Consider the following 144,179-nt stretch of genomic DNA (forward strand, 5'->3'; position numbering starts at 1 on the left):
GGGTAACACCGATGGGACTTCATATCTTGACCAATGGCTTGCATTTTCAGAAAGGCTCACAGGTTGCTATTTATGTAAATGTAGAGTGCAGGACGGGGTGGAAGCTGGTGTTGTGAGAATGTGGCGTTGCTTTAATAACCTTCCCAACTCGGCTGCTAAGATACTATAGGTGTAACACCATAACAAAGAGGATTATCATTTTTTTGGTTTAATGTATGGTTAGGACTGGGTATATTTCTTCTGTAATGTTTATGCTGTGACTATTTTTATTTATGTTATTTAATTCAGTGAGCTATATGTCAATGTATTAATGATAAACGTTTGAAGTATTGTATGTAGACACACTGGAATAGTCAAGGGTGTAACATTGTCTCAAAGAGTTTCGATCGATTGGCTTCATTAATGTCTTTGGACACCCTGCATGGGAAATAGTTGTTGGTGAGGCAGCCATTGCATTGCTTTAATAGACTGCTCCTGGTTCAGACATAAATTGTATTAAAATCAGAGTGTACTGAGATTTGTGTGTGCTCATAATGGTGTTGAAATGTTAGTTGTTATGCTGCAATGAGAAGATTTTGTGTGGGCAGGCAGTATTTGTTACCAGGTGGGCACAGTACAAAACTTCAAGAGCTTTTCTGGCAACAAAACGTATGTTACTGAGGAGTGTGATAATATCTCGTTTTTAAAGAAAGTGGAAGACTTAGATGTTCTGCACCATTATGACAGAAATCGGTATCAGAATAATGCTAACAACCACGCAATCAGAAACCGTTCTAACAACAACAGTAACCAGAATAGACACCACAGTAAAAATAATGGAAATCGTTATTGTCAAAATGCGAATGGTAAGGGCTGCAATGTGAGGTTAGCACAGGTAGATAGAGGGAGAAGAGGCGGAAAAGGTTTTCGTCCAGGAACAGGAGGTAATAATGTAGACCTCATGGAAATAGCTGTGAGGAAAACGCCGATTCGCATCAGTAAAGGGGCGTACTGTTGCAGATAGAATTATGAGGCCCAGACACCAACGGAAAAGAAAGCAGTTTTTCTGCAGCTGTAACTATGGCAACATAATTGAAAGTGGACAGGAAAATATGTTTAGGCCAAGTCAAGGTCGCGCAGAGGCTAGTGGGGCCAAACAACATAACGCTAATGTCTTTTTCAGATAGCAACAAATAAATGTTTTCAGATAGGTCTGGTTTAATGTATGACTTTGAATATGAAATACAAACGATACCACATGAACAATTTTTTGGGCCAGTTTACCAAATACCATTAGCAAGGAAAGAAGCAGTACAAAAAGAAATAATCATATGGAAGAATGGAAACAACAGAAAGATCTAGGAGCCAATACAATAATCCTCTAGTTCTAGTCAACAAAGAAGATGGTGGAGTGAGGATGATGATATATGCTCATGATTTCAATAAAGTACTGAAACATTAAACTGATAGGACAGGAAGTCTTGACGACATGTTGCAGAAATTGCATAAGATAAAATATATGAGGAGTCTCAATGTGAGTGCAGGATATTGGCAAATCGGCCTTGAACCAGATTCGAGGAAGCTGACTGTATTTCTTTTTGCAGGAAAATACTGTCACTACAAAGTGATCCCATTTGGATTGAACCTGCCTGTGTCAGTGTTTATTTGAGCTTTTTAATTTGTATAGGGAAGCAACTGGACAGCAGGATTACCATATACGTGGATGACCTGTTGATAATGACATCATCATAGGTAGAGTATTGTAAATTATTACATGAGACGTTTGGGCATTAAAAATAGGTGGAATGATTTTGAAAATAAAGATCTGGAAAAAATGTGTTGGAGTTTTTAGGTAATAATGTTATGACAACTGGAATAACAAAAGATCCTAGGGTATTAGAAACAATCAGGGAGTGTCTGCCTTCAAAGATTAGAAAAGTTTAAATAGTTTTTGGGATTATGTAGTTTCTATTGTAAATATGTAAATGGGCAAGCCTTTAATGATGCAGACTTTTGCAATGTGTTGAAAAAGAAAAGTGCATATGTATGGACAGAACAATGTCAAGCTGTGTTTGATAGTTTGAAACAAGAACTTAGCAATAATCAAATTATTCACCACCCAGATCTGTCTCTGCCATTTCATATGGGGACTGATACACATAATTATGGTATTTCAGAACACATATTTAAGGAAACAGGAGAAGGAGAAAATAAAGAAAGTCATTCAATACTTTTTACAAGTAGGGCATTAACCAAATATGAGCAAAACTACACAGTGTCAGAAAAAGAAGCCTAGGCTATCAAATGGGATTTAAAGAAATCCAAAGGTTTTTTATGGGATTGCAAAGTAATAACACATACCAGTTATAAGGCGTTAAAGTTTTAAAAAGCTGTCATCTGATGCATGACTGATTGATGAGGTGAGCGTTATTCATATAGATGTTTGCTTATAAAATTTGTTATGTACAGTAAAAGGAGTTGAAACTGTGTTGCAGATGCCTTGTCAAGGCAGTCACTTGATCCCAGTGGTACAACTAACAGGGAGAGTTCAAAGGGAACATTTAAAAATGATTTATTTTAAGGAGGTTCAAGATGAAATAAAACTAGAGAACATGTGTAAAAATATGTCATTATCAATCTGAAGATGAATATTTAAAGCTAGTGAAAACTAGATATCAAGCTAGGGATGAAGAAGGTGCCAAACTGGGAAAGTGTTATGAAGTGTACGATGATGTATTATATTTATAAAAGAATGAACATGGGGAAAACTGGTGGGTATGTTAGCAAAGTAAATGCATATCTGAATTGATTGACTACTACCATTTTGCTTATGACCACTGTGGACCAAAAGATATCTAAAGCTGTAACGTTTGTTAATATAGCTAAGAAAGTATTGGAAAGGGTATGGACTTCTACATAATGTCAGAGGATAAAAGTGATGAACTTAACTAGTCATGATTCTATGCAAAGTATTCAGCCTAAATGTTGGCAACACACATTTATGGTATGTTACCAAAAATACTGGAAACTTTGCCTACATTTTGGCGCTGTTGGATACTTTTTCAAATTTATAAAATTGTATACTTTGAGAAAAGCTACCACAAAAGCAGTAAATTATCAAATGAATATTTTGTGAAAATTTGAAAACCATAAGCCATATTATACAATTATGGGCCTCATTTTGTATCCAAAGTTTGGAATGAGGGAATGAAGGAAAAAGGTGTAGAAGTGATTTATATTTCAGCCTACCACCTGCTGAGTACACATCTGAACGATGTATGTGTGAACTGAGTAGGTATTTTAGGAATTATTTCTACATCTACATCTACATCTATACTCCGCGAGCCACCTTACGGTGTGTGGCGGAGGGTACTTATTGTACCACTATCTGATCCCCCCTTCCCTGTTCCATTCACGAATTGTGCGTGGGAAGAACGACTGCTTGTAAGTCTCCGTATTTGCTCTAATTTCTCGGATCTTTTCGTTGTGATCATTACGCGAGATATATGTGGGCGGTAGTAATATGTTGCCCATCTCTTCCCGGAATGTGCTCTCTCGTAATTTCGATAATAAACCTCTCCGTATTGCGTAACGCCTTTCTTGAAGTGTCCGCCACTGGAGCTTGTTCAGCATCTCCGTAACGCTCTCGCGCTGACTAAATGTCCCCATGACGAATCGCGCTGCTTTTCGCTGGATCATGTCTATCTCTTCTATTAATCCAACCTGGTAAGGGTCCCATACTGATGAGCAATACTCAAGAATCGGACGAACAAGCGTTTTGTAAGCTACTTCTTTCGTCGATGAGTCACATTTTCTTAGAATTCTTCCTATGAATCTCAACCTGGCGCCTGCTTTTCCCACTATTTGTTTTATGTGATCATTCCACTTCAGATCGCTCCGGATAGTAACTCCTAAGTATTTTACGGTCGTTACCGCTTCCAATGATTTACCACCTATGGCATAATCGTACTGGAATGGATTTCTGCCCCTATGTATGCGCATTATATTACATTTATCTACGTTTAGGGAAAGCTGCCAGCTGTCGCACCATTCATTAATCCTCTGCAGGTCTTCCTGGAGTACGTACGAGTCTTCTGATGTTGCTACTTTCTTGTAGACAACCGTGTCATCTGCAAATAGCCTCACGGAGCTACCGATGTTGTCAACTAAGTCATTTATGTATATTGTAAACAATAAAGGTCCTATCACGCTTCCTGGCGGTACTCCCGAAATTACCTCTACATCTGCAGATTTTGAACCGTTAAGAATGACATGTTGTGTTCTTTCTTCTAGGAAATCCTGAATCCAATCACAAACCTGGTCCGATATTCCGTAAGCTCGTATTTTTTTCACTAAACGTAAGTGCGGAACCGTATCAAATGCCTTCCTGAAGTCCAGGAATACGGCATCAATCTGCTCGCCAGTGTCTACGGCACTGTGAATTTCTTGGGCAAATAGGGCGAGCTGAGTTTCACATGATCTCTGTTTGCGGAATCCATGTTGGTTATGATGAAGGAGATTTGTATTATCTAAGAACGTCATAATACGAGAACACAAAACATGTTCCATTATTCTACAACAGATTGACGTAAGCGAAATAGGCCTATAATTATTCGCATCTGATTTATGACCCTTCTTGAAAATGGGAACGACCTGCGCTTTCTTCCAGTCGCTAGGTACTTTACGTTCTTCCAGAGATCTACGATAAATTGCTGATAGAAAGGGGGCAAGTTCTTTAGCATAATCACTGTAGAATCTTAAGGGTATCTCGTCTGGTCCGGATGCTTTTCCGCTACTAAGTGATAGCAGTTGTTTTTCAATTCCGATATCGTTTATTTCAATATTTTCCATTTTGGCGTCCGTGCGACGGCTGAAGTCAGGGACCGTGTTACGATTTTCCGCAGTGAAACAGTTTCGGAACACTGAATTCAGTATTTCTGCCTTTCTTCGGTCGTCCTCTGTTTCGGTGCCATCGTGGTCAACGAGTGACTATTCACAGAAAATATAGATATTGTGACAAATTTGTATCCAAAATAGAAGAAATAATGAATTCAATCTCACATGAAAGTATGTGTGTTACTCAGTTGAAATTGTTGAGTCATAAACCAAATAGTGCAGTGGAAGAGAAAATTAACTTTCCATCAAGGCAAGAATTGGATATATCACAGAAAATGGATTTCTTGACAGAAAAGGTGAAGAATTGTGCTGGTGTGCGAATAAAGAGGCATGATCAGAAAGTGAAACCAGTTAAATTCAAGGTAGGAGACGTTGTCCTCGTGAACATGCATGGTAAATCCAGTGAAACTGATAATTAAATACACAAGTTCAAATTCATTTACAATCCACCAATTAGGATAGAGTGTTCCTCATCTTAATACTGTTTGTTTGGTTTACCCTCAGTCTGGTAAAAGATTAGGTGTACATAATATTATCGATCTAAAACATTACCAAAAAAGAAATAATAACTAACATTAATGTTCATTTATGAAGTGAAAAATAAAATTTCAAAAATGTATCATGTGACTTATCTATGAAATTTGTATGAATAAGTAGAGAGTATCATATGATATTACTTTTATATAATTTCTTATCTACATAAAATTTATATAGGTATGTGTACTGAGACTGGTTATTAAGTTACACGTAACTAAAAATAAAATGAAGGAGATGTATTGAAAGCTTGGATAATAAATCTAGGAAGTACCTAAAGTGGTGAAGAGAAAAATAAGTGGAAATGAGTGTCCATGGACATGTTTGACATGTGGGCACTAAATCCAAAAAGGTGATGAATGAATATCTATGGACTTGCTTGCTGGAATGAGAGATAAAATATGCAAGTATAAAAAGTAGTAAATGCTTTTGACTGATATGTCAAAGTCAGTAAATTAAATAGTGGATACTATATACAAATAGACAAAGATAAAATTATTCTGTATGAAGTAATGTAATAATTTGTTAAACTGGTATGGGTAATAACTATTAATTTTGTGAACAACATGCCACATTTTTGAATACTTAGTAAGAGTGTCAAAGACACTTACTAGCTGAATAACCATTGTTTTAGAGTATTTCAGTGTATGTAAATGAGTATGTATTGTAAATAACGTAAAACCAGTATTGAGAAAAAAGCACAGTTCATTTTTATTAAATTTATAAGCATTGTTGTGTTAAAATTTCAAAATTTCACAAGCAGTGAGATATGTGTTTGACGTTTCCTTGAATCAATTAATAGTAACGTAGATCAAGAAACGTGGGGCACATGTAACACCGTAACACACTGGATTATCTATTTTTCGATTTAATGTATGGTAAGGATTGTGTACATTTCCTCTGTAATGTTTATGCTGCGAATATTTTTATTAATGTTATTTATTTCAGTGAGCTATATGTCAATACATTAATGATAAATGTTTGAAGTACTGTATGTAGATATACTGGAATAGTCAAGGGTATAACATTATCTCAATGAGTATCGATTGGTTGTCTTCATTAATCTCTTTAGACACACCTGAAAGCGAAATAGTTGTTGGAGAGGCAGCCATTCCACTGCATTACTAGACTACTCCTGGTTCAGGCATAAAATGTATTACAGTCAGAGTAGATTGAAATTTGTGTGTGCTTATAATGGTGTGGAAGTGTTCGTCGTTGTGGTGCAATGAGAAGATTTTGTATGGGCAGGCAGCATTTGGAACTAAGTGGGCACAGTATAAAACTTCAAGAGCTTTACTGGCAACAAAACATACTGTGGGCCCAATGCTCTATATTATAAATCGGCGCCATGAAGAGCTTGTACCATTTATTGCTACATTATGTTATCTGCCGAAGCACCTAAGAAGGTTCAGCATAAAGGAAGGTCTACCTATTATGAGTCAGCACAGATATTCCAGTATTTAGAACTGAAGTTAGCACAGATATTCCAGTATTTAGAACTGATAATGTTCAAATTATAGTTTTTCATTGTGATAGTAATCGTTGTGTTTCAACCCTAACATTTTCTGTGATGAAATCCTTCCTATCCTTAAGTGAAACTCTGAGCTGCATTAATAGATAGAAACTTAAAATGAATGAACAGTAATCTAATAACATTTATTTTTGAGACCATTTGAAACAGGCAAAATTTTGACAATGCTTCATGTTAATTGCTCACAATTTACTAGCAGTTAAATAATAATGAAACTGTGATCGATGTTTTCTAAGATAAAAAGTAATAAGCTTAATTTCTTCGAAAGACTATTCAAAGAAGTATTGTACAAAAATAACATGTCATGATCAGATTAAATGATTTTAACAATTGTGGTATTATCATGTTTCCAGTGATAGCTTTCAAGCCTTTTTACTAAACATTACTTCTTAAATGGAAAGGGCATTACGTTTCAAATGTCAAAACATGAATGTCAATTTTCAATTTTTCAGTATTTGTTACTGATTAACGAAATTAAGGCCTGAAGCACTGCTGTGAGCATTACGCTCCAGTTATTGCTAAAATCTCTACATGAAAATATATCCAATTATTGTTCCATTTTCGAAGCTAATATATAAGAGAAAATGCAAACATATATCCATAGGGGTAAACTGAAGGCATCCAACATTGAGCATTAAGATGAGTAACGCCTAATATTCTGCTAATGATAATTTAATTGGCGCCGCCAGTACTTATGCGCATCTGTTCTGTTTAACAGCCTGAAAAGAAACCTTCCTTTTGCTGCAGCAAATTCTTTTTCATAACTGTGTCAATTAATTGTGAAAAGTTGAGTAGTTCTGTATGCTAATAACGAAATGAGCTGAGTTACACTGCTACTTCAATATTTCAGTATACTAGAGTTGCTTTTACAGCGAGCAGGAGACCGTTAAGTTCATTTCAGTTAACTGTTAATATTAATGAACAGGAAATCAGAACAACTAACAATTGAAACTTCAGATCGACGATTGACTAATAGTCCAGGTAACCGAGACTTCGTTTATCGTTATTAGTAGGAAAGTGTCCGTTCCGATAGCTGAGCGGTCAGCGTGAAGGATTGCCGTCCTACGGGCCTGGGTTCGATTCCCGGGTGGGTCGGGGATTTTCTCCGCTCAGTGACTGGGTATTGTGCTGTCTTCATCATCATTTCATCCCCATACGGCGCACGGGTCACCCAATGTGCCGTCGAATGTAATAAGACCTGCACCAAGGCGGCCGGACCTACCCCGCATGGGGCCTCCTGGCCAATAACGCAATATCCTTTCTTTCAGGAGTGCTAGTTCTCCAAGATTCGCAGGAGAGCTTCTGTAAAGTTTGGAAGGTAGGAGACGAGGTACTGAAAGAAGTAAAGCCGTGAGGACGGGGCGTGAGTCGTGCTTGGATAGCTCAGTTGGTAGCGAAAAGGAAAAGGTCCCGAGTTCGAGTCTCGGTCCGGCACACAGTTTTAATCTGCCAGGAAGTTTCATATCAGCGCACACTCCGCTTCAGAGTGAAAATCTCATTCTGGAAACGTCCCCCAGGCTGTGGCTAAGCCGTGTCTCCGCAATATCCTTTCTTTCAGGAGTGCTAGTTCTGTAAGGTTCGCAGGAGAGCTTCTGTAAAGTTTGAAAGGTAGGAGACGAGGTACTGGCAGAAGTAAAGCTGTGAGGACGGTGCTCGAGTCGTGCTTGGGTAGCACAGTTGGTAGAGCACTTGCCCGCGAAAGGCAAAGGTCCCGAGTTCGAGTCTCGGTCCAGCACACAGTTTTAATCTGCCAGGAAGTTTCATATCAGCGCACACTCCGCTGCAGAGTGAAAATCTCATTCTGGAAACATGTCATTTCCATCAAAGTGTAGGACGGGAGATGGGGTGTTATACAGCGAGTAGAAGTTTTGCCATTTGATTCGAATACGGATATGGCGCGTTTTCTTAAAGGCAATGGTTCTGTTACAGCATCAAGCTGACAGCGTTCACTTTTCGTTCCCTTCTGAAATTTCAGGTGATTTCTTCTCTAGTCAGAGATAGATTTAGTGGGGTTTGTGGGCTAGTCATCTTCGAGCAACGGTCGCTGAAGGCATTGCGTAGGATTATTGTTCATCAAAACCTCACCAGCAGATGTAACAAAGAGTTAAAACATAAATATTATTTTAGAGTTGAAGGACGGAATGAAAGTTTAGTTCCGTACTTGGAGCATGTCCGGGAAACTAGGATTGTACTTCGTTTAGAAACTACAGAAAGTGACTCTGCCAATAATATTTTGGAGGACATGCAGCATGAGTTCAGCTCGTGTATGGTTTTCGTAGGGAAGCCCAAGAATTTTTCCGTACTTAATGATGGGAAGGGGATGACAACGGAGCATGAATCCGTAGTGGCAAGTCCAGTGAACATGGTGGTATATCGACACAAGCAAGGTTCCTTTCGCACCGTTAACTGCTTTCCATGTAATCAATCAGGGCACATGGCTCGTGATTGTAAATTGCGGAGAAGTAATCTTACGAACAGCTGATGGTATTCGCATTCCAGTGAGCCACCAAGGGGCCCTATATAAGATTATGGGACTGATCTGCAGCCTTAACTGCTACCAATCATGAAAGGATCTGTAGTTTATTGGATTCGGTGAGTTGTTGTTCCTTAATGGATCATCATCGGTGCCAAAGGAATGGATCTGTTGGTAAGCACTCTCTCTTGCAATCTGTTAATCAGAAATGATGTGCAGTGAGTGGCAAAAGTTTGCCACTCCCAGGCAAGGTGGGAGTTAAAGTAAAATTAAATATTTGTCGTGCTGATTTGAGTTCCTGGCAGCTAGGGTCTATTATTATTGGCTGTACTTCTATAGTCAAGACGCAACGTGATTTGGATTATACAGGAAAACTTTTTCTCTTTAGATTGCACCCATAGAAGAAGTGGAGATTATGTGAATATGAGAGTGCTGGTAGTATTAATGCAGTGGAAAATGTCGCGAAGAATTACTTTTTTTTGAGTCGTGTGCCTTATGAGTGGCTTGCTGCGGCCCACCAAGAATTTCTTTCCTGTCACAATCTGTTCGTCTCAGAGTAGCAGTTACAACAAGAGTCCTCATTTATTTGCTGGGTGTAATCCCATCTCTGTCTTCCTTTACAGTTTTTATCTTCTACAATTCCCTGTAGTACCACGGAAGTTATTCCTTAATGTCTTAACAGATGTTCTTTAATCCCGTCCCTTCTTCTTGTCAGTATTTTCCATGTATTCCTTTCCTCCATAAATCCTCATTCCTTACTTTATAAGTCCACCTAACTTTCAACATTCATCTGTAGCACCAGATTTCAGTGTTTTAGTTCTCTTTTGATCCCATTTTCCCACGGTCTATGTTTCACTATGATACAATGCTATGCTCCATTAATACATTCTCAGAAAATTCTTTCTCAGAATTCCAGTTAGACTATCTTAAGCCACAAGAAACGTTAAACCGGTTGGATCAGTTCCCTGATGCTTCTGCAGGCCTGTTGAACGACGTTAGCAAGATCGAATATGACATTCAGTTAATGTATCAAGGGCCAGTATGGTAGCCGTCTTATCATCTGTCTCTGCCTAAGATGTGGGATTTAAAACAGATTATCACTCAGTTGCTAGAGAATGGAGTCATTAGACGTTCCACTTCGCCTTATGTGGAATAATATGTTTTTACTTCCTAAAGGAGCAAGCAAGTGATACTGGCTGATGGTAGATTATCGGGCTTGTCGGAATTTGAACCAGGAAGTTGTACTAGAATCAGTTCCCCTACTGGATCTCTGTAACTGCTTTACTTGGGCCGCGGGAGGTACTTATTTCACGGGACTAGATTTGAATCAGGATTATTATCAAATATCTTTAACAAAAATGCCTAAACCCCTAACATGACGCAGTACTGACTGGAATCTGTTCGAATTTACCACCGTCCATTTGGTTTGGGAATGGGCCGAGCGGTTCTAGGCTCTACAGTCTGGAACCGCGCGAGCGCTACGGTCGCAGGTTCGAATCCTGCCTCGGGCATGGATGTGTGTGATGTCCTTATGTTAGTTAGGTTTAAGTAGTTCTAAATTCTAGGGGACTAATGACCACAGCAGTTGAGTCTCATAGTGCTAGGAGCCTTTTTTTGGGGGGGGGGGGGGGTAATGGGCACTGCTGTGCTAGCCTGGTTGTTGGATTACATCTTGGGAAATTTAAAATTTCAACGTGTTTATAATCATTTCGACGAGTTGGTCATTTACAGTCGGATGCATTCGGATCACTCTAATAGCTTAGTGCACGATTTGTAGCACTTAAGGGAGGCCACTATTACAGTGAAGCCTTATGGTTGATTTAGCACGTCCGAAAATTTCTTTACTGTAATACTTTGTTTTGGCAAAAGGAATTAAAATCAACGAGAAGTGAACTGAAGCCATACATGATTGTTCACCCCCCAAAGACAGAAGGGACTAGCTCGATTTATTGGGATGATTAATTCCTTTTGCAAATTTTTCCCCAGGTTTGCACAGCTAGCAGAGCTAGTAAATCAACTCCATAGGAAAGATGAGAATTTTTGCTTGTTTGAGAGCCAACAGGCGGTGCTAGACGTGTTAAAGCTGGCTTTAAGTAATGAACCTGTCTTAGTGATATCAGATTTTTGAAAGGAATTCGTTCTTCAAACCGATGCTTCCAATGCTGGCGCTGTAGTTCTGTTTCAGGAACAAGAGGGAGAACGTGAGCCTGTTGCTTATACCTCTTGGCTGTTGTCAGTTTATAAAATGAAATATCCATTTATGAACTGAAGGCTCTCACCGTGTTATTTGGTTTAAAGATATTTTGTTTCTGTCTCAGCCATAAGTGTTTCATACTGGAGACCGCTAATCAAGCCGGCAGCTGGTTTTGGTGAAGCTCTGAAAACCGGGAGCGTAGCGCATTAAGCAATCCGCATGTCTGTGTTTTCAGTGACGCCCAGTAGGCTCTGATAATCAGGTGCCGGACACCTTAGGTAGTATGTCCGAGACTGAGGAAACTGTCGCTGAGGTAACGGAAACTGGAGAACAGGTTTTATCGAATACTTCGACTTAATGCATGTTTTCTTATTGGCACAGTGCATGCAACTCCTTGCCTCTTCGTGCAATTGTAAGTAGGCTGTTTATGTTTTCTTATTGGCAACGTTACGTAACGCTCTGTATGAAAATCACTGGCTGTGCTGTGTGCAGTCTGTGGCTAGTTTGCATTGTTGTCTGCCATTGTAGTGTTGGGCAGCGGCAGCTGGATGTTAACAGCGCGTAGCGTTGGGCAGTTGGAGGTGAGCCGCCAGTAGTGGTGGATGTGGGGAGAGAGGTGGCGGAGTTTTGAAATTTGTAAGACTGGATGTCAATTATGACTATTAAGGTAAATACATTGTTTGTTCTCTATTAAAATCTTTCATTTGCTAACTATGCCTATCAGTAGTTAGTGCCTTCCGTAGTTTGAATCTTTTATTTAGCTGGCAGTAGTGGCGCTCGCTGTATTGCAGTAGTTCGGGTAACGAATATTTTTGGTGAGGTAAGTGATTTGTGAAAGGTATAGGTTAATGTTAGTCAGGGCCATTCTTTTGTAGGGGTTTTTGAAAGTCAGATTGCGTTGCGCTAAAAATATTGTGTGTCAGTTTAAGCACAGTCTTGTATAATTGTTCAAAGGGGACGTTTCATACAATGGCTGCATGCGTGTAGTGTGCAGAAGAAGTTGCATAAGTGTAAACGCACCGTAATGTAAATCCCCTCTTGGTTCGAAAATTTACGTAAAAACAGGACGAGGATGAGATCTTAGGGGGTATGAAGAGGCAGTTGAAGAAAGTGACTAGGTAAGAGGATACCAGCTCGTTAGAGGATTTTTGTGCTGTTGTACCCGCCATGGTGGGAGGGCCGAAACCAAACAGCTTGTATCAATAGTCTTTTAGTAATTCCATTGCGGGGGATATTCAAAAAATTAAGGAGCATCTGACAAGGCCCACATTAAATTTCGACTTGATAATGTTAGTGGCTTAATGCTGGGAATATGAGGAGGTAAATAACATTCCTACTACCCCTAGAGGTTTGCTGAGTTCTCAGTGGGAACAGAAACACCTCGAAAAGTTGTTCGTCGGCTATTTGGTGCCATGGGTTTAGCCATTTTCTCTGGTTTTTTCCTGGCTGATGTTACTATTAAAGCAGCGCAAGGTCTGTTTTCCTGTTTTAGTTCGCCAAGGGTGCTGTTCAGAATTAATACTTCTACTTTTACATCTAAGGAGTTTCGCAAGTTTAGTTTTGGCATTGCAGCATCCTATGTCGACACATTTTCCTGCTGTCCACAGCTCTTGTTTGTGGAAAGGGTCGAACTTAATTTAAAATCCACTGTGATGATCTTCCATGGCAAATCGCAAAATACTTGGGACACATATGTGGGGTGCCTCAACTTCTCCCTGAATTCGGCGGTCCATGAGGCCCATAAGACTACGCCAGCAAGCTTGGTGTTCATATATCAGCTTAATTCACGATTAGCAAATTTCTGGAACATCAGTGATTTGTTGCTGGAGAAAATGTATGGGGAAACTAAATACAACTAATCCAAGGCACTCAGAAATGTTCAGCTTGCAGACCGGAGGAAGACTCAGCGCTATAACCAGGCGAGCCGCCCTGCGTGGGTGAAAGTCGTGGATCTAGTTTGGGTAAAAAATTTTCGTGCCCACAAGGTATTTCACGCTGCATGCTGAGGTGAGAGAGATCTTGCTTGCTGAGTCTTGGCCTAGAGCTCTTGCTTTGTACACCGCCTGGCGTGGAAGAAGGCAAGGACGTTATGCATTGCAGGAGCTGTTTGTACCCGCTGTTTATTGATGTGTTGGCAAAAGTGCCAACACCGTGTTTCTAGAGGAGGCCGAAATGCACACGCTTAAACTCACGCAGGCTGACGTGAGGTCTGAAACAGGATACGTAATGAATGCTATAAAGAAAAGTACGTAGCTTCTGGAATACTTAACTTTAATTCATAATTGTAGAACATCGCTCTTGATGATACAGAAGTATAATAGCCATAATAACAAAGAATAATGGCGCCTTGCTAGGTCGTAGCAACTGACGTAGCTGAAGGCTATGCTAACTATCGTCTCGGCAAATGAAAGTGTGATTGTCAGTGAACCATTCCTATGAACGTAGGCTGTACAACTGGGACGAGTGCCAGGCCGTCTCTCTAGACCTGCCGTGTGGTGGCACTCGGTCTGCAATTACTGACAGTGGCGACACGCGGGTCCGACGTATACTACCGGACCGCGGCCGATTTAAAGGCTACCACCTAGCAAGTGTAGTGCCTGGCGGTGACACCACATTTATCGTGATGGTCGACTGTGGGGAATGGCGTTATCAAGCAGTGTAGTCCGGCAACGTGTTACATTATTTCTATTGGAGGTTTCGGCCAGGCAAGATTTTATCTTGGCTGCAGGCTGCTCAAGCATATACACTGCCGATTTACGGCCATCTGCCCAGCAGGTCTGTGTTGAATCTGGAGAGCCTTCATTTGTCAGCGTGAGCCGGTGCGTCTTGTTGTATGGGAGCCCCATTTTGTTGCACTGTCCCTGGCCACCATTTGGCGATATTAGTACTCCTATTGAACATTATTTTACTGGCCTTTCTTGTGGTGAAGCCAGTTTGCCCTCTGGTTAGTTTCCAGAAATGCACTCACATTCAGAGGAAAATATAACACCTTGAACAACTAGCGATAGGACCTCCATATTCACAGGCCATGTATATTTGTCAGTCACGCAGAAATGATTAGCATTTGAACCATTTCGACCGGGCGTTCAAGGTCAAGATAGATATCGCGACGCAACGCCACCTACGGGTGAAATGTGCCTGTGACTCTCGTTGTCGCTATAAAAACCGAAGGTAATGGAGCACTGTGACTTGAGCAGATGTGCAGGATGCCTCGAAGGCTTATGCACGAACTGCGCCGTCAAATCAGTGAGTTTGAAAGAGGGCGGTTTACTGGCATGACAGAATGTGATGCATCCATCTGGGAAATTGCTGCTCGTGTGGAATGGAGTGCTTCCGCAGTGCAACAGGTGTCTGCAGAATGGTTCACGGAAGGCAGTAGAACACGACGAGATGGGTCAGGTCTTACCACCCAGACCAATCCCCGAGAAGGTCGACACCTCATCCGAATAGCGTTGCAGGACAGATCTACATCCTTGTCGTGTCTGGAGCAACAGTAGAACAGTCTAACACATCGTACACTATGGCGGGTGGCAATCTGTTGCCGTTTATTATGGCATGGGTTACGTGCGCATCGTCCATTTCTCCACCTACCTTTGACGTATGTGCAGGAACATGCAATGGTGTACGGACCTACGTTACTGGAGATAGAAATGTCATCAGAGAGTGTTTCTGGATGAACCCAGGTTCTTTTTATTTGAAAATGATGGCCATTTTTTGGTTCGCCGCAGACAGGGAGAGCGGCATCACAGTGACTACATTCACATAAGGCATACAGATCCAACTTAAAGCATTATAGCGGGTGTGCGGGGCGCTGTGACCAGTCAGACCTACGTGAATGACGTCCTGCGCACCATAGCCCATACCCTTTCTGTCACAACGCCCCAGACGCCATTTTTCAACAAGACAATGCACGAACAAATGTTTCTGCACGGACATGTGTCTTCTTGGTGTCACGGGATGTCAGCTTATTGCCCTGGCCTTCCAGGATACCAGACTTGTCGCCAGTCGAAAATGTGTGGGACACGGTGAAACGATGGGTGCAGTGCCCTGTGACCCAATGCCAGCCACCACAGATGAACTTTGGAGCCATTTTAATGCAGCATAGATGGTCGTACCACAAGACTCCATTCACACCTTGTACGTGTCAATGCCATCACACATGGAACAAGTTATCAGGACCCATCGCAGACCGCGTGCCTTCTAGGCAACGGAACACATGCTGAACCGAGGTGACCGAAATGCTGATCATTTCTCCTGACATACTAATGTACATGCCCTGTGAATATAAACGTCCTGTCTCCAGTTGTTAAAGGGTTTTTATTTTTTTCTGAACATATATGTATATTAATGTGAAGTATGAGCCAGTGAGTTATTGACATTACATAAATTAATGATATTTGTGCCTCTGGATTATCAAGTCCGCTGTATGCCAAGTACAGCTTAACAAGTAACTGTTCTTTGAACATATTTCCGATTTATTCCAGTGTAGCACGTGTGTAACTTTCCTTTCTGTATGTTGTAGTCAATAGGTCCATTGACACTAGAGATATTTGTCTTGTACATCATCCTTACAGTACTGGGTGTATTTGGTGTGTTGAGTGGATGTCCTTGTTGCAGAGGAGCTGAACATGAAGTGTTGTTTCTTTTGAAACCTGTCTATCAGTCATTCTAGTAACTGTGATTAAAGAGCATTACTTTTTCTTTTATTGGTTTAAAACTGCTTTGATAATCGTAAATGCTTAGTTCATGCTGTAATCTTAATGGTCAAGATCTTTAAAATAATTTCTTTATTTAATTTCAATTATTGGTTTTCAGAGTGTTTTGTGTAAACTGTATTACAGGTAACTGGAATATGTTTTCTTAAAAGACTGTGCAAAATTTCCTTTGTGGAGACCTCTGAAAAATAAAAGCAGATATTGTTTCAAAACCTCACTCTACTGGAGTAGAGAACATACCGTTCCCCTGCTCCATGCAGTTGATTTCAAGGTAAATATACTTCACCATGTCGGTAACACTGAATTCGTTTTTCGGGGAACTTATCAAGATAAGCTAAAGTTTCCAGGTCCAGAAAATCGAAATAAGAACTATGCGCGGTAATAACTCAAGAACTTTCTGCAGAGGCCCGTTTAGGTAATGAGAAATACTAACTGCTTCTTTCTGTTATGTTTGTTTCTTAATAAAACAAACAGGAGACGTAAAAAATGGGATCAATACGAAAAATGAGAATAATCTTCAGAAAGATATAAAGTTACTTATTTTGGTCCAGAAAGGTGTTCTTTAGCAGGGATCAAACATTTTCAAGAACTTTCCTACAGCCACAAAAAGCTATACTGTAACAACAACGACTGTACATATAATAATTTTTTCTTCTGATTTCCGATAAATTAGTGTAAGCAAGGTTTTAATTTCATTTCTTTTTCTTTTCGTGTCATTATGTTAAAGAAAATGTAAGCAACTTTCGAAGTGAATATTGATATTTATGTCAAATTTCTAGAAATGCTATAACAGAATTGAAGTGTAATACATGTTGAATCTATTGTAACATGTTTAAAATTGTAATTGTGCGCCTGGTCCATACGTAGGCAATGTATTAGGATATGTGGAATGTAAAACCTTTGGTGAATACCCTATCTGTAGGGGAGCGGTAAGAGGTGGATGGCAGGCGAGCACGGGAAAATGCACACGGGCGCGGTACGGCATAACGGGCTCAGCATACAGTCGGAGTTGGGCACCGGTCTGAGAAACACGTTCCGGATCGAGGAGGCTATCCTGGAAAAAGTGGTTTCATTGAGCCTCGGATGTGCCGTTTCCGACGACGATACAGCATGGCTATATTCTGTAGGCACTGAATTGAAAGGATTGCGACGCTAAGAAGAAGCAAAGTGCCGATACATCAAGAGCCATAGCTGTGATTGTATGTGTGCTGTGCGCCTCGCCATCTCACTGCCCGCCAACCACCGCATCGACACGAACAGGTTAAATCTTTAGAATTGTATTCGTGTGGACCAGTGTTAAATTTGTTCCTGACAGTTCAATAATAACTTAACTTTTAGCAGAATTGTCCTAGCAATTAATTATCCATATCACTAGCCTAGACAGGGTCCTTTCCACATGTTGTGCAACCCGAGTGTCCCGAAATGAAGATTTAAGGTTCATGTTAATAAGAATTACATGCAGAACTATCTATGCTAGAAAGATGTTTAAGGAACTTTATTGTTAATGAAAATATAAGCAAAGAACAAAGGTTTACTAAAGTTGGAAAATAATTTTGGAATTGGTTTAGTAATGAAGCTTAATTAATTTGAGACAAAATTAATGGTAGTTAAATGAGGAATTAATAAGACAAAAAGAGTAGTAACTCATATATTGTAAATCTTGAGTGCTTAATGCTTACGATAGTTAATAGTTTCAACACAGTGATCATAACAGTTTCAGGGTCCCCCCTCCCCTCTTCTCTTTCCTATTCATTTAAATTCTGAAGTGTACTGAACTGATTTGACCAGCAAAGTGAAAGTCAATATAAAACCTAAATTTATCTGTGTTTTACCCTTATTAAAATTGATATTGTATGTGTGTTTCAAAAGTGCTACCTCTAGGGTAAACTATGCCCGATTTCAGTTGGACCAATAGAAAAAATGCAGTGTGTAGTAATCATTATAGTGTAATGTTGTGTATTTATAGCTTGTCCAAATTAGTACAGAAAAGGAAAATACTAGTTCAGTAGATTTTTCGGGTTCTAAAATTTACTATATAATGCAGTATTACTACGTGTTGTTATGCTTGTACGTACATCCACTTGTACAAGGAAAAAACTCACTTAATGCCTAATTAGGCTGGCGACCGTATTATTAACAATTGGTAGCATCTGCTGTGTATGTTTCTTGCCCGTCCTAACGTGTAGTTGCACTTTAGACTTGCTTGACGTATCATTGTTGTTACTGAGTGAGTGTAAGTCTGATTGTGCCTCCATTCAGGTACACGCGGTCAACATATTTACTAAAATCCTTTCTTATAAGGTGAAGCCCGTCAACTTACCATAGTACAGGCTTTAAAGAGTTAACGTACGCAAGAGCGGCAACGTTACAATACTACTAATAATATTCATTATAAGAGGAGCTTAAAGGATTCATTGATGGGCAACTCCTATTTCATTGATGAGTTTCTTTGTAGAACCAGTTGGTGTGTACGTTCGTAATAATATCTAATAATGTGAATATTAGTACAGTCTGACTTAGCAAATATTCAGTACAATAATGCAGTCGCTGTAAATAAGTATTGAAAACTAATAATTCTATTTGATGATGTGTGGCTACAGTAGCTTAAGAATTACCTTATGCAAAGAACTGTAACAAACATGTACATGTTTGGTGACAAATTGTTTATCACCTTTTAAATAAAGAATGTTTAATATTTTTAGACTTATTTCACATCCACAAGGACCATTCCACTTTGGATCTGTATAAGGAACGGTAGCATAATTTTGTAAATATTTATTATGTATTCTTGTTTTTCTGACATGTTCTACATCCCGGAAGATCTCACCACGTATCTGTTGTAACGAAAATTAAAGCTAATCTAATTTTTAAGAGAAATTTATATGTCTACCCTAAACGATTTTCGTTTAATATTCCTCACCAGATACAATACGGAAGGCAATCGTAAGCATCAACCTTGTGTTAGTAGAAAAAAAAAAATCTGACTCTAAACCTGATCAGGAGTTTCATCCCAATCATGACCCGCAACCTGATGCTTTCACTCAATTTCTGGTTGTATAATGAAAACTGTGACTCTGGACAGGAGCAAAGTTTAATTTTATCTATTTCGGAGTATGATTCTTACAATAACATGTAAATCAGCATGTCATATGCATATTTAGAACTTCGTTGCATATGGTTAGCCATCAGTTATTGACTGCTTGAACATGCTTAACAGACATGATAAATTTGTACCAAACATTCTTAATTACCACAGCACAGCAGAAGTACTTATTAAAGCAACAACATATCGGAGAAACGTTCCTATTTTGACGACGCTAAACTCAGGTAGACATATTACGCCTCCAACTTTGACATCTAGTTTTCAAAGAGGTACATCATTTTGTAGCTTCACAGCTGCATGAAGTACTGACTGCAACACATCTGAAAATCTGAGGAGTACTATAGAACACAAGCACCATCACGGGTCACACAGGCCTCGATAAGCAGGCCATAAAATTTAGGGCCTGATGTTTTCTTTCTTACAATAATTTTATCATGAATACGCTGATAATTTTCATCTTTACTGAGGTATTAACTGGAACAATGCGTGTTCGGCTGTTTCAGGCAACGTAAATCCCATACACTTGGTATCAAACGCAGCGGGAAACTGAACCCTTAGAAACAAAAAATTACGTACCATTCCTCAGTAACTTTATCAACGTTTCCACAAAGCAACATCTTCCTTTCAGTGTTCCGTACCTCAGTCAATAAAAAGGGAACATTTGTAGAACCACTTTGTTCTCTGTCTGCCTTGTTTGTTTGTCTGTGTGTCTTACTGTCCGTCGGACGGTTCACAACCATTTTACTTAGAAGCGGGTAAACGTATCAAGTTCAAATTTATGTAACATACTAAGGTCTATGGTCCCTTAGAAGTGCAAAAAGTGTAAGCATCTAAATAAATGCAGTCAAACAATATGACCATTTATGTTACACATCCTGATACTCGCAAACTCACTCCTAAAACCTATAAAATATTTTCTGTTGACATAGAACCACGAAATTTAACAAGAAGGAAGTTTTCATTGTACAAGGGAAAGAAAAATGTGAAAATTGTTAATTTGTAATTGTCTACATCTAAATCTACGTCTACGTCTGCGTGATTACTCTGCTATTCACAATTAAGTGCCTGGCAGAGGGTTCAATGGACCGCCTTTAAGGTGTCCTCGAACGGCGCGAGAAAAACGAGCACTTAAATTTTTCTGTGAGCGCCTTGATTTCTCTTATTTTATCGTAATGACCATTTCTCCCTATGTAGGTGGGTGCCAACAGAACGTTTTCGCAATCAGAGGAGAAAACGATTGAAATTTCATGGTAAGATCCCGTCGCAACGAAAAACGCATTTGCTTTTAAGATTGCCATTCCAATTCACGTTATCATGTCTGGCACTATCTCCCCTATTTCGCGACAATACAAAACGAGCCGCCCTTCTCTGAACTTTTTCGATGTCAACCGACAGCCCCGCATGATGCGGATCCCACACCGCACAGCAGTACTCCAGAATGGGGCGGATAAGCGTGGTGTAAGCAGTCTCTTTAGTAGACCTGTTGCACCTTCCAAGTGTTCTCACAATGAATCGCAGTGTTTGGTTCCCTCTACCCACAACATTATCTATGTGATCGTTCCAATTTAGGTTATTTGTAATTGTAATCTCTAAGCATTTAGTTGAACTTATAGGCTTCACATTTGTGCGACTTATTGCGCAATCGAAATTTAGCTGATTTCCTTTAGTAGTCATGTGAATAACGTCTCACTTTTCTTTATGCAGAGTCAGTTTCCACTTTTCGCACCAAACAGACATCTAAGTCATTTTGCAATTCCTTTTGGTCATCTGATGACATTACAAGATGGCGAATGACACCATCATCTGCAAACAATCTAAGACGGCTCTTGAGATTGTCTCCTATGTCCTTAATATAGATCAGGAACAATAGAGACCCTAAACACTTCCTTGGGGAACGCCGGATATTACTTCTGTTTTACTCGATGACTTTCCGTCTATTACTACGAACTGTGACCTTTGTGTCAAGAAATCACGAATCCAGTCGCACAACTAAGGCAGTTCGGTTAGAAGACGCTTGTGAGGAACGGTGTCGAAAGCCTTCTGGAAATCTAAAACTATGGGATCAATTTGACATCCTCTGTCGATAGCACTCATTACTTCATGAGTATAAAGCCCTAGCTGGGTTTCACAAGAGTGGTATTTTGTGAATCCGTGCTGACTATGTGTCAATAAATCGTTTTTGTCGAGGTAATTTATAATGTTTGAACAAAGTGTATGTTCCAAAACCCTACTGCAAATCGATGTTAGTGATATGAGCGTGTAATTCAGGGAATTACTCCTATTTCCCTTTTTGGGTATTGGTGTGACTTAGCAGTTTTACAGTCTTTCGGTATGGATCTTTCTATGTGCGAGCGTGTGTATATAATTGCTGAATATGGAGCTATTGTACCAGCGTAATCTGAGAGGAACCTGACTGGTATACTATCTGGACCGGAGGCCTTGCCTTTATTAGTTGATTTAAGCTGCTTTGCTACACCGAGGATATCTACTTCTGTGATTCTCATTTTGGCAGATATTCTTGGTTGGAATTCAGGAATATTTACTTTGACTTCTTTGTTGAAGGAGTTTCGAAAAACCGTGTTTAATAACTTTGCTTTAGTGGCACTGTCATCATTGACTTCACCGTTGTTATCGCGCAGTGAAGGTATTGATTGCGTCTTGCCACTGGTGTGCTTTATGTATGACCAGAATCTCTTTTGGATTTCTGACAGATCCCAAGACAGAGTTTCGTTGTTGAAATTATTAAAAGCATCTCGCACTGAAGTACGCGCAATACTTCTAACTTCTGCAAAACTTTGCTAATCTTGGGGATTTTGCGTTCTTTTAAATTTGGCGTACTTTTTTCGTTGCTTCTGCAACAGCGAACCGACCCTTTTTGCGTACCATGGGGGATCAGTACCATCACTTATTAATTTATGTGGTATATATCTCTCAACTGCTGTCGATACTATCTCTTTCAAATAATTGCACATCTTTTATACGCTTATGTGATCAGTTCTGAAAGAGTTAAAAAGGCGTTAAGAGCATTTTTTTAAATGGATGTACTTTGGGTTTATTTTTGGTGGTTGTTGGTGTTCGGTATTCAGCCTAGCAGCAACTGCCTTGAGATCGCTAATCCCTGTTTTCGTCATGATAATTCTAATTTGTCCTTGTTGCTAAGAGATCCTAAGAGGTCAAGCATGCTTTCGCAACCATTTACGCTTCGAGTGGGCTCATGAACTAATTGTTCAAAATAATTTTCTGAGAAAGCATTCAGTACAATTTTGGATGATGTTTCATGCCTGCCGCCGGCTTTAAATGTATAGCTTTTCCAGCATATCGAAGGTAGATTGAAGTCACCACCGACTATAATTGTATGAGTGGGGTATCTGTTTGAAATGAAACTCAAGTTTTCATTCAACTGTTCAGTGACTGTATATTATGAGTCGGGGGGTCGGTAAAACGATCCAATTAATAGTTTTGTCCGTTTGTCAAGTATAACCTCTACCCATGCTATTTCGCAGGAACTATCTACTTCAATTTCACTACAAGATGAACTACATCTGACAGCAATAAATACTCCACCACCAACAGTATTTAATCTATCATTTCTGAACACTGTTAGGTCGTTTGAAAAAATTTCGGCGCAAATTTCCGACTTTAGCCATCTTTCCGTACCTTTAACTATTTGGGCTTCATTGCTTTCTATTAGAGTTTGCAGCTCTGGTTCTATACCAACACAGCTACTACAATTCACAACTACAATACCGATCGTTTCTACAGCCACCTTACTGTGTTTTACCTACCTACCCCGTTTCTGTGGTTTCCTGAGACCCTCTAACCTCTTCCACACAGCCCCGACTACCCGTGTAGCCGCTTCCTGTGTGGAGTGGTTCCCTGACCTATTAAGCGGAACCCGGAAACCCAACACCCGATGGCTCGTCAAGGAATCTGCAGCCTACACGGTCACAGAACCGCCTGAGCCTCTGATACAGACCCTCCACTCGGCTCTGCTCCAGAGGATCACAGTCGGTTCTGTCGACGATGCTGCAGATGGTGAGCACCTTCATCTCGCAAGGAAGACTGGCAGTCTTCGCCATTCACGCTGGTCGCTCGAAACCAGAGAGGATCTCCTCCGATCATAACTAAGCGACACACGTCATTGGTTACGAAATGGGAAACCACCTACAAATTTGGAAATTTGTGGTAAGTTCCTATGGAACCAAACTGCTGAAGTCATTGGTCCCTAGGCTTAGGCACTACTTAATCTAACTTAATCTATCTTACGCTTACACACCCATGCCCGAGGGAGGACTCGAATCTCCGACGGGGGGAGCCGCTCGAACCGTGACAAGACGCCCAGGCCACACGGCTACCCCGCGCGGCGGAAACCACCTACAGTTGGCTGCACCCTGTACTCTTCACGGCATCTGGAAGCACCCTTTCCACATCCGGAATAACTGACCCCGGCATGCACACGGATTGCACACTGGCTTCCTTCCTCTTCTTGGCAGCCATGTTCCTAAGGGGCACCATTACGCGCCTAACGTTGGAGCTCCCAACTACCATCAAACCCACCGTCTGTGTATGCCCAATTTGTTATGTGATCAGTAAAGCAATACATCAAATTTATTCATATTACACTCCTGGAAATGGAAAAAAGAACACATTGACACCGGTGTGTCAGACCCACCATACTTGCTCCGAACACTACGAGAGGGCTGTACAAGCAATGATCACACGCACGGCACGGCGGACACACCAGGAACCGCGGTGTTGGCCGTCGAATGGCGCTAGCTGCGCAGCATTTGTGCACCGCCGCCGTCAGTGTCAGCCAGTTTGCCGTGGCATACGGAGCTCCATCGCAGTCTTTAACACTGGTAGCATGCCGCGACAGCGTGGACGTGAACCGTGTGTGCAGTTGACGGACTTTGAGCGAGGGCGTATAGTGGGCATGCGGGAGGCCGGGTGGACGTACCGCCGAATTGCTCAACACGTGGGGCGTGAGGTCTCCACAGTACATCGATGTTGTCGCCAGTGGTCGGCGGAAGGTGCACGTGCCCGTCGACCTGCGACCGGACCGCAGCGACGCACGGATGCACGCCAAGACCGTAGGATCCTACGCAGTGCCGTAGGGGACCGCACCGCCACTTCCCAGCAAATTAGGGACACTGTTGCTCCTGGGGTATCGGCGAGGACCATTCGCAACCGTCTCCATGAAGCTGGGCTACGGTCCCGCACACCGTTAGGCCGTCTTCCGGTCACGCCCCAACATCGTGCAGCCCGCCTCCAGTGGTGTCGCGACAGGCGTGAATGGAGGGACGAATGGAGACGTGTCGTCTTCAGCGATGAGAGTCGCTTCTGCCTTGGTGCCAATGATGGTCGTATGCGTGTTTGGCGCCGTGCAGGTGAGCGCCACAATCAGGACTGCATACGACCGAGGCACACAGGGCCAACACCCGGCATCATGGTGTGGGGAGCGATCTCCTACACTGGCCGTACACCACTGGTGATCGTCGAGGGGACACTGAATAGTGCACGGTACATCCAAACCGTCATCGAACCCATCGTTCTACCACTCCTAGACCGGCAAGGGAACTTGCTGTTCCAACAGGACAATGCACGTCCGCATGTATCCCGTGCCACCCAACGTGCTCTAGAAGGTGTAAGTCAACTACCCTGGCCAGCAAGATCTCCGGATCTGTCCCCCATTGAGCATGTTTGGGACTGGATGAAGCGTCGTCTCACGCGGTCTGCACGTCCAGCACGAACGCTGGTCCAACTGAGGCGCCAGGTGGAAATGGCATGGCAAGCCGTTCCACAGGACTACATCCAGCACCTCTACGATCGTCTCCATGGGAGAATAGCAGCCTGCATTGCTGCGAAAGGTGGATATACACTGTACTAGTGCCGACATTGTGCATGCTCTGTTGCCTGTGTCTATGTGCCTGTGGTTCTGTCAGTGTGATCATGTGATGTATCTGACCCCAGGAATGTGTCAATAAAGTTTCCCCTTCCTGGGACAATGAATTCACGGTGTTCTTATTTCAATTTCCAGGAGTGTATTAATAACACACGTTTATGTGTGACTTCTAAGTACTGTGAATAATAATGTCTAAATTTAGTTTTTTTATTTGTCATGTTCTCATACAACTAAATACCTGAACATCATCATCTCAGTTTTGAAGTCATTTCATTTTAAGTGACGCGTACAGAAAACCGAGAAGATTTCTGTTTGATAATGCACAAACTGTAAACGTCAGACTTATGGGCAAAGCGTCGTGACACCAATAGCACAAAACAAATCAGTCAGAGTTTTCCTCTGAATAGCTAAGTAACTGTTGGCTACATTTTTAAAAGGACATATCACATTTCCCACGAGCGTCTCCTTGGCCTTGTTCAGTCCGGCTGGAACGGAGACATCGAGGACTTTGTTCAGGAAGTCTCCAAAGGGGCCATCACCAATTAAACCTTCCAGATGAAACTGCAAAATAATAAAGCAAATTCTGATTACTGTCAGTATTCTTCTCTACTAAGAATACAAAAAGTAGTAAACACAAATAATTTGTGGGTATACTAGCTCCATCTTAAATTCATTATTTTGAAAAAGAAAACATGGCCCAAGTAGGCCGTATTCTGCTTGTTATCCGTAGGATTGGCTAATTTCAATCATGGGTCGTTTTCAAGCACATATCTTAAGCTTCATGCTTTATTTATAGATCAGATACATCGCAGGTGCATGTAGGCAGGTACACAACGTACTTCTGCGTGTTTGTGTTGGTGTGTGTTTGGGGGGCATAAAATTAATACAATGTGTATGATTATATCAGTGATTACGTCTCATCAGTGAATATGGCGACGAATGGACGTAATCATGCCCACTATTGTAATTGTTTGTGTCACGTGTCCACAGAATCACTATATATATATATATATATATATATATATATATATATATATATATATATATATATATGTGTGTGTGTGTGTGTGTGTGTGTGTGCGTGTCAACGTACACCAGCGATTTGTTAGGATGTGGTAAGAAGTGTGAAGCTTGAAATATGTGCTTAAAAATAACTTGGCTGAAATCGGCCAATTGCACGGGTACTAAACAGAATACGGCCTACTTGGCCCATGTTTCCATTTTAGTACCACGTTGATGCTGTAAGCATCCACAAAAATAAAATATCAAATTCATTATTTGGAAAAAACGAAATTAACGCCAATATTTCTCAAAATGGTCGCGAATCATCATAAACGTGAACGTCTTTCAATGTAATTTTATACCACTGAACGCAAAGAAGCTGGTTTAGTTTATTACGAGGTGCTGGACAGTTGTTCCATACAGGCATCAACGGTCCAACAGTATGCTCGTACAATCAGGTTACTGAAAATGTACTGATCAAATCAGTCGTTGAACGTCCGGCCCCATGAAATGGAAACCATTGTCACGTGGTGGAACGTTCCTGCGCACATGAAAGAACATGAAAATGATTTCAAAGATGACATAAATGCCATTGGAAACTACGACATGACCACCACGGCAACAGCACAATCTCCACTATGCTTTTATTTTTGAAGAAGACCATCGTATATTCACACATAATCATGTTCCGCACCACGAGAAAACTGAAAATTAAACTCACACGAGCCAAGATAGGTGTTGAGACTGTAGGAAGTCCAGTACTAAAGCTACTGTAATGTTTCCTCTTAACTCACATGATTTAAGACAACAATTCTGTCACAGATGTCTTATTTATGCTTTCTGTATTGAGCTATTCTCGTTGTCATTGTTAAGCCTAGACCAATACGTACCTTTGCTGTCGTTTTCGTAGCAGTGATCTTCTCACTAAAATCTGTGATTCTGTTTATTGCGCTCTAGCCTCAGTCAGTAAGTACAGTTTTTCCTCCACTAGCCGACACGTTTTCCTCACGAACTTTAGATTCTGCCCTTTGAATTCCTGCCACCTACCTCGTTTGATGAGAATTCCTGGTGTAATAACTTGCATCATTTAGTTTCCATTTCTTATAACATATAAGGTATAATTTGTTGTCATTTCAATATCCTGTTAACTGCGACAACATGGGAACTCTTTCTGGCCTCTCACCACTACGTAGACGTTTTCTGAAATTTCACCTTTCCCAAGCACGCGAAAAACAGAATTGATCTGATGACAGTATGCTGATCGAGTACATGTCGAAAAACTTTCTTTCCGTCTAATCCAGACAACCTAAGTAGCACGTGCGTCTATTCATGAATTGAATGATAACAAACTGCAGCCGAAACATATACGAGTCTCAGTTAGGGTTCACTCTATGTAGTGATTTTGCGTTACAGTAATTATAAATACATGATATCCTTTTCAGGAATTAGTTCATTTAGGCTCTGTATGTGCATCTTTTTAGAGGTGGTTGCGGGATTCGGCTGTTCGATAGAGGATATCAAATTAAATACTTTTCAGCCATCAATTTTCAACTTTATTTTATGTGGCAACCAGTTTCAGCGTTTTACTATGCTATCTTCAGTCCCCTGACCAACGTGTAGGAAGAATCTACCTCGGTTGTGATCAAAACAGGGGCGAGCAATATTGGTATTAGTAGATATTTGCTACAGTGATCCCTTCAACCATCCTTTAGTTCATTTAGTTTATTCACTCGAGTCCCGAACGGATCTCTGTGTGGAATGAGTCGCTACCCTTCTATGTGACTGCAAGAACCGTAACTGTAACTTAAATAGTACATGAGTTATTGGAGGTCAAAGTGGCTGATTACTATCGATCGCATCAGGCCGTAAGTACTCCAGAGTTACACGAAAAAAGGAAGCAGCATGCTTATAAATATAGTGATTCGTCTATATCTTTGCCACTATCCGATATATGCTATTCATGAAGAAATCAGGTGTAGAATTTTGGAGCACATATTATGTTCGAGTATAATGACTTTTCTGGAGACTAGAAATCTACTCTGTAGGAATCAGCATGGGTTTCGAAAAAGACGATCGTGTGAAACCCAGCTCGCGCTATTCGTCCACGAGACTCAGAGGGCCATAGACACGGGTTCCCAGGTAGATTCCGTGTTTCTTGATTTCCGCAAGGCGTTCGATACAGTTCCCCACAGTCGTTTAATGAACAAAGTAAGAGCATATCAGACCAATTGTGTGATTGGATTGAAGAGTTCCTAGATAACAGAACGCAGCATGTCATTCTCAATGGAGAGAAGTCTTCCGAAGTAAGAGTGATTTCAGGTGTGCCGCAGGGGAGTGTCGTAGGACCGTTGCTATTCACAATATACATAAATGACCTTGTGGATGACATCGGAAGTTCACTGAGGCTTTTTGCGGATGATGTTGTGGTATATCGAGAGGTTGTAATAATGGAAAATTGTACTGAAATGCAGGAGGATCTGCAACGAATTGACGCATGGTGCAGGGAATGGCAATTGAATCTCAATGTAGACAAGTGTAATGTGCTGCGAATACATAGAAAGGAGGATCCTTTATCATTTCGCTACAATATAGCAGGTCAGCAACTGGAAGCAGTTAATTCCATAAATTATCTGGGAGTAGGCATTAGGAGTGATTTAAAATGGAATGATCATATAAAGTTGACCGTCGGTAAAGCAGATGCCAGACTGAGATTCATTGGAAGAATCCTAAGGAAATGCAATCCGAAAACAAAGGAAGCAGGTGACAGTACGCTTGTTCGCCCACTGCTTGAATACTACTCAGCGGTGTGGGATCCGTACCAGATAGGGTTGATAGAAGAGATAGAGAAGATCCAACGGAGAGCAGCGCGCTTCGTTACAGGATCATTTAGTAATCGCGAAAGCGTTACGGAGATGATAGATAAACTCCAGTGGAAGACTCTGCAGGAGAGACGCTCAGTAGCTCGGTACGGGCTTTTGTCAAAGTTTCGAGAACATACCTTCACCGAAGAGTCAAGCAGTATATTGCTCCCTCCTACGTATGTCTCGCGAAGAGACCATGAGGATAAGCGGTTCTGGCGCTGCAGTCCGGAACCGCGGGACTGCTACGGTCGCAGGTTCGAATCCTGCCTCGGGCATGGGTGTGTGTGATGTCCTTAGGTTAGTTAGGTTTAAGTAGTTCTAGGGGACTGATGACCTAAGATGTTGAGTCCCATAGTGCTCAGAGCCATTTGAACCGTTTTTAGACCATGAGGATAAAATGAGAGAGATTAGAGCCCACACAGAGGCATACCGACAATCCTTCTTTCCACGAACAATAAGAGACTCGAATAGAAGGGAGAACCGATAGAGGTACTCAAGGTACCCTCCGCCACACACCGTCAGGTGGCTTGCGGAGTATGGATGTAGATTTAGATGTCAATTGGTTAAATATTTACTGTGTTTTAGAAAGCACAGAGGCATTAGGTTCCTGACCGACCTTTTGCTTCTTTTCTTTTGATATATGTTTATTTAATTGTTTACATATTTAATAATGTGTGTTAGAGCGTGTACGGATATTTATTTAATTTCAAGTATTTAAATGTAGATCCAGTATTTCGTATGTGTTTAAATATGTTAGTGGGAGCGTTAGCTTGAAGACATGGCGCGAGTGCCCTAGCCAATCACAGCGCTCGTGAATGGGGAGACTGGATGGAAGAGGGAGAAGAGCATCGTTTCGAGAGAGGACAGGGCAGTGCTGGAGAGTACGGGACAGGACACGGAAAGTGCTGGACGGCGCGACGGACGCACAGTCGCTGGGAAGACTTTGACAGTGGAGCAGTTTGCGCGTGATCGCGAGAGATAGAAATATTTCGGAGTGTCGACCTGTGCTCTTGTGTGATTTCCGTAGCTTCTGCAGTGAAGACGTAGTGTGCGTTTAGAAGTGAATATCTCGCGAGCTATGTTGTTGTTCATAATTAATTATGTGCAGTAGGAATCTATGGTTTCCCTGTTATTCGACTTACATTTTATTTAATTGCTGGACCATGGACACCAATAAGTGTTTTGCAGAAATATACCGCATTCTCAAAAGTACTTATACTATCGTACTCATCATCTCGAGTCGTTAAGATAGTACCTGCAGATTTTATTTAATTGCAATCTTTCACTTAGAAAATTGTATGTTACTTTCATACTTCGCTATTGCCGAGTGACAGAAACCTTCGACCATTCGATTCATGGGTGTAGGCTTATCATATACAGGGCTATTACAAATGATTGAAGCGATTTCATAAATTCACTGTAGCTCCATTCATTGACATATGGTCACGACACACTACAGATACGTAGAAAAACTCATAAAGTTTTGTTCGGCTGAAGCCGCACCTCAGGTTTCTGCCGCCAGAGCGCTCGAGAGCGCAGTGAGACAAAATGGCGACAGGAGCCGAGAAAGCGTATGTCGTGCTTGAAATGCACTCACATCAGTCAGTCATAACAGTGCAATGACACTTCAGGACGAAGTTCAACAAAGATCCACCAACTGCTAACTCCATTCGGCGATGGTATGCGCAGTTTAAAGCTTCTGGATGCCTCTGTAAGGGGAAATCAACGGGTCGGCCTGCAGTGAGCGAAGAAACGGTTGAACGCGTGCGGGCAAGTTTCATGCGTAGCCCGCGGAAGTCGACGAATAAAGCAAGCAGGGAGCTAAACGTACCACAGCTGACGGTTTGGAAAATCTTACGGAACAGGCTAAAGCAGAAGCCTTACCGTTTACAATTGCTACAAGCCCTGACACCCGAAGACAAAGTCAAACGCTTTGAATTTTCGGCGCGGTTGCAACAGCTCATGGAAGAGGATGCGTTCAGTGCGACACTTGTTTTCAGTAATGAAGCAACATTTTTTCTTAATGGTGAAGTGAACAGACACAATGTGCGAATCTGGGCGGTAGAGAATTCTCACGCATTCGTGCAGCAAATTCGCAATTCACCAAAAGTTAACATGTTTTGTGCAATCTCACGGTTTAAAGTTTACAGTCCCTTTTTCTTCTGCGAAAAAACGTTACAGGACACGTGTATCTGGACATGCTGGAAAATTGGCTCATGCCACAACTGGAGACCGACAGCGCCGACTTCATCTTTCAACAGGATGGTGCTCCACCGCACTTCCATCATGATGTTCGGCATTTCTTAAACAGGAGATTGGAAAACCGATGGATCGGTCGTGTTGGAGATCATGATCAGCAATTCATGTCATGGCCTCCACGCTCTCCTGACTTAACCCCATGCGATTTCTTTCTGTGGGGTTATGTGAAAGATTCAGTGTTTAAACCTCCTCTATCAAGAAACGTGCCAGAACTGCGAGCTCGTATCAACGATGCTTTCGAACTCATTGATGGGGACATGCTGCGCCGAGTGTGGGAGGAACTTGATTATCGGCTTGATGTCTGCCGAATCACTAAAGGGGCACATATCGAGCATTTGTGAATGCCTAAAAAAACTTTGAGTTTTTGTATGTGTGTGCAAAGCATTGTGAAAATATCTCAAATAATAAAGTTATTGTAGAGCTGTGAAATCGCTTCAATCATTTGTAATAACCCTGTACTGTAGACTCAGCAGTATTTGGCCTGTAATGCAGCAACTACTGTGGCGTCGCAACTAGTGCGCGATCGCCCATTTGTCTATTAAAAGCTTTACTTCAGAATGTATATGGGCTGCAATGTAAGCCGGTAGAGTATTATACGGTCAGTAACGGACGAGTTGTGTCCTGCAGACTGACGTCACGACCATCTGTTGCAGCTGCGCGTGTGAAAGCAGTGGAGTAGCGCTGGCAGGCCACGTACATTATACGAAAGTAAAAATATTAATAACTAATAAAGGAATAACCTGAGGATCGTCATATTTGATTTACAACCTTCTGTTGTGAAAACAAACAATATGTCAAAGTCTGAGATAAAAAGTAGTTGTATTTTGGAAGTTAGTGAAATTCCCAAAAAAAAACGTAATTTTCCGACAGTCAAGAATTTAAATAAATACAGTGATGTAATAGTTCACCTTCAGTGACTATGTACGATGATCTGATAACACTTTCAGTGTTCATATATAAATTTGGAAAGTTTTTAGTTTCAGAAAACCTCTGTAACTTTTCTATAATAATAATTTCAAGAATTCTAAGTAAATATGTGTATTGTGTGCTAGGGTGCGTGTGAATGAGAATGCATGCGTGAGAGTTTGTGGGACGTTCGGCATTATTAAAAATCATTCATGTAATTCTCTATAGGAACTGGCAAGTGTTCCAACTCTGTAACGTGGGAACGAATCCACTAGTGGTTCCCCTACTAGTGAATGTCGGATGTCCAAGTATGTATGCTTATGTATAAGACAGCCAGAACATTCGCGACTACATAATAAATTTCCAGATATAAAGCTTGTAGTTCATTTTGTTTTGTTTATTTAATTAGAGAGTTTTGTGTTACTTAATTTGATGACGTCAATGAGCCTAGAGAAGTGGTTGGTGCTTGCTAGATTTTGGCACGAGCCGCGCCTTAGAAGTGAGTTCTCATTGGTCGTAAGTGCTGACAGCCAATGAGAAGCGAGACGGTTGGCCGCCTAGCGAGGAGACATATAGTTTTGAGTGTGGGAGAGTGAGAGGAGAGTCGCGAGCTAGCTTTGATTGGAGGCGGTTATGCTGGATGTGACTTTTCGCATTATGTGTAAGATGAAGTCTTGGGAGGACTTCCGCGTTATGGTCCAGTGTTAATGGTATCTGGTAGTGACCAGAAACTGTTTATGAAAACTTTAGTGTGTTGTGATAATTCGTTCCGACGAAAATCGCGAGTGAAGTTTGAATTATATAGCATGGCGGTACTGAGTATATTCTTACTGAGTATTTTATGGCGAGCATAAACTTTTACTAAAGACAACCACTGAATATCGTGTGCAGAAGTAATTGGCCGATCATTGACTGTGTTACAAGTAATTGGTTTCGGAATTTGGGAAGGTAAAAGTTCTGGCTGTTTTAGGTATGGTGATAACTGTGAGCAGAAACTTTAGTAATTTTCGTAAATGTGGGGTGATGATCTTGCTTAATGGCAATAAAGATCTATTGAGGGTTAAATTTGAACTTCATGTTTAAAGTACGAGTGACATCCCCTTTCCGAATCATTTCTTTAAAGTACATAGAAAATTTTCAGCAAATTTTAATTATAGCGGCCTTCGGCGTGTAGCTATGAGGTTGCAGTTTCCTCAACACTGCTTTTCTGTGTTCTCGTAAGTAGCTGCAGTCAGGAGTTTACGTGCGAAGATCTACCGCTGTAAAGAGGTAGGCGAACAAAAATTATAAAAGAAATTGCATTACAGCAGCAACGTATAATCCGTCGCAATTGGTGCATCGCACGCACGCACGTAAAAATCCGTCGCACTACGTATCCCAGCCCCTAGGCATCGAAACTAGCCAAAACTTTCAATATTTCAACACTGAGTCTGAGGGTGCGTAGTTATTTGAAAGCCCGCAAGTGCAGGGCCGCAGCTATCGATATTCTATGCGCCCGACAAGAAACTGGCATGCGCATAGCTCATAGCTAATAAGATTAAATTTAAATACACACACATTTTTAAAGCATGACCGTGTTCTTGAGAAAGTACTAAAGAGGTTTGCACGTATAATACTGAATGCATAATCAGCAAGCCATCACGGGTCTTCTCCATTGACAGGAAATGGTAAACTACTGTTGTGATTTCGCTGTGCAGCAAAAGGCTGGGAGCCCCCTTATAGGAATTTGGGGATCGATGACGGGCAGTTACACTGCCGCCACATTTGTGTTCAAATGTGTGTGAAATCTTATGGGACTTAACTGCTAAGGTCATCAGTCCCTAAGCTTACACACTACTTAACCTAAATTATCCTAAGGACAAACACACACACCCATGCCCGAGGGAGGACTCGAACCTCCGCCGGAACCAGCCGCACTGTCCATGACTGCAGCGCCCTAGACCGCTCGGCTAATGCAGCGCGGTGCACAATTATGTTCTTCTGGGAACTAGCCTCAGAATCTGCACACCAGGGACTCTGCAGTTTGATAAGAGCTGTATGAGGAAGAGTACTGTTCCTGACCCATGCCGAGCTTGGAAGCGTGGTATATTCTGACTGCTATCTAGCCGAGGCCTACGAGAAAGACAGGCCGTGGCGCGTACGTCTCGAAGGTAGCCCTGCGCTCGCTCGCTCGCTCAAATCAGCAGACAAACTAAGTTTCTACACCTGTTAACTCGTAACTAGGCGTGTCCGTGCAAACGAATACTGAGTCTTCTGCTGGAATCCACTGTTACGGAATCTTACTGTTATTAGTCCTATAATGAAGAGAAGTCCATGGGCCTACTTATAATTTGTTACCGATGAACTGGCATACAACAAAATAAAATCACACTAAAATGACTATCAGTTGCATAATGCACCACTTCCAGCATGTAATGAGTACTGTTAAGCAGAAGAGACTAAATGCTATAAACAAGCCGTTATACAATTTATATCGACTATTGATCTTAAATTAAATTTTGCTGTAGTACTTTTAATGAGTAAGACTTCATAATAGCAGATTCTAGTGGAAGATGCAATTCTTGTTAGTCCTTACACTCCCAGCTGCGAGTTAACAGGTTTAGAAACGCATTTTGTCTGCTGAGCTGAGCGAGCGAACGAGCTCAGGACTATCTTCGTGACGTACACGCCACGGCCTGTCTCGCTCGTGGGCCTCGTATCTAGCTAAGCAACTGTTTCCTTTCTGTCCCACCAGGGGGCATGTGAGTTCTCCACCGAGCCAAGTCAAATGCGTTATCCACGAGCTCATGATCAGATTAGATTAGATTAATACTAGTTCCATGGATCATGAATACGATATTTCGTAATGATGTGGAACTAGTCAAATTTTCCAATACATGACATAATTAAGTTAATTTAACAACATACTTAAGTTAATATAACAACTTTTTATTTTTTGTGTTTTTTATTTTTTATTTTATTTTTTTATTTTTTATTTTTTTATATATTTTTTTCTTAATTTATATCTAAAAATTCCTCTATGGAGTAAAAGGAGTTGTCATTCAGAAATTCTTTTAATTTCTTCTTAAATACTTGTTGGTTATCTGTCAGACTTTTGATACTATTTGGTAAGTGACCAAAGACTTTAGTGGCAGTATAATTCACGCATTACTGTACCAAAGTTAGATTTAATCTTGAATAGTGAAGATCATCCTTTCTCCTAGTATTGTAGTTATGCACACTGCTATTACTTTTGAATTGGGTTTGGTTGTTAATAAAAAATTTCATAAGGTCATGATTAAATCATTTGCCCGAATGGTCATCCAAGGACAAGTGCTGTCATTCATATGACATGTGGATGCTATGAGGATTTGCCGAAGTTGAATTCTCTATTCTATCAACTTACATGTCCAAGAAGAACGTCGCTCGGATTTGCTAGAGGACAACCTTGGAACTTTGTCTGCTGTTTGTGTCTACAGAATTCCCCTGCCACGACTTCACCGTTGTGTCCCCCCTACCCTCCATCTCTACACCCTACATCTCCTTTCCCAAGGTGGCTTCCATCAACGTCCCCTCCCGGATGATGCCCTCTCTCCCTCCATTTATCCCTCCTATCAAATCTGATCCTCACTCCCCCTCCTTTCCTCTGTCCTTTTCCCGGGCTCCCTCTCCCCCCATCCATCCTCTTTCTTCCCCACCTCCCCTCTCTCTGCCCCCTTCTCTCCCCCAAGTCCTTCTACATTTCCCTCCTCTGCCTCCTCTCATTCCCTCTCGCATATGCCCTTCACCCCTTTACTAGTCCTCTCTCTCCTTGGTCCCCCCCCCCTTTTTCGTTTTTTTCCTTCCTCCCTCCTTGTTCTTCCCCCTCCTCCAGGTCCTCCCCCCCCCCCCCCCCCCATCTGCCTTTGGCTCGGGAGTGTCATCTTTGTGCCGCCACTTTCGTGCAGTGTTCTACAGTGAGTGTTCTACAGTGCGTCTTTTACAGTGAGTGTTCCGTGTTGTGTTTTTTGGGAAGTGCTGCGAACGGCCATCATACTGTCGCTGGGTGTGCCTTTTATCTCTTGCGAACAGAAACCAGACTGTCGCCGTGTTTTTTAATTGTGTGTGTACTATGTTACTTGTCTGATTCCTGTGTCTTTTATTAACGTTGCCAACGCCTTTTGCTTTCTGTTTTAACTTTCCACATTTTTCCGCCAATTTTCACTTGACGTCACCTTTTTATCGCCTGTTTTTCTTGTTTCTTTTCTTCTTCTGTTCTTTAAAATAAAAGTCTGTAGGCTGTAGAGCAGCGTACTAAGCTGCTGCCAGCCCGCCCCCTTATGGGGGAATTGAAAATCAATAAAGGAAAAAAAAATCTACAGAATTGAAGGACATGAGTGGTATTTGTGAGCCATAGTCATCGATGTTTATTGGACTTATTTGGTGAAAACCTTAATGTGAGCAGATATTCGCCGGCCGGGGTTGCTGAGCGGTTCTAGGCGCTACAGTCTGTAACCGCGCGACCGCTACGGTCGCAGTTTCTGATGTGTCGGCAGCTGGGCCAACACCTTGTAAATAGAGGTGGCTTAAAGGGCACGCGAGACTAACGCAGACGGGCGTGAAGTACTGGAACAGGATACGTAATTAATGCTATGAAGAAAAGAACGGAGCTTCTCATATACTTATCTTTAATGTCTTCTTGTACATCTCTATGGTGAACACAAGTGAGACTCTAATTACAATCACTGTAAGGCTAATGGCGCCTTGCTAGTTCGTAGCCATTAACTTAGCTGAAGGCTATTCTGTCTCTCGGCTAATGAGAGAGAAAGGCTTCGTACGTCTAGTCGCTAGCTCTGTCGTCCGTACAACTGGGATGAGTTCGAGTCAGTCTCTCGAGACCTGCCTTGTGGTGGCGCTAGGTTTGCGATCACACAGTGGCGACACGAGGGTCCGACATGTACTACAGGACCGCGGCCGATTTAAGCTACCACCTAGCACGTGTGGTGTCTGGCTGTGACACCACAGTTTCGAATCCTGCCTGGGGCATGGATGTGTGTGATGTCGTTAGGTTAGTTAGGTTTAAGAAGTTCTAAGAGTAGGGGACTCATGATCTCAGAAGTTAAGTCCCATAGTGCTCAGAGCCATTTGAACCATTTGTGCAGTTATTCGCAGCTATCTGCTGTACTGTAGAGTTCTTTAAACTATGTGTATTGTATTGCTTTAGGTTTGTGTTAACTATGATATTATTTAGAGTTTCCTGGTTCCAGCTTGGCAAACATACATCGTTAAAATTGTTTATGACACGGTTATATGTGGCAGTTTGTCTAGTTCCTGTCTGCTGGGTTAGAGCCCTGTTGGTTTTACGTCTCTTGTATGTGCTGGTTACGTTTGATTATTTTGCACTCAGGACTAATGTAAGTTTGATTTTACTACCTGCTGTTTTGGTTTAAGCCAGGTGAGTAGTGTTATTTAAATTCTATTCATACGTTCGCTTGTAGGACTTTTCGGAGTTAACACAACCAAGAAACAAGCTATATACAGTAGTACTTTCACTTATGGCTGAGATTTGCGTTCTACCCAATTCCATTTTTGATAATTATTTCGTAATCTCCTGGTCTTTAATGAGACAAACACTACCTATTTATGAAAGTTCAAATAATTTTCCTCTTATTTACGTAAAGATATCGTTTCACATCGTTGTGGTTTAGTGTGCTCACAAGTGTTAAAATAATGCTTTAACTGGATGCTTGCTGTATTACTTTGGAACATTTGTTAAGTGAAGTGTTTCTCTGTTTGTCTTGTGATTCTTCTAACAGTACCTGAGTTCCGATTATACTTTATCGAATTTATTCTGAGACAGAACCTCCTGATTGAGGTCAAGGTCTACGCAGTGTTACAGTTGAAATCAAATTAATATTCATCAAATTTCTCACTATCAAATTCCTCATTATCTTGTACTGTCATAAATAATTTGATTCGTATGAGTTTTTCAAACTTAACGTATTTAAAAAATTCGGAATAGCCGTGGCAAATAACAAGCAAACCTGGTGTTCCACATATACGAGCATGTCTGTAAAAAGTATTTAGGAAATATGTGTGTTTATGAGGGAGCTAACTGTATTTTGTCCAACCCCTGTGCTTAAAATACACTCAACTGGCGTTACAGAGCGGCACCCGATTTGATCGACGTAAAATGCGTGCCGAGAGTTGGTGTGTTTGTGTTTTGATTGAATTTGAAGTCAATGGTGATATATTGAAATGTGGCGCCACCGAACAGCTTATTTATCAAAAAAAGAAAAAGATTTCTTACTGTCTTCATGCAACTGACGGATCACCATCAACAGTAATTTAAGCGCTCACTCTTTCTGCTCTTGCAGAGAACAGAGTATATAATCCATGACACTGACATATTAGCTAGTGCTGGAATCCCTCTGCCTATACTTCTCCTGTCTTGCCGCCTACATTAAGCTGACGAAAGACTCTTGCATCGCCAGGATTTTACGCAGCTGTCACCTCGGAAGACACTTACCTCAGCACCGCCGACATTGTAGTCAAGAGCAACACACTCCAAAAAGAGTGTCGAGTCATTGTGGACACCAGCATCCAATTCCAGGTATACAGATGTGTCGAGAAGAGAAAATCTGAAAAAACCACCAAAAACCTGTTATATCCTTGTTTGTTGATGTCAGTCAGGCGAACTGTGGTGTTCTTCAAACATTTATCAACAGTGTGTCGTACATCAGTGCGGCTTACAGTGCTGCACTCTTGTTTCAGCAACATAGCAATTTGAAAGATTTCATTTAGGCGGACCCTTATCCATTTAACTGGCGTAGCCTGTAGATAATGAGTTAAGAACACAGCAACACATTTTAATGAATCATTAGCATTCTGAAACTCAGATGTTCGCCGCGTTACCTCTGAAGATGTCTCCCGCAGTCCGAGATGAATCGTTAGGGGAAAGTTTTATGCATCAACCACGGCCTGTCAGCCCGGAAGTTTTAAGTGAAAACATATTATAATTTCACATTCTTTTGCTCCTCTTTATGTTGACACTCCGTGCTATTTTAAAAGTAGTTTCAGAATATGTAACTCTTTGTGAACAGATGTATCAAGTCAAAATAGCAGTTTATTTCTTTGTTTCTTTGTGTAAGTTCAGGTGGCCTTAATGAGGGCACGCTACTCTCGTGCACTGTATAAATGATTACAGTCTTTCAGCTAAAATATTATGTGATATTTGTACCATAAAGTAAAATACACTGATATCCTTAACAGGATATGGCCATTAGTGAGCACTCGAATAAGTTCTTTTTCTCAGTACTTCATATGTAAGAAGGCCTTGAGAAGTTTAATATCGACAGCAAAAAGGGTTCTCTTTGGGAGTGCGTAAGGATCTCTCGTAGCCTTTAAGTCAACCTCTGAATAATTTTTACTTAAGTAATTGTGGGAGAAATGGTAGCTGTTTATTACCCACGTGCGTAATGCGACGTAATGTAATCAAGTGTAATTCATATTAGAACCCTTAGATACAGGTGGGTATATATCACTTTATATAAAAAAATAACAAAGCAAATAGAGATATACTCTGTGAACTATTGATTTCATTTGATATGATTTTAAGAATTCTGCAAAACTTGAGAATATGTTAATTTTATAAAGTTATTTGTACTCATCTCTCCACAAAATTTGGAAATATTTACATAAAACTGGTGTAAATTACAACTAAATACTTCCTGGCCGGCCGAAGTGGCCGTGCGGTTAAAGGCGCTGCAGTCTGGAACCGCAAGACCGCTACGGTCGCAGGTTCGAATCCTGCCTCGGGCATGGATGTTTGTGATGTCCTTAGGTTAGTTAGGTTTAACTAGTTCTAAGTTCTAGGGGACTAATGACCTCAGCAGTTGAGTCCCATAGTGCTCAGAGCCCATAAATACTTCCTTTCCTGCCGCGCGGGATTAGCCAGGCGGTCTAGGGCGCTGCAGTCATTGACTGTGCGGCTGGTCCCGGCGCAGGTTCGTGTCCTCCCTCGGACATGGATGTGTGTGTTTGTCCTTAGGATAATTTAGGTTAAGTAGTGTGTAAGCTTAGGGACTGATGGCCTTAGCAGTTAATTCCCATAAGATTTCACACACATTTGAACATTTTTTGAACTTCCTCCACTAGTAATGAAAATACTAAGGCTATTTGCTTATAATTTTAATGTATCTGTCCTTTAGCCTCATACTTGGCGAGAAGATATGTGTTATTAGTGAGTCATGTGGAGTTGGGTGTAACAGAGAGACATGTTAGTGTAATCGTAGGTAGTTGCATTTCTGTGAAAGGTGATTTAGAATTGCGAAACCGTTTGCTTGTTTCTTGTGAAAACTACAGAAGACCAAAACGTATGGGATACTTATTATTTACGAGCAGGAACTACTTTGATTATCCAAATTAAACATAGTAGGTAATTTATCGAACTGCAAAACGTGTGTGAATAATCATGCCCTAAAGAGACAACAGAGTTAGCATAAAGCTAGTTAATTATCCGATTTTCAAACTTATACATGTGGGTATGACTGCTTTCAATTTTACGCAAATTGACAAATATCTGTAAAGCTGATTCGTCATTGGAAATATAATCTCTACTGAAAGAGTATGTCACAGTAAGTAGCATCTGAATTTGGGGAGACTCCGTTAGGTCTCGTTTATTTGTGGATATACATTTAATTTTTCTACTATAATTGAGAAATTTATTCTAATTTGCGGTTACTGTATAATTCACTGGAAATGGAAATCTGGAAACATATGTTTCAGTAATACAGATGACTGAATGCGGTTTTGGCTTAGCCATTATTCGTGTATTGCTTTCAGCCTACTAGTCCAGCTAAAGATTTTTTGCTAGCAAGGTTACAAATAAGTGGTAAATGATCCTCATATTTTACATAAAGGTTATGACATTTCACTTGTGGTCATGTACGAAACAATTAAATCAGAAATAGGTGGGAGTCTGACGCAGTCAGGAACGTTGTCCGGTATCTGGCTTGGTTACAGAGTAGTGGAAGAATTCAGTTATAATTCAAAGTCATATCATTAACAGTTGCTGGTACGCCACCTGATAATTTTTTCGGAGGTAAAGAGCGTGTATTCCGCTGTGCACAGTTGTGTAGTGCAGAAATTATCAGCTGAATTTTGATGTTGAATTGCGTCTGGAGGTAGAAATGCGTATCCTGATGCCGTTAGCTGTTTGATGAATAGTGCAATAGATTAAGTTTCTTTAAAGAATTCAGATTGTGTTCCAGGTAGAAGATCTTTTAGTCAGCTGCAACATTAAGTATTAGTTAGGTGCCACATAGAACTATTATGTCAGACGCAATGTCAATTAACTGTCACATTCGTTATCATTTAGGAGAGACTGAAATCATATTCTACAAACAACTACTGTATCATGTTGACTCACCGAGGAAGGTGGCGAAGGGGGTTAGAGTGGGGTGTTAATTTTTTTTCGAATATCCAGATTTAGTTGTTAGGTGTTAAATTGACAAGAAAACAGGGATGATTCCTTTATAAGGCACAATCGCACCCTTTTCCTAACCTTGCCACTGAACGAGTTGGTAGAGTGGGTAGCATACTGGAACTCGTATCCTGAAGGACGACATTTCATATCCTCGTCTAGTGGCGATTCCACTAAACGGCTCCAGGAAAATGCCGGGATGGTTACTTTGAGAAAGGACACTGCCGATTTCCTTCCCCAGCCATCCGTAAAACCAGCTTGTGCTCGATGTCTAATGATCGCGATTGTAACACCATTATCGATTGTGATTAATTGGTACAGTGTAATTAAGTGTATGTAATTATGAAGTGTTTATTCTGTACGAGTTAAGATCTTTGAATTGTTGGAGGGAAATGGAACCTGATGATGTGTAATTTGTTTAACTTAACAGTGTGCTTAAATAATGAAACTTTATTAAATATGCCTGTTTGTTAAAACAAAATTGTATGTAAATAATTGGTTCATACTTAGGGAACTTATATGATGTAACTTAAAAGGCGTAGGGAACCCCTTCCACTAACAAGGGAACCTCCCCATCGCACCCCCCTCAGATTTAGTTATAAGTTGGCACAGTGTATAGGCCTTGAAAAACTGAACACACATCAATCGAAAAAACAGGAAGAAGTTGTGTGGAACTATGAAAAAATAAGCAAAATATACAAACTGAGTAGTCCATGCGAAGATAGGCAACATCAAGGATAATCTTAGCTCAGGAGCGCCGTGGTCCCGTGGTTAGCGTGAGCAGCTGCGGAGCGAGAGGTCCTTGGTTCAAGTCTCGCCTCCAGCGAAAAGTTTTTCTTTATTTTGGCAAAGTTATGTTCTGTCCATTCGTTCATTGACGTCTCTGTTCACTGTAATAAGTTTAGTGTCTGTGTTTTGCGACCGCACCGCAAAACCGTGCGATTAGTAGACGAAAGGACGTGCCTCTGCAATGGGAACCGAAAACATTTGATCGCAAGGTCATAGGTCAACCGATTCCTCCACAGGAAAACACGTCTGATATATTCTATACGACACTGGTGACGGCATGTGCGTTACATGACAGGAATATGTTGTCGACCCACCTAACTTGTACGCCGGCCGCGGTAGTCTAGCGGTTCTAGGCGCGCAGTCCGGAACCGCGCGACTGCTACGGTCGCAGGTTCGAATCCTGCCTCGGGCATGGAAGTGTGTGATGTCCTTAGGTTAGTTAGGTTTAAGTAGTTCTAAGTTCTAGGGGACTGATAACCTCAGAAGTTAAGTCCCATAGTGCTCAGAGCCATTTGAACCATTTTAACTTGTACACTTGGTGAATGGGTAAAAACATTCTTCTACGTTGCCCGATTTAGGTTTTCTTGTGGATGTGATAATTACTCCCAAAAAAGTGATGAAAACATAAGAGTTTGTCACATAAACTGCAACAAATGAATCCAACAGTTTCGCAGTCGCTCACTTTCCCCTGTGCTCTGTCAAAACATGTTTCAAATTTTTCCGTGTGTAGACCGTCAAATCCTGCCTATGTCCAAGCAAATCTGAACATGTCCTGGAATTTTGGAGAGCGAAGTTGATTATGTGTGAGTGCCTGAACTCGGTTTTTCTGAAAATAAAAAATTAATCTTTTTGCTCGAAGGGGGACTTGAACCTAGGACCTCTTGTTCCGCAGCTGCTCACGCTAAACACGGGACCACGGCGCTCCTGAGCTCAATTTATCCTTGATGATGCTTATCTTGCACATAGACTACTCGGTTTGTATATTTTGCTTATTTTTTCATAGTTCCACACAACTTCTTCCTGTTTTCTGGATTGATCTGTGTTCAGTTTTTCAAGGCCTATCCACTGTGCCAACTTATAACTAAATCTGAGGGGGGTGCGATGGGGAGGTTCCCTTGTAAGGAAGGGGCTTGGCGCGCAAGAAGAGGTGGAAGTGGCGGTCTGTCTGGGCGGCAAGAGAGAGAGAGAGAGCACGTTAGGCAGTCAGTGGCCAGCAGTCGCCTAGTCAACACCGCAGGTGCTAAGTGATGCGTTCTGTAACCAGATCTATGATGGAATGGCCTCAGATGTGGTTCCGGATGTAAAATTGTGCTCTCGTATTTGGAATTGCTCTAAAAATGATTAACTCGCCGCCAAGAAGAAATGAAATAGAGCATTAAACCGCCACAGAAGAGACCACATAGCCGCCACGTGCTTGCCACCACTATTGCGCCACTGCTTCAACTACTTTGAAAAACAGATATGTATACCAGTATGAACCAGTGTGCTTGTGTGTGACTCTGCAATAATAATTCAAGCGTTGCAAAATTTGTGTTTGACCTTTGAAGTTGTCCTTTTAATGGTACCAAGCAGGGTCCTATCCTAAAAGTGCTGAAGACCGAGTATTCTGTTTGTGAAGAACTAATAATTTGAAACTTCCTGGCACATTAAAACTGTGTGCCGGGCCGAGACTCGAACTCCGGACCTTTGCCTTTCGCGGGCAAGTGCTCTACCGATTTTTTTTCTTTTATCTCATTTTGTTCGTTTTCGTTCGTTGCAGCTGCTCGTGGCGGGCGTCGTAAGACACCAGTTTAAGTTCGTTGTTGCTCGATTAGCTCAGTTTTTTTTTTTATTTTTATTACAGAGGCCAGCTAACCCTCTGACCGAACACGCTGAGCTACCGTGCCGGCTGACTGAGCTACCCAAGCACGACCCACGTCCCGTCCTCACAGCGTTAATTCCGCCACTACCTCGTCTCCTCGTTCTAGGAACTAATAATTTTTTTAAAATTTAAATGTGCCTAATTTTCAGTGCTAATTAGCAGAAATGTTGTTAGTTAAAACTACTTGCTTCACAAGTAGTAAAACAGGCACATAATATTTAACTGATGAAAATCGTTAATTTGTTATGAATTGTTTTTGTTTTGAAAGTGCCAAATTTTTAGTACTGAGGAGTATAAATGTGGTTAGTTAAAGTCATTTGTTTTACAAGTGGTGTTGAAAGGCACTTAATTTTGGTCCTATTTTAAGAGGAAGGAACAGTTTAACGGCCCCCACTTTAATGTTTAAAGACAGGAGAAAGTTAATTTGAATCTCGGTTTTTGCTCACGAATCTGAAACCTTACCTGTGGAATGAATATGAAATGCGTTATTTCAGTGTTATATTATTGCATTTGTGATGTGTATATGTCTGTTAGTCAAACATGAACTTTTGTCAGGTGCCACTTAGTCTCGTGTTGTCCTTGGAAACATTTTTTTGTGCTGATTTAGTTAAAGGTTGAGGTGATGATTGTAGTTAACAGGGGTAAAGTATCTCTTACCTTTCTGTGATTGCTAACCTATGCTGTTGACAACTACTAGTACCCACTGTGCAGTTCGTATGGTTATTGTAGGTGTTCACTGCACTTTACTAAGAAAGAAGTTATGTAAGTTCCTTTTGCGAGAGTAAATACAAATCCACTGAGAATAATGTTTGCACATTATTATGCCTAATCAGGCTGGCGACCGTTTTTTTCTTTCATTTACGTAAATTTTCACTATTTTCATTATTTTCTAAATTATAATATTTCTGCTTCTACTAATTGCCAACCTTAAGAAATTCATGTTCGATTCCCTCCATCCGCTAGGTAAAAGCACGGTCATACAGCAAAATTCCTCCCAGAGGGTAACGCTTACTGCATTTTAAGGTCATATTTGGCATTATAAATTCCGCGGTAGCGTTGTAATTGGCTTTCCAGTGACTAGAAGTTGTGTTTTAGGAAACAGGTAGCAGCGTTATAGCAGTAGCGTTATAGCTGTCGACGGAACGTTAAACGCTATTTTTTTCATTCTTTCCTTCCCGTCTTTATTATGTCGGTTCCTCATTTCCTGATGTAGTTCGTTATCATCAGTGTCATAGACTGGTCACTAGCTCCGATGGGGAGAGGAAGAGAAATACTTTCTACATTCATTGGAGGAGCCAGACCACCAATGGGGCCAACAGCTGGAAAAAATTTGAACCTAGCTTCTTCAGAATTTAGATGTATTTATGTCATACGATTAGATACTACAATGAAAACAGCTAACTCCTTTTCACTTTCAATCCTACTTATTGAAACCAGACTGCTTTGGAAGACGACTAGAGTGCCGATGAACTATACGGTTTTCTGAAACAGTCGCTTAAGTAAGCAGTGGAGGAGACTTTGGGAAGGGAGAAAGGGAAAGAAGAGAGTGAATGAACACAGAGCTGTTGTTGGAGGTGGTTGAGGAAACGAAAAACTACATCATGTGTGGTTGGCATCTGTGTTATATAAAAAAGGGCTAAGAAATTAACAGTAAAGTGTAATGAAGAGATATAAGAAAGAGTAGCTGGGGAAACAGAGCAATCACTTTTGTATACAAGATCGGCGGAGGCGTGGAGGATGATTAGGAAGATGAAAAGTCCGCAGCTCGTGGTCGTGCGGTAGCGTTCTTGCTTCCCGCGCCCGGGTTCCCGGGTTCGATTCCCGGCGGGGTCAGGGATTTTCTCTGCCTCGTGATGACTGGGTGTTGTGTGATGTCCTCAGGTTAGTTACGTTTAAGTCGTTCTAAGTTCTAGGGGACTGATTACCATAGCTGTTAAGTCCCATAGTGCTCAGAGCTATTTGATTTGAAGAGAAAACGGCTAGCAATCGCGCACACACAACACAGCGTCGATCCACTGGACAGTGGAAAAAGCACTTTGAAGAATTTACCGGATAAAAAAGGATCCAGGTGACAGAAGAACACAAAAGGAACAGTACATACAGAACTTGTGCTAGAGAAGGAGTGAAAGAGATGATGAAAAAGGCAAGAAATGAGATGAAAAGTCGGAAGGACTGTGATAAAATTGTGGAAATATGGGCCCCCTCAAATGGTGAGACATATATGTAAAATGATCCATCGGATTGTAGGGGGAGTGCAAACACAAAGAGAGTGATCTACACTCCTGGAAATGGAAAAAAGAACACATTGACACCGGTGTGTCAGACCCACCATACTTGCGCCGGACACTGCGAGAGGGCTGTACAAGCAATGATCACACGCACGGCACAGCGGACACACCAGGAACCGCGGTGTTGGCCGTCGAATGGCGCTAGCTGCGCAGCATTTGTGCACCGCCGCCGTCAGTGTCAGCCAGTTTGCCGTGGCATACGGAGCTCCATCGCAGTCTTTAACACTGGTAGCATGCCGCGACAGCGTGGACGTGAACCGTATGTGCAGTTGACGGACTTTGAGCGAGGGCGTATAGTGGGCATGCGGGAGGCCGGGTGGACGTAGCGCCGAATTGCTCAACACGTGGGGCGTGAGGTCTCCACAGTACATCGATGTTGTCGCCAGTGGTCGGCGGAAGGTGCACGTGCCCGTCGACCTGGCACCGGACCGCAGCGACGCACGGATGCACGCCAAGACCGTAGGATCCTACGCAGTGCCGTAGGGGACCGCACCGCCACTTCCCAGCAAATTAGGGACACTGTTGCTCCTGAGGTATCGGCGAGGACCATTCGCAACCGTCTCCATGAAGCTGGGCTACGGTCCCGCACACCGTTAGGCCGTCTTCCGCTCACGCCCCAACATCGTGCAGCCCGCCTCCAGTGGTGTCGCGACAGGCGTGAATGGAGGGACGAATGGAGACGTGTCGTCTTCAGTGATGAGAGTCGCTTCTGCCTTGGTGCCAATGATGGTCGTATGCGTGTTTGGCGCCGTGCAGGTGAGCGCCACAATCAGGACTGCATACGACCGAGGCACACAGGGCCAACACCCGGCATCATGGTGTGGGGAGCGATCTCCTACACTGGCCGTACACCACTGGTGATCGTCGAGGGGACACTGAATAGTGCACGGTACATCCAAACCGTCATCGAACCCATCGTTCTACCATTCCTAGACCGGCAAGGGAACTTGCTGTTCCAACAGGACAATGCACGTCCGCATGTATCCCGTGCCACCCAACGTGCTCTAGAAGGTGTAAGTCAACTACCCTGGCCAGCAAGATCTCCGGATCTGTCCCCCATTGAGCATGTTTGGGACTGGATGAAGCGTCGTCTCACGCGGTCTGCACGTCCAGCACGAACGCTGGTCCAACTGAGGCGCCAGGTGGAAATGGCATGGCAAGCCGTTCCACAGGACTACATCCAGCATCTCTACGATCGTCTCCATGGGAGAATAGCAGCCTGCATTGCTGCGAAAGGTGGATATACACTGTACTAGTGCCGACATTGTGCATGCTATGTTGCCTGTGTCTATGTGCCTGTGGTTCTGTCAGTGTGATCATGTGATGTATCTGACCCCAGGAATGTGTCAATAAAGTTTCCCCTTCCTGGGACAATGAATTCACGGTGTTCTTATTTCAATTTCCAGGAGTGTATTAATAACACACGTTTATGTGTGACTTCTAAGTACTGTGAATAATAATGTCTAAATTTAGTTTTTTTATTTGTCATGTTCTCATACAACTAAATACCTGAACATCATCATCTCAGTTTTGAAGTCATTTCATTTTAAGTGACGCGTACAGAAAACCGAGAAGATTTCTGTTTGATAATGCACAAACTGTAAACGTCAGACTTATGGGCAAAGCGTCGTGACACCAATAGCACAAAACAAATCAGTCAGAGTTTTCCTCTGAATAGCTAAGTAACTGTTGGCTACATTTTTAAAAGGACATATCACATTTCCCAAGAGCGTCTCCTTGGCCTTGTTCAGTCCGGCTGGAACGGAGACATCGAGGACTTTGTTCAGGAAGTCTCCAAAGGGGCCATCACCAATTAAACCTTCCAGATGAAACTGCAAAATAATAAAGCAAATTCTGATTACTGTCAGTATTCTTCTCTACTAAGAATACAAAAAGTAGTAAACACAAATAATTTGTGGGTATACTAGCTCCATCTTAAATTCATTATTTTGAAAAAGAAAACATGGCCCAAGTAGGCCGTATTCTGCTTGTTATCCGTAGGATTGGCTAATTTCAATCATGGGTCGTTTTCAAGCACATATCTTAAGCTTCATGCTTTATTTATAGATCAGATACATCGCAGGTGCATGTAGGCAGGTACACAACGTACTTCTGCGTGTTTGTGTTGGTGTGTGTTTGGGGGGCATAAAATTAATACAATGTGTATGATTATATCAGTGATTATGTCTCATCAGTGAATATGGCGACGAATGGGCGTGATCATGCCCACTATTGTAATTGTTTGTGTCACGTGTCCACAGAATCACTATATATATATATATATATATATATATATATATATATATATATATATATGTGTGTGTGTGTGTGTGTGTGTGTGTGTGTGTGTGTGTGTCAACGTACACCAGCGATTTGTTAGGATGTGGTAAGAAGTGTGAAGCTTGAAATATGTGCTTAAAAATAACTTGGCTGAAATCGGCCAATTGCACGGGTACTAAACAGAATACGGCCTACTTGGCCCATGTTTCCATTTTAGTACCACGTTGATGCTGTAAGCATCCACAAAAATAAAATATCAAATTCATTATTTGGAAAAAACGAAATTAACGCCAATATTTCTCAAAATGGTCGCGAATCATCATAAACGTGAACGTCTTTCAATGTAATTTTATACCACTGAACGCAAAGAAGCTGGTTTAGTTTATTACGAGGTGCTGGACAGTTGTTCCATACAGGCATCAACGGTCCAACAGTATGCTCGTACAATCAGGTTACTGAAAATGTACTGATCAAATCAGTCGTTGAACGTCCGGCCCCATGAAATGGAAACCATTGTCACGTGGTGGAACGTTCCTGCGCACATGAAAGAACATGAAAATGATTTCAAAGATGACATAAATGCCATTGGAAACTACGACATGACCACCACGGCAACTGCACAATCTCCACTATGCTTTTATTTTTGAAGAAGACCATCGTATATTCACACATAATCATGTTCCGCACCACGAGAAAACTGAAAATTAAACTCACACGAGCCAAGATAGGTGTTGAGACTGTAGGAAGTCCAGTACTAAAGCTACTGTAATGTTTCCTCTTAACTCACATGATTTAAGACAACAATTCTGTCACAGATGTCTTATTTATGCTTTCTGTATTGAGCTATTCTCGTTGTCATTGTTAAGCCTAGACCAATACGTACCTTTGCTGTCGTTTTCGTAGCAGTGATCTTCTCACTAAAATCTGTGATTCTGTTTATTGCGCTCTAGCCTCAGTCAGTAAGTACAGTTTTTCCTCCACTAGCCGACACGTTTTCCTCACGAACTTTAGATTCTGCCCTTTGAATTCCTGCCACCTACCTCGTTTGATGAGAATTCCTGGTGTAATAACTTGCATCTTTTAGTTTCCATTTCTTATAACATATAAGGTATAATTTGTTGTCATTTCAATATCCTGTTAACTGCGACAACATGGGAACTCTTTCTGGCCTCTCACCACTACGTAGACGTTTTCTGAAATTTCACCTTTCCCAAGCACGCGAAAAACAGAATTGATCTGATGACAGTATGCTGATCGAGTACATGTCGAAAAACTTTCTTTCCGTCTAATCGAGACAACCTAAGTAGCACGTGCGTCTATTCATGAATTGAATGATAACAAACTGCAGCCGAAACATATACGAGTCTCAGTTAGGGTTCACTCTATGTAGTGATTTTGCGTTACAGTAATTATAAATACATGATATCCTTTTCAGGAATTAGTTCATTTAGGCTCTGTATGTGCATCTTTTTAGAGGTGGTTGCGGGATTCGGCTGTTCGATAGAGGATATCAAATTAAATACTTTTCAGCCATCAATTTTCAACTTTATTTTATTTGGCAACCAGTTTCAGCGTTTTACTATGCTATCTTCAGTCCCCTGACCAACGTGTAGGAAGAATCTACCTCGGTTGTGATCAAAACAGGGGCGAGCAATATTGGTATTAGTAGATATTTGCTACAGTGATCCCTTCAACCATCCTTTAGTTCATTTAGTTTATTCACTCGAGTCCTGAACGGATCTCTGTGTGGAATGAGTCGCTACCCTTCTATGTGACTGCAAGAACCGTAACTGTAACTTAAATAGTACATGAGTTATTGGAGGTCAAAGTGGCTGATTACTATCGATCGCATCAGGCCGTAAGTACTCCAGAGTTACACGAAAAAAGGAAGCAGCATGCTTATAAATATAGTGATTCGTCTATATCTTTGTCACTATCCGATATATGCTATTCATGAAGAAATCAGGTGTAGAATTTTGGAGCACATATTATGTTCGAGTATAATGACTTTTCTGGAGGCTAGAAATCTACTTTGTAGGAATCAGCATGGGTTTCGAAAAAGACGATCGTGTGAAACCCAGCTCGCGCTATTCGTCCACGAGACTCAGAGGGCCATAGACACGGGTTCCCAGGTAGATGCCGTGTTTCTTGATTTCCGCAAGGCGTTCGATACAGTTCCCCACAGTCGTTTAATGAACAAAGTAAGAGCATATCAGACCAATTGTGTGATTGGATTGAAGAGTTCCTAGATAACAGAACGCAGCATGTCATTCTCAATGGAGAGAAGTCTTCCGAAGTAAGAGTGATTTCAGGTGTGCCGCAGGGGAGTGTCGTAGGACCGTTGCTATTCACAATATACATAAATGACCTTGTGGATGACATCGGAAGTTCACTGAGGCTTTTTGCGGATGATGCTGTGGTATATTGAGAGGTTGTAATAATGGAAAATTGTACTGAAATGCAGGAGGATCTGCAACGAATTGACGCATGGTGCAGGGAATGGCAATTGAATCTCAATGTAGACAAGTGTAATGTGCTGCGAATACATAGAAAGGAAGATCCTTTATCATTTCGCTACAATATAGCAGGTCAGCAACTGGAAGCAGTTAATTCCATAAATTATCTGGGAGTAGGCATTAGGAGTGATTTAAAATGGAATGATCATATAAAGTTGATCGTCGGTAAAGCAGATGCCAGACTGAGATTCATTGGAAGAATCCTAAGGAAATGCAATCCGAAAACAAAGGAAGTAGGTGACAGTACGCTTGTTCGCCCACTGCTTGAATACTGCTCAGCAGTGTGGGATCCGTACCAGATAGGGTTGATAGAAGAGATAGAGAAGATCCAACGCAGAGCAGCGCGCTTCGTTACAGGATCATTTAGTAATCGCGAAAGCGTTACGGAGATGATAGATAAACTCCAGTGGAAGACTCTGCAGGAGAGACGCTCAGTAGCTCGGTACGGGCTTTTGTCAAAGTTTCGAGAACATACCTTCACCGAAGAGTCAAGCAGTATATTGCTCCCTCCTACGTATGTCTCGCGAAGAGACCATGAGGATAAGCGGTTCTGGCGCTGCAGTCCGGAACCGCGGGACTGCTACGGTCGCAGGTTCGAATCCTGCCTCGGGCATGGGTGTGTGTGATGTCCTTAGGTTAGTTAGGTTTAAGTAGTTCTAGGGGACTGATGACCTAAGATGTTGAGTCCCATAGTGCTCAGAGCCATTTGAACCGTTTTTAGACCATGAGGATAAAATGAGAGAGATTAGAGCCCACACAGAGGCATACCGACAATCCTTCTTTCCACGAACAATAAGAGACTCGAATAGAAGGGAGAACCGATAGAGGTACTCAAGGTACCCTCCGCCACACACCGTCAGGTGGCTTGCGGAGTATGGATGTAGATTTAGATGTCAATTGGTTAAATATTTACTGTGTTTTAGAAAGCACAGAGGCATTAGGTTCCTGACCGACCTTTTGCTTCTTTTCTTTTGATATATGTTTATTTAATTGTTTACATATTTAATAATGTGTGTTAGAGCGTGTACGGATATTTATTTAATTTCAAGTATTTAAATGTAGATCCAGTATTTCGTATGTGTTTAAATATGTTAGTGGGAGCGTTAGCTTGAAGACATGGCGCGAGTGCCCTAGCCAATCACAGCGCTCGTGAATGGGGAGACTGGATGGAAGAGGGAGAAGAGCATCGTTTCGAGAGAGGACAGGGCAGTGCTGGAGAGTACGGGACAGGACACGGAAAGTGCTGGACGGCGCGACGGACGCACAGTCGCTGGGAAGACTTTGACAGTGGAGCAGTTTGCGCGTGATCGCGAGAGATAGAAATATTTCGGAGTGTCGACCTGTGCTCTTGTGTGATTTCCGTAGCTTCTGCAGTGAAGACGTAGTGTGCGTTTAGAAGTGAATATCTCGCGAGCTATGTTGTTGTTCATAATTAATTATGTGCAGTAGGAATCTATGGTTTCCCTGTTATTCGACTTACATTTTATTTAATTGCTGGACCATGGACACCAATAAGTGTTTTGCAGAAATATACCGCATTCTCAAAAGTACTTATACTATCGTACTCATCATCTCGAGTCGTTAAGATAGTACCTGCAGATTTTATTTAATTGCAATCTTTCACTTAGAAAATTGTATGTTACTTTCATACTTCGCTATTGCCGAGTGACAGAAACCTTCGACCATTCGATTCATGGGTGTAGGCTTATCATATACAGGGCTATTACAAATGATTGAAGCGATTTCATAAATTCACTGTAGCTCCATTCATTGACATATGGTCACGACACACTACAGATACGTAGAAAAACTCATAAAGTTTTGTTCGGCTGAAGCCGCACCTCAGGTTTCTGCCGCCAGAGCGCTCGAGAGCGCAGTGAGACAAAATGGCGACAGGAGCCGAGAAAGCGTATGTCGTGCTTGAAATGCACTCACATCAGTCAGTCATAACAGTGCAATGACACTTCAGGACGAAGTTCAACAAAGATCCACCAACTGCTAACTCCATTCGGCGATGGTATGCGCAGTTTAAAGCTTCTGGATGCCTCTGTAAGGGGAAATCAACGGGTCGGCCTGCAGTGAGCGAAGAAACGGTTGAACGCGTGCGGGCAAGTTTCATGCGTAGCCCGCGGAAGTCGACGAATAAAGCAAGCAGGGAGCTAAACGTACCACAGCTGACGGTTTGGAAAATCTTACGGAACAGGCTAAAGCAGAAGCCTTACCGTTTACAATTGCTACAAGCCCTGACACCCGAAGACAAAGTCAAACGCTTTGAATTTTCGGCGCGGTTGCAACAGCTCATGGAAGAGGATGCGTTCAGTGCGACACTTGTTTTCAGTAATGAAGCAACATTTTTTCTTAATGGTGAAGTGAACAGACACAATGTGCGAATCTGGGCGGTAGAGAATTCTCACGCATTCGTGCAGCAAATTCGCAATTCACCAAAAGTTAACATGTTTTGTGCAATCTCACGGTTTAAAGTTTACAGTCCCTTTTTCTTCTGCGAAAAAACGTTACAGGACACGTGTATCTGGACATGCTGGAAAATTGGCTCATGCCACAACTGGAGACCGACAGCGCCGACTTCATCTTTCAACAGGATGGTGCTCCACCGCACTTCCATCATGATGTTCGGCATTTCTTAAACAGGAGATTGGAAAACCGATGGATCGGTCGTGTTGGAGATCATGATCAGCAATTCATGTCATGGCCTCCACGCTCTCCCGACTTAACCCCATGCGATTTCTTTCTGTGGGGTTATGTGAAAGATTCAGTGTTTAAACCTCCTCTACCAAGAAACGTGCCAGAACTGCGAGCTCGTATCAACGATGCTTTCGAACTCATTGATGGGGACATGCTGCGCCGAGTGTGGGAGGAACTTGATTATCGGCTTGATGTCTGCCGAATCACTAAAGGGGCACATATCGAGCATTTGTGAATGCCTAAAAAAACTTTGAGTTTTTGTATGTGTGTGCAAAGCATTGTGAAAATATATCAAATAATAAAGTTATTGTAGAGCTGTGAAATCGCTTCAATCATTTGTAATAACCCTGTACTGTAGACTCAGCAGTATTTGGCCTGTAATGCAGCAACTACTGTGGCGTCGCAACTAGTGCGCGATCGCCCATTTGTCTATTAAAAGCTTTACTTCAGAATGTATATGGGCTGCAATGTAAGCCGGTAGAGTATTATACGGTCAGTAACGGACGAGTTGTGTCCTGCAGACTGACGTCACGACCATCTGTTGCAGCTGCGCGTGTGAAAGCAGTGGAGTAGCGCTGGCAGGCCACGTACATTATACGAAAGTAAAAATATTAATAACTAATAAAGGAATAACCTGAGGATCGTCATATTTGATTTACAACCTTCTGTTGTGAAAACAAACAATATGTCAAAGTCTGAGATAAAAAGTAGTTGTATTTTGGAAGTTAGTGAAATTCCCAAAAAAAAACGTAATTTTCCGACAGTCAAGAATTTAAATAAATACAGTGATGTAATAGTTCACCTTCAGTGACTATGTACGATGATCTGATAACACTTTCAGTGTTCATATATAAATTTGGAAAGTTTTTAGTTTCAGAAAACCTCTGTAACTTTTCTATAATAATAATTTCAAGAATTCTAAGTAAATATGTGTATTGTGTGCTAGGGTGCGTGTGAATGAGAATGCATGCGTGAGAGTTTGTGGGACGTTCGGCATTATTAAAAATCATTCATGTAATTCTCTATAGGAACTGGCAAGTGTTCCAACTCTGTAACGTGGGAACGAATCCACTAGTGGTTCCCCTACTAGTGAATGTCGGATGTCCAAGTATGTATGCTTATGTATAAGACAGCCAGAACATTCGCGACTACATAATAAATTTCCAGATATAAAGCTTGTAGTTCATTTTGTTTTGTTTATTTAATTAGAGAGTTTTGTGTTACTTAATTTGATGACGTCAATGAGCCTAGAGAAGTGGTTGGTGCTTGCTAGATTTTGGCACGAGCCGCGCCTTAGAAGTGAGTTCTCATTGGTCGTAAGTGCTGACAGCCAATGAGAAGCGAGACGGTTGGCCGCCTAGCGAGGAGACATATAGTTTTGAGTGTGGGAGAGTGAGAGGAGAGTCGCGAGCTAGCTTTGATTGGAGGCGGTTATGCTGGATGTGACTTTTCGCATTATGTGTAAGATGAAGTCTTGGGAGGACTTCCGCGTTATGGTCCAGTGTTAATGGTATCTGGTAGTGACCAGAAACTGTTTATGAAAACTTTAGTGTGTTGTGATAATTCGTTCCGACGAAAATCGCGAGTGAAGTTTGAATTATATAGCATGGCGGTACTGAGTATATTCTTACTGAGTATTTTATGGCGAGCATAAACTTTTACTAAAGACAACCACTGAATATCGTGTGCAGAAGTAATTGGCCGATCATTGACTGTGTTACAAGTAATTGGTTTCGGAATTTGGGAAGGTAAAAGTTCTGGCTGTTTTAGGTATGGTGATAACTGTGAGCAGAAACTTTAGTAATTTTCGTAAATGTGGGGTGATGATCTTGCTTAATGGCAATAAAGATCTATTGAGGGTTAAATTTGAACTTCATGTTTAAAGTACGAGTGACATCCCCTTTCCGAATCATTTCTTTAAAGTACATAGAAAATTTTCAGCAAATTTTAATTATAGCGGCCTTCGGCGTGTAGCTATGAGGTTGCAGTTTCCTCAACACTGCTTTTCTGTGTTCTCGTAAGTAGCTGCAGTCAGGAGTTTACGTGCGAAGATCTACCGCTGTAAAGAGGTAGGCGAACAAAAATTATAAAAGAAATTGCATTACAGCAGCAACGTATAATCCGTCGCAATTGGTGCATCGCACGCACGCACGTAAAAATCCGTCGCACTACGTATCCCAGCCCCTAGGCATCGAAACTAGCCAAAACTTTCAATATTTCAACACTGAGTCTGAGGGTGCGTAGTTATTTGAAAGCCCGCAAGTGCAGGGCCGCAGCTATCGATATTCTATGCGCCCGACAAGAAACTGGCATGCGCATAGCTCATAGCTAATAAGATTAAATTTAAATACACACACATTTTTAAAGCATGACCGTGTTCTTGAGAAAGTACTAAAGAGGTTTGCACGTATAATACTGAATGCATAATCAGCAAGCCATCACGGGTCTTCTCCATTGACAGGAAATGGTAAACTACTGTTGTGATTTCGCTGTGCAGCAAAAGGCTGGGAGCCCCCTTATAGGAATTTGGGGATCGATGACGGGCAGTTACACTGCCGCCACATTTGTGTTCAAATGTGTGTGAAATCTTATGGGACTTAACTGCTAAGGTCATCAGTCCCTAAGCTTACACACTACTTAACCTAAATTATCCTAAGGACAAACACACACACCCATGCCCGAGGGAGGACTCGAACCTCCGCCGGAACCAGCCGCACTGTCCATGACTGCAGCGCCCTAGACCGCTCGGCTAATGCAGCGCGGTGCACAATTATGTTCTTCTGGGAACTAGCCTCAGAATCTGCACACCAGGGACTCTGCAGTTTGATAAGAGCTTTATGAGGAAGAGTACTGTTCCTGACCCATGCCGAGCTTGGAAGCGTGGTATATTCTGACTGCTATCTAGCCGAGGCCTACGAGAAAGACAGGCCGTGGCGCGTACGTCTCGAAGGTAGCCCTGCGCTCGCTCGCTCGCTCAAATCAGCAGACAAACTAAGTTTCTACACCTGTTAACTCGTAACTAGGCGTGTCCGTGCAAACGAATACTGAGTCTTCTGCTGGAATCCACTGTTACGGAATCTTACTGTTATTAGTCCTATAATGAAGAGAAGTCCATGGGCCTACTTATAATTTGTTACCGATGAACTGGCATACAACAAAATAAAATCACACTAAAATGACTATCAGTTGCATAATGCACCACTTCCAGCATGTAATGAGTACTGTTAAGCAGAAGAGACTAAATGCTATAAACAAGCCGTTATACAATTTATATCGACTATTGATCTTAAATTAAATTTTGCTGTAGTACTTTTAATGAGTAAGACTTCATAATAGCAGATTCTAGTGGAAGATGCAATTCTTGTTAGTCCTTACACTCCCAGCTGCGAGTTAACAGGTTTAGAAACGCATTTTGTCTGCTGAGCTGAGCGAGCGAACGAGCTCAGGACTATCTTCGTGACGTACACGCCACGGCCTGTCTCGCTCGTGGGCCTCGTATCTAGCTAAGCAACTGTTTCCTTTCTGTCCCACCAGGGGGCATGTGAGTTCTCCACCGAGCCAAGTCAAATGCGTTATCCACGAGCTCATGATCAGATTAGATTAGATTAATACTAGTTCCATGGATCATGAATACGATATTTCGTAATGATGTGGAACTAGTCAAATTTTCCAATACATGACATAATTAAGTTAATTTAACAACATACTTAAGTTAATATAACAACTTTTTATTTTTTGTGTTTTTTATTTTTTATTTTATTTTTTTATTTTTTATTTTTTTATATATTTTTTTCTTAATTTATATCTAAAAATTCCTCTATGGAGTAAAAGGAGTTGTCATTCAGAAATTCTTTTAACTTCTTCTTAAATACTTGTTGGTTATCTGTCAGACTTTTGATACTATTTGGTAAGTGACCAAAGACTTTAGTGGCAGTATAATTCACGCATTACTGTACCAAAGTTAGATTTAATCTTGAATAGTGAAGATCATCCTTTCTCCTAGTATTGTAGTTATGCACACTGCTATTACTTTTGAATTGGGTTTGGTTGTTAATAAAAAATTTCATAAGGTCATGATTAAATCATTTGCCCGAATGGTCATCCAAGGACAAGTGCTGTCATTCATATGACATGTGGATGCTATGAGGATTTGCCGAAGTTGAATTCTCTATTCTATCAACTTACATGTCCAAGAAGAACGTCGCTCGGATTTGCTAGAGGACAACCTTGGAACTTTGTCTGCTGTTTGTGTCTACAGAATTCCCCTGCCACGACTTCACCGTTGTGTCCCCCCTACCCTCCATCTCTACACCCTACATCTCCTTTCCCAAGGTGGCTTCCATCAACGTCCCCTCCCGGATGATGCCCTCTCTCCCTCCATTTATCCCTCCTATCAAATCTGATCCTCACTCCCCCTCCTTTCCTCTGTCCTTTTCCCGGGCTCCCTCTCCCCCCATCCATCCTCTTTCTTCCCCACCTCCCCTCTCTCTGCCCCCTTCTCTCCCCCAAGTCCTTCTACATTTCCCTCCTCTGCCTCCTCTCATTCCCTCTCGCATCTGCCCTTCTCCCCCTTTACTAGTCCTCTCTCTCCTTGGTCCCCCCCCCTTTTTCGTTTTTTTCCTTCCTCCCTCCTTGTTCTTCCCCCTCCTCCAGGTCCCCCCCCCCCCCCATCTGCCTTTGGCTCGGGAGTGTCATCTTTGTGCCGCCACTTTCGTGCAGTGTTCTACAGTGAGTGTTCTACAGTGCGTCTTTTACAGTGAGTGTTCCGTGTTGTGTTTTTTGGGAAGTGCTGCGAACGGCCATCATACTGTCGCTGGGTGTGCCTTTTATCTCTTGCGAACAGAAACCAGACTGTCGCCGTGTTTTTTAATTGTGTGTGTACTATGTTACTTGTCTGATTCCTGTGTCTTTTATTAACGTTGCCAACGCCTTTTGCTTTCTGTTTTAACTTTCCACATTTTTCCGCCAATTTTCACTTGACGTCACCTTTTTATCGCCTGTTTTTCTTGTTTCTTTTCTTCTTCCGTTCTTTAAAATAAAAGTCTGTAGGCTGTAGAGCAGCGTACTAAGCTGCTGCCAGCCCGCCCCCTTATGGGGGAATTGAAAATCAATAAAGGAAAAAAAAATCTACAGAATTGAAGGACATGAGTGGTATTTGTGAGCCATAGTCATCGATGTTTATTGGACTTATTTGGTGAAAACCTTAATGTGAGCAGATATTCGCCGGCCGGGGTTGCTGAGCGGTTCTAGGCGCTACAGTCTGTAACCGCGCGACCGCTACGGTCGCAGTTTCTGATGTGTCGGCAGCTGGGCCAACACCTTGTAAATAGAGGTGGCTTAAAGGGCACGCGAGACTAACGCAGACGGGCGTGAAGTACTGGAACAGGATACGTAATTAATGCTATGAAGAAAAGAACGGAGCTTCTCATATACTTATCTTTAATGTCTTCTTGTACATCTCTATGGTGAACACAAGTGAGACTCTAATTACAATCACTGTAAGGCTAATGGCGCCTTGCTAGTTCGTAGCCATTAACTTAGCTGAAGGCTATTCTGTCTCTCGGCTAATGAGAGAGAAAGGCTTCGTACGTCTAGTCGCTAGCTCTGTCGTCCGTACAACTGGGATGAGTTCGAGTCAGTCTCTCGAGACCTGCCTTGTGGTGGCGCTAGGTTTGCGATCACACAGTGGCGACACGAGGGTCCGACATGTACTACAGGACCGCGGCCGATTTAAGCTACCACCTAGCACGTGTGGTGTCTGGCTGTGACACCACAGTTTCGAATCCTGCCTGGGGCATGGATGTGTGTGATGTCGTTAGGTTAGTTAGGTTTAAGAAGTTCTAAGAGTAGGGGACTCATGATCTCAGAAGTTAAGTCCCATAGTGCTCAGAGCCATTTGAACCATTTGTGCAGTTATTCGCAGCTATCTGCTGTACTGTAGAGTTCTTTAAACTATGTGTATTGTATTGCTTTAGGTTTGTGTTAACTATGATATTATTTAGAGTTTCCTGGTTCCAGCTTGGCAAACATACATCGTTAAAATTGTTTATGACACGGTTATATGTGGCAGTTTGTCTAGTTCCTGTCTGCTGGGTTAGAGCCCTGTTGGTTTTACGTCTCTTGTATGTGCTGGTTACGTTTGATTATTTTGCACTCAGGACTAATGTAAGTTTGATTTTACTACCTGCTGTTTTGGTTTAAGCCAGGTGAGTAGTGTTATTTAAATTCTATTCATACGTTCGCTTGTAGGACTTTTCGGAGTTAACACAACCAAGAAACAAGCTATATACAGTAGTACTTTCACTTATGGCTGAGATTTGCGTTCTACCCAATTCCATTTTTGATAATTATTTCGTAATCTCCTGGTCTTTAATGAGACAAACACTACCTATTTATGAAAGTTCAAATAATTTTCCTCTTATTTACGTAAAGATATCGTTTCACATCGTTGTGGTTTAGTGTGCTCACAAGTGTTAAAATAATGCTTTAACTGGATGCTTGCTGTATTACTTTGGAACATTTGTTAAGTGAAGTGTTTCTCTGTTTGTCTTGTGATTCTTCTAACAGTACCTGAGTTCCGATTATACTTTATCGAATTTATTCTGAGACAGAACCTCCTGATTGAGGTCAAGGTCTACGCAGTGTTACAGTTGAAATCAAATTAATATTCATCAAATTTCTCACTATCAAATTCCTCATTATCTTGTACTGTCATAAATAATTTGATTCGTATGAGTTTTTCAAACTTAACGTATTTAAAAAATTCGGAATAGCCGTGGCAAATAACAAGCAAACCTGGTGTTCCACATATACGAGCATGTCTGTAAAAAGTATTTAGGAAATATGTGTGTTTATGAGGGAGCTAACTGTATTTTGTCCAACCCCTGTGCTTAAAATACACTCAACTGGCGTTACAGAGCGGCACCCGATTTGATCGACGTAAAATGCGTGCCGAGAGTTGGTGTGTTTGTGTTTTGATTGAATTTGAAGTCAATGGTGATATATTGAAATGTGGCGCCACCGAACAGCTTATTTATCAAAAAAAGAAAAAGATTTCTTACTGTCTTCATGCAACTGACGGATCACCATCAACAGTAATTTAAGCGCTCACTCTTTCTGCTCTTGCAGAGAACAGAGTATATAATCCATGACACTGACATATTAGCTAGTGCTGGAATCCCTCTGCCTATACTTCTCCTGTCTTGCCGCCTACATTAAGCTGACGAAAGACTCTTGCATCGCCAGGATTTTACGCAGCTGTCACCTCGGAAGACACTTACCTCAGCACCGCCGACATTGTAGTCAAGAGCAACACACTCCAAAAAGAGTGTCGAGTCATTGTGGACACCAGCATCCAATTCCAGGTATACAGATGTGTCGAGAAGAGAAAATCTGAAAAAACCACCAAAAACCTGTTATATCCTTGTTTGTTGATGTCAGTCAGGCGAACTGTGGTGTTCTTCAAACATTTATCAACAGTGTGTCGTACATCAGTGCGGCTTACAGTGCTGCACTCTTGTTTCAGCAACATAGCAATTTGAAAGATTTCATTTAGGCGGACCCTTATCCATTTAACTGGCGTAGCCTGTAGATAATGAGTTAAGAACACAGCAACACATTTTAATGAATCATTAGCATTCTGAAACTCAGATGTTCGCCGCGTTACCTCTGAAGATGTCTCCCGCAGTCCGAGATGAATCGTTAGGGGAAAGTTTTATGCATCAACCACGGCCTGTCAGCCCGGAAGTTTTAAGTGAAAACATATTATAATTTCACATTCTTTTGCTCCTCTTTATGTTGACACTCCGTGCTATTTTAAAAGTAGTTTCAGAATATGTAACTCTTTGTGAACAGATGTATCAAGTCAAAATAGCAGTTTATTTCTTTGTTTCTTTGTGTAAGTTCAGGTGGCCTTAATGAGGGCACGCTACTCTCGTGCACTGTATAAATGATTACAGTCTTTCAGCTAAAATATTATGTGATATTTGTACCATAAAGTAAAATACACTGATATCCTTAACAGGATATGGCCATTAGTGAGCACTCGAATAAGTTCTTTTTCTCAGTACTTCATATGTAAGAAGGCCTTGAGAAGTTTAATTTCGACAGCAAAAAGGGTTCTCTTTGGGAGTGCGTAAGGATCTCTCGTAGCCTTTAAGTCAACCTCTGAATAATTTTTACTTAAGTAATTGTGGGAGAAATGGTAGCTGTTTATTACCCACGTGCGTAATGCGACGTAATGTAATCAAGTATAATTCATATTAGAACCCTTAGATACAGGTGGGTATATATCACTTTATATAAAAAAAATAACAAAGCAAATAGAGATATACTCTGTGAACTATTGATTTCATTTGATATGATTTTAAGAATTCTGCAAAACTTGAGAATATGTTAATTTTATAAAGTTATTTGTACTCATCTCTCCACAAAATTTGGAAATATTTACATAAAACTGGTGTAAATTACAACTAAATACTTCCTGGCCGGCCGAAGTGGCCGTGCGGTTAAAGGCGCTGCAGTCTGGAACCGCAAGACCGCTACGGTCGCAGGTTCGAATCCTGCCTCGGGCATGGATGTTTGTGATGTCCTTAGGTTAGTTAGGTTTAACTAGTTCTAAGTTCTAGGGGACTAATGACCTCAGCAGTTGAGTCCCATAGTGCTCAGAGCCCATAAATACTTCCTTTCCTGCCGCGCGGGATTAGCCAGGCGGTCTAGGGCGCTGCAGTCATTGACTGTGCGGCTGGTCCCGGCGCAGGTTCGTGTCCTCCCTCGGACATGGATGTGTGTGTTTGTCCTTAGGATAATTTAGGTTAAGTAGTGTGTAAGCTTAGGGACTGATGGCCTTAGCAGTTAATTCCCATAAGATTTCACACACATTTGAACATTTTTTGAACTTCCTCCACTAGTAATGAAAATACTAAGGCTATTTGCTTATAATTTTAATGTATCTGTCCTTTAGCCTCATACTTGGCGAGAAGATATGTGTTATTAGTGAGTCATGTGGAGTTGGGTGTAACAGAGAGACATGTTAGTGTAATCGTAGGTAGTTGCATTTCTGTGAAAGGTGATTTAGAATTGCGAAACCGTTTGCTTGTTTCTTGTGAAAACTACAGAAGACCAAAACGTATGGGATACTTATTATTTACGAGCAGGAACTACTTTGATTATCCAAATTAAACATAGTAGGTAATTTATCGAACTGCAAAACGTGTGTGAATAATCATGCCCTAAAGAGACAACAGAGTTAGCATAAAGCTAGTTAATTATCCGATTTTCAAACTTATACATGTGGGTATGACTGCTTTCAATTTTACGCAAATTGACAAATATCTGTAAAGCTGATTCGTCATTGGAAATATAATCTCTACTGAAAGAGTATGTCACAGTAAGTAGCATCTGAATTTGGGGAGACTCCGTTAGGTCTCGTTTATTTGTGGATATACATTTAATTTTTCTACTATAATTGAGAAATTTATTCTAATTTGCGGTTACTGTATAATTCACTGGAAATGGAAATCTGGAAACATATGTTTCAGTAATACAGATGACTGAATGCGGTTTTGGCTTAGCCATTATTCGTGTATTGCTTTCAGCCTACTAGTCCAGCTAAAGATTTTTTGCTAGCAAGGTTACAAATAAGTGGTAAATGATCCTCATATTTTACATAAAGGTTATGACATTTCACTTGTGGTCATGTACGAAACAATTAAATCAGAAATACGTGGGAGTCTGACGCAGTCAGGAACGTTGTCCGGTATCTGGCTTGGTTACAGAGTAGTGGAAGAATTCAGTTATAATTCAAAGTCATATCATTAACAGTTGCTGGTACGCCACCTGATAATTTTTTCGGAGGTAAAGAGCGTGTATTCCGCTGTGCACAGTTGTGTAGTGCAGAAATTATCAGCTGAATTTTGATGTTGAATTGCGTCTGGAGGTAGAAATGCGTATCCTGATGCCGTTAGCTGTTTGATGAATAGTGCAATAGATTAAGTTTCTTTAAAGAATTCAGATTGTGTTCCAGGTAGAAGATCTTTTAGTCAGCTGCAACATTAAGTATTAGTTAGGTGCCACATAGAACTATTATGTCAGACGCAATGTCAATTAACTGTCACATTCGTTATCATTTAGGAGAGACTGAAATCATATTCTACAAACAACTACTGTATCATGTTGACTCACCGAGGAAGGTGGCGAAGGGGGTTAGAGTGGGGTGTTAATTTTTTTTCGAATATCCAGATTTAGTTGTTAGGTGTTAAATTGACAAGAAAACAGGGATGATTCCTTTATAAGGCACAATCGCACCCTTTTCCTAACCTTGCCACTGAACGAGTTGGTAGAGTGGGTAGCATACTGGAACTCGTATCCTGAAGGACGACATTTCATATCCTCGTCTAGTGGCGATTCCACTAAACGGCTCCAGGAAAATGCCGGGATGGTTACTTTGAGAAAGGACACTGCCGATTTCCTTCCCCAGCCATCCGTAAAACCAGCTTGTGCTCGATGTCTAATGATCGCGATTGTAACACCATTATCGATTGTGATTAATTGGTACAGTGTAATTAAGTGTATGTAATTATGAAGTGTTTATTCTGTACGAGTTAAGATCTTTGAATTGTTGGAGGGAAATGGAACCTGATGATGTGTAATTTGTTTAACTTAACAGTGTGCTTAAATAATGAAACTTTATTAAATATGCCTGTTTGTTAAAACAAAATTGTATGTAAATAATTGGTTCATACTTAGGGAACTTATATGATGTAACTTAAAAGGCGTAGGGAACCCCTTCCACTAACAAGGGAACCTCCCCATCGCACCCCCCTCAGATTTAGTTATAAGTTGGCACAGTGTATAGGCCTTGAAAAACTGAACACACATCAATCGAAAAAACAGGAAGAAGTTGTGTGGAACTATGAAAAAATAAGCAAAATATACAAACTGAGTAGTCCATGCGAAGATAGGCAACATCAAGGATAATCTTAGCTCAGGAGCGCCGTGGTCCCGTGGTTAGCGTGAGCAGCTGCGGAGCGAGAGGTCCTTGGTTCAAGTCTCGCCTCCAGCGAAAAGTTTTTCTTTATTTTGGCAAAGTTATGTTCTGTCCATTCGTTCATTGACGTCTCTGTTCACTGTAATAAGTTTAGTGTCTGTGTTTTGCGACCGCACCGCAAAACCGTGCGATTAGTAGACGAAAGGACGTGCCTCTGCAATGGGAACCGAAAACATTTGATCGCAAGGTCATAGGTCAACCGATTCCTCCACAGGAAAACACGTCTGATATATTCTATACGACACTGGTGACGGCATGTGCGTTACATGACAGGAATATGTTGTCGACCCACCTAACTTGTACGCCGGCCGCGGTAGTCTAGCGGTTCTAGGCGCGCAGTCCGGAACCGCGCGACTGCTACGGTCGCAGGTTCGAATCCTGCCTCGGGCATGGAAGTGTGTGATGTCCTTAGGTTAGTTAGGTTTAAGTAGTTCTAAGTTCTAGGGGACTGATAACCTCAGAAGTTAAGTCCCATAGTGCTCAGAGCCATTTGAACCATTTTAACTTGTACACTTGGTGAATGGGTAAAAACATTCTTCTACGTTGCCCGATTTAGGTTTTCTTGTGGATGTGATAATTACTCCCAAAAAAGTGATGAAAACATAAGAGTTTGTCACATAAACTGCAACAAATGAATCCAACAGTTTCGCAGTCGCTCACTTTCCCCTGTGCTCTGTCAAAACATGTTTCAAATTTTTCCGTGTGTAGACCGTCAAATCCTGCCTATGTCCAAGCAAATCTGAACATGTCCTGGAATTTTGGAGAGCGAAGTTGATTATGTGTGAGTGCCTGAACTCGGTTTTTCTGAAAATAAAAAATTAATCTTTTTGCTCGAAGGGGGACTTGAACCTAGGACCTCTTGTTCCGCAGCTGCTCACGCTAAACACGGGACCACGGCGCTCCTGAGCTCAATTTATCCTTGATGATGCTTATCTTGCACATAGACTACTCGGTTTGTATATTTTGCTTATTTTTTCATAGTTCCACACAACTTCTTCCTGTTTTCTGGATTGATCTGTGTTCAGTTTTTCAAGGCCTATCCACTGTGCCAACTTATAACTAAATCTGAGGGGGGTGCGATGGGGAGGTTCCCTTGTAAGGAAGGGGCTTGGCGCGCAAGAAGAGGTGGAAGTGGCGGTCTGTCTGGGCGGCAAGAGAGAGAGAGAGAGCACGTTAGGCAGTCAGTGGCCAGCAGTCGCCTAGTCAACACCGCAGGTGCTAAGTGATGCGTTCTGTAACCAGATCTATGATGGAATGGCCTCAGATGTGGTTCCGGATGTAAAATTGTGCTCTCGTATTTGGAATTGCTCTAAAAATGATTAACTCGCCGCCAAGAAGAAATGAAATAGAGCATTAAACCGCCACAGAAGAGACCACATAGCCGCCACGTGCTTGCCACCACTATTGCGCCACTGCTTCAACTACTTTGAAAAACAGATATGTATACCAGTATGAACCAGTGTGCTTGTGTGTGACTCTGCAATAATAATTCAAGCGTTGCAAAATTTGTGTTTGACCTTTGAAGTTGTCCTTTTAATGGTACCAAGCAGGGTCCTATCCTAAAAGTGCTGAAGACCGAGTATTCTGTTTGTGAAGAACTAATAATTTGAAACTTCCTGGCACATTAAAACTGTGTGCCGGGCCGAGACTCGAACTCCGGACCTTTGCCTTTCGCGGGCAAGTGCTCTACCGATTTTTTTTCTTTTATCTCATTTTGTTCGTTTTCGTTCGTTGCAGCTGCTCGTGGCGGGCGTCGTAAGACACCAGTTTAAGTTCGTTGTTGCTCGATTAGCTCAGTTTTTTTTTTTATTTTTATTACAGAGGCCAGCTAACCCTCTGACCGAACACGCTGAGCTACCGTGCCGGCTGACTGAGCTACCCAAGCACGACCCACGTCCCGTCCTCACAGCGTTAATTCCGCCACTACCTCGTCTCCTCGTTCTAGGAACTAATAATTTTTTTAAAATTTAAATGTGCCTAATTTTCAGTGCTAATTAGCAGAAATGTTGTTAGTTAAAACTACTTGCTTCACAAGTAGTAAAACAGGCACATAATATTTAACTGATGAAAATCGTTAATTTGTTATGAATTGTTTTTGTTTTGAAAGTGCCAAATTTTTAGTACTGAGGAGTATAAATGTGGTTAGTTAAAGTCATTTGTTTTACAAGTGGTGTTGAAAGGCACTTAATTTTGGTCCTATTTTAAGAGGAAGGAACAGTTTAACGGCCCCCACTTTAATGTTTAAAGACAGGAGAAAGTTAATTTGAATCTCGGTTTTTGCTCACGAATCTGAAACCTTACCTGTGGAATGAATATGAAATGCGTTATTTCAGTGTTATATTATTGCATTTGTGATGTGTATATGTCTGTTAGTCAAACATGAACTTTTGTCAGGTGCCACTTAGTCTCGTGTTGTCCTTGGAAACATTTTTTTGTGCTGATTTAGTTAAAGGTTGAGGTGATGATTGTAGTTAACAGGGGTAAAGTATCTCTTACCTTTCTGTGATTGCTAACCTATGCTGTTGACAACTACTAGTACCCACTGTGCAGTTCGTATGGTTATTGTAGGTGTTCACTGCACTTTACTAAGAAAGAAGTTATGTAAGTTCCTTTTGCGAGAGTAAATACAAATCCACTGAGAATAATGTTTGCACATTATTATGCCTAATCAGGCTGGCGACCGTTTTTTTCTTTCATTTACGTAAATTTTCACTATTTTCATTATTTTCTAAATTATAATATTTCTGCTTCTACTAATTGCCAACCTTAAGAAATTCATGTTCGATTCCCTCCATCCGCTAGGTAAAAGCACGGTCATACAGCAAAATTCCTCCCAGAGGGTAACGCTTACTGCATTTTAAGGTCATATTTGGCATTATAAATTCCGCGGTAGCGTTGTAATTGGCTTTCCAGTGACTAGAAGTTGTGTTTTAGGAAACAGGTAGCAGCGTTATAGCAGTAGCGTTATAGCTGTCGACGGAACGTTAAACGCTATTTTTTTCATTCTTTCCTTCCCGTCTTTATTATGTCGGTTCCTCATTTCCTGATGTAGTTCGTTATCATCAGTGTCATAGACTGGTCACTAGCTCCGATGGGGAGAGGAAGAGAAATACTTTCTACATTCATTGGAGGAGCCAGACCACCAATGGGGCCAACAGCTGGAAAAAATTTGAACCTAGCTTCTTCAGAATTTAGATGTATTTATGTCATACGATTAGATACTACAATGAAAACAGCTAACTCCTTTTCACTTTCAATCCTACTTATTGAAACCAGACTGCTTTGGAAGACGACTAGAGTGCCGATGAACTATACGGTTTTCTGAAACAGTCGCTTAAGTAAGCAGTGGAGGAGACTTTGGGAAGGGAGAAAGGGAAAGAAGAGAGTGAATGAACACAGAGCTGTTGTTGGAGGTGGTTGAGGAAACGAAAAACTACATCATGTGTGGTTGGCATCTGTGTTATATAAAAAAGGGCTAAGAAATTAACAGTAAAGTGTAATGAAGAGATATAAGAAAGAGTAGCTGGGGAAACAGAGCAATCACTTTTGTATACAAGATCGGCGGAGGCGTGGAGGATGATTAGGAAGATGAAAAGTCCGCAGCTCGTGGTCGTGCGGTAGCGTTCTTGCTTCCCGCGCCCGGGTTCCCGGGTTCGATTCCCGGCGGGGTCAGGGATTTTCTCTGCCTCGTGATGACTGGGTGTTGTGTGATGTCCTCAGGTTAGTTACGTTTAAGTCGTTCTAAGTTCTAGGGGACTGATTACCATAGCTGTTAAGTCCCATAGTGCTCAGAGCTATTTGATTTGAAGAGAAAACGGCTAGCAATCGCGCACACACAACACAGCGTCGATCCACTGGACAGTGGAAAAAGCACTTTGAAGAATTTACCGGATAAAAAAGGATCCAGGTGACAGAAGAACACAAAAGGAACAGTACATACAGAACTTGTGCTAGAGAAGGAGTGAAAGAGATGATGAAAAAGGCAAGAAATGAGATGAAAAGTCGGAAGGACTGTGATAAAATTGTGGAAATATGGGCCCCCTCAAATGGTGAGACATATATGTAAAATGATCCATCAGATTGTAGGGGGAGTGCAAACACAAAGAGAGTGATCTACACTCCTGGAAATGGAAAAAAGAACACATTGACACCGGTGTGTCAGACCCACCATACTTGCGCCGGACACTGCGAGAGGGCTGTACAAGCAATGATCACACGCACGGCACAGCGGACACACCAGGAACCGCGGTGTTGGCCGTCGAATGGCGCTAGCTGCGCAGCATTTGTGCACCGCCGCCGTCAGTGTCAGCCAGTTTGCCGTGGCATACGGAGCTCCATCGCAGTCTTTAACACTGGTAGCATGCCGCGACAGCGTGGACGTGAACCGTATGTGCAGTTGACGGACTTTGAGCGAGGGCGTATAGTGGGCATGCGGGAGGCCGGGTGGACGTAGCGCCGAATTGCTCAACACGTGGGGCGTGAGGTCTCCACAGTACATCGATGTTGTCGCCAGTGGTCGGCGGAAGGTGCACGTGCCCGTCGACCTGGCACCGGACCGCAGCGACGCACGGATGCACGCCAAGACCGTAGGATACTACGCAGTGCCGTAGGGGACCGCACCGCCACTTCCCATCAAATTAGGGACACTGTTGCTCCTGGGGTATCGGCGAGGACCATTCGCAACCGTCTCCATGAAGCTGGGCTACGGTCCCGCACACCGTTAGGCCGTCTTCTGCTCACGCCCCAACATCGTGCAGCCCGCCTCCAGTGGTGTCGCGACAGGCGTGAATGGAGGGACGAATGGAGACGTGTCGTCTTCAGCGATGAGAGTCGCTTCTGCCTTGGTGCCAATGATGGTCGTATGCGTGTTTGGCGCCGTGCAGGTGAGCGCCACAATCAGGACTGCATACGACCGAGGCACACAGGGCGAACACCCGGCATCATGGTGTGGGGAGCGATCTCCTACACTGGCCGTACACCACTGGTGATCGTCGAGGGGACACTGAATAGTGCACGGTACATCCAAACCGTCATCGAACCCATCGTTCTACCATTCCTAGACCGGCAAGGGAACGTGCTGTTCCAACAGGGCAATGCACGTCCGCATGTATCCCGTGCCACCCAACGTGCTCTAGAAGGTGTAAGTCAACTACCCTGGCCAGCAAGATCTCCGGATCTGTCCCCCATTGAGCATGTTTGGGACTGGATGAAGCGTCGTCTCACGCGGTCTGCACGTCCAGCACGAACGCTGGTCCAACTGAGGCGCCAGGTGGAAATGGCATGGCAAGCCGTTCCACAGGACTACATCCAGCATCTCTACGATCGTCTCAATGGGAGAATAGCAGCCTGCATTGCTGCGAAAGGTGGATATACACTGTACTAGTGCCGACATTGTGCATGCTCTGTTGCCTGTGTCTATGTGCCTGTGGTTCTGTCAGTGTGATCATGTGATGTATCTGACCCCAGGAATGTGTCAATAAAGTTTCCCCTTTCTGGGACAATGAATTCACGGTGTTCTTATTTCAATTTCCAGGAGTGTATATCACACATATCCGCTGTTTTTATAAAAAGAAACAAGAACCACCGTCATTAATCAAACCACAAAAATGAACAAGTTGGGAGAAGGAGAGCTAAATCTCGGATTCCAGCACCAAATAGGAGGCACTGCCTGAATCAGTTCTGAAATTAGTGCTCTACCACTTAATCAATCTTATCTGATAAACAGCCAAAGATTTTAATGTCAGCTGTAATTTTGTAAATCAGTATTCTACGTGTACTAATGTACCGATAGGGTTCATAAGCTATGGATAAAGATGAATGGAGAACCTGCCTCCTGAATAAGTTAAAATTGTAAGGCATTAGGGATATTGCACAGCAATATGTTTTTAAGCATTTAGTTGGCTTGGTTCAAATGGCTCTGAGCACTATGGGACTCAACTTCTGAGGTCAGTAGTCCCGTAGAACTTAGAACTAGTTAAACCTAACTAACCTAAGGACATCACACACATCCATGCCCGAGGCAGGATTCGAACCTGCGACCGTAGCGGTCTCGCGGTTCCAGACTGCAGCGCCTAGAACCGCACGGCCACTTCGGCCGGCTAAGCATTTAGTTTTCGGAACTTTCACAGTTACATGTTCTGCTCACTGCTGTCTCTAAAATACGTAATTCGATAAATTTTAAAACTATAGTTTTTTAAAACTACGGGAACAACTGAAAATTTGTTAAAAATTTAATAAAATAGCACGAACACGTTTCTTACGAAGTGGCTCAAGAGCTTAGCTTAGCCCATTAGCCGGCCGATGTGGCTGAGCGGTTCTAGGCACTTCAGTCTTGAAACGCGCTGATGCTACGGTCGCAGGTTCGAATCCTGCCTCGGGCATGGATGTGTGTGATGTCCTTAGGTTAGTTAGGTTTAAGTAGTTCTAAGTCTAGGGGACTGATGACCTCCGATGTTAAGTGCCGTAGTGGTTAGAGCCATTTGAACCATTTTGAACCCATTAAAGAGCTGGCTGCATATTAGGAACAGTTTTTGGTGGCGATTGACGTAGGTCGGCTCCACAATGCATTCCGGACTTACCTTAGAGGATTGATATGCGGGATCTAGGAAACCACTTCTGATGATGAGTCCCTTACCCCAAGAGAAATCGATGAAGGAAAGTAGAGCGATGCATTCAAGCGTGATCATGAGTCTAGAGGAAGTCTGCAGCAACTGTATCTTTGACAAATCGCTCATGTATTCTGGCGTACACGTCAAATATCTTGGACATAGCAATTCAGAAAACCGCAGAATCAGCGACAAATGTAATATCTGCAGAAAGTTCTCGTGTTGCTATCGTTGCATGCCATCGTGCAGTTGCAGCAGAAATCGGTCTACTATGGAGTCGTTAGAATAGGATATTTGACTATTTTCCGGATGTCATCTTAAATGGCTAATTATGTCATTTTACACTCAGGACGTGCTCTTTCCCTTCTTAAATTTCAGCATTATTTTATAAAAACGGAAATGAAATTTAAGTAATTTGAACGCCCGAAAGGCCACTAAAACGCTCCATTAAAGTCATGTGATGCCTGTGACGTCACTGGTTAGCTCGCTGCTCATACTGTCATAAATATAATTAACAGTGATGTCTTGTTTTGGAATTTACTTTTCGGAAAATGGAGTACTAATGGTGTGTAATACCACACTGTACGTATAGATCCACGAAAACTCTTGAAAAATTGTTTTTGGGTGTTTCAGAGAATGAAAAGATGCGTAAAAACTGGTTGCATCTACTGGCCAATTTCCACTATGTCGATGCCCCAGTCCCTGTACTGAATTAAAAGTGTCTTGCACTCTGAAGTTAACATTAATTTACGTCCGAGATACGCTTTCCCGTTATTACAAAGAAGATAAGCGTCCATCGCCTGAATTACTGTCTTAGTAAAAATTATTGTTATACCTGATAGGTTGCACATCATTAATACCTCAGTTGACAGAGCGGTGAACTGTCAAGTATTAAAAGATGATACTTATTGGTCACTGGTTCGAATCTAGCGTGCAACAATATTTTAACTTGTTTAGAAAACAAATCGACAGTCCTTCCATATGAAAACCTGATCACAATTACAAAAACTTCACTACACCGACTAGAAAATGAGTATTATTGGGTTTTCCTTGGCGTTAACATGCGCATGCATTTGCAATAGCTGTTCACACAAGTCACATTCAAAAAGATATATTCTAGCTACTGTGACCAAACGCTTTTTACTTTATTAGAAACAATGTTTCTTTATCTTCATACTGTCCAGCTTGAATCCTTGTTGTTTAAGCTTTTGAAGTTTCATCATCTTACATAAGATGAACTTTGCTTCAGACACTGACATTAGTTTACACTCAGAAATAGCACAGCCCTTACCTTTGCGTTACCTGCTTGTTGTACATGGTTTATATCTCTTCGCATTCAAAAGCTGATCGTCCTACACCTCGTTGTAGTGTGAGAGTATGGTGATATCTCCACTACTAGCAATGCTTTCCAAAAAAGGTAATTGTTTGTAAGCAAAGTAGATGCATTTATCCTCAGTTGTTCAATTCCCAGACTAAGATGTATGTGAAGCTACACTGAAAAGCCAAACAAATTGATACATCTGCCTAATGTCGTACAGGGACCCGGCGAGCACGCAGAAGTGCCGCAACTCGACGTGGCGTGGACTCTACTAATGTCTGAAGTAGTGCTGGAGGGAACTGACACCATGAATCCTGGAATCCTGCACAGCTGTCCACAAATCCGTAAGAGTATGAGGGGGTGGAGATCTCTTCTGAACAGTATGCTGCTGGAAATCCCAAATATGCTCAATAATGTTCATGTCTGGAGAGTTTGGTGGCCAGCGGAAGTGTTTAATGTCAGAAGAGTGTTCCTGGAGCCACGCTGTTGCAATTCTGGACATGTGGGGTGTCGCATTGTCCTTCTGGAATTGCGCAAGTCAGAATGCACAGTGGACATGAATGGATGCAGGTGACAGCTGTCAGAATCGTATCTAGACGTATCAGGGGTTCCATATCACTCCAGCTGCACAGGAACACACCATTACAGAGCCTCCACCAGTTTCGACAGTACCCTGTTGACGTGCAGGGTCCATGGATACATGAAACTGTCTCCCTACCTAGACACATATCCGTCCACTCGATACAATTTTAAACGAGATTCCTCCGACCAGGCAACATGTTTCCAGTCATCGACAGTCCAATGTCGGTGTTGATGGGCCCAGGTGAGGCGTAAAGCTTTGTGCCCTTCAGTCGTCATGGGTACTTGACTGGGCCTTCACTCTGACACTTGTTGATGGCCCAGCATTGAAATCTGCAACAATTTCTGGAAGGGTTGCACTTCTGTCACGTTGAAGGATTCTCTTCAATCGTCGTTGGTCCCCTTCTTGCGGGATTTTTTTCCGTTCACAGTAATGTTCGAGATTTGATGTTTTACCTGATTCCTGATATTCATGGTACACTCATGAAATGGTCGTATGGGAAAATCCCCACTTCATCGCTACCTCGGAGATGCTGTCTCCCTTCGCTCGTGCGCGGACTATAACAATAAGTTCAAACTCACTTAAATATTGACAACCTGCGATTGTAGCAGCAGTAACCGATCTAACAATTGCGCCAGACACTTACTGTCTTATATAGGCCTTGACGACAGCGGTGCCGTATTTTGCCTGTTAACATATCTCTGTATTTAAATACCCATGTCTATACCAGGTTCTTTGGCGCTTCAGTGTATGTACAGTAAACCTCACCATCGAAACAACTGCTGCAATGAAATCTTGCTAAGGCTGTTTTCATATTTCGTGTTAAGCTTTCACAAATTTATGACCTTCCCAGGTTTCAAATATGTGTTCTTCCTATCCGTAGTCAAATTAATTATCCCTTGCGTCCCAGACCGGTCGCTTACCTCTGCTCAGCTTCCTGTATAGCGGAAATCATTATGATTTTCCAAAAATAATTTTATTGCGCTTTATGTCATATTTCATGACTGATAGTCAACAGACAATATGTAAAATATTCAGCCATTTGCAAAACTTCCACAATTCCTTAGTTCTGAGCAGGTTTAATAGTGTTGCAGGGGGCAGGGAGAAGATATCCGTCCTTGCACATATTGCTGCTCTAAATGAGTGGGGCATAAAGGCATCAATTTTCATAAGGTTTCCGCTATCAGAGTTCACAAAATTCCTTCCTGTCGTTGCTTAAAAGTTCTAAATCCGTTTTCCGTCATTGAATGGCTAAACTATTTGCAGAAAAAGTGCCAAGGTTCGTCGTACTCCTATCTATGAGGTCACGAGAGTTTCCGCCAGTAATAGAGTTTTTTCAGTCACATGACCAAATCTTGACATTTAATGATTTCCAAACTTTAATTACATAAAAATAAGAGATATTTTGTTAGAATATTGACCGTAAATACGATTTGAGTATTATAGACTCCGAATAGCAACAATCCGAGCCATACTTTTAACATAGGAAAATAGCCTATTATTCAGCCCGACGTTAGTCTATGATCAACGTTTTCTCTACCTTTGGACGGTGCCTAAAACCTTGATGTGACACTTCGTTGCACATTCAGTAGCATTTGTATCTCCCCTGCAGCAAAATGTGCGGCGGTTATATCACGTGATACTTGGTCGATGTCGCTATCTTCAGTGTAAACTTCACCGAAAGATTACTTTCGCAATGAAAATGCAAATGTGGCTGAACGAAGCAGCAAGTAATCGCGTCATTTAGATTTGTGGGGAAATAATGACGGCCATTCACCGTGAAGTTCGCCTACGATCTTTCCACTTTCCGTCACTATAACGAACTATCGGACACTAGAAAATAAAGAAAATTTCGTTTACTTGGGTTTCCTCTCTCTCTCTCTCTCTCTCTCTCTCCCTCTCCCTCTCTCCTTCTCTCGGTGGTAATGATTTCCAAATAAGCTAATACCCCACTGCAAGCCGCAAAGTACCAGCATCATGTAGCTTACTTGTCACAAGTTTTGCTAGAACTGGTCCCGTATTTTGGTGTCACTGTTCTGATCGTTGAGTCATTCGATCATGAGTCACGAATCGTGTCATCTGTTACAAATTCCATCACATTTACCACGCATCACACGAAATTTGTAAAGTGATACACTTACTTGATATCTCCCGACCCCTTAACGTACAAGTGTCCACCGTTGAGCCATCCATCCAAAGAGCAATGTCCAGTGACTGTGATGTTGGGAAAGTCGAGAGCTACAGGGAATTTTAATCCCACTGGTTCCATAGAGCCATTGTAAGGAACATATCCCAACAAATTTTCGACGACAATATTCTGCAGTTCCACGTTGAGCCTGAAACAATGTAATTAATTTATGATCATCTGCACAGAAAACATAAACGAGGCAGACTATTGGAAATGTTGGTAATGGAATGATTTCAAGTATTGTGGACCGAAGACTGGTTTGATACGATCTCTGCGATAGTATACCCTATGAAAGGTATCTTCATCTCTAGTTATACTATGGTTGCCTACAGGTATTTGAAACTGCTTACTGTGTTAGAGCCTAGGTCTCCATCAAGAAGTAGCCGAGCGATCTAAGGCGCTTCAGTCGCTGTCCCGGCGGAGGTTCGAGTCCTCCCTCGGGCATGGGTGTGTGTGTTTGTCCTTAGAATAATTTAGGTTACGTAGTGTGTAAGCTCAGGGACTGATGACTTTAGCAGTTAAGTCCCATAAGATTTCACACACATTTGAACATCCATCAACAAGTTTTAGGACACCACACTTCCTTCGGTTACTGAATTGACGGTTCCTTGATTGCTCAGGATGTGTCCTATCAACTGATCTTTTCCTTTAATCAAGTTGTTTATAAATTTTCTATTTTATCAGTTCTGTACAGTACTTCGTCATTATTAATTTCAACTCCCCGTCTAGTTTTCAGCATTCTTCTGTACCGCCAACATTCTTAACGCTTCTGTCCTCCTCTTGGGTAAACTACTTATAATCTACGTTTCAGTACCGTGAAAGGTTACACTCTAGACAAATACCTATAAAAGGACTTCCTTGCACTTAAATTTACTCGGCCTGTCTCAGTCCCTACTCAACTACTGCTTCCTTTCCATTTCCTTTCGACTCTTATAACTGCATTCTGATATCTGTATAAGTTGTGCATAACCTTTCCCTCCACGTACTGTATCCAAGCTACCATGAGACCTTCAAAGCGTCAGAAGGTATCCAAAAATACAGTAACTCTATGAATGCAGGTTTGGTTTCTTGAATCTATCTTCTGTCATACGTCGTAGGGACGATTTTTACCTACATTTATCCGAAACCCAAACTGGCCTTTTCTGAGGTCGGCATCTATCAGTTCCTCGTTTCTTATGCAAACAATTCGTGTAAGTATTTTGGAACCATGACTTATTAAACTGATAGTTCAGTAATACTTACGCCTGTGAACAACTACCTTCATTGGCACCCAATTTACTGGATACTTCGTATAATCTGAGGGCATATCGCCTGTCTAGGGTTATTCATAAGCACCTCTGGAGTTTCGGTAAATGATTACATGCCTACAAAACATACAGAAAATGCCCACACATTCCGCGAATGGAGTATTTATTCAAGATTTTAACTCACTTTACAGATCAGTACGGCCACCTTTTGTGATGCATCAAACGTCAGTACGTGCGTGCGAGTCACTGAAGTCACTGTCACGAATGCCTGGGAAAGCACGCCAGAAGCCCACTTGGAAACGTGTTCGATTGCTTATCGGCAGGTGCCAACTAATTCAATACAACAATACGGAGTGACCTAGTAGATAGTGTCGGAAGTCCCATGCGGCTTTTCGCGGATGATGCTGTAGTATACAGAGAAGTTGCAGCATTAGAAAATTGTAGCGAAATGCAGGAAGATCTGCAGCGGATAGGCACCTGGTGCAGGGAGTGGCAACTGACCCTTAACATGGACAAATGTAATGTATTGCGAATACATAGAAAGAAAGATCCTTTATTGTATGATTATATGATAGCGGAACAAACACTGGTAGCAGTTACTTCTGTAAAATATCTGGGAGTATGCGTGCGGAACGATTTGAAGTGGAATGATCATATAAAATTAATTGTTGGTAAGGCGGGTACCAGGTTGAGATTCATTGGGAGAGTGCTTAGAAAATGTAGTCCATCAACAAAGGAGGTGGCTTACAAAACACTCGTTCGACCTATACTTGAGTATTGCTCATCAGTGTGGGATCCGTACCAGATCGGGTTGACGGAGGAGATAGAGAAGATCCAAAGAAGAGCGGCGCGTTTCGTCACAGGGTTATTTGGTAACCGTGGTAGCGTTACGGAGATGTTTAACAAACTCAAGTGGCAGACTCTGCAAGAGAGGCGCTCTGCATCGCGGTGTAGCTTGCTCGCCAGGTTTCGAGAGGGTGCGTTTCTGGATGAGGTATCGAATATATTGCTTCCCCCTACTTATACCTCCAGAGGAGATCACGAATGTAAAATTAGAGAGATTAGAGCGCGCACGGAGGCTTTCAGACAGTCGTTCTTACCGCGAACCATACACGACTGGAACAGGAAAGGGAGGTAATGACAGTGGCACGTAAAGTGCCCTCCGCCACACACCGTTGGGTGGCTTGCGGAGTATAAATGTAGATGTAGATGTAGTGCGTAAGTTGTCCATATGTTCTGACATTCCTGCCGCCAAGTGCAGCTCCACCACGACACGTATTAGGAATACAATCTTGGGGAGATGCCCTGTCCACTGATAGAACATTTTTCTATATTTCATGTACAAGGGGCTTTCAGTAACTAACGCGGCGCCTTTTTTTCTCTGCCAATTTCGGTTGAAAAATGCAGAATTTGTTGTGGGACATCACAGGATCTTCCAACTTCAGCCCTTATAGTTTCACGAAGTTCTAATTGCTGACAGTGCTATACGTAGCCTTCAAAATGGCGTCTGTAATTGACGTGCGTTCCAGGCAGAGAGAAAGTGACATTGAACATAAAGAAAACTAATACTAGGAATTTCAGTTTGAAGAGGAAAAATGAAAATGTTAAATTAATTGTAGATGGCACCTCCGTAGACTGTGTAACAAATGCAAAATTTCTAGGAATGAATACTGATTCTCAGTTGAAGTGGTGTGAACACACAACGGTACTTACAGACAGAATGTCATCAGCATGTTATGCCTTTAGAATCCTGTTGTCAGTGTGTAACTTGCAGTGTCTTTTAGTTACATAGTATTCATATGTACACTCAGTTCTTAGCTATGGAATTCTTTTTTGGGGAACAAATGCACAAAATATGAACACAATTTTCAAACTCCAGAAAAGAGCCATAAGAATAAGTTCGAGGGTGGCAGGTGTCTACTGCATGGTGGATGATGCAATGATGTCCAACCCCATTTGGAGATTTGTTTCCGGGTTCTCACACTTGTGGGGGGCGTGAATTACCGTGTTGGAGCAATATTTCTGCTGGATTCTTGTCCGATCGAACACTTACGAAACGGTTCTTAAGTTTATTCAGAGTCTTCTCGTACATCTCTGAATATAAGTTTGACCCTCTTGGCGTCATTCCACGAGAACGACGCCATCACAATCCCAGAAGACTGTCACCATGACTTTTCCGGCAGAGGGGGTAGTCTCGAATTTATTCTTTTGTTGTAAAGATCCGTGACAGAAAGGCCACTCCGTCGGTCTCAAAACGTACCAATAATTCACACGAAATGGCCTTCCTTTGAATCTTGTGGTTCGCTGTGAGTATTGTGGAACACATTGTGGGTACCTTTCTGAGTATCCGAAAGTCTCGATCATTGTCCACTCGCTTCCAATGCCGACCGACAGCTGTAGAGCCAATTGTCAAGTTGTGATGCGCCAGTCGGCACGAATAATGACATCCGCACGATCAGCAGTGGCTATGACAGGAGTTCCCGAGCGTGGCTGATCATAGAGCTCTGTTTCTGCATTTCCTGAGCCTGTAACTTTCTTTACCCATCGCCCAGCTGTACTCCCATGAACTGCAGCATTGCCATACACTACACACAAACATTTATGGATGTGCACCACGGTTTCTTTTCCTGCACACAAGAATTCAACGTGAGTCGTATGTAGACGCCATTTTGACGCTGTACTAACACTCTGCCATCTACCAGGACGGTTCGAAACTTCACCGGAGCGCAGAATAAACATTAAACGTGAAGTACCAACAAGGACCTTTGTCTATGTATGTATTTGGATTTTTAAAAGAATTGTGGGGCATCACTTATTGAACGACCCTCCTATAAAATTTGGTAGCAGGATTATCAAGTTGCTGATAACAGGTATTATCCTTCTTGCCACATACTGGCAAGCATTCAGTCTTCCTTTAATAATAATTAACTAAGTCATTCTTGAAGGTACGTGTAATAGCTCTGAACACCATTTTCTGACAAATTGAGGAGTATGGGTCTCGAGGATTTCTGATTCCCGTGACCTGTCACCAAGTCAACAACGGATACGTTGACGAACACTACAGAATTGCCGGCCGGTGTGGTCGAGCGGTTCTAGGCGCTACAGTCTGGAACTGCGTGACTGAAACGGTCGCAGGTTCGAATCCTGCCTCGGGAATGGATGTGTGTGACGTCCTTAGGTTAGTTAGGTTTAAGTAGTTCTAAGTTCTAGGGGACTGATGACATCAGAAGTCCCATAGAGCTCAGAGCCATTTGAACCATTTGAACTACAGAATGTCGCTCAATGTTGCAGATGCTCTGCAACAAGCGTCCCCTGTCAGCGGTATAGTGTCGACGGTAAAAGAGAAATGACAGCTCGGTAACCCACTGCCTGCTAGCACTTTCCGATTTTCATGTGTTAACCCACTAAATGAAAGTTTTAAGAAAGGAAACGCTAATGAAACAAGTTGTGATAATTCTTTACTTACAAACTTTTAACAAAATCTTTTAAATTCGTTACTGTTCATATGCGCAAGATGTGAGCTGCCACTGCTATTACCTTCAGATGACAATGGAGCTACTTGTTAAATAAATATCGTTTTTTTCTGCAGAAATTTTATTTTACTTCTTAATTATTCTTTTCTGGGGCTTGGAGCTGATAGATGAGCTTCTCTTCCTACACGGACAGCTGTTATACGACAATCTGCAGGAGTTTTGGTCCCCCTGTGGTCACTGACCGACTGCACAGATGTTTTCGATCAGACTACTGACTTCACGTAACTCAAGAAAGTTTCAGGGTTTTGCTTGAGACCAGTTTTCTAAATCTGAGTTTCAAATTCATTGGTCGCTTATCTCGTTGATCTCTTTACGTTAGTTTTCACTTTTTCAGCATTTGTTTGTCAACTAGGCCATAATTTCGCTTAAATCTGTGATGAAGCAGTGTGTCCTTTTGTAGCAACGAACACGGCTATTAAACCACGATGGCTTACCTATCTCGTAAACTGTGCTCAGCACGTACTTATCGAAGGCGTACTGAACATCGCTTTTGAATTTTACCCTTTTGTAATGCTGATATTCATTCTCAGAATTGAATATTTAGTGTTAACTAAATTGTTCAAATGGCTCTGAGCACTATGGGACTTAACATCTGAGGTCATCAGTCCCCTAGAACTTAGAACTACTTAAACCTAACTAACCTAAGGACATCAAACACATCCATGCCCAAGGCAGGATTCGAACCTGCGACCGTAGCGGTCATGCGGTTCCTGACCGAAGTTCCCAGAACCGCTCGGTCAATCCGGCCGGCTTACAAGGGGAGGCCGCCAATTGTGAAATTCAGATTCGATTCATATTGCGCATAGTAAAAGCTCATAGCCAGAGGTGTAATGTGGCAAAGCACCAAGATGCACTGCTCAGCCGTTGTCGAGAAAATCGACAGTTAAAAGAAACCGTCGAGGTGAAATACTTTCTACGATTTGTAACTTCCTACAGCGTCGTGGCGCAGCGGTAAGCGCTCGGGTTTGTAATCCGAAGGTCGCCGGATCGAGTCTCGCGCCGTGCAACTTTTTTTTTAGTATTTGTTATTTGTAATTAATATATATATATATATATAGATATATATAAAATTCCCGGCAATCAGTTGCATCAATTATGCATATAATAAGTTGTTGAAAGTCGTTTGTCGTGGAAAAACTGGCGACTTCGAACATGATTATGTTTTCTGCAAACAAAGTTGTATTTCACAAATGTTATTAATTGTCTTCATAATGTTTACACGTGTAGTTAACGCAAGACGTAGAAACGATATACCGAAACGAATACATATAGTGTAAGTCAAACGTTCGAATTAGAGACCCCATGATATATATATATATATATATATATATATATATATATATATATATATATATATAATTTGAATTACAAAAAACAAATACTAAAAAAAAATTGCATGGCGCGAGATTCGATCCGGCGACCTTTGACTTATGAACCCAAGCACTTACCGCTGCGCCACGACGCTATAGGAAGTTATACATCGTAGAGAGTATTTCACCACAACGGTTTCTGTTAACTGTCGATTTTCTCGACAACGGCTGAGAAGTGCATCTTGGTGCTTTGCCACATTACACCTCTGGCCATGAGCTTTTATTATGCGCAGTATGAATCGAATCTGAATTTCACAATTGGCGGCCTCCCCTTGTTAGTGTTAACTACCCACATACTCTGTAATAGTGTCCTTTCACCCATCCTGAGCAAAAGTACTTTCCCACCATTCTTCACACTCCTTGCAACACTGATAGCCACTGATGCTATCACAGTATTATGGTCACTGATAGCCTCCTCTGCGTTAGAATTTCCGAAAAGTTAAAGTTTGTCCGTTGCAGTTATATCTTAATACGTTGCCATCAGTAGTTGGTTTAAGAAACATCTGCTTAGGGTAATTACTGAAGACATTCAGAATAATGTCAAACAGATCTCCGTCTCTGACAACATGTTTCTGTGATACACAAAACTTCTTATACCGTTGAAGATGTTGTAGTATGTGTAACTAGAAATTTTGATGTTGGAATTATTAGTCCAGTCCGGGTCCTTGTACCTGAGATACGCAAAAGTCCTGCAGTTGTTGCTAGCAAACAACCTCAAGTCTAAAGACAAAAATTGGAGGACCAAGTTTTGATGAGTTGAACAGCTGACTCAGTAGGAAACCTTGTTTGGAATTGTTAGCTCACGACGTTATAGGAGAGCAAGGGAAAGGACGGAGGAAGGGGAGTAACAGCCTGGGATAGTCCACTTACGTTTCATTGCCTTCACCGAATGCAGTGGAGAAGTTCCCGATGGCGAGCGGATCGAACGGCGGGTGTGGACGGCTCTCGTCTCTCAGTATTTCTCGGAGCGTCACATTCAAGAACTCATAGATCTTGTCCTCAAACATTCGGCTGTCTCGCTGATCTACCTGCGGAACTAAAGAAGAGAAAATTTCGCCTGAAGCTGTTTTACGAGTTGCGACATAGACGCAGCGAAAGTTTACAAGGATCAAGGAAAGGTTTTTCATATTTATTCCAGTTACGGGACACTATATCTCAGCAAGTCCGCAGCTCGAGGTCTCGCGGTAGCGTTCTCGCTTCCCGCTCACGGGGTCCCGGGTTCGATTCCCGGCGGGATCAGGGATTTTTCCTGCCTCGAGTTGACTTGGTGTTGTTGTGTCATCATCATCATTCATTCCCATTACGGTCGGAGGAAGGCAATGGCAAACCACCTCCACTAGGACCTTGCCTAGTAAGGCGGCGCGGGTGTCCCGTGTTGCTCCCCTTCGCTCTGTGAAGAAGTATGGGACTCATCATCATATCTTAGCAAACAATTTTTCAATCACATCCTGCCAAAATTTGTAGTTGTGGTACAGTCAGAAAATAAACCAAACAAGCTTCGTTGGTTTTATGCAAAAATAAAAGCACCGAATACACTATTCAAACATATATGTTAACTCTACTCACCATCTCAGCAGATGGTCTATAGAGTCAATGTGTATGTTCGAATAGTGCATGTTGTGCTCATATTTAACATAAAATAACCGAAGCTTGTTCGCCTTATTTTTTGACTGTACCATATTTACACATGGTTTTTCGATGCGACTGAAAAATTTTTGCCATTAGGTTAAAAGATGGTCGTCACAGACCGAAATTAATTGTGAGTACAAAATATTGTGACCTATAACTGGAGTAAGTATGAAAAACCTAAAGTTATGTTCACAGCATTTTTAAGTCTGATGCATGTGTCACAGTGTCTGTGTGTTGTTGGTCAACAATTTATTGTTTTTGAAAATTTTCCCAGGGGGCACCGCCTTAACGAAGCACTGTCAGTGCAGGCTGAGTACTTTGCTTGCACAGACGAAGCTGGGAGCTATGTCGTTGGTAGCTTGGCTGCTGGTTGGGTCACCCTTGTCGCACAGCCTCTGGCTGAGGAGACACACGAAGGGTGTCCTGCAACAACGTATCGTTCGCTTTCCTTTCCTTATCCGCATGAGCCGATGAGTGAAGTAAGAAACTCAGTCTCTTTGCTACCCTTGGTTATTCTTTTCCCTCTTCTTCACCAAACAATAGGATGAAGTCTTAGTGCGATGAAGCAAAATTAGTAGGGGAAGAATATCGACTGTTTCTGGTACTCAGGGTTGGAGGTCGTGAGATGGACCAGCTCCCGATCCACAGAAAAAGACAACCAGCTGAAATACCCAGTATATGCCTCGGTTTTCGGATGGGTTCAATGAAATTCGACAACGGAAATGAAAATGGACTTTGGGCTTTGGTATCTGGAATGCATAGGTGTCCGTTATGAATAACAAGAAGTTCTAATGCTTATAAGATAGCACAACATTGACTTAGCTGTACTTTGTGAAACAAAAAAGAAAGGTATTGGTTGTGAATATCTGCTGGCCTTTGTGCATAATTTTAGTGGAGTGGACAGAACCAGTAGCGGGAGAGGAGGAATAACCTTCATTCTAATAAAACGGTGGTCAAAATATGTAACCTCATGAGAAGCAGTTAATGAAAGGCTGATAAAGTTCAGCCTCAGAACTAGATCAATGAATACAGTGACGGTCGGAGTGTATGTTCCTACTGAAGACTCGCCTTTTAAGACAGAAGAAGATTTTGTGCAGATGATGATAGAGATTACAGAAGCCGTTCCAAGTGGCCATGAACTGATACTGGCAGGAGACTTTAATAGCAGAGTGGGGAAAGAGAGGAATAGGTGTATGTGGAGGATTTACGAATGAGAATCGGAAAGGATTATTGGATTTATTGGAGCAGTATGAATTACGAGTAGAAAACATGTTATTTGCTCACAAGGACTTACAAAACGAATTTGAGAGTGCAGAGAGGAAGCAAAAGACGAATATGTGGATATAAAGAAGGCCATAGATGAAGCAGCGAAAAATCACTTGGAGAATATGAGAATAAGATGGAACTAGTTTGTTGGGATGCAGAAATAGCAGAGTGTGAATGACAATCAAAGTAGAGCTACATATGAGCCACTAACTGTACAGGAAAAAAGAGAAGTGTTAAAAAGCAAAGTCAATGTATGGAAAGAAAGATATGAATATGTAGAGAGGATGATTGGTGGGGCTCGCAGTGCTGAGATATGGATGACAAGATGTTCCAGCGGAATGGGAACACGTTACATATGACCGGTGCATCGTAGTGATCCAAAACATTATACCGGATTGGCAGTGATTACGTTAGTTGAAAAAGACTGTACTTGAAAGTACTGAAAGATCTGGTAGAGAAAGAAACAAGTCACAAGCAGGAAGAAGAACAAGCAGGATTCCGAGGAGGAAGCTCGGTAATGGACAACATCTTCTCAATGAAACTAATGTGTGAAACACGCACGAAGGTTGGGCTGTAGATGCATGTTGCACTGGTTGACCTAGAGAAAGTATGCAATACTGTACCACCAACAAACTGTGGGAAAAGCTGAAAGAGATAGAGTTGAATCAAAGATTAATAAAGGAGGTTATGAAATTATTTGAAAATAGCTCAGCGAGAATATAGATTGGGAATAGCTGGATAGAAAAATTTCAGGTGAATAAGGATGTGTAGCAGGGAGTCCGCTATCGCCGATCTTCTTTAAGCTGTATCTAGGGTCAGTCCTGCAGACTTGGTATAGAAAATGCTACTTACGGTAGTGACAGTGGAGGACAGCAAGATATTTAGCCTCTATTTTGCAGACGACTAGATTGTACTAGCAGAAAATGATATAAGCTGCACGATAGGAAAGCTTGAAGAGAGATACAATAATGCTGGCCTGAAGATGAACATGAAGTGTGATTACTTGGCTTTTGGAACGGAAAATTTAAGTAATTTGGAGGAAGGGGAGAAGTAAATGCAGGTGTGGAAGAGGCAAAATATCTTGGAGTATTATTTAACAAACAGGGCATAAGGAATGATGAAATCACTATAGGATTAGTAGAGAATGACATGTAACCAGGGTAATGAACTCTGCTCTGCGGAACAAAAAGGAAAGAAGAAGAACGAAGAAGAGAATGTGTAAGACTATAGTTCAGAGTGTAGTTTTGCACAGAGCAGAAGCCTAGGACGTTAAGAAAAATTAAAAATAACAATAAACTGCTTGTAACTCAGATGAATTACTTAAGACGGAGATCAAAGTGTACTAGGATGGGCAGTATAAGCAATGACGTAATCCGACAAAGGATGAAAATGGATATGGATGTCTGTGACGACATACAACAAAAGCAGCTTATGCGGATTAACCATGTGAATAGGATGAAAGAAGATAGGATACGAAATAGGATACTACGATGGATACTAACTCAGCAGAAGAAAAGGGATCGCCATTGACGAAAATGGCAAAATGATGTGGATAAGGCAATGCAAGCAAGGAATACGAACGTTGAGGAAAGTCAAGACAGAAGAAGAGGGCAGCTGGGGGTGGAGAACCGGCGCCAGCCATAATTTGCAAGAATAAGAGAAGATAATTTTCGATACTACAAAGCCATGAAGGATGCAGAAAAATGGCACTAAAATTGATGTGAAATTCGAGATAGGAAACGAAATGTGAAGGATTACAGCGCATGCTCCAATATAACATGGTTTTGTGAGCAGTCTCCTTAACTTTAAGAATAAGTAACTTCACTTTTTTCACAGCAGGTGCCAATTATGAAATTTAGTATCTGAAGATGACCAAGGTATGTCTGATGTGTTTATGAATGCCAGCGTGTTGTAGATATTACTGTGTCTTAAAGGTAAAGAGGTGTATAAAAAAGTTACAGACGAGCAATCTTTTGTGAACGTAAACGTTTTCTAAAAGATCAATAATACATGTCGGCAAGAAAGGGGTGTTATTAGACTTCCGCACTAAGTTTGAAGGGGACGTACTACCGACCTTACTACACTGGCGATCAGCTGAAGTATTACATCATGTAGCACCAGTCTGACAATTGTCAAACGTTGTGGAGATGTTCGTCACATTATAGATACTGGATGATCAAACTTACATTCCTTTTGGAACTGATGTCCAATATGAACATCAGTGTGATGTGTGGCTCCTCGGGCTGGAATTAATTTTTGCATTCGTATGTCATGGGAGCAAACAGTCTCAGAATGTCATCTCCAGGAATTTCTTGTCATGCCTGAAATACATGCCGAATCAGTACATGAAAATTACTGGCTGGAGGCTGATATCCATCGCGTCCCAGACATGCATTATGGGTGAGAAATCAAGAGACCAACTAGAACAGTCAAGGATTACTCCAGGCGTTGGTGATGTGAACTACAGTGTGGGGTCTTGCGTTATCCTGATGGAACACGAGAGTCATTCAATAAGTAATGCCCGGCATTTTTTTCTCACAACATATTTGTTGTTAAGAGTCAGAATCTGGTGACAATATACATCAACATGTCTTGTCCATGTCCTATTTTTCTACGTAGTCTCCATCACATTCTATGGCCGTACGCCAACGTTGTGGAAGAGCATATATTCCCCGCTGGTAAAAGCTCTTGTCCTGTAGGCGTAGCCATGTTTTCACTGCATGACTGACACTCTCGTCATTTTCAAAGTTTGTTCCCCGTAGAGAATCTTGAAGCGGCTCAAAGAGATGGCAGTCCGAGGGTGGCAGGTCTCTACTGTATGGTGGATAAGGCAATGATGTCCAACCCCATTTGGCGATTTGTTTCCGGGTTCTCAGACTTGAGTGCGGGCGTGAACCATCGTGTTGGAACAAGATTTCTGCTGGATTCTTGTCCGATTGAACACGTCGGAAACGGTTCTTGAGTTTATTCAGAGTCTTCACGTATGTCTCTCTATAGATGGTTGACCCTCTTGGCGTCATTCCACGAGAATGACGCTATCACAGCCCCATGACTTTTCCGGCAGAGGTGGTTTCTCGAATTTCTTCTTTTGTGGTGAATGAGGATGATGCCAATCCATGGACTGCCTTTTTGTTTCTGGCGCACAGTGGTGCACCCGGCTTTCGTCCCCCGTAACGACCCGTGACAGAAAGGCCACTCCATCGGTCTCAAAACGTACCAATAATTCACACGTAATGGCCTTTCTTTGAATCGTGTGGTTCACTGTGGGTATTCGTGGAACACATCATGAGTACCTTTCTGAATATCCGAAAGTCTCGATCATTGTCGACTCACTTCCAATGTTGACCGACAACTGTAGAGGCAATTGTCGAGTTGTGACGCGCCGGTCGGCACAAATAATGGCATCCGCACGATCAGCAGTGGCTGTGACAGGACGTCCTGAGCGTGGCTGATCACAGAGCTCTGTTTCTGCATTTCCTGAGGCTGTAACTTTCTTTACCCATCGCCCAACAATTATCCCATGAACTGCAGCATCGCCATACACTGCACACAAACGTTTATGGATGTTCACCAAGGTTTTTTATCCTGCACACAAGAATTCAATGTGAGTCCTATGTAGACGCCATTTTGACGCTGTACTAAGACGCTGCCATCTACCAGAACGGTTTGAAACTTCACTGGCGCGCAGAACAAACATCAATCGTAAAGTGCCAACAAGAACGTTTGTCTATGTGTATTAACGGATTAAAAAAAAAAAAAATGTTGGGCATCACTTATTGAACGATCCTCGCATAAAACTTGGAAGTAGGATTATGAAGTTGTTGACAACAGGTTTTATCCTTCTTGCCACATAATGGCGAACATTCAGTCTTCCTTTAATAATTAACTAAGTCATTCTTGAAGGTATGTGTAATAGCTCAGAACACCATAGTTAAAAAAAAAACTGAGAAGTATGGGTCTCGGTAATTTCTGATTCCCGTGACCTGTCACCAAGTCAACAATGGATACGTGGACGCAGGCCGGTGTGGCCGAGCGGTTCTAGGCGCTTCAGTCTGGAACCGCGTGACCGCTACGGTCGCAGGTTCGAATCTTGCCTCGGGCATGGATGTGTGTGATGTCCTTAAGTTAGTTAGGTTTAAGTAGTTCTAAGTTCTAGGGGACTGATGACCACAGACGTTAAGTCCCATAGTGCTCAGAGCCATTTGAACCATTTTTGATACGTGGACAACATTACATAATGTTGCTCAACGTTGCAGATGCTTTGCAACAAGCGGTATAGTGTCAACGGTAAAAGAGAAATGACAACTCGGTAACCCACTGCCTGCTACCACTTACCGATTTTCATGTGTTATCGTCGGTCTTTTCGTCAGAGTCAGTCGGACATTCCTACGATCTTCTCGTGGTATAGTCTTCCTGAAAGCTGACGTGAAAACAGTGCACTACAGGTAACAGACAGATGATCACACGTTGTATAATGGCAACGATTACACTTCCTGAAAGTCCAAAAGATGGCTCTGTGCAAAATACGTTGCGATCTTCAACTTTAAAGTGTCAGTAACGTTAGACATACCCAAGAGCCCTCATTCTTCGTCACAAGGCAAGATTTTTGTCTTTACTGAAAATATCCATAAGGATGCAATTTTAATCAACTTCTTCCAAAGGCACAGAAAATACTGGCTTGCAAGTTTAGTAGTGGGACGTCAAGGTGATCATTGTGCAACATTTTCAATTTCCTTCATTTTATATAATTCGTCGTTCTACGAATTGGTAGCCATTATGAAGCGCAATGATTATTCGCGTGAACTAAACTGGCGCTGGACCGAATGGATCAAATCATAAACGTGGTAGCGGACCACGAAACATGACGGTGTTATCACGTGACAGATATTCTATCCGATTCCCAGTTACGGACTGCAGTGTTTCATCTCGAGTATTGGCACAGCAACAGACAGCACTGACGTTGGTGTACGAGTTTCGCATCATTTTTTGGCGCCGTTTGCCATTTGCCTGAGTGTGCGCTCCTAAAATCTGTCACGTCGATTACGTATTGCAACAAAAGCGCAACACTCCAAAACAATCCGCATACACGCGTTCCAACATTGCTGTTAACAGATCAGTCCTTCATTGTGCCAGAGCCATGCCGCAAAAGAGATACCGACTGCATCGTTTTCTTCGATTTAGATCGTGGCACTGGAAGTATCTATAGAATACTGACCAAACTAATAAACAGTTTAAATGTTAGTTCAGGTCGGCAGGCAGATTTTCTCGTGAGTTACAAGTGAAACTACTAGCAAGAAGTGCGAAAGTGTTTTGTAAAACAATTAAGCTACTTATGTAATTACGTATCCGCAGAACTTCTAAACAATGTTTTGGAATGGGACTAATTTACTCAAGTATCACCACCGTCCAAGATAACCAAGTCGTCACCAACGTTTACTGATTAAATGAAGCCGGTGAATAAAAAAAGGAAACAAAACAAGGATTGATTCGGAACTAAGATTTAAGTAAGAAGTGCAGTGAACAATTAGAAGTGACAGTGGACTGAACGGAAGATAGAGAAATTAAAGAAAAATTTCAGGAGTGTTGCAGCAAACAGCAGTAGCAGCACAGATGTGTGGCGATGTGGCCGGGAGATGATGAATAGCTGGCGAGTGTCGCTTCCTGGGAGCATGAAGAGAGCGGACGGATCATTAACTAACAAGGGAACCTCCCCATCGCACCCCCCTCAGATTTTGCTATAAGTTGGAACAGTGGATAGGCCTTGAAAAACTTAACACAGATCAATCGAGAAAACAGGAAGAAGTTGTGTGGAACTATGAAAAAAATAAGGAAAATATACGAACTGAGTAGTCCACGTGCAACATATGCAACTTCAATGGTGTGCAGCCAGGAGCGCCGTGGTCCTGTGGTTAGCGTGAGCAGCTGCCGAATGAGAGGTCCATGATTCAAGTCCTCCCCCGAGTGAAAAATTTACTTTCTTTATTTTCGCAAAGTTATGATCTGTCCGTTCTTTCATTGACGTCTCTGTTCACTGTAATAAGTTTAGTGTCTGTGTTTTGCGACCGCACCGCAAAACCGTGCGATTAGTAGACGAAAGGACGTGCCTCTCCAATGGGAACTGAAAACATTTCATCGCAAGGTCATAGGTCAACCGATTCCTCCACAGGAAAACACGTCTGATATATTCTATACGATACTGTTGACGGCATGTGCGTCACATGGCAGTAATATGTTGTCGACCCACCTAACTTGTGCACTTGACGAATGGATAAAAAGATTCTTCTACCTTGCCCGATTTAGGTTTCCTTGTGGATGTGATTATCACTCCCAAAAAAGTGATCGCATCGGACGGACAGACGGACAGATAATAATTGTCTGAAAACAAAAAATTAAAATTTTCAGTCGAGGGAAGACTTGAACCAAGGACCTCTCACTCCAGAGCCGCTCACGCTAACCACAGGACCACGGCGCTCCTGACTGCACATTGCCCTTTAGGTAGTATATGTTGTACGTGGACTACTCAGTTCGTATATTTTGCTAATTTTTTTCATAGTTCCACACAACTTCTTCCTGTTTTCTCGACTGATCTGTGTTAAGTTTTTCAAGGCCTATCCACTCTGCCAACTTATAACTAAATCTGAGGGGGGTGCGATGGGGAGGTTCCCTTGTAAGAAGTGTCTTGAGGTGAGTAGGTCCCCGTTCGACGTGGAGAGGTCACGGCGGAAAGATCATTTAAAGCAAGGAGAAAAGTACTCATAATGATTAGCTCTGTAACGAATGACATCTTCAACTTTTGTAGTCCTGTCTTCCTCAGTTGCGTGTAATATTACACACACACACACACACACACACACACACACACACACACACATAAGCAGAGCCCACAATATATACCGGGTGATCAAAAAGTCAGTACAAATTAGAAAACCGAATAAATCACGGAATAATGTAGATAGAGAGGTACAAATTGACACACATGCTTATAATGACAAGGGGTTTTATTAGAACAAAAAAAATGTCCGACAGATGGCGCTTTATCTGATCAGAATAGCAATAATTAGAATAACAAAGTAAGACAAAGCAAAGATGATGTTCTTTACAGGAATTGCTCAATATGTCCACCATCATTCCTCAACAATAGCTGTAGTCGAGGAATAATGTTGTGAACAGCACTGTAAAGCATGTCTGGAGTTATGGTGAGGCATTGGCGTCGGATGTTGTCTTTCAGCATCCCTAGAGATGTCGGTCGATCACGATACACTTGCAACTTCAGGTAACCCCAAAGCCAATAATCGTACGGACTGAGGTCTGGGGACCTGGGGGGCCAAGCATGACGGAAGTGGCGGCTGAACACACGATCATCACCAAACGATGCGCGCAAGAGATCTTTCACGCGTCTAGCAATACTTTTTTTTGTTCTAATAAAACACCATGTCATTCCAAGCATGTGTGTAAATTTTTGTCTCTCTATGTACATTATTCCGTGGGTTATTAAGTTTTCAAATTTACACTGACTTTTTGGTCACCCGGCAAAACACACACACACACACACACACACACACACACACACACACACACGTACGCACACACAAATGCATACACAAACAAATCACAGATACTTCAATAATTACACTCGAAAGTTTGGCAATAACATTCGATCTTTGGCAAAAATATTTGACAGTTGGCAACAGAAACAAAAACATTGAATTGAAACAAGCGTTCAGTTCGTAGTGCTGTGGAATGTGTGGAAAAAAACCGAAAAACCAAAAATGCAACAGGAGCGTAATATGTAAGAAATTGTCCACGCAGCCAGTAAGTACAGTTCAAAACATCACTACTTAATAGGAAATACCAACCACTAGAACTGTTTATAACCTATAGGTACAGTGACAAAAATATAAATTAAATAACAAACGTATGTACATATTCCAGGCCACTGATGATGCTTCGCAGAAAATAAAGGCGAGACCCGCATGGCACTAAAATTGTGTTTTATTCAGTCGCTGTCAGACAGTCCATAAGTAAAAATTATCAATCTGTAACGAATGATCCAAAGATTTTCCTTGCTGCTCTTTCTTTCATATTATTTTGGTGTTTATCTCATGTACGTACTATCGATTTCAAGACAATATTCGGGAGTATGCTATATTCATGTCCCAGTTGGGAATGCTTCATTAATCGTAAACACCGTAACCGTCTTTACATCAAGGCAGGCGATTTTAACGCGCCTGCCACATTGTTTGACAATTCGTGTCAGACACCATCTTCTCATTGTGTTGGCGCAAGTTTCATTTCGAGCAGAGAACAGAACCGTATGGCTGAAGCGATAAAAGCTCCTGCTTGATGGAACGACGGCTACAGTTCTACGTCATTCCGTACGAGAATAATTCTTATTCTACTAACGCTCATCAAGATCAAAAAGTACGTATGTTTACAATACTAGACGAAATGATCAGGATTACTTCTTTTCATATCTGAACCTAGGACTTGCAGAATAACCCCCCTTTCGTTTCTCTTATTTACTAGTTTATGTCCACTGAAGATGCATAACGTCGGAGGTCAAAGTTGGCCTCCATTTGAAATGCACGCTCCCATTGTAATATAGATTTTAATTGAAAATCCTAAGAACATTTACGATGATCAGAGATCGTAATTTAAGTGTGTTCATTTGCGGCTACTACAAGTACTTGACCAATGTAGGTTACCTCCTGGACACACGTCTTCAATCACCTCGCCGTCGTTTACGCAGGCATACAGAGCGTTAGAAGATGCCACCAGGCACAGGATTCCAACGTAGTGCCACATGGTCCTGCAACATAAGAGAATCTCATAAATAACTACATATGACGCCAGAAAAACGACAAGCTGGTGAGGGAAATGGAGACAGGGAATGTTCGGGAAGGGAACAGTTCGGGGGAGCTGTGTAATTATCCATACTTCAAAAATGGCGTCTGTCGCTAGCGCCCTACTATATACAAGACTGTTATCAGTGTTGAAAGCTATTCTACAGTACTGGTCATTAAAATTGCTGCACCACGAAGATGACGTGCTACAGACACGAAATTTAACCGACAGGAAGAAGATGCTGTGATACGTAAATGATTAGCTTTTCAGAACATTCACCCAAGGTTGGTGCCGGTGGCGACTCCTACAACGTGCTGGCATGAGGAAAGTCTCCAACCGATATCTCATACACAAAAAGCAGTTGAGCGGCGTTGCCTGGTGAAACGTTGTGATGCCTCGTGTAAGGAGGAGAAATGCTTACCATCACGTTTCCGACTTTGATAAAGGTCGGATTGTAGCCTATCGCGATTGCGGTTTATCGTATCGCGACGTTGCTATACGCGTTGGTCGAGATCCAATGACTGTTAGCAGAATATGGAATCGATGGGTTCAGGAGGGTAGTACGGATCGCCGTGCTGGATCCCAATGGCCTCGTATCACTAGCTGTCGAGATGACAGGCATGTTATCCGCATGGCTGTAACGGATCGTGCAGCCACGTCTCGATCCATGAGTCAACAGATGGGGACGTTTGCAAGACAACAACCATCTGCACGAGCAGTTCGACGACGTTTTCAGCAGCATGGACTATCAGCTCGGAGACCGTGGCTGCGGTTACCCCTGACGCTGCATCACAGACAGGAGCGCCTGCGATGGTGTACTCAACGACTAACCTGGGTGCACGAATGGCAAAACGTCATTTTTTCGGATGAATCCAGGTTCTGTTTACAGCATCGTGATGGTCGCATACGTGTTTGGCGACATCGCGGTGAACGCATATTGGAAGCGTGTATTCGTCATCGCCATACTGACGTATCACCCGGCGTGATGGTATGGGGTGCCATTGGTTACACGTCTCCGTCACCTCTTGTTCGCATTGACGGCACTTTGAACAGTGGACGTTACATTTCAGATGTGTTACGACCCGTGGCTCTACCCTTCATTCGATCCCTGCGAAACCCTACATGTCAGCAGGATAATGCAGGACCGCATGTTGCAGGTCCTGTACGGGCCTTTCTGCATACAGAAAATGTTCGACTGCTGCGCTGGCCAGCACCAATTGAAAACGTCTGGTCAATGGTGGCCGAGCAACTGGCTCGTCACAATACGCCAGTCACTACTCTTGATGAACTGTGGTATCGTGTTGAAGCTGCATGGGCAGCTGTACACGTACACGCCAACCAAGCTGTTTGACTCAATGCTCAGGCGTATCAGGGCCGTTATTACGACCAGAGGTGGTTGTTCTGGGTACTTATTTCTCAGGACCTATGCACCCAAATTGCGTGAAAATGTAATCACATGTTAGTTCTAGTATCATATATTTGTCCAATAAATATCCGTTTATCATCTGCGTTTCTTCTTGGTGCAGTAATTTTAATGGCCAGTAGTGTAATATAAATGTAGGTACTTCTAAAATTATTGATGTGCTTCATGGTCAAATAATTTGCCATAGTGATCGTACTGAATTTGCCTTACCTGACGACGAAGTAAAGCTCGTGTTTCTTTATCACGAAACAATGTGAATACTTTTTCAAATTGCTGTTGGGTATATTTTTCGGCTTTATTACTTACGAAAAATAGAATAATGTGACGAGAAATCACATTTTACCTTCGTGATCACCTCAGAAGTGGTTATATTTTTCAGTTTTAAGAAAGCGTATTTATACCTACAGGACGTGGCAGAAACATAATTAATTCTTATACCAATAATCAAGTGTTGGAATTTAACCTACAAAATGAAAACTATACCAACGTGTATATAGTTAATTTTTGCTTGTTGACCGTTTAACTACAAATGAATGACACATAATTTTTGTGCCATATGCGTTTCGCCTTTATTTTCTGAAAGGCATCTTCAGTGGCCTGGAATACGTACATATTTTTGTATTTGGTTTACATTTTCGCCGCTTGGAACTCAATACCGATGACCAGCGAAGACGTCTGGGGACGCCCCAGACGGCGGTGAGTTGCCAATCTGTTTGCCAATCTATCACTCGCCATATGACCTGACAACGAAGAGTGATTGTCTGGGTGACATATCAGCTTATAGTGGAACCCCTTTGGTTGTCATCAGTGGCTAACTTATAGTACAGCGGTATGTCGCCGATATTCTACGCCCCGTTTTGTTGCGCTTTTATGGCAAGCCATACTAGGTTTACATTTCAACAAGATAATGCACGATTACACACAGAGAGTTTCTACTGCTTCTCTTAATGCTTTTCTAATCTTACGTCGGCCGGTAAGGTCTTCGGATCTCTATCCAATTGAGAAGGTCTGCAGCGTTATAGCCAGTGACCTCCAACCAGCTCGGGATTTTGATCATCTAACGCGGCAGTTGGACAGAATCTGGGCCGGCCGTTGGTGGCCGAGCGGTTCTAGGCGCTTCAGTCTGGAACCGCGCGACCGCTACGGTCGCAGGTTCGAATCCTGCCTCGGACATGGATGTGTGTGATGTCCTTAGGTTAGTTAGGTTTAAGTAGTTCTAAGTTCTAGGGGCTGATGACCTCAGATGTTAAGTCCCATAGTGCTCAGAGCCATTTGAAACATTTTTTTTTTTTGAACAGAATCTGGCACGATACCCCTCAGGAGGACATTCAACAATTCTGTCAGTCAATGCCAAAAACGAAAAACTGTCTCTGTAATTGCCAGAGGTGGGCCAACGCGTTACTGATTTCCCCAATACGTCAAGCTCTTTCTCTTGATTAAGCCACCCAAGTTTTCTGAAATCGTAATCATTTGTTTCTCTGTACATGTACATGACATCTACGGATTTGCGATCCACTCGGATAATTTCTTTGTGGTGCTTCCTTTTTGCCGGCCGAAGTGGCCGTGCGGTTAAAGGCGCTGCAGTCTGGAACCGCAAGACCGCTACGGTCGCAGGTTCGAATCCTGCCTCGGGCATGGAAGTTTGTGATGTCCTTAGGTTAGTTAGGTTTAACTAGTTCTAAGTTCTAGGGGACTAATGACCTCAGCAGTTGAGTCCCATAGTGCTCAGAGCCATTTTTTGCTTCCTTTTTTTTGTCTTATGGTGTATGTAGCTTTTATGGAATGGAGATGATGCTGTGCAACTGACTGCATGCTTAGGTTTGCACCACTGTGAAACAGTACCCTTCATTTCTCTACTAACTAGAAATATTTATTGTTGCGATAACGCAACACATATGAAAACTACGATCTCTGATCATGCAACTAAATTGCCGTCGCTTTACGTACTATCATTTGAATAAACCACTGTTCGGGATCTTCAGTTTTTTACGCGCACGCACGCACGCACGCACACACACACACACACACACACACACACACACACACACACACACACGGTGACAACATCAAACAGAAAAGAAGCAGATGGTACACCATGACTTACACACATAAATTAACACACAGAGTGGGAAACACACTAAAGATACAGCGCTCCCGAATAACACATAGAACTGAATTTTAAAATTTTCCTGGAGTATTGAGTGTTCAAACAAATTTCGGGCTTGCAGCCGGTCGTCGTTCAATACTTCGCACGATATTTCAACTGGGCACCTGCCAGTCATCTTCAGGTGAGCCGTCGCAGACTGGCGAAAACGTTTTTTTTTTTTTTTCCTTATTGATTTTCAATTCCCCCCGAAGGGGGCGGGCTGGCAGCAGCTTACTACGCTGCTCTACAGCCTACAGACTTTTTTTAAATAAAGGAAGAAGAAAGAAACAAGGTAAAACAGGCGATAAAATGGTGAGTTATAGTGTAAAATTGCGTAAAAATGCGGAAAGTTAAAACAGAAAGCAAAATGGGTTGGCAATGTAGATAAAATACACAGGAATCAGACAAGTAACATAGTAGACACACAATTAAAAAACACGGCGACAGTCTGGATTCTGTTCGCAAGAGATAAAAGGCACACCCAGCGACAGTATGATGGCCGTTCGCAACAAGTCCCAAAAAACACAACACGGAACACTCACTGTAAGACGCACTGTAGAACACTCACTGGAGAACAGCGAAAACGTCCTCCGTTCCGCAATATATAGCGTACTGTAACTATTCTGAGTATGCGTCGAAAACTTGATAGTTGAACCACACTGCCCGCAGGCAGCGCCCTCGCTGGTGGAATAGCGGAACTCAGTCGCCCTCTGCGTTGCCGTTTGCCACGGCGGTCGACGCAATCTGTCGTCTTCGATTTGAGCAAATCGTGGAGATGATGAGATTCCATGCATTGTCCATCGTGGAGATGATGGGATTCCATGCACTGTCCAGCTGGTAGCCGCTGTCACGGTTTAACAGATTTTCCGCCAGTCGTATTTCTACGGATTCTTTAATAATGGAGTCCCAGAAATTATCAGATAAAAACTATCCCTCTCGCAAATGCAGACACATTAAAACAAATACATACCTTCGTCTCTCTCTCTCTCTCTCTCTCTCTTCTTGTCACACACACACACACACACACACACACACACACAAACAGACACAGACAAAACAAAAACTGCGTACTGAAACAAACGCCATTTCACATACTCACAGACACGTGCATGCCTACACAATCAAATCACAGGTATCTCAAAAAAAATTGCAGTCGAAAAAAAGAGCAGTCGAAAATAGGCAATAACATTCTATCCTTGGCAATAAATCCGACAGTCGACAGCACAAACCAAATCATAGCACCAAAAAACATGTTCTATCATGGTGGGATTTCCAGAATTGTACGTCCGGGGAGAAACTCAGGTCTCACAATGTAATTGTTGATTCGTTTTTACATTTTCAGCACGTTTATCGATTTGCGTCCCTCTCGGATAATTCCTTCGTGATCCTTTATTTTGACTTTGAGAGTATTTAATTTTGTATACCTCATACTACAATGCACTTTCATAGTTATTGATAAAATTTCGTTATTTGCTATTCTTCTCGGTCTTGCAACGTTTATGTTCAGTATTGTAAACATCAGATTGCAATCATACCAGACTAGTACTGGGGAGCCTTATACACCGTAAATGCAAAATTAAATAAAACATTGAGCACAAATTAAGATTTCCAGGTAGACTAAAGCTCTGTGTCCAAAAGTGACGTCGTGCCTCTCATTGTTCGGATTCTGTTTGCGATCCGTACATATAACTTTTGAAACAGAGAAGAGTCCACTGCAGGGCAAGAGATCAACTGTAGACCACAAACTGTAACGTAAGATAAAACGACGTTTTCCGTTGACAGGTATTATGATAATCTCCCCATGGCCGGCCTTTGTTTGAGCTAGCTTCATCTGAAGGAGAATCAGTCGTTACTGTTCAGATTGTTTTCAATATTCGTGAATGGAGAACGCTTGTTGTACTCAATGCCGCTGCAAATACAAACCATCACACGAATGTGCAGATTGCAAATCGGCGCTCAATGTAGAACAAAGTTTGGACCACCATACATCTACTGATATACGTGGGTCACTACAAAAGAAGTGCACACTATTTTTTTTTTAAATCCATCTTTTATTCTACATGTTTGAAAGTTTTACAGAGTGTAGATACATCCTTTCGGAACAATATTTTCATTTCTCCACATAATTTCCATCCCTCTCAACTGCCTTACACCATCTTCGAACCAGCGCCGGTATACCCGCACGGTAAAATTCTGGACGAACCTGTTGGAGCCACTGTGGTCTTTTGTTCTTGCGTGAATTTGCATGATGCAACTCCATTGATTGCCTCTTCGTCTCTGGTGAAAAATGATGGGGCCATGTTTCATCACCTGTCACAATTCTTCCAAGAAATTCATCCCCACCATTCTCGTGCTGTTCCAAAAGTTCGCTGCATACCGTTTTTCTTGTTTCTTTGTGAGCCACTGTCAACATCCTGGGAACCCACTGGGCACAAACCTTTTTTAACGCCAACACTTCCAGAATTCTGCAAACACTTCCTTCCCCTATCCCAAAGTAGCGTGACAATTCGTTCACTGTGATGCGTCTGTCAGCAGTCACCAATTCGTTAACTCTCTGCACATTATCTGGAGTGTATGCAGTACGAGGCCTGCCGCTGCGAGGACAATCCTCAATATTGTCGTACTCCATCACGTATCCTGCTTGCCCACCGACTAACTGTACTGCGATCGACAGCAGCATCTCCACACACCTTTTTCAACCTCTTGTGGATGTTTCCCACTGTCTCGTTTTCACAGCACAGGAATTCTATGACAGCACGTTGCTTCTGACGAACGTCAAGTGTAGCAGCCATCTTGAAGACATGCTGTGACGACGCCACTCACGGGAAGATGTTGAACTAAGTTTTAAAACACGCGGGAAGGATGTATCGACACACTGTAAAACTTTCACACATGCAGAATGAAAGCTGTATTTTTACAAAAATAGTGTGCATTTCTTTTGGAGTGCCCTCGTAGAAAGTTCGTTAAGTAGTGGCCATTTTGTCTGTACCAGCGGTAATCAGTTACTGATATTTCGTATTCTTGTCTGTACCAGCGGTAATCAGCTACTGATATTTCGTATCCTGTGAAAATCTTTTCAAAGTAAGATGCATCTCACTACCACTACCCTTTGAAGTAGGTGGGATTGGAGTTCGAAGTTCAGCCCTACCAACATGACAGGTATACTTCTAAAAGCATTTCAACCAGAAATCCAAGTAACAACTGTCAGTGTTGGCAAAATAAATTCAGCACTCAACTTTCTCAGAACCGACATAGTCGAGAATAACTATGTAACCCAGAGAAACAAAATGTGCAGTGAAGTAGGGCTCCCGTATCAAGAAAAGTTCTAACGGATTGGAAGCTTAATACTTTCATGACAACTGGCCTGACAGGTGAGGTGTGGAACAATACTCATAACAACCAACTTGTATCGGATGCTACGACAACATAGCCTTATGTCATCCATATTGGACTGTGGTTAGGAAACTATCACTGTTGATGACAATAAAAGATAAATTAAAACGATACCCTGTATCAGTCACTTTTCATTTACTTCCACGAAGCGTTTCGATGGCTTACCTCCTCCTTTTGAGGTGGATCAGTGCATTACAAAAAGGTATTGTAATCCACTGATCCACCTGAAGCTTGGGGTGTAAGCCCTCGAAAGGTCTCGTCGAAATAAATAAAAGTGACTGATGTGGATGATGGCTTTCATTTATCTTTCATTAGAACAGCATGGTATTAAGTCACCAATGAAACGATTCCAGCGTGAACACAGTCACTCTATCAAAACTGGGGATTCGGCAAATTATGACAAGTGTAATACAAAAATACCCTTGCACACCGATTCAGACATCACTATGCGCAAGAGATCTGGTAACAGATGCCACAAAACTTTCATCACTACTGAGAATGGCAACACAGTTAGTCGAGATACAAGAAGTTGTGACATCAGACCGAAAAGCAATATCCCAGAGAGGAAAATAGTTACTACTCTGGCTATCGGGCCAATTTGTACATCACATTACACTCTTAGCATCAAAAACACCGAGTTTAACGAAATTTAAACTAATAACATTACACCAGAAACAGCAGAAAAAACGGAATTATCAAAAAAAGTTATGCAAACTGCGCACATGTATCTGAGATACTGCCCCCAGAGTGTACATTGCTGAACTCTCTATTTTTTATTTTTATTTTGTATTTAATGTCAGTAACTTAACCCATTATGTTATTAGTATTTTAAGTGCAGCTTATGCTCTCAAAGAAGGATGAAAATGAAGAAGAAACTACGGAGAAGAATTTTATTTTATTAATTTATTATTTTTCATGGGGAAACAAGATATTTGACTGCTCCGTAATGCAGCAATTTTTTTTTTTTTTTTGGTCATCAGTCTACTGACTGGTTTGAAGCGGCCCGCCACGAATTCCTTTCCTGTGCTAACCTCTTCATCTCAGAGTAGCACTTGCAACCTACGTCCTCAATTATTTGCTTGACGTATTCCAATCTCTGTCTTCCTCTACAGTTTTTGCCCTCTACAGCTCCCTCTAGTACCATGGAAGACATTCCCTCATGTCTTAGCAGATGTCCTATCATCCTGTCCCTTCTCCTTATCAGTGTTTTCCACATATTCCTTTCCTCTCCGATTCTGCGTAGAACCTCTTCATTCCTTACCTTATCAGTCCACCTAATTTTCAACATTCGGCTATAGCACCACATCTCAAATGCTTCGATTCTCTTCTGTTTCGGTTTTCCCACAGTCCATGTTTCACTACCATACAATGCTGTACTCCAGACGTACATCCACAGAAATTTCTTCCTCAAATTAAGGCCGGTATTTGGTATTAGTAGACTTCTCTTGGCCAGAAATGCCTTTTTTTCCATAGCGAGTCTGCTTTTGACGTCCTCCTTGCTCCGTCCGTCATTGGTTATTTTACTGCCTAGGTAGCAGAATTCCTTAACTTCATTGACTTCGTGACCTTCAATCCTGATGTTAAGTTTCTCGCTGTTCTCATTTCTACTACTTCTCATTACCTTCGTCTTTCTCCGATTTACTCTCAAAACATACTGTGTACTCATTAGACTGTTCATTCCGTTCAGCATATCATTTAAGTCTTCTTCACTTTCACTCAGGATAGCAATGTCATCAGCGAATAGTATCATTGATATCCTTTCACCTTGTATTTTAATTCCACTCCTGAACCTTTCTTTTATTTCCATCATTGCTTCCTCGATGTACAGATTGAAGAGTAGGGGCGAAAGGCTACAGCCTTGTCTTACACCCTTCTTAATACGAGCACTTCGTTCTTGGTCGTCCACTCATATTATTCCCTCTTGGTTGTTGTACATATTGTATATGACCCGTCTCTCCCTATAGCTTACCCCTACTTTTTTCAGAATCTCGAACAGCTTGCACCATTTTATATTGTCGAACGCTTTTTCCAGGTCGACAAATCCCATGAAAGTGTCTTGATTTTTCTTTAGCCTTGCTTCCATTATTAGCCGTAACGTCAGAATTGTCTCTCTCGTCCCTTTACTTTTCCTAAAGCCAAACTGATCGTCACCTACCGCATTCTCAATTTTCTTTTCCATTCTTCTGTATATTATTCTTGTAAGCAGCTTCGATGCATGAGCTGTTAAGCTGATTGTGCGATAATTCTCGCACTTGTCAGCTCTTGCCGTCTTCGGAATTGTGTGGATGATGCTTTTCCGAAAGTCAGATGGTATGTCGCCAGACTCATATATATTCTACACACCAACGTGAATAGTCGTTTTGTTGCCACTTCGCCCAATGATTTTAGAAATTCTGATGGAATGTTATCTATCCCTTCTCTCTTATTTGACCGTAAGTCCTCCAAAGCTCTTTTAAATTCCGATTCTAATACTGGATCCCCTATCTCTTCTAAATCGACTCCTGTTTCTTCTTCTATCACATCAGACAAATCTTCACCCTCATAGAGGCTTTCAATGTATTCTTTCCACCTATCTGCTCTCTCCTCTGCATTTAACAGTGGAAATCCCGTTGCACTCTTAATGTTACCACCGTTGCTTTTAATGTCACCAAAGATTGTTTTGACTTTCCTGTATGCTGAGTCTGTCCTTCCGACATTCATATCTTTTTCGATGTCTTCACATTTTTCCTGCAGCCATGTCAGCTTCCCTGCACTTCCTATTTATTTCATTCCTCAGCGACTTGTATTTCTGTATTCCTGATTTTCCCGGAACATGTTTGTACTTCCTTCTTTCATCAATCAACTGAAGTATTTCTTCTGTTACCCATGGTTTCTTCGCAGCTACGTTCTTTGTACCTATTTTTTCTTTCCCAACTTCTGTGATGGCCCTTTTTAGAGATGTCCATTCCTCTTCAACTGTACTGCCTACTGCGCTATTCCTTATTGCTGTATCTATAGCGTTAGAGAACTTCAAACGTATCTCGTCATTCCTTAGTACTTCCGTATCCCACTCCTTTGCGTATTGATTCTTCCTGACTAATGTCTTGAACTTCAGCCTACTCTTCATCACTACTATATTGTGATCTGAGTCTATATCTGCTCCTGGGTACGCCTTACAATACAGTATCTGATTTCGGAATCTCTGTTTGACCATGATGTAATCTAACTGAAATCTTCCCATATCTCCAGGCCTTTTCCAAGTATACCTCCTCCTCTTGTGATTCTTGAACAGGGTACTCGCTATTACTAGCTGAAACTTGTTACAGAACTCAATTAGTCTTTCTCCTCTTTCATTCCTTGTCCCAAGCCCATATTCTCCTGTAACCTTTTCTTCTACTCCTTCCCCTACAAGTGCATTGCAGTCGCCCATGACTATTAGATTTTCGTCCCCCTTTACATACTGCATTACCCTTTCAATATCCTCATACACTTTCTCTATCTGTTCATCTTCAGTTTGCGACGTCGGCATGTATACCTGAACTATCGTTGTCGGTGTTGGTCTGCTTTCGATTCTGATTAGAACAACCCGGTCACTGAACTGTTCACAGTAACACACCCTCTGCCCTACCTTCCTATTCATAACGAATCCTACACCTGTTATACCATTTTCTGCTGCTGTTGATATTACCCGATACTCATCTGACCAGAAATCCTTGTCTTCCTTCCACTTCACTTCACTGACCCCTACTATATCTAGATTGAGCCTTTGCATTTCCCTTTTCAGATTTTCTAGTTTCCCTACCACGTTCAAGCTTCTGACATTCCACGCCCCGACTCGTAGAACGTTATCCTTTCGTTGATTATTCAATCTTTTTCTCATGGTAACCTCCCCCTTGGCAATCCCCTCCCGGAGATCCGAATGGGGGACTATTCCGGAATCTTTTGCCAATGGAGAGATCATCATGACACTTCTTCAAATACAGGCCACATGTCCTGTGAATACACGTTACGTGTACTGATAATATTTGCCCGCACCTCGTGGTCGTGCGGTAGCGTTCTCGCTTCCCACGCCCGGGTTCGATTCCCGGCGGGGTCAGGGATTTTCTCTGCCTCGTGATGGCTGGGTGTTGTGTGCTGTCCTTAGGTTAGTTAGGTTTAAGTAGTTCTGAGTTCTAGGGGACTGATGACCATAGATGTTAAGTCCCATAGTGCTCAGAGCCATTTGAACCATTTTGATAATATTTTCTCGAGCTACCAGCAGTGTCAAGTGGTTTAAAATCCACGAGCTTCCAGCCGAGTACTCCTCAGCCGTTGTCATGAGGTGATTGTCTTTTGGTTGCTTCCTTCTATGACGTCACTGGCTCTCGCTCCACCGTCCTATAAGACAGTGTTAGGGTCAAGCTCCTGTCGCGCCCGCTTCAACCTTGCGATGACCAGGTCCCAAGCGATGCTGAGCTGCAGGCCACTGTCATTAATGGGGATCTTGTCACGAATTTCTGTATAGATAACTTCTATAATGAAGCTGTTCCAGAAACTATTAGTCCATGTAATTACAGATTTCTCATCGAATGCAATACGATGGCCATTTTCTCTGCTACCGCTGATTTCTCAGGATACAGTAGGTGAAAACATCCCTCATGTTCCACACAGCGTTGTGCAAAAGTTCGGACAGTAGTCTGACATAAAACTGTCCCTCCGAACAGTACATTACATACTCCTGGAATTCTGAGGCGTGCATCGTCTTCCATAGACCTGAAGAGTTGTCGAAATTTTCTGGAGCCCAGAAGATCGAATCGATTTCGTGTCTCATTAGGAGCCGGCAAACCTTTTCTGTTACTGAGCTACAGAACAACAACAACGCAAGCTTCTTCGAGTTCTCCCTGTCGTAATGCTTCCGTATTTTCGGAAAGATGGTTTGAGAAATCTGGCTGTTGTTGTGGCTGTTTTCCTTGAATACTTCGCGTAATTGTCTGACTTCCTTCCGCAGGCTTTCAGCGTCTGAGGCGGCTTCCGCTCAATGCACCAAGTTCATCAGAATAGAAACGTCTGCTATGGATGGTGATAGCTGTCAGCGTGCAGATATCAGTTCGTATGGGTGGGTTTTCGACAAACACTGTCGCTAAGGCACGCATCTGCTTTACGGCGGACGAGGTCGTCACGGAACAGCAAGGTACCATCTGTTTTTACCTCCATTGTGAACTTGAGGTTGTTGTGGATATTGCTCCAGTGGTCCAAGAATTCTCCCAGCTTTTCACGTGCAACGTGTAACCAGACAACGAACGTATCGCCAACTTAACGAAAATGCTTTGCAGGAGTCGTGTCCAGAGCAATATCCTCAAAGTACTCCATAAACAGTTTGGCTATAACTGGAGGTAATGGGCTCTCCGTCGCGACGTGTTCCACCTGGTTAAAATATTCTCGATCGTAAAACAAAAAAAAAAAAAAATAATAATAATAATAATAATACGATGGTGTTCAGAGTGTGTTTAAATAAATCCACAGAATTTTCGCCAAATAACTGGGAGAGAAGATCTATAGAATCTTGGATGGGAACGCGTGTGAACAATGACACTACAAACCTGATCATAATATCTTCTTCTGCAAGACGCAGACATTTGATTCGACTGATAAAGTCGGTCGTACTCTTGATGTGGTGCACACAGTGACCAACTTGAGAAGTAACGAGGCTAGCCAGATGTTTCGCGAGTATGGAACGCGGCGATCCAGTGGTGCTCACTATGGTACGTAGAGGTGTATTCTTTGCTCACACTGGTACATACAAGTATGTTCTCCTCGTGAACCTTTGGGAGGCCATACAATGAAGGGCCGCGCGGTTAGAGGCGCTATGTCACTGACAGCGCGGCGACACCCTCCGGAGGTTCGAGTCCTCCCTCTGGCATGGGTGTGTGTGTTGTTCTTAGCATAAGCTAGTTTCATTAGTGTGTAAGTCTAGGGACCGATGACCTCTGCAGTTTGGTCCCTTCAGAACTCACACACATTTGAACATACAATCTAGGGTGGTCGATGTGCCCGAGGGAGCAAATTTTTAATGACATTCACATCCACTGAAGACCTCTTGAGAAACTCCGACGTTTTCCTCATAATTCTGGATGTTGCGTCAGTTGATAATTTTTCATATGTCTCCTCCTCCAGCATCAATCGAATCTTCACGTCATAGTCGGCTTGTTCCATGATGACGACTGCATTGCCCTTGTCAGCTAGCAGGACTATGAGGAGAGGATCGCTGAAGAGTTCGTTGCGACCGTTAGGCTTAGCTCTGGTCACGTTAGAGGTCGGCAGCTTGTCTTTTGAAAGAATGCTTCTTATTTCTCGACGAATTTCTTCTGGAGTTTCACTGTGCATCTTAAGAACTGCTTGTTCCACACCACTTACTATGTTAGGAAAAAGGTACATAGCGGCGATGGTGCAAAATTAGGCCCCACCTTAAGAGCCGACATGGCACCTGCGTCGATGTTTCTGTCGTCATGTTGATAACGGCGCGTTCTATTGTTTCCTATTCTGCCCAATGCTATTTCTGTGACGATGGACTTAATTTGCCTTTCTGCCTTACAGCGGCCGTCATGTATGACGACATTTGTTGTACTACTGTATTGTATTCTTCTAGTCACAATCCAAATCTGACAGCGGCTGCGTAAGCCGCAGGTGGATGACCCTTAGCTCGGGACCGTTTGTACCCAACTGCCTTCTAGTGACATGTGTCCTCTCTCGCAGCAGGGCAAAGCTGGCACCACGAAATATTCCCTTGGCCGCAGCAATGTTGTTATGCTGGCTCACGAAGGCCAAACGTGGAAACGTCTTCTCTTCACGGCAGCGTAATAGGAACGCTAGAGAGCCTAATAAAATAGCCTTCTTAACATGTTCCTTCCCCAGGCGCTTGATGCTGTGCCATGTTTCATCCCCGTAGAGGTACGTAATATATAGATGCATGGTTTCACGGCGATATGTACTGACACAATTCTATCCAACTTTCAGCCACATCAAGTGGCTTAAAACCCTAACAGTGGTCATTATCCGTTGCTGAAACTTCCTGTTCTCAGAACCTTGGTGCATTGAGCGGAAGTCGTGTCAGATGCTGGAAAGCTACTGATGCAACTCAGCCATTTACGGAAAGTATTCAAGATAAACGGCTACAACAATAGCAAGATTTCGCAAGCCATCCTTCTCAAAAGACGTAATCAGAAGACCTAGAGAAGGATACAAAGAAGCTAGGGCTTTTGCTGTTCCACGTATCCGTGAGAGGTAAGATTAGCTTGCCTCCGAAAGCGGCTAAAATCGATTCAGCAGGCCTGTGAAAGATAATGTAGGTCTCTGAACTCCAGAAGAATATAAAATACCCTGTGGGTATTGTCAGTTTTATGTTGGACAGACTGTGTTTACTACTGAACAACTCAGTATAGTACATGAGACATGTTGTCGCTTTCGGTACGCTGAGAAATCCGCGGCAGTAGAGCATGAGCTAGAAAATGGTTGAAAAATGGCTCTGAGCACTATGGGTCTTAACATCTATGGTCATCAGTCCCCTAGAACTTAGAACTACTTAAACCTAACTAACCTAAGGACAGCACACAACACCCAGTCATCACGAGGCAGAGAAAATCCCTGACCCCGCCGGGAAGCTGGAAAATGGGCATCGCATTGTATTGACGAGATAGCTATTACAACGTGGATAACAGTTTCTGCGATAGCTTCATAAAAGAAGCGGTCAGGATAAAGAGTTGTGAAGACACTCTCAATAAAGATGGCTGCTTCCAGCTGGGTACAGCTTTTGGACCCGACCGTTGGGCGGTTGAAGCGGGTGCGGCGGATGCACAACGAAAACACCACTTCATATGGCGCTGGAGGGAGAACCAGTGACGTCACAGAAGGGAGCAACCGAAAGAGTGGCACCACTTGACAATGGCCGAGAAGTACTCGGCCGAAAGCTCGTGGACTTTAAACCAATTGAGGCGGTTGGAAGCTCGAAAGAAACAAGATCTTCAGTTTCATAGATGGGATTTCAACAAAATATCAGAATTCATTCATTCAAAGAGAGACAAAGATTTCAGAACAAGGAGAAGTTACATTATAAGAGCGAAAGCATGTACAGAACAGAACCAGTATGAAAAGGCTTATAAGCATGTTGCAGGCAGTTTGTACTGCTACATAACTGTTCAGAAAAAAAGACGAAACTTGGCTCTGTTTCTGAGGTAATTAGCATTGGGTTAGACACTCAGACCATTGTGCCGCCTGTATTCAAGTGATCCGCCAGAGTCAGTACCGGCAAACGTTTTCTTCTTTTGGTCTCCTAAAACTGAACAAGAGAGAGATACGATAATTTTATGTAGCACGCTAGTAAGGATCGAATACGAGCCAACGGCTGAGCAGTTTCGTATGCTATAATCTACGTTGGTTGTATGCAATGGGAAGATTGAATCTGCTCGTGCAACGAATTGATTGGCTAATTTCAGTGCTAATTAACTCGGAAACGGAGCAACGTGTCGAATTTATTTCTTAACTACTATTTCTTAGCACAGCCTACCCTGTAACACCTGTACAAGCTTTTCAGATTCTTTCTGACCAACCTGTATAGTTTTCAAAAATATCATTACCATGTTAATATTTTTTCCATTTCCACAAAATGAAAAAATAGATCCGTATAACTACATTTTCAAGTGAGGGGAAATTCAGTTTAAATAAAAAAGTGAACAGATTCCAGAAAAGAATTCTAAAAGAATTGTTCTGTCCCATGTTCTCCACCGAATTTTTTTTGTTTGTTTGCAGAAACAGAAAAATAGAAAGCAGATAGCTGTGTTGGTAGAGAATCTGGCCGCGAAAGACTAAGGTCTCAGCTTCGATCTCGGTTCGGCCCATAGTGCTTTTCTGCCACGTTAAGTTTCGAGCTTACAACATTTTCTCACACGAAAATTTGGCATCCTTAAAATTCATGTCTACTACACGTATAATACTGGAAGTGCACCTTCGTCAATGTGCAACTGAAGACTCAAAAACAAAGATTGAATTTTTCTTTTTTCCAAAACGACCGATACAGGTACGCCCTTCCAGTTTAACTATCATTTTAAAATCTGTAGGAATGTTTGCTTGAGCGTAGTGTTCTGTGTGTGCGTGACTGCACCAGTGTCTAATGTTCCAAGATGTTGTTAACAACAAAAGGTGGCTCTCACCACAGTTAAATGTTTTACATCTTATCCACTCTAAGTAACGGCGGAATACTTTTTTCGAAACTCAGAACTCTTAAGAAAGAAAGTCCGGAGCTATTTTCCATATCTATTTAATCTATTACGAGAGTCAAGCAAGCAGATCACACGTAATTTTATAGGATAATAAGGAGCGGAAAGCGTGTGAGACTTACGTGATGTATGCTGCTGCTTATTGAATGGGTTCAGGAGTGCTGCTTCTTGCTGGTGCTTAAGTCGTCTGCTCCTCGTATCTTTTTATCACACTGTCGTCAGTATCTCCAAGGAGCAGCTGGTATCTCACCGGAGAACAGGCAATTGTCACGATTGATGTTAGGTAACGTCTTTTGGTTTTGCAATCACTTCTGGATTAACAGATGTTCGCAACGTGCGGCCAGGTCATTATTCTCGTTATCCATTAAAAGTATAATACCATTCGTAAGTATTTAAAATGTCACAGACTATCAAACAAATCAAAATCAGAACACAATACGCAAGTCATAAGATATTACTGAAAGGTCGTGGTCGTCTAGGAATACGGATGCTCGTTTACAGTTCAAAATTTGCTCTCTACCGTCTCCATATCCACTAGTTTTAAGTCATGAGCTTGCAGACGGCGGTTCGATTTTAGGATCCGTCCGAAACATTCTGCCCCATCCTACAAGTTTCTCTCAGCATTGAATGACAGGCTAACAAAATTTGGCAGGAGTTGGAGACCAACATTGTCCTGGCAATAACTGAACGTTACTATTCGTGTAAAAGAGACACGTGGGCATATCCATATTCAAAAAGATCTCACTTAACTGTAATCGTACACTGTTGACAATGATTGGATACTGGGTGTTCAGGCGTAACAACAAGCGCCAGCACGAAGATCAAGAACGAGACAGCAGAGGGGGCTGTGAGACGACGTCAGCCAATAGCAATCTAACTAGGACGCCACCATGACAGGGGCGGCCTCTACACGAAGAGAAGACGGCACACTATAAGACCCGTGACTTGTGAACTTCTGTGGTCAGCTTGCATGGAATTTGTATCTATCGAAAGACATTGATTAAATGCATATCGCCAACTGATTGCGACCCACATTGTACGTACGCAATTTAAGTATTGTCAATTCAGTTACTGTAATGAACTCCATTAATATGATTTGCTTGTATGTTGTATAGCAATCCGAGAAAGCATCTTCCTCTTGTTTATTGTTGTGGTCTTCACTCCTGAGACTGGTTTGATGCAGCTCTCAATGCTACTCTATCCTGTGCAAGCTTCTTCATCTCCAAGTACCTACTGCAACCTACGTCCTTCTGAATCTGCTTAGTGTATTCATCTTTTGGTCTCCCTCTACGATTTTTACCCTCCACGCTGCCCTCCAATACTAAATTGGTGAGTCCATGATAACTCAGAAAAAAAATGCCCTACCAACCGATCCGTTCTTCTAGTCAAGTTGTGCCACAGATTTCTCCTCTCTCCAGTTCTATTCAATACCTCCTTATTAGTTATGTGGTCTACCCGTATAATCTTCAGTATTCTTCTGTAGCACCACATTTCTAAAGCTTCTATTCTCTTCTTTTCCAAACTATTTATCGTACACGCTTCACTTCCATAACTACACTCCATACAAATACTTTCAGAAACGACTTCCTGGCACGTAAATCTATACTCGATGTTAACAAATTTCTCTTCTTCAGAAACGCTTTCCTTGCCATTGCCAGTCTACATTTCACATCCTCTCTACTTCCACCATCATCATTTATTTTGCTCCCCTAATAGCAAAACCCATTTACTACGTTAAGCGTCTCATTTCCTAATCTAATTTCCTCAGCATAACCAGACTTAATTCGACAACATTCCATTATCCACGTTTTGCTTTTGTTGATGTTCATCTCATATCCTTCTTTCAAGACACTGTCCATTCCGTTCAACTGCTCTTCCAAGTCCTTTGCTGTCTCTGACAGAATTACAATGTCATCGGCGGACATCAAAGTTTTTATTTCTTCTCCATGGATTTTAATTCCTACTCCGAATATTTCTCTTGTTTCCTTTACTGCTTGTTCGATATACAGATTGAATAACATCTGGGATAGGCTACAACTCTGTCTCACTCCCTTCCCAACCACTGCTTCCCTTTCATACCCCTCGACTCTTATAACTGCCATCTGCTTTCTATACAAATTGTAAATAACCTTTCGCTCCCTGTATTTTACCCCTGCCACCTTTGAAAGAGAGTATTCCAGTCAGCATTGTCGAAAGCTTTCTCTAAGTTTACAAATGCTAGAAACGTGGGTTTGCCTTTCCATTATCTATTTTCTAAGATAAGTCGTTGGGTGAATATTGCCTCATGTGTTCCAACAATTCTACGGAATCCAAACTGATCTTCCGCGAGGTCGGTTTCTACCAGTTTTTCCATTCGCAGGCAAAGAATTCGTGTTAGTATTTTGCAGCCGTGGCTTATTAAACTGATAGTTCGGTAATGTTCACATCTGTCAACACCTGCTTTCTTTGGGATTGGAATTATTATATCCTTTTTGAAGTCTGAGGGTATTTCGCCTGTCTCATACATCTTGCTCACTGGATGGTAGAGTTTTGTTAGGCCTGGCACTCACAAGGCTGTCAGTAGTTCTAATGGAATGTTATATACTCCCGGGGCCTTGTTTTGACTTAGCTCTTTCAGTGCTCTGTCAAACTCTTCACGCAGTATCGTATCTCCCATTTCATCTTCATCTACGTCCTCTTCCATTTCTATAATATTGTCCTAAAGAACATCGCCCTTGCATAGACCCTCTATACACTCCTTCCACCTTTCTGCTTTCCCTTCTTTGCTTAGAACTGGGTATCCATCTGAGCTCTTGATATTCATGCAAGTGGTTCTCTTTTCTCCAAAGGTGTCTTTAATTTTCTTGTAGGCCTCTACATCCTTACATTTGTCCTCTAGCCATCGCTGCTTAGCCATTTTGCATTTCCTGTCGATCTCATTCTTGAGACGTTTGTATTTATTTTTGCCTGCTTCATTTATTGCATTTTTACACTCCTGGAAATGGAAAACACATTGACACCGGTGTGTCAGACCCACCATACTTGCTCCGGACACTGCGAGAGGGCTGTACAAGCAATGATCACACGCACGGCACAGCGGACACACCAGGAACCGCGGTGTTGGCCGTCGAATGGCGCTAGCTGCGCAGCATTTGTGCACCGCCGCCGTCAGTGTCAGCCAGTTTGCCGTGGCATACGAAGCTCCATCGCAGTCTTTAACACTGGTAGCATGCCGCGACAGCGTGGACGTGAACCGTATGTGCAGTTGACGGACTTTGAGCGAGGGCGTATAGTGGGCATGCGGGAGGCCGGGTGGACGTACCGCCGAATTGCTCAACACGTGGGGCGTGAGGTCTCCACAGTACATCGATGTTGTCGCCAGTGGTCGGCGGAAGGTGCACGTGCCCGTCGACCTGGGACCGGACCGCAGCGACGCACGGATGCACGCCAAGACCGTAGGATCCTACGCAGTGCCGTAGGGGACCGCACCGCCACTTCCCAGCAAATTAGGGACACTGTTGCTCCTGGGGTATCGGCGAGGACCATTCGCAACCGTCTCCATGAAGCTGGGCTACGGTCCCGCACACCGTTAGACCGTCTTCCGCTCACGCCCCAACATCGTGCAGCCCGCCTCCAGTGGTGTCGCGACAGGCGTGAATGGAGGGACGAATGGAGACGTGTCGTCTTCAGCGATGAGAGTCGCTTCTGCCTTGGTGCCAATGATGGTCGTATGCGTGTTTGGCGCCGTGCAGGTGAGCGCCACAATCAGGACTGCATACGACCGAGGCACACAGGGCCAACACCCGGCATCATGGTGTGGGGAGCGATCTCCTACACTGGCCGTACGCCACTGGTGATCGTCGAGTGGACACTGAATAGTGCACGGTACATCCCTACCGTCATCGAACCCATCGTTCTACCATTCCTAGACCGGCAAGGGAACTTGCTGTTCCAACAGGACAATGCACGTCCGCATGTATCCCGTGCCACCCAACGTGCTCTAGAAGGTGTAAGTCAACTACCCTGGCCAGCAAGATCTCCGGATCTGTCCCCCATTGAGCATGTTTGGGACTGGATGAAGCGTCGTCTCACGCGGTCTGCACGTCCAGCACGAACGCTGGTCCAACTGAGGCGCCAGGTGGAAATGGCATGGCAAGCCGTTCCACAGGACTACATCCAGCATCTCTACGATCGTCTCCATGGGAGAATAGCAGCCTGCATTGCTGCGAAAGGTGGATATACACTGTACTAGTGCCGACATTGTGCATGCTCTGTTGCCTGTGTCTATGTGCCTGTGGTTCTGTCAGTGTGATCATGTGATGTATCTGACCCCAGGAATGTGTCAATAAAGTTTCCCCTTCCTGGGACAATGAATTCACGGTGTTCTTATTTCAATTTCCAGGAGTGTATATTTTCTCCTTTCATCAATTTAATTCAGTATCTCTCTGTTACCCAAGGATTTCTATTAGCCCTCGTCTTTTTACCTACTAGATCCTCTGCTGCCTTCACCATTTCGTCTCTCAAAGCTACTTCTTCTACTGTATTTCTTTTCCCATTCTTGTCAGTCGTTCCCTAATGCTCTCCCTGAAGCTCTCTACAATCTCCGGTTCTTTCAGTTTATCTAGGTCCCATCTCAAATTCCATCTTCCTGGGTACCCTATATTACACGAATGGGCAGGGTACCTCACTGGGAATAGGGTATTTCTCAGAGAAGAAAAAACCTCAAGGCGCTAATAGGAATACATCACGGAAACATTGTTTAATGTACGACTAAATCCCCAACATGTAATAAGATTTCATTTATTACAGGCTTAGGCACTATGGAACTACAATAATTTCAAAAGTACGCAAACATTACACGATCTGCCGAAAGGGCCAAATTAGCCAATGGCACCGTCAGTGATTTTTTGCTGGCGTAAGGAGAAGAACAAGTTTCAGACGGCTCCTTGAGGCCATGTCCGGAGTTGCTTGGGTGAGGAGTTGTAGAATTTTGGAACACGTATTATATTCGAGTATAATGACTTTTCTGGAGACTAGAAATCTACTCTGTAGGAATCAGCATGGGTTTCGAAAAAGACGATCGTGTGGAACCCAGCTCGCGCTATTCGTCCACGAGACTCAGAGGGCCATAGACACGGGTTCCCAGGTAGATGCCGTGTTTCTTGACTTCCGCAAGGCGTTCGATAAAGTTCCCCACAGTCGTTTAATGAACAAAGTAAGAGCATATGGACTATCAGACCAATTGTGTCATTGGATTGAAGAGTTCCTAGATAACAGAACGCAGCATGTCATTCTCAATGGAGAGAAGTCTTCCGAAGTAAGTGTGATTTTAGGTGTGCCGCGGGGGAGTGTCGTAGGAGGGTAGCTATTCACAATATATATAAATGACCTTGTGGATAACATCGGAAGTTCACTGAGGCTTTTTGCGGATGATGCTGTAGTATATCGAGAGGTTGTAACAATGGAAACTCGTACTGAAATGCAGGAGGAATTGCAACGAATTGACGCATGGTGCAGGGAATGGCAATTGAATCTCAATGTAGACAAGCGTAGTGTGCTGCGAATTCATAGAAAGAAAGATCCTTTATCATTTAGCTACAATATAGCAGGTCAGCAACTGGAAGCAGTTAATTCCATAAATTATCTGGGAGTAAGCATTAGGAGTGATTTAAAATTGAATGATCATATAAAGTTGATCGTCGGTAAAGCAGATGCCAGACAGATTCATTGGAAGAATCCTAAGGAAATGCAATCCGAAAACAAAGGAAGTGGGTTACAGTACGCTTGTTCGCTCACTGCTTGAATACTGCTAAGCAGTGTGGGATCCGTGCCAGATAGGGTTGATAGAAGAGATAGAGAAGATCCAACGGAGAGCAGCGCGCTTCGTTACAGGATCATTTAGTAATCGCGAAAGCGTTGCGGAGATGATAGATAAACTCCAGTGGAAGACTCTGCAGGAGAGACGCTCGGTAGCTCGGTACGGGCTTTTGTTGAAGTTTCGAGAACATACCTTCACCGAGGAGTCAAGCAGTATATTACTACCTCCTGCGTATATCTCGCGAAGAGACCATGAGGATAAAATCAGAGAGATTAGAGCCCACACAGAGGCATACCACGAACAATACGAGACTGGAATAGGAGGGAGAACCGATAGAGGTACTCAAAGTACCCTCCGCCACACACCGTCAGGTGGCTTGCGGAGTATGGATGTAGATGTAGATGTAGATACGTATTGGAAACACGACGTTGCCGGTTGAGATTGGTGCTGACATTACACAGTTATAGACCTGCCACCCAGTGAAACCTAAGGCAGAGCCTGAGACATCTATTGGTTGATAAGATCATGTCATGTAGAATGATATCGTGGCAGAGTTCAGTGTAGGTTAAATCCATTACGTTGTTCAGGTAGGTATGTGAGCTTAAATTAAATTAAGTAATAAGTTCAGCGTCTTGATAATGACGATTGTATATGCACAGGCGAAACGGGCAGTCATATAAACAGCACAGGATGTTAAATGTAGAAAGAGGAAAGAGACAAGAACATCTAGTTTGTAACAAGGTATCGTTTAAAGACAAGACAATAGATTCACGAAAAAGATAGTAGAAATGTAATACAATGTACTGAATCAAACAAAATTATTCGAAATGTCTTCTAGAGAATGTGGAAAAACACGATGAAAATGTAATAAAATGATACCGTTGAAAACAATTAGAGCATGACCAAACAGAAATTTATGTAAATGAGACATGATTTTCTCAAATGAGGCGTCAGATTAAACCCCAGAGACATACATGTATGTGTTGTCTATGTTTCCGTTAGATACGTTTATCGTTCATAAGACGAATCAGAAACACAGGAAGTTTATAATGAAAATGATGGCATGCATGAAATAATTCCCGATGAGATGTATAAAACAGCTGTAACTATGGAAAAAGAAGAGTGCTTGAAGGCGATTATGTTTGAGTAAGAAGTCTAAAGTTGGAACCAAAGAGATATACAGAAGGAATATGTAAAATTATTTATAGAAAGTCTGTGATTGAAGTTAATTCCCCACAACTGAAACCATTCCGTGTTTGTTTTACTTCAAGTGAATGGAGACAGAATATGATATGAAAACCTATAGATCTATCTTGTACGACGTACAAGATATTCACTAAAACTGGGACTGCCCGATTTGTAGAAACATCAGAAATTAATGAGACAAAAGGAACAACGCAACTTTAGGACCGGAAATAATGTCGTGAGTGTGAATTATCTTGTAGCGAGCGCTACACACGTCGATTGTTGTGGTCACGCGCGTCAGCTCCCCTCGCGCCATCCAGATACGCAGTTGGAACGTGAGTTGAGTTACTTTGCGGTGACCAATTAGTGGCATTAACCGCCAAGTTTGTGTCCGCCGCATGGAGCACTGTGTTGGCGTTAATTACTCACTCCTTGGAGTTATAACTCTTTCACTTTATGTTTATTCTGTGCCCTTCTTGCTCTATAACGGACTTGCCGCAGTGAATACACCGGTTCCCGTGAGATCACTGAATTTAAGCGCTGTCGGGCGTGACCGGCACTTGGATGGGTGACCATATAGGCCGCCATGTGCTGTTGCCACTTTTCGGGGTGCACTCGGCCTCGTGATGCCAATTGAGGAGCTACTCGACCGAATAGTAGCGGCTCCGGTCAAAGAAAACTATCATAACGACCGGGAGAACGGTGTGCTGTCCACACGCCCCTCCTATCCGTATCCTTATCTGAGGATGACACGGCGGTCGGACGGTCCCGATGGGCCACTTGTGGCCTGAAGACGGAGTGCTTCTTGCTGTATATTGACTTGTCGCCCATAGCAACCGATACTTTCTGTTCTGTTACTTCGACTTATAAAACTTTCAAGTATTTTCTGAGTGTGTGACTGAATAAGTATTAAGTACAGGTAGCGCTATATACGATATAATGTTCCGCTCAGTTGTGACACGACGTGATTATCGCTGAAAAGACTGGTCCGCAGTAATACTGATTACAAGATGGAACGATCTGCAGTATGGCGACTGGCCGTTCGCCTCCTGCCGTTTTGGCCGCATAATCCAGTTCTCTTGTTTCTCCAGGTCGAGGTCAGCTTTTGCTGTGCCAGAATTACAGCGGATGCGACCAATTTTCATTGACATTGAGTCAGCTCCATCAACGCTAAGTTTCCGGAGTTCAGTATATAATCACGGCTCCACCGGCAGAGAACGCCCACCAAAGATTGAAGACATAGCTTATTCGCAGAGTCGCAGTGTCACAGGAAGACCATATCAGGCTAGCGCTGACTCAGGAAAACAAGGGCGGCAGAAAATCGCCCCAGTATCTGCATCACCTTCGTAGCGAGGTGGACACCGGAATAGTGTCTGACCATCTCTTGCGCTCTCTATGGAGCAGCCGCCTGTCGCCGCGGGTAAAGGCGATCATAACGTCGCAGACAGAGATGGCCCTGGACGCTATTACAGAACCAGCCGACCGCTCCGAGAGAACAGGTTAATGCTGTGACAATGGTAGTGGTGCGTCCATGACACTTCTCGTCTCACGCGCGGATTACGATGGTCTGTCCGCCAAAATTGATGCACTCAGCCTTCAGATTTCCACACTGATGCGAAAGAAGGTACTGGTCGGTAAACAAGACGTAGCCTCAAGTGATCTAGCACCAGTTCCTCGATTCATTCCGCAACAGAACCCGGTCCGCCTACTTGTTGGTACCACAGAAGATTCGGAAAGCAGGCTACAAAGTTCACTGGCGTCTGCTCCGATCCAAATGCAAACTGTGGCTGGTCGCAGGCACTACCAACTGCCCAACTAATCACGGCGCCTATTCTTTACTGAAAGGGTATCAGGCCGGAAGCATATAATAGACACTTCAGTATCCTGCCAGAGCGCCACTGTGCTGTCACAGACCACCCACTACTTTTAGACTGTCCGCTGCAAATTATTCTGCAGTTGCGATGCACAGCACTTGGCGTGAAGGGCTGATTTTAGGACTCCGCCGTCAGTTCACATAGGATTATACTGTAGCGGACGTGGCCGAAACAGTTATAGGCGCTGATTTGATAGCCGACTATGGGTGCGCGTCATTTACGACGGCGGCCGAGTTTAGGTTTGTTCTGCGCATCTGACGTCACAAAACACAGACAATCAACAGAGAACAACGTTGCCAGAGCTCGACTGCAGTGCAGAGCACAGACGAGTGGCTTCAGTTTTAGAAACGTTCAGTCATGAATAAGGTAATTGAACAAAAGCAATGTCTTGATAGTAGACTTTCTTTTATAGAAAGTTTGGGAAAAGCATTCTTTATACCAATTGCTTCATATTCTATTAACTAATTAAACCAAACAAGCAGTAAGCCTCCTAATTCAGGCGATAGCAAGGAAAGGTGGTGTATAATTCTCACGAACCGCTTTTTCGCAATAAAGAACAGCAGTAATTGTTTATTTCATATTGTACTTCGACAAAATGTGAGTAATTCATAGTCATACCAACAGTGTTTGTCGAAATTTTGTGTGATATTTTAGAGTCCTCCAAATGGCGAACTGCGTTAGCGTAATGGTTAAGGTGTTTGGCTGCGAAGCGAAAGATTCTGAATTCAAACCTTGTTCGGCGCTTAATATTTTCTTTATTTAAAAGCAATATCGAAGTGTCTTACTTCATGAATTTTATTCATTTGAATGTAATTTTTTGAAATTTCTAGTGCTTTGTCTCTTCATTATAATCATAATAAGTTTTCGGTTTTTCTAATTTTGTCCTCCAATATTTCTTTCCACACCAGTTAAAAACAGTGAAAAGGCACACATACAATATTCATGTTATCTGTTTTGTTTGTATATCTTCTCTTCCACTGTCGCTGTTTTACTATTCATGTTGAGATATATTCTTTGCGACAGTATTAAAAGTATTATTTAGAGCAGAATTTCGACTCGTACGTTGCCGAGCTACTTGACTGTCTGACGCAATGCTTTGCTTCGCTGCTTTGGCAACATCATCATATTCAATGTTTTCGTCAACTGATCTATGTTTTGGCAAGTATTTGCTGTCCATTGTGACAAACACAAATTGTTTACGCACTGTGCCTCACTGACAATATATTTTAGTTTCTATGTTTTATTAAATCCACAATTCAAATCACAATACTTTGCCAATTTTGTTTTAATCAGAAATTTTTATAAAAAAGCGAAATGACTCTGGTATAAATAAAACTTTTATTACAGTCGAGAAAAGCGGAATATTTCTCAATATTACATACGACTGGTACTTAAATTAAATGAGATATTGTTATACAGTAATTTTTATATGAAATTTAGGTATCTTGTCCACGTTTGATTCTCAACATTGTGGTAACTAAAATCGACCATACGGAAAGTATACGCTATGAACTTTTACCTCTGCAAACTCTTCAAAATTTCGTGCAATGGTTTACTACATTTAATGCTGCACAATAACTGCGTTGAACATCGAAACTAAATTAAGTAATTTATGGGGGGGGGGGGCGGGGGGGGGGGGGAAGGTATCATTCAAGAAGATGTGTAAAAATCAAATTTTTTGGCCAAATAGTTTTTGTGAAAACGAATGATAAGTGTGTCAAAGCAGTGGGAACACCATGTGTCTGCACAGGCGAGCAGTGCAGTGACAAAATCGCGCACAGTGCAGAATGCAGGGAGCACGTCTTTGTAGCAGCGAAAGGGTTAATGCGGCCGTGGTGGCTTTACTTCATAAACTGCGCACTCCCCCCTAAACATAAGCTTCCGAACTATGCTATACTATGGCTTCTCTTGACGCGTGCGTCGTGTGCAACTGGCAACGCAGCAATCTCCCGCGTGTGGGCGGGAATGCGCGAGCCGCCAAGATAAAAGAATTGAACTATAGCAGCTCCTGCCGGACGTAGCAAATGCCAGCATAGTGGGCAATATTACCGGACTTACGGCCACTGGGTACCTTCGTGATGCCAGAGCGTACGGTATCAGAATTTAACAAAAGAGCCTTCAGACCTGTAAAGGTTCAAATGGTTCAAATGGCTCTGAGCACTATGGGACTCAACTGCTGAGGTCATTAGTCCCCTAGAACTTAGAACTAGTTAAACCTAACTAACCTAAGGACATCACACACATTCATGCCCGAGGCAGGATTCGAACCTGCGACCGTAGCAGTCTCGCGGTTCCAGACTGCAGTGCCAGAACCGCGCGGCCACTTCGGCCGGCAGACCTGTAAAGGAATTATATAAATTTTTTTTTATGAATACATAGACACTAGTTCAACTACCAGAGATAAAAGGGTAAAGCATTTGCTGAACAAAAGAAGCTTTATGCTCTTCGTTTCTTAGATTTAGAATAAGTTACCTTTCGCTGTTATCCTGTCCTAGTGTTGAAACGTGTTGTGCCTTTTCATACTGATAAAATTGGGTTAAATAATGAAAGTGATTTTGAAGCAGAACGATTTCGTCTTTTGTGATACCATGGGTTCCAATTCCTGAAATTCTGCATAATTATTACTATTATTTTAATTCTATGCAGAGAATTTAGATGGAGGCGATGATCTTCACGGCTACGCTGCTCAACAATAGAGGTACGTGAATGTGTTCATCTTTTCCCTTTCGTGGCCGCTACCGTCAATTTCAATATATTTGCCGCGACATTCAGAACCTGCAGTCTTTCTTTTCATTTAATTTCGAAGGCCACGCATTTACGTTCTAAGATGAATAAATGCATTTAACTGTAATTCTTTTTATCCAGGCCACGGGGGATGATTACACTCAAAGTGTACTTGCCTCTATGCCGTTCGTATATTCGCATACATTTGAGTGTGTACATGCGTAACTATATTTCCTACACAGTGTTAACGCTTTTTTTTACCACTTATTCGCGAATGTACGTGCCCTCTTATTTGATGTAGTCTGTCGGCCGTATTCTTTTTTAACATTATTTGTCATATTAAGTGGCTTAGTTCCTACAATTGATCTTTGACTGTGTCGCAACAGCGCTTCACGTGAAATATTTATTACTCGACATCCACAATAACTTTTATTTCAAAATTTCGACGACCGACTGAATAAAGATTTTTCTAACAACAACAATAGCAAAACATAATAATATAAGAGGACGCGTTACAGACCCCACACATTTTCCACAAGTCATTAAACATGTCCAAGCAGGTCGTTCTTAATAGGCACAATCATAAATTTGACTCCTTTCTCTACTAATAACAAATCCATGAAGTCATAATACGAGGTGTGGCTAGAAAAAAACCGGACTAGTACTGGTGAAACAATAAAACGAATGCAATAAGGCTGAAAGTCGCGTGGCCTGTCACGTGACTCTCGCTCCGCCTACTGCTCGAGTTTCATCTGCCTCCTGCACTCAGTCTGCCCGTGGCGTCTGTTTTAAGTAGTTGACGTTTTGTCTGTGCATCGGAAAATGTTGAGTGTACAGAAAGAACAGCGTATTAACATCAAATTTTGTTTCAAACTAGGAAAATCTGCAAGTGAAACGTTTGTAATGTTACAACAAGTGTATGGCGATGATTGTTAATCGCGAACACAAGTGTTTGAGTGGTTTAAACGATTTAAAGATGGCCGCGAAGACACCAGTGATGACACTCGCACTGGCAGACCATTGTCAGCAAAAACTGATGCAAACATTGAAAAAATCGGTAAACTTGTTCGACACTTTCCTTGTCAACTCCTGTTAACTCAGACACTGCTCTGATTGTTAAACGGCGATCTTGTCGAACAAGTTTACCGATTTTTTCAATGTTTGCATCAGTTTTTGCTGACAATGGTCTGCCAGTGCGAGTGTCATCACTGGTGTCTTCGCGGCCATCTTTAAATCGTTTAAACCACTCAAACACTTGTGTTCGCGATAAACAATCATCGCCGTACACTTGTTGTAACATTACAAACGTTTCACTTGCAGATTTTCCTAGTTTGAAACAAAATTTGATGTTAACACGCTGTTCTTTCTGTACACTCAACATTTTCCGACGCACAGACAAAACGTCAACTACTTAAAACAGACGCCACGGGCAGACTGAGTGCAGGAGGCAGATGAAACTCGAGCAGTAGGCGGAGCGAGAGTCACGTGACAGGCCACGCGACTTTCAGCCTTATTGCATTCGTTTTATTGTTTCACCAGTACTAGTCCGGTTTTTTTCTAGCCACACCTCGTACAAGTTATTTTTGATCATGGTGCCATATTCATGCTTTCCAACAACTTTTTAACGAAGTATGAATATCTAAAAAAACAAAGTGCTTTAATGAACATCTCTATCGTGTATAAATTTTCCAAACACGAAAAATTTTTACAAAATGTTCCAGAGCCCACACTAGATGCAAGTCTTAAAACACTCTTTGGTACTACGAAAATGTTATCTCTGTGTGTCGAATTACCTAACAAATAATTTATTAAATCATTAATGAACGGAGGATTTCAGAATACTTTTAAATGACCGACAGCTGTAATCATGAATATTACACATGTAATTCAACTAAGACGCTTCATTAATACTAAGCCGAGGATTTTCCAATTAAGGTTGTTAATCCAGGTGTACCACGAAATCCTAAACGCAGCCTTTCTTCTACGTCCACGAACCACAGGCCGTGTCGAGGCTGCCTGGCTTGCGTACCTCAGTGATAGGCATACACTATGTGATCAAAAGTATCCGGACACCCCCAAAAACAGACGTTTTTCATATTGATTGCAATGTGCTGCCACCTACTGCCAGCTACTCCATATCAGCGACCTCAGCAGTGATCGTGAGAGAGCAGAATGGGGCGATCCGCGGAACTCACCGTCTTCTAACGCGGTCAGCTGATTGGGTGTCACTTGTGTCATACGTCTGTACGTGAGATTTCCACACTCCTAAACATCCCTAGGTCCACTGTTGCCATGTGGTAATGAAGTGGAAAGGTGAAGGGACACGTACAGCACAAAAGCGTACAGGCCGACCTCGTCTGTTGACTGACAGAGACCGCCGACAGTTGAAGAGGGTCGTAATGTGCAATAGGCAGACGTCTATCCACACTATTACACAGGAATTTCAAACTGCATCAGGAACCACTGCAAGTGCTGTGACAGGAGGGAGGTGAGAAAACTTGGATTTCATGGTCGAGCGGCTGCTCATAAGCCACTCATCACGCCGGTAAATGCCAAACGACGCCTCGCTAGGTCTAAGGAGCGTAAACATAGGACGACTGAACAGTGCAGAAACGTGTGGAGTGATGAATCACGGTACATAATGTGGCTATCCAATGGCAGGGTGTGGGCATGGCGAATGCCCGGTGAATGTCATCTGCCAGCGTGTGTAGTGCCAACAGTAAAATTCGGAGGTTTTGGTGATATGGTGTGGCCGTGTTTTTCATGAAAGGGGCTTGCATTCCTTGTTGTTTTGCTTGGCACTATCACAGCACAGGCCTATACTGATGTTTTAAGCACCTTATTGCTTCCCACTGTTGAAGGGCAATTCGAGGATGGCGATTGTACCTTTCAACACAATCGAGCACCTGTTCACAACGCACGACCTGTGGTGGAGTGGTTACACGACAGTGACACCTCTGTAATGGACTGACCTGCACAGAGTCCTGACCTGAATCTTATACAACACATTTGTGATGTTTTGGAACGCCGACTTCGTGCCAGGCCTCACCGACCGGCAACGATACCTATCCTCAGTGCAGCACCCCGTGAAGAATGGCCTGCCATTCCCCAAGAAACCTTCCAACTCCTGACTGAACGTATGCCTGCGAGAGTGGAAGCTGTAATCAAGGCTAAGGGTGGCCAACACCATATAGAATTCCAGCATTACCGATGGAGGGCACCACGAACTTGTAAGTCATTTTCAGCCAGGTGTCCGGATACTTTTGATCACATACTGTAGCCTTCCCGTAGGAGCAGCCACAAAGTTTTTCCTGAAGAAAGGCAGCAGCCTCCTAAGTGGTTGCAGTAGATTGAAGGAATATATGATGAGGTGAAGGAAATAATTGAGATAATGAAACAAAATGAAGATTTTAATTGTGATGTGTGACTGCAATTTGGTAGAAAGAAATGAAAGAGAAGGAAAAACAGTTGTAGAACATGGACTGTGGAAAATAATAGTGGAGGAAACCACCTGCTAGAATTTTTCTCAGAAGTCCCTAATATAATTATCGCTAACACTTGGTTGCACATTTCTGAAACGAGGTCGTATACATGGAGGAGACCTAAAGAGACTGAAATGTTTCAGATTGGTTATATGTTGGTAAGACAGCGATTTGAAAACCACTGTAGCACTTCCCATGGGCAGATGTGGGTGAGACCTGGTACCAAGAAAGGGAGGACTGGGTTGCGATTGTGCACGGGTCATAATCAATTACTGTTGGTTAGTTTATTTTTCTACCACGTACACTTTATTTGGAAACAACAACAAATAAAAGGTGACAATAAATTAATAAGTGTTCGACGGCTGAAGGCCTTAATGACAACAAATTCAAACTATTTCTCGGCTGAAGGCCCAAATAGTGATAATTTAAAACTGTTTCACGGCTGAAGGCCCGAATAGCAATCTTACGAACCAGTTAAAATACTTCGACCAGCAATTACAGTTATTAAAATATTTTTAAAGGAACAATCATCAAAATCTCACTGCTAGAACACAACTGTCTAATTAAAATTTTAAGACAAGTAACACCCACGGCTGAAGGCATTAGTGACAACAAATTCAAACTATTTCTCGGCTGAAGGCCCCAATAGTGATAATTTAAACACCGTTTCACTGCTGAAGGCCTGAATAGCAATCTTTTACGAACCAGTTAACTTCTTCAACTTGCAGTTACAGCTATTAAAATATTCTTTTTTGAAAAATAAATCATCAAATCTGACCAAACCAAGGGGGAGGGGGTCTGCAGACGTTGCTCCAAGGATCGACCTGGGAAAGTCCAGCAAAACTTCGCAAGCGATGAGACAGGCAGACAAGAGTTGCATTCACTTCACTAGATGTTAACTCAGACTAGTGGCAGTTTAAACGCATGAACAATTATCATTTGCCGAATCTACCTAACGTGAAGTGACCAATGCAATGATGGAATAACACACCCAAGCCAGAAGCGGCGGTCAGCGATACGTCTTCAGACTCTGGTGTTTAGGGCATCCGGAAGCAGAAAGGAACCACTACTACCAGAGAAGGAAAAAAAAAACAAAAAACACCACCCGGCCCACAGATCAAGGAAGCTGTCGAGCTACACGCCTTACCGGACAGCAGCGGCAAGGTGAGGAAAAGTACACTGCCGTAACATACACTTAGCTCCAGGGCAGGTAACTGAGGCGTTAGCGGCCACTAGGCAGGAAAAATGCCACTGGCTGAACTTCACAAACCATAAAATATAGAATGTAACAAATAATAATAAGAAGTGGAGGAACGCTCATTAGGTTCGCCTTCCCCAAACGCACCACTCGCTGCTCTTCATCTCGGCGACACTGCGAGCAGCAACACGCAAGCAAATGGCGAGATCTCACAATGGTGGAGGTTTCACTACTTGAATTAAGGGCCACTCGACTTAAACTTCCTGGGTCCAGTTGACGAGGTTGTACCCCTATCGAGTAAAGCCCTGGCATCTGGAAGTGCATGCGTGCTGCCAGTGGTCCCGGCGTGTTCTCGCACTGCGCGGACCTGGCTGCTCGTCCGTCCCCAACCGAACTGCCGCCTCACACGAGACGGAAACGCCACAACATCGCCCCAAAGATGGTACCACCGTTACTAGATATCGATAACCGCCGCTGCTACCACTAATGGACAGACAACTCTTGCAAACGGAGTTGCGCCAATGAACACAAGTAGAAGACGACAACCGTAACTATACCAACTAAACGATGCCAATATAGCAATGGAAACAACGCGAGCCGCAGCACGGCTCAGTAGACTTTCCTCACAACTGACTGATTATGAACTGCAGATTAAAACTGAGGAATTACAAAATTAACGAGATAACGTCTAGATAAATTGAAATAACCGGACGTTCTCGAGAGAGCGAGAAAGAAGTTTTCACTTCGCAGCGGCATGTGCACTGGTTTGAAATTTCCTGGCAAATTAAAAGTCTGCGGCAGACGCAAACTCGAACTCATGACATTTGTATTTCACGGAAAAGTGCACTACCGAATAAGTTACTCAAGTACGACTCACAGCTTTACTTCCTCTAGCACCTCATCTCCTACCTTCCAAACTCCACAAAAGTTCTCGTGCTAAACTTAAAGAATTAGCGCTCCTGGAGGAAAGGACATTGTGGAGATATGCCCGCATGTCGTCAGCTGTCAACACCGACAGAGCAAGTAATAGCGTATGTGCCAAATGTATTTTGTCAGTAACTTCTGTGAGTGTTTACTACAATTATGTTTTTATTACTTGTATTATGACGGTACTCTGGTGCGTGTGCTCCAGGTAGTTGACCTCGTATTGTTTCATGACTAGATGGGTGTGCACTACATACAGTGGCACAATATTTGATGTAAGTAGATGCTCAGAAGATAGCATTTAAAATTTGCTGAAAATAGTAGACCATATGTGTAATTACTTATAACTCGGAAAATAAAACTTCCCTAATAAGAAGATTATATTTTTCATAACAAGAGATCTGTTTCCTGCTGACAATGTGTAACACCATAGCTCTAATGCTGTACTGATTTATTTTGCTTTTGTTTCATTTAATATTACATCGTTAAGCTTCTGTAAATGTGTTTGATTGAGCAGATAACACAAAATTGTATACTCTTTTCTTTGTCAAAACTTTGATGTCATGGTTTGGCTCTATGCAAAGTAGTGTATCTGTCATTTAAATTCTTTGTCCCATTTGGAGGGAACAAAACTTACTATACATAATTGTAATTTCTGTGTGAATAATTTTTTGTAGAAATGTCAATATGTGAAAATGTTCTGTTTTATTTAATGTGTTTGCTTGCTGTTATATAAACTGCTGACCTTCACTTAGGGTTGTTAGTGGGTTTGTATGTAAAAGGTGTAGTGGTTCCCCTCGCGAACGGAACTGTGTAGCGCGCAATTGTGGTTGGCCTAGGTAAAAAAGGTGAAACCAAGAGTCAGTCGGGGACGAGCTACGAGTCGGGGACGAGCTACCAAACTGTGCACTGCCATGTAAATGTTGCATATTGTGCTGGTTCCGAGAGAGGATTTTTCTGCTACTTTCCAATGCCTCGGATGGATGGATAAATAGCTGGAACTATTCTGGAATTTGTATCTATCATCGCCCCCAAGAAATGACAGAGTCCAGCAATTCTACCTGCAATTCCACCTACCAACATGCAGTTGCCACCACATTGTGCAATCATTGCATCGGAATGCTATAATGATGTACAGTGAAGGATCAGCTTAATGGATGTGTTAGTGTGCTCAAATGTAAGGTAATTTATAACTGAATTTATGTACCTACCTTGATTTTTCTCCTCATCATAACACCTCTCAGGTTCCTCTCCGTTTGAACTAAAGTGATTTCCGAGTGTCCTTACCGAAAGAACATTAAAGCCCAGTGTTTTGCTAATTGATGCCTCTTGAACATAGTAAAAAGAAAGTTAAAGTTAATGTGGCAAGAGAGTGAGTTAAAGTTAATGATGCTTGCTGAAAATAATTTTCCTAGTAAAACTGCTTATTAATGTGTTGTTCCCAACTTCAAATTAAAAGTTCTTAAGTCTGAGGCTTATAAAGTTTTGCTTAGTAAACGATCACATTACTGCCTGTTGTAAATCGCAGAAGGTGAGTCAGTATCTTACATATATGTTAATTTTTTGTCTCACGGTAGTAAAAGTGGAAAACTGCAGTTGTGAAACGTTATATACTCATGTTTACTAAGTGTTTGTCTCTCTTGTGTATTAGAAGTGCATATTAATAGTATAACAGGATTCACAGTTTGTCTATTGTGTTAATGCTCGGTAACAAGTAACGGAAAGACCATTAATTATGAAAATCATAATTTCTTTCTTCAAATGATAGTGAGAAGCAACCTTTCAGTGGATTCCAATTAACTTTCATTTTAAATAGTAAAGTATTTAACTGAGAGAGACTTAACCTATATCCAATAAATGATTCTGCAGTGAATAGTAATAATAACGTTATAAAGAGCATTCAGTTTGTGTAAGCCCTGAAAGTAATAGTGTGTTTCGGTATCTGTTATAATTTTGCAAATAGTTTGTGCTGCTCTAACTGTTTGTTTCAATCTTACCGTAAACATACGTATGTGTCAGAGTTCACTGCACTCGCGTGTGACAAAGTATAGGTTGTGTTTATCCATTAAAGTTACTAATAACTATTTTCTTGAATGAAAATGATAATCATTTTCTTGCCTAGTTAGGCTGGCGACAGTTTTCTTTATCCGTTAAACAGTGCAGATAGGCAAAATTTTGTTTGTTACTGTTCAAATATTTACGTAATTTTCACTTCCGATAAGCCACCTCCGTTAGGTACAACACGGTCAACATAACAAAATTCCTCTCAGAGGGTAACACTGCTCTGTTGCTTTATACCATAATTGCTTTAACAAGATAGTTTTATTTCACGACCTGCCTACAACTTTAAGGTTATGGTGTAGCAGTAGCGAACAGGGGGTGTTATAAATGTCAGGTAACCATAATTTCCATATATAATTTGTCGTCATAGTGAACTTGCAACACGTTTCGAATATTAAGACTGTATACTGTCCTCTTCATGCCCACTTTTCCGCAGCCACTAAGTGACATATTTCAACCAGCTTCCGGAAGAGCGCGTACTTGGAGGTTTCAACACAAACAATCGCACGTCGGACGTCCAGCTAATTGATTTCAGCAGTAATGAACCAGCAAACTTTATCGGTCAGTCAGATCTAGTTTTACGAAATGCTAAACAGCCAACCAGAATAGGTATTCTCAAAATGACGCCGGGACCGCTCACTGATGCTCTAGGCAGTGACCAGTGATATAAAATATCTGTGGTGGCACACAGTAGACTGCAGAATATTTTCGTGCCGTCGCCAAAAGACGGCTTGTAAACTAGATATTTAAAATAAGTCCGAATTATAATAATTTTGTAGACATGAAGAAGAAAACGGCTCTGGTAAAAAGTGTCACCCGTAACGCAAAGAAGAAAGGCTGGATTAAATTTAGTTCCGAACTTGCACCGGATATTTCAGTACAAACACTGGAGAAGGGTATGAGTTGTTAAATGAGCAACTGTCAATAAGAATATCGAAAGGGAAAATACGGATTGCGCAGAGTCATTCACGGACCTGTTAGCTCCAGTCTATACACCGCGAAGTGCCCTTGAGTTGTCGATCTTCCGGCAAGGATATGTACGTGACTAATCACAACTGTATGAGCCTTTCAGTATAAATGAGATGCAGCACTATATGAAGCAGAAACACAGTTCGCCAGGCTCAGACGAAATTTATTCTATGGCTTTTAATCTCCCCTACGAAATAAAGATCACTCTTCTCGAAATGATCAAGGATTTATTTCGAAGTACCTATGTCCCTGAGTAAAGGAGAATAAAATGATACCAGTTCCCAAAACTGGAGGAGATACAGTGTCTGTGCTTATGGAATATTGCCTCAGTTATGTGATTGGATTTGTGATTTCCTGTCAGAGAGATCACAGTTCGTAGTAATTGACGGAAAGTCATGGAGTAAAACAGCACTAATTTCTTGTGTTCCCCAAGGTACTGTTATATGCCCTTTGCTGTTACTTACCCATATAAACGATTTGAGAGACAATCTGAGCAGCCGTCTTCGGTTGTTTGCAGATGACCCTGTCGTTTATCGACTAATAAAGTCATCAGAAGATTAAAAAAATTGCAAAACTATTTAGAAAAGATATCAGAATGGTGCGAAAATTGGCAGCTGACCCTAAATAACGAAAAGTGTGAGGTCATCCACATGAGTGCTATAAGAACCTCGTTAAACTTCGGTTACAAGATAAATCGGTCTATTCTTAAAGTCGTAAATTCAACCAAATACCTAGGTATTACAATTACGAACAACTTAAATTGGAAGGCACATAGAAAATGTTGTGGGGAAGGGTAACTAAAGACTGAGTTTTATTGGCAGTACACTTAGAAAACGTAACAGACCTACTAAGGAGACTGCCTACACTACACTTGTCCGTCCTCTTTTAGAATACTGCTGCGCGGTGTGGGATCCTTACCAGATAGGACTGGCGGAGTACATCGAAAAAGTTCAAAGAAAGGCAGCACGTCTTGTATTATCGCGAAATACGGGAGAGAGTGTCACAGAAATGATACGGGATTTGGGCTGGACATCATTAAACGAAAGGCGTTTTTCGTTGCGACGGAGTCTACTCACGAAATTCCAATCACCAACTTTCTCCTCTGAATGCGAAAATATTTTGCTGTCACCAACCTACATAGGGAGGAACGATCACCGCGATAAAATAAGGGAAATCAGAGCTCGTACGGAAAGATATAGGTGTTCATTCTTTCAGCGCGCTATACGAGATTGGAATAATAGATAATTGTGAAGGTGGTTCGATGAACCCTCTGCCAGGCACTTAAAGGTGATTTTCAGAGTATCCATGTAGATGTAGATGTTTGCTGTTTCCGTCTAGTATCTGCAATCTCTTGTATCTACAAGATTATGAATAACATGACGAGGAAAAGATTTGAATGGTTTGTAGAGAAGAACAAAGCACTTCACTATAAGATGTTTGGTTTCCGGAAAAATGTCACCACGTTATATTCACTAAGTACCTTGGTTGCAAATGTCCAGCTGAACGCCTCTGATATTCCTGTATTACGACGAACGTGATTTGGGTATACCTCCGAAAATAATCAGCTGGTACTCGCATTTACTATAAAATAGGACCTTACGATTAAGCACGTCGGACAGACAACTGATTCGAAGGGGATCCATTACGTCCTTTACTTTTTTACATATAAACCGGGGATACTGATAAGCGATTACGTTATCCTGTCACCTTTCCACAGTACGAAGACGACTTATTGATTGACGCCAAGCACCAAGACCAGAACCATACTTGAATTACCTGCGAAGAAGTGTCAGTATGTGGTAACTGGGTTACTCGAGATAGAAATGGATATGATGCCTAAGAAATGCCATCCGGCAGTATTTGCAAGACACGAGGGAGACGAAGAATCATTTTCCTGCTAATTAAAAACCATACTATTTTAGCCACTACTTAAGTTAAATTCCTGGGTATGTGGCTAGACATTCGACTGACATACGAACGAACTTCAGGCTGAAGTACAGAAGAGAATTAACGTACTTAAAGCTTTGTCTTGCACTGACTGGGGAACCTGTAGCGTCGCAGCTATTACGCGAATGCAGATTTTTGCAGTAAGTTTTGTTACGTTATGGCGAGCTGTTCTGGAAGCCTGCAGTATACTCGTAGTAGCATTCGGCGGCGGCCGACTTGTGGCCTGCCGTATGCGTTACAGCCACACCTGTTGCTAAAGTGGACCTGATGCTCACTGTGGCGCGTACTAAAATCAGTTATTCACCTCACCTAATAAACTAAATAACTATGTTAAATATTATCTGTTTTATTCCAAATTTGGTATGACCTTTTGTTATTCAGACGAACTTTGTGTTAAAATTTGATACCGCTACCTATAATAGTTTCGGAGATATACAAAATCCATTAAAAAGTACTTAAACAACACTTAAGAAGGTAAATGCAAATAGGAACAAGAACAGTTTATGTAGTGGACTGACAAGGCAGCCAGTCCACAGTGACGGGTAGCCGAGAGGGCACACGTACACACACGCCGACTGGCGCGAAGTCTGGAACAGGATTCGTAATGAATGTGATAAAGAAAAGAACGTAGCTACTAGAACACTTAACTTTTATATCGTCCTTTGGTATACAGCATTCTTGATGATACAAGTGAGACTATCTTGAGATACATGCAATGGTACAAATGGCGCCTTGCTAGGTCGTAGCCATTAACTTAGCTGAAGGCTATTCTAACTGTCTCTCGGCAAATGAGAGAAAGGCTTCGTCAGTGTAGTCGCTAGCAACGTCGTCGTACAACTGGGGCGAGTGCTAGTAAGTCTCTCGAGACCTGCCGTGTGGTGGCGCTCGGTCTGCGATCACTGCCAGTGGCGACACGCGAGTCCGACATGTACTAATGGACCGCGGCCGATTTAAAGCTACCACCTAGCAAGTGTGGTGTCTAGCGGTGACACCACAGTTTATATTTCTTTTGTTATTTAAAAACAGTTATAGCACGTTATTGTGCTCATTTATTTTATAAAGATTTTCAATTCTAAAATTACAATAAATTTTCTTTTGTAATGAAAATAACAGTTTAAAAGTTAATATTTTTGTTAGTCTGAGAGTAAATGAGAGTGAATGTGAGAGTGTATGTGGGACATAATTCAAATTTCAATTCTATATTGTATTACACCTTAAGTAACTGGCGGATGACGTATGTCTACGAGTGTTTGCTTTTGTAATAAGGCAGCCAGAAAGGTAACAAGAGGATAATCAGTTCTAAAGTATATTTCAAGCATTGTTTTCTCTTAGTTTTCGTTCCGTTTGGTTTGATGGAACATTATGTTAATATCTGCAGCATGAAATGATGTAAATGCATCTGCGAATGTTGATTGGAGTAAAAAACTTCAAGCGCGAATATGATCTTGAAAGATTGATCTAATTGGCTGCTCGTTTTGATCAACCAATCAAAGTAAAGTCTTTCCCGTGCATTGGAATGAGTTATATGCCCTGAAATCAACGGCATTCAGGAGTCGTGGACTAGCTGCCCGACGAGAAGGTCATGTTAGATGTGTCCGAAAAAGTTATTTGTAAAATGAAGAAGTGACTGTTATTTTGCGTTCGGTTTATATCGACGTGCAAGCAGATGCATTTACGGACAGTGCTGTGAAGATTGGGAGATTCTGGAGTGTTCGTTGTAGAGAAAACCACATGTGAAACTATCGGCCTTTGTGAAGAATTCTGCGTGGCCTGTTAAGTATGCATTTACAAAACATTTTTTGGCGAGCATCTTCCTTTGGAGAATCCACTGAAAAGGACCGAGTGTGAAACTCATTTCGTAGCAGAGTAGGCCGTATTAATCTCCTAATATTTCGGACTTAGTACATTTCTGGCTGTATTGCGTGTGATATAAGCATCAAGAACTAGTAGTGGATGTGCTATCAATGTAAATGTGGGCTGTTGACACCATAACTAAAAGACAATAAAAAACATTAGTATTAGGAAGCGGAAATTTTCAATGAAGGAAGGAAGCATCGACTTTTGCCCGTTATTACTAGAGATTTACAGGTTTATTTTGCTATCTGAGTTACGCGGACTATGCAGTGGTAAGTATGGACGATGGTTTTCTTCAATGCTGCTTTTAACATCGTCTACATAGTACCTACGAATGCAGAGCAACGGATGGTGAACGAACGCTGTACTGAGGTAGGTGTACATTAATTTGCAGCTTGCTTCAATTAGTGCTAGCAAGCCGACTCTAGGACCCACTCATACCAGTACAAAAAGTTAAGTAGAAGCAAGAGTGAATATGTCTGCATGTTGTATGAATCCGCGCCCACGTCGCTATTGAAGATTCCCAGAGCAGGTCTTAGTTCCATGAGCAGATCTATTGCCAGATATACAAGGGATACGCAAAATAATGTGAACACCTGTACTTGCCCGGGAATGGCATCATTTTTGGGAAACAACATTTGAATCATCGGGCGCACCAGATCACCTGCAATGTTCCCGTAATCTTTCGCTGTAACACGGCCTTTGAGAGTAATGATGGGACCAGCAGAATACCATGATATAACTGCCCACACCATCACACTTCCACTTCCATGCTTAACCGTTGGAATCAAGCAATCAGAATTGAAGGCTTTTTTTGGCGTTCTTCTGACGTATACCCGTCCCGTTGTTGGAAATAACGAAATTTTGACTTGTCGGACCGTATGATGTGTTCCGACTTATCAACCGCCCAGGATTTATGCTCCAGACACCATGTTTTACACTTCTTTGCGTTGGTTGTCGTCACTAATGGTTTCGGTGTAGCAGGTCGTCAATGAATATTCGCTTTATGGAATTCTCGGCGGACAGTGTCGATAGATGCGGGGAACTGAAGACGGCTATTGAGCTTTACAGTAACTTCATCCGCTGTAGTTTTGTGTTGTCTTGACACATTTCGTGTTAGCTTAGGACGATCTTTGTCATTTAGTTTTGATTTGCGCCCACTATTAGGTTTACACGATGATGTCTTTCCATGTTTTGTGTAGCCTGTCGTGATTATTGAAACAGTTGCTCTTGAAACATTCGGTAAAGTTGTCATGTTGATTAATCGGGTTTCTGCCGGTTATTCGCGTCTTTCCTGCGCGATATTTCAACTGCGTGACTCGCAGTCTTCTTCTGGTGCTGCTGATACTGATTCTAGCGTGGAACGTGTACGTTATTTATGCCCACTTTGTGCTAGGCGTTCCCTCTGCGGTCCGCGCCGCGTCTGGAACTCTGTCTGTGGTGTGCGCCGACCAATAGCAACGGCTGTAGCGTTTTCTTCTAGCCGCGGCTGTTCCGAACGCTGTGCACGTACTTTGTGGTTATTATCCATTGTCAGCATAGCTGAATTAAGTTCTGAATGACGTCCGAGCTGTGCTAGACGTTTTATTTTTCGATTGGCGTCATTTGAGTACTTCTGTGAATTAGGTCGTTCTGTTACCGTGCAGTGTCGTTGAAATCTGGTTTCGCAAGACAGAGCGGATCAGGTTGTGGAAAGGGGCTCAAATCAGTTGCTGCTAGTTGCACAAAGATACAAATTTTATTTACTAAATTGGTTCAAATGGCTCTGAGCACTATGGGACTTAACTGCTGTGGTCATCAGTCCCCTAGAACTCAGAACTACTTAAACCTAACTAACCTAAGGACATCACACACATCCATTCCCGAGGCAGGATTCGAACCTGCGATTTTACTAAAAACACTTAATCACACGTACGCTTACAAGAATTCAGAAACAATACGGCTGAAGGCCAGAACACAAGTTATTAAAATTGCGTTAAGGAATATAAACGGATGAAGGCCTTATTTGGAAGATAGAAGAACTGAGGGCTTAAAATATTTCATATAAATTCGGCTGAAGCCCACGTACTGAACATAGAACAACGCAAGGCTTAAGGCCTGGGTAACAAAATTAAAATAGAAGACAAAATTTTCAGATCTTCAAAAGATTTTTTTACTTCATACGGCTGAAGGCCGTATCTTAAAATATTTCACATAAGATTCGGCTGAAGGCCATGGACTGAACACTAAAACAAACTGAATTAGTACACGGCTGAAGGCCTCACACAGTACTTGAGACTAAAGGAAATCACAATCCCAAACAACAGAACAAAGGTGTTCAGAACTGCTCCAAGGGTCGGCCGGGGGAGGAAATTCTTACAACAGTTTAGGTGAGAAAGATAGCCAAGCGTAACACTAAATAACTGGGTGGCAGCACCACCTAGGGACAGCTGACGAACCAACCAACAACCTAATAAATTCCCTTCCACCCGACCAACGGCAGAACAACCGAAAATATCAGCGAGGACGAAGATCCCAGCAGCACTATATCTTGATAATCGGCATCTAAACACAGTCAAGGCACAATAACCACTCAAAGAAAAAAAAAAATAAAAACAACCAAGCTATCGAACTACACGCCACACCAGACAGCATCAACACAGTGAGGAAAACACACTGCCAGAAAACTACGCTAATGACCAGGGCAGGTAACCGGAACGTTGATGGCCACAAGGCATAAGATACTGCTGGTGCACTTCACTAACAAGGTACAATCATTTCAATAGTTAAACTCCATACAGAAAGACGTCTGCAAATTTTTCCAACGCCAGTAAACCATACACTGCTGCTTGCGGGAACGGTCCAGGAAGCAACAACCGGCAGTGAACGAAGAGATGTCGCGGCTGTTGACGTTTCATAACAGGTTAACTGATTACTCAACTCCAGTATCCAGGTTTGGTGGGCGACGAACTTTGCAGCTCCCACAGCTAGTGCCTCATAACTCCGGCCGCAGGTTCACGCCGCCAGTGGCCCCGGTCTGACCTCACGCCGCGGGGGCTTCCTCACTGCTCTCTCGCAAGCGACCGACTGGCTACTCCAGTACCCAGACAGCATTCATCTGCTCGCTGGAAATCACAGAAGCTACACACAGTTCCATGTAAACACTTGCACCAAGAACTCCGACAATTCTAAAACCAATCACTGTGGAACAACAAGGAGAAATGACAAGTCTCACACAGACACAGAGTTTCCATAAGCGGTCGCGACCAAATACACGTCGTCCGATGAGACGACCGGCCGAACGACCAACCAAAGTCGTCCCCACTCAAAGTTATGAGTGTCGGCTACGGTCGGGCGAGTCTTGGCTGTCCGGAGCTCACTGCAGCTCGAACCTGACTCAACTCCATGTCCGTTCGGAACTCGGAGACACGGCGACCCGGGCACACTGGCTCGGACCCACCCATGCAGAAGTAACTCTTTCCCATCAGCGACGACATCTCTGCACGAGGAAGGAACCGACCCACGTCTGGCAAGATGATCAGCTGACGAGGCCCAGAAACGGTCAAAAGACCAAATACACGTCGCCCAATGAGAGGACCAACCGAACGACCAACCAGGGGTCGTTCCCGCTCCAATCTCTTTCCGTCGGACAGTTCACGTGTGTGTCCAGCGGTCGGCGAGTACTGGCTGTCTGGACCTCACTGGCGCTCCGTCCCTTACTCCATTCCAGACACACGACGACCCAGAAATACTAGTGGTCGCTCCAGAGATAGTACTGTGACGTAACGCTCTCTTTCGCACATCGACGGCGGTTCTGCTACATAAATTGTCCACCTACCTCGATACTGCTGCCGATCTGCACACGTAACTCCTGACTGCAGCTACTTAATATATCTCAGAAAAGCAGTGTTGAAGAAACTGAGATTTCATAAAAACACGTCGGAGGCAGCTATAAGTACAAAAAGCTGAAAATAGTCTTGTGAACTCTGAAGAATAAACTGGCAATGGGTTGCTGTTCAAATTTCTAAGTTCAAAGGTCCTTTTAAACTTATATTAGGATTTTTTTGTTGCTATTAAGCAAGATCATCAGCCCACATGTGTTCAAATCATTAAAATTCCTGTTCACAGTCCCCGTCACACTCAAATAGCCAGAACGTTTTCTATCCAATTCCTAAGTCATTTACGAGAGTAACACAGTCAATAAACTACTATTTACTTTTCCACTCGGCATTCCGTGGTTGTCTTTAAATAAAGTTTTTGCTCGCCATAAATACTCAGTAAAAAAAATTTACTTAGTACCGTCAGGCTTTTAGTTCAAAGTTTACACACGCGATTTTCTCGAGAGCAAAATATCTCTCGACTCTTAAAATTTCACAAATAGTTAATGGTAAACACCAGCTGCCTTTATCACTGTACCGAAACGCGGAAGTCACAATATCACTTCATTTTACACATAATGCGTTCGGACACTTTCAGCATGACCGGCTCCTTCGAAAGCTAGTCCACCACTTCCTTCTTCTCTCTCTGCCTCTACTATCCCCTCTATCTTATGCGTTAGGTAGCAAACAGTCTCACTTCTTATTGGCTGCACAGAATTACGGCCAATCAGAACTGACTTTCAGGGAGAGTCACGCACCAAAACCTAGCAAGAACCAGCCACTGCTCTTAGCTCATTGATGTAATTAACATAAGCAACTCAAAACTCTCTTGTTAAACAAATTAAATAAAATGAGATAAACTTTAAGCTGTACTTTACGTCTGGAATTTAACTATATAGTCGCGAACGTTCTGGCTGTCTCTTACATATTCAAACATGCTTGGACATCCGTCATCCACTAGTAGGGGAAACACTGGTGGATTCGTTGCCACGATACAAAGCTGGAACACTTGCAAGTTCCTATAGAGAATTACAAACTGAAAATTTAATATTGGCGAATGTCCCACGCTACGGTCGCAGGTTCGAATCATGCCTCGGGCATGGATGTTTGTGATGTCCTTAGGTTAGTTAGGTTTAAGTAGTTCTAAGTTCTAGGGGACTGATGACCTCAGATGTTAAGTCCCATAGTGTTCAGAGCCATTTGAACCATTTTTTTTTTCAGATAGTCCCAGTTGGTGAACTATTAACATATGTATACTGATTTAGTTTTTTAAGTGTTGGATAAATACGTTTTTTACTGACTTTTTCTTAGTAACTTCCAAATTATAGCAGTTATTGACTTCAGATTTTGACAGATTGTTCCTTTACACAACAGAAGGTTATGTACCTAATATGAAGTTCCTCACGCTATTTGTAGTTACTAATTTTTATAGTTTTAGAGAATGTAACTACTCTGTAAGCGCCTCTCCGCTACTTTCGCACGCTGCAGTCACTCCTTATGGTCATGACGGACGTCTGCAGGACACAGCTCGCCCGTTGCAGATCGTGTAAGATTCTGACTGCTTACACTGGGGCCCACATACATTCATACAAGAAAGATTTAATAGACAAATTGACGATCGCGCCCTAGCTGCGACACCTCAGTATGCTAGTGCACTTATCGATAAGCGCTGCTGCTGCCACTCACGGGCAAGCAAACCAGCAACCTATTCAGCTACGTGATTTGCTACGACCTAGCAAGGCGCCATTACCAGTTTATATTCAGTGTAATAGTGTCTAAACAAGAGCGATGTTCTCCAATTGTGGATTAAAGTTAAGTATTCCAAGAACTACTTCTTTTCTTTATAGGATAATTACTTTACCTTGTTCCAGACCTCACGCCAATCAGCGTGAGCTTAACGCGTGCCTTTCGGCTACCTCCGAGTGGCTTGGCTGTCTTGCCACGCCACTACATTCAAACTGTCGCTCGAGACTCGGAAGAACCTCCTCAGATACCGAGTATGTTGTCTGAGGTGCCATTTCCCTTACGTACATTGTTACATGTACTGGGCTGTTTGTCTCTAATTCCATCTTTACGCTTGTGTCCCTTGGGGTCTGGATGTTGCCTACGTTACGTATTCAAAAGATCGAGTGCTGGGTTCCAAGCCGAGCTCAGCTGGAAACCGGTGTCCCGGTTAGTGAGATTCTTCGCAACCTTACTCTCAATAGAGTCTTTGATGACGCTGTCCCAGTATCTCGACTTTTGTGTTAAAATCTTGGCATCATTATACTTCATAGAATGATTGAGTTATAAAAAATGCTCGGCAATCGCTGACTTGGTTCCCTGTCTCAGTCTGGTGCGCCTTTGGTGCTCTTTGTACTTGATGTCAACGTTCCTGATCGTCTGTCCGATGTACGCCATACCACATACATACATACACAGTCTTGCACAGGGACCAAACAAACAACACATTGTGTAATGGTCTCCAGCCTAGCAATACCAGGTTCTTTAGCTAAGAAAGACATAAATGTTTCTTGTAGATGCATGTTTGGACACATTATAAAATCTGTAAGGTGGTCACCAATAACTTTCCTCACTCTTGGGATTGTGATTTGACACATAAGTATATTGTATAGGTTTTACTCTACCATTGCAGAGCATCCACATTAAACATTATAGCCCAGCTGCGTTGTCGGATTCTATAACCCTAAATGTCATGTGTGTTATGTATAAGAAAGAAATGAAAACCAGAGGAGTAGGACATTAAACCCACATACGCTGTCGCTACCCTGTTTTAACAACTTATCAAGGTCATACAACAACCCACATCCCATACACACAGATCGCTGTAACAGGCAGCCTTTTTAGGATTTTGACGGAACAACAAAGAAGAAAGCGTAATATATTCTCTAAATTTATGAATTATTGCATGTACATTGACACGCTCTTTATTTTTATTTGGTGCAGATTTAATGACGACCAGCTTAATGTTTAGCTTATAATTTAAATCTATATTGAACTCTTCTCATCCTTTGTCCAGCCAGTAACTTGACAGGTATGAGGAAAATAAGTTCCAAATTTCCAATACATATCTCAGCTTTTCCTATAAACGATCTCTTTTATGGCTTTGACAGTTATCTCTGTTAGTACCAGCAATATTCTTCCAGACGAGAGCATTCGGGGTTTCAATGTTACCTAGTATTTTTTGCATAACACTGTTGCTATAACACTCCACATCTTCCTGGGTGTACGCTACCAGCTCTTCTGGTGAAGAGTCTTGTGTAATTTCCGTACAGAAATTTATATTTGCAAGGTTTGCAAACGAGCAGAGATTAAAATGTGTTATTATGTTGTTTCTAAGTTCTGCAAATTGTTGTTCCGTTGTTAGGTGCACAATATCCAGTCCACAACTTTTAAATTCAGTGTAACAATCCTTTTTCTGCACATCCATGTGTGACTGAAGCTTTATAAACATATTTTTCTTGTATCCTCTATCTTAGTAAACATGCTCGAATCCATAATTCTCGGTTAGGACTCTAACATATGGTCGTTATCAGTGCTATTAACAGTAATTGCAAGTATTTAATATTCCCCGCTCGTTGCGAGATTTCTCCATACAAAGTGTATAAGGCCATTTGTAAGCCTTGTCTGCACATCTGCAATAACATTTGCTTTTTACAACTGCAGTTTATATTCATCCCTTATGGTAACTGCCTTCTCCATATACTTCAGTATTCGTTTTTTCCACTTCGATGTCTTGCATTTCCGTTTCCTTTTCCGTACACGCACCATAGTAACTGAACTTGGAGGAGTAATTTCTATAATGAGAAACCATTAATGACAATGCGACACAATTACTCTTTTTCTTGGGACTTACGGGATAATATTGCGTGTGAGTGCCAGTCCTAATTCGGCGATATCTATATCTGATGGTTTTGTGGAGAACAATGTCCTGGATTGAGAGGAATATTTTTCCCCTGATTTAATATGGAACTTGTGCAATACGTACATTGGTTTTGATTTTTAGAGTGTAAAAGGAGGTTTGAGAGTTGAAACTGAGCAGTCTTCTCGGCAGTGGAGATTATCAACATGTCTTCATCCGATGCACTAAACATCCCTCACCAGTTAGGGTGGAGGTGAGACCAGCCTATGGAAGCTTTGTTTTGTTATTATTACTGGAGAACTTGATATTGGTAGTATAAATTACACCATAAATGGAACGCTTCTTAGCATAAGAATTTCAGTGTGCCTATGCCCAATACAGAACAGTTTTCTCGATAACATTATGGTTGCTAAAATTTGTTATCTTAATGGACTGTCAGGAACAATTAGAGAAGGGGAAGTCTGCAATGTTTAACAAGCGGATGTGTGGATCATTTAACTATCAAGTACACAGTAAATTCTCCAAGTTCGTCACTCTGACAGATGGTGTCAAGGCAAACCTACATTTTCTCCTACACAGGAATAACAGTATGACAACAAGAGGAATACTGGAAAAAAGTCTTAAGAAAGCACTGGAAACCATTCTGAGGAAATATGAAGTGGCCTAATAACCCAGAAGATTTTAACTTCAAATATAAACACACTCTGGCTGTTTCATATAAAGTGCAGTTGTGTGACGTTACATTGGGAGTTTAATGAAAGAGCTGCCTGGAATGTAGCACCAGCTTCGTGTGGACGTATATTACCTTTTAGATTTGGACGTAGCACAAGATTTCGCCGGAAGTTTTAATGAAATGGAGATGTGTGACTATCTAATATCTGACCACGACTTCAGCGTGGAAAGAGACTGCCAGAGAAACAGCACTGTGATTGTTGACAATGATAAGACAATACAACGAAAAAACAACCCAAGTTGCTAATTTCAATTTTTTATTTACTCGATGACTAATTTCGGGCCAGAACTCATTTTGAAATCATCGTAACAGCAGTCAAAATGGTATTTCGGAAAATACAATAATCATGTCAAAAATAAGTACGTGTTATGTAGTGCAAATTAACAGTAATTGTTAATTTCCTTTGAATATTCCTTCAAATTTCATTTGAAATCCTACTGAATATTGTTTTATATTGTGTTCTCTGTTACGTATATTATATGAAGCATTTTCGTTCACTTTATGTGCATGATTTCAGAAAAGATCATGTTTTAAGGATTTATGTACTCATTATCATTATTGTAATAATTTTGTGTCATAATAATGAGTTACTTATCATTTTTAGTTAACAGAATACATGTATGTGAAACAGTAAACTAAAAAATAAAAACAAAAATAAATGTAAAACGTAAAATAACAATGTAAAAACGAAACAAATATAAGTGAAATAAATAGCAATACCAATAAAGAATGTTTGAATATTTTAGTTGGGTATGCTGAAAATACTCTGCCAGCACACTGCATACAGCTTATTTTCCCAAAATGGTATTTCAGAAACCAGTTTTATTACAGGTGAATGAACGTAGCTTGAAAGCTTCTCCAATATATTTTGTAACTAATGTTTTCAATTTTCAGAATTAATTAATACTGGTGGGGTATTTTGCAGAATTTAAAATGATTACGAAATTCGATAATTCAGCTTTCACGGACGTTAATTCCAAAAAAAATGGTTCAAATGGCTCTGAGCACTATGGGACTTAACATCTGAGGTCATCAGTCCCCTAGAACTTAGAACTACTTAAACCTAACTAACCTAAAGACATCACACACATCCATACCTGAGGCAGGATTCGAACCTGCGACCGTAGCAGCAGCGCGGTTCCGGACTGAAGCGCCTAGAACCGCTCGGCCACCGCGGCCGGCCCCGTTAATTACATTTCAACTTTCATATTAGAACCATATTTTATGTATCATCATTTCGAAGATTTCCCTCCAAACCTGAATAGTCCATATTAGGTTTTGGGGTTTATTCCTTGAAAGTTAAATTGGGTATGCACAAATGAAACACGTATTGCATTATTTAGTCGCCTGTACGCACCTGTCAAGTTTCATCAAGATCGATTATTGACACATGCCAATATTCCCTTCTAAGAACTGGAAAGAGAAGTTGAGCGATAGGCCTAATGTTTCCAAAAGAGACTATAATATGAATATCAATAAAAATAAACCTAGGATAATGGAATGTAGTCCAAGTAAATTAGCGATTCTGAAGATGAGTTTTGTCTTCTGTGCAGAAAAATAACTGATAATGGCCGAAGTAAGGAATATGTAAAATACAGACTGGCAATAGCAAGAAAAGCATTTCTGGAAATGAGGGATTTATTAATATCTAATATAAATTTA

General features: G+C 42.1%; 1 protein-coding gene across 3 annotated transcripts; it reads right to left on the reverse strand.

The window, feature by feature from the left end:
* Positions 1-25,545: 25,545 nt before the first annotated feature.
* LOC126234262 (uncharacterized) lies at positions 25,546-110,291 on the reverse strand. 3 transcript variants are annotated; one of them, XM_049942956.1, is made up of 6 exons: positions 110,173-110,291; positions 93,723-93,826; positions 82,993-83,158; positions 75,926-76,120; positions 38,843-38,954; positions 25,546-25,888 (listed from the first exon to the last, which is right to left on the reverse strand). In XM_049942956.1, exons 2-6 carry the CDS (start codon positions 93,820-93,822, stop codon positions 25,670-25,672), a joined length of 792 nt encoding a protein of 263 aa, XP_049798913.1. In that variant the 5' UTR covers positions 93,823-93,826; positions 110,173-110,291; the 3' UTR covers positions 25,546-25,669. The 3 variants fall into 3 exon arrangements, with proteins under 3 accessions (XP_049798913.1, XP_049798914.1, XP_049798912.1); XM_049942957.1 differs by lacking the exon at positions 38,843-38,954 and adding an exon at positions 61,515-61,626; XM_049942955.1 differs by lacking the exons at positions 25,546-25,888; positions 38,843-38,954 and adding exons at positions 48,230-48,567; positions 61,515-61,626.
* Positions 110,292-144,179: the final 33,888 nt, after the last annotated feature.

This window comes from Schistocerca nitens, chromosome 2 (assembly GCF_023898315.1).
Source record: "Schistocerca nitens isolate TAMUIC-IGC-003100 chromosome 2, iqSchNite1.1, whole genome shotgun sequence".
NCBI lineage: Eukaryota > Metazoa > Arthropoda > Insecta > Orthoptera > Acrididae > Schistocerca > Schistocerca nitens.

Bases quoted from the DNA above. Each gene is read 5' to 3' on its own strand.
- LOC126234262 (XM_049942956.1), bottom strand. From the start codon at position 93,822: ATGTGGCACTACGTTGGAATCCTGTGCCTGGTGGCATCTTCTAACGCT. The intron at 83,159-93,722 runs GTAACCTACATT...TCTCTTCTTTAG, and splicing joins TGAAGACGTGTGTCCAGGAG to TTCCGCAGGTAGATCAGCGA. The intron at 25,889-38,842 runs GTAAGTGTCTTC...ATTATTTTGCAG, and splicing joins ACAATGTCGGCGGTGCTGAG to TTTCATCTGGAAGGTTTAAT.